General features: G+C 42.9%; 2 protein-coding genes across 4 annotated transcripts; one reads left to right on the plus strand and one right to left on the minus strand.

The window, feature by feature from the left end:
- Positions 1 to 958: 958 nt before the first annotated feature.
- PRKAR1A (protein kinase cAMP-dependent type I regulatory subunit alpha) lies at positions 959 to 19,515 on the plus strand. 2 transcript variants are annotated; one of them, XM_045569518.1, is made up of 11 exons: positions 959 to 1,136; positions 4,426 to 4,608; positions 9,446 to 9,616; positions 10,430 to 10,521; positions 10,726 to 10,787; positions 11,638 to 11,684; positions 12,608 to 12,766; positions 14,318 to 14,378; positions 15,359 to 15,480; positions 16,370 to 16,451; positions 17,053 to 19,515. In XM_045569518.1, the coding sequence occupies exons 2-11, from the start codon at positions 4,432 to 4,434 to the stop codon at positions 17,223 to 17,225; spliced, it is 1,146 nt and encodes a 381-aa protein (XP_045425474.1). In that variant the 5' UTR covers positions 959 to 1,136; positions 4,426 to 4,431; the 3' UTR covers positions 17,226 to 19,515. The 2 variants fall into 2 exon arrangements, with proteins under 2 accessions (XP_045425474.1, XP_045425473.1); XM_045569517.1 differs by lacking the exon at positions 959 to 1,136 and adding an exon at positions 1,383 to 1,544.
- A 3,786-nt stretch (positions 19,516 to 23,301) lies between these two features.
- Positions 23,302 to 76,937, minus strand: FAM20A (FAM20A golgi associated secretory pathway pseudokinase). Of its 2 annotated transcripts, XM_045569514.1 has the most exons (12): positions 76,214 to 76,652; positions 36,019 to 36,203; positions 35,243 to 35,293; positions 33,867 to 33,945; positions 29,187 to 29,279; positions 28,862 to 28,977; positions 28,134 to 28,314; positions 27,227 to 27,334; positions 27,022 to 27,131; positions 26,122 to 26,203; positions 25,573 to 25,632; positions 23,302 to 23,948 (listed from the first exon to the last, which is right to left on the minus strand). In XM_045569514.1, the coding sequence occupies exons 1-12, from the start codon at positions 76,621 to 76,623 to the stop codon at positions 23,684 to 23,686; spliced, it is 1,740 nt and encodes a 579-aa protein (XP_045425470.1). In that variant the 5' UTR covers positions 76,624 to 76,652; the 3' UTR covers positions 23,302 to 23,683. The 2 variants fall into 2 exon arrangements, with proteins under 2 accessions (XP_045425470.1, XP_045425471.1); XM_045569515.1 differs by lacking the exon at positions 27,227 to 27,334 and having other exon boundaries at positions 76,214 to 76,937.
- Positions 76,938 to 144,179: the final 67,242 nt, after the last annotated feature.

Below are 144,179 nucleotides of genomic sequence, written 5' to 3' on the forward strand. Positions count from 1 at the left end.
AGGGCAGTGCTATCCAAAAGAAATACAATGGGAGCCACATATGTCATTTAAAATTTTCCAATAGCTATGTTAGAAAAGTGAAAACAAAGGAGAAATTAATTTTAATATTTACCCTGATATATCCAAAATAGTATCACTTCAACCTAGAATCAATAAAAAATTATTGAGACACTTTACTTTTTTGTGTGTTAAGTGTTAAATCCATTACGTATTTTACACATACAGTCCTAGAACTATATATGGGGCAACCACAACGGCTCCCAGCCAGACACTTGGATATGTGTCCTCCAAGGGCCTTCTTTATTCATTTAGTGCCTTCATATGTCTAAAACTCTCCTCTGCTTCCCGTTTCTTCCTCCACCAGCGGATACTGTGGTCTACAAAAATGTCTGAAAGAGTAAAGAAGTCCTCTTTTCTCTGAATTTCCCCTGATTAGTGCAGCTTTTACAGACAGTTGAGATTCCTTGCGTGGTCACAGAACATTTGTGACAATCTGCGCGCTCTGTACTTCTCACCCTGTGTGGTCAGGCGTGATGATGGGGGCATTTCAGGTTCCAGAAGGACTTAAGGCTCTTCTTGGACCCTGACAAGGTCCTTTCCTGTGTCTTGTGGACACAGGGGACGGTGTGGCCTACACTGATGACAGCATCCCCGGAGGGGAGAGCAGCCAGATCGTCCAAGCACAGACTTGGCAGGGCTCAGATTTCCTGGACCGGATGGCAGGCCGGAGCCCAGAGCCCAGCGCGGCGCTGGCGGGGCACAGGATGCGCAGCCTGAAGTGGGCATCCCGGGCACCCGCCCGCGCTCGGCCCCGCGTCGCAGCTGCTGCAGATTCGCCAGGGCCGCCGCCTCCTCCGGGGTCTGGAAACGGCAGGAATCTCCCCGCCCCGGCCTGGAGTCCTCCTCCCTGCCGGGGCCGCGGGGCGGAGTCGCCCACCTGTCATGCGAGACGCCCCACGTGGGGCCGCGGGGCGAAGGAGGGTGAGGGGAGGAAGAAAAGGCGGAGGCCTCGAGGGAGGCAGGAGTGAGTGGGGTGGAGAGAGGAGCGGAGGAGAGGGAAGCTCGCGGGAGCCGCGCGGAGAGGGAGCGAAGAGCAGAAGACATAAAGGGGACCTGAGACACCCAGAGAGGGACAGGTAAGGAGGGGCAGGTGAACAGGTAGGAGGAAATAACCCGGCTGGAGAGAGTGGGCAAAGGAGGCGGCAGGAGTGAGGAAAGGGCTGCGGATAAGGGACAAGGTAAGATGAACGTAATGGCAGAAGGCAACCGTTGTACAGTGAAGAGGGGTGAAGGTCTTTCAGAGGGGGGCGGAGGAGGAACTAGGGCCGCTGCGCCTTTAAGGTTGCCAAGGCGACGGGTCTGGCCAGAGCGAGGCGCATTGACGTCAGCAGCCGAGCGCTGATTGGCTGCGGCCGGGTCGTTTCCGGTGGAGCCGTCGCCGAGCAGCTATCGCAGAGTGGAGCAGCGCTGGAAGCGAAGCGCTGAGGGAGCTCGGCACGACGCAGCCTCACCCCTCGCCCGTGGCCGCCGCCACCCGTCCCCAGGTGAGTGGGGTCGGCCGGAGGCTCCGGCGCCGTGAGCTTCGTCGCCTCGCCGCCTCGCCGCCCGTTTGGGGGCGCTGGACCTATCCAAGATGGCGTCACGGGGCGCGACCTGCAGGGGGACGGCCGCACCCCCTTCCCCTCCGGGCCCGGCGGACGCCTCCCCGCAGGCCTCACGCCCCGGGCCGCGCCCCCGACCTGGAGTCTGTACCCCTGAGGCCCTGGGGCCTTCGGGCGTCCGCTCCCGCACGGGGTTCTCGACCGCTTGGCTGTCCCCGCCCGCGCGCGCGCGCTCCCCCCGCCCCCCACTCCGCGGCGCTCGGGGCCCCGGCCCTCCGCGGCCAGCCCCGGCCGTCTTCGCCCCCGCACGCCGCGGCCTCCTCGCCCGCCCTCCCCTCCCCCATTTCCTGAAGGACAGCAGCTCGATTTTGCCAGAATCCGCCATCGCATCTCCTGCCGGTCTTTTTATCTCCATTCTGTCTTCTCTTTGTCATTACCAGCAGTCGTTTTCTCTCTTAAAGGAATAATTCCTTCCACCACCACCCCCCACGATGATCTTAATCTGTCTCCTAAATTTCCTTTTGTCCCTTTTCACCTCCTTCCCATTCCGGATTTTTTCTCCCTGAGGCCTCTTGTCACCGCCTTGGCCTTGCCTCTAGGGTAGGATGAGGGGTAGGCCTCCCTTCATTTTGTGGTGATGACCGTGGCCTACGTGAAGTGAAGGGCACTTTCCTGCCCTTCTTCTAGAAAATACGCGGTACTTATTAATCCTTCCAGCTCAATGCATGTATGGTGCCAGCCGACTTACTACTTGCGAGATTCCCGAGAGATCCGTCTTTTCAGCAGAGCAAGGAAAGCTAACACTTCCTTAAGGTGACCCCAAGGAAGTGTTACTTGGCAGGTCGAAGGGGGTGCGGTCTGAATCAGGAAGTTTCTGAAAGTGTTTTAAATATTCTCTAGAATGTAATCCGTTTGAAACAGAATTTTATCATAACTGAAATTCCAAAAGAAAGAATCTAAGTGTTTTCTTATGAGTAGAGACAATGCAGTGAAAGTTTTAAAGTAGTTAAATTTTTTTAGGGGGAGAAGGTAAATTGTTGGGCTCTTAAAAATAAATACAAATACAGAATTAGTCCAGGTGTATTTGATTAAAAATATTAAGACCATGAAATTTGGTTATTGAGGGTTTCACATAGTGACAGCATTAATCTTGGGGCATTTCTGTTTGTGTACTATCTTACTACCAGTGTCATCTTTTTGGTCTTTGTAATATATTACTTATTCCAAACAAACCAAAACCCAGTTTCACCCCTTAAGCCCAATTCTCTCATCTCTACGAGCCAAAGACCTAGTGTTAAAATGATTTCTCTGATCAGTTGAATACATGTGTGGACATTCCTGAAATGTGACTGAAAGTTTTGAAGCATAAAATGATCTGATTTAATCATTGTTCTTGGTAGCCTTCTGTATTATTTGACATGCGGAAAATTCTACTGAAGCAGATTTTCAGTTCATACGATTTGCCTGACTTGGAAAAGTGGCTGGTATAAATTTACCCTAAAGTAAATTAACTTTTTTCTTTTTAATGTTTACTTTTGAAGTAGCAGCTTGATTCTTTTTCCGTGGCTTCTAATTCATGTGCTTGTCATGGAGCCACAAACTTTCTCATGGTCTGTTAATTAGTCTACATGTTATTGACCTCTATTATGAAAGTTGTCAAAATGAATAACAGTGTAGCACTTCAGAATAGCTCTTTACTCTGGTATTTCTTTTACATTTACAGTTTCATCTCTGTGGTTTCAAGTGCATTATAATTGGAAAAGCCTGATTAGTGTTGAACTCAGTTGTTGAGTGTAGGGGACCACACTCTTATTTTCTAATCTTGCTTAGTAATTAGGAGTTGGAAGGAAAACAGTGTATGACCCTGTTGTTCAATTACCAAGCTTTTAAGTCCAGGATAAGGTTACCTGCTCATTCTATCTGTTTGCTTTATTTCACATCAAGGTACCATAGTTCGAACCCTCTAATATCCATTAAATGCGATTTATATACTGAATCTTCATGTAAATTAGAAACTTAAGTGTTTTAACGTTTTCCCATCCAGATGAAGGAAATTTTGACAATTTTCTGTCCATATCTTTTAGTTTACTTAGAAAGGAATTCTCCTTTCCTCCCTTCCAAGGATTTTCCCTCTTTTACTACTAAGTGTATTATCATCTAGGGCTGGCATCTGGTAAAAGAATCCAGAAAAAAAGATCGCTTTTAAAACTAATCTGAGGTTTCTTTTTTAAAAAGTTTTTTTCAAATTTTTAAAAAAATTTTGATTATACTAGTAGTTGGCTAATCAGATCCTTTCTCCATTGGTTTGTTGTGTGACGTTAGGACACTCCCATGGGTTAGAAGTTAGTATAGGGAACGTCACACATTCTTCTTCATTGTGCTTACTTGCTTTCACTTAGTGCTGACTTGTGTGCCCTTTTAATTCTCTGTCCTGTTTACCATTCACACACTTCCCACGTCATCATGATTTCTTTTGCAAGGGAGAACTGAATGGAATTCCCTTAAGGGCTTGACTTCTCAGCAGCCGGCCTCTGCAGGGGATAGTGGCTCATACTTCCTCTCAGGAGCTGAGGTTATTGACTTTCACTGGTGCTTACAGAGCCCAGATCTTGCAGCAGGAACTAAATGAAACATTTACTTAGAAGAATGCTAGTTCTGTACATACTTTATTCCCTACCCCCTACCTCCTCGTTTAAAAACCAGATCTACTTAGAAAAAAATCGCTATGAACCAGTTGCTTAATGAATTTAGTAAGTCAGAGGCCAAATTGGCGTTTGCGCTTTATAAATAGTTTACACGAGCATATGTGTGTTTTTTCTTGCAGAGAACCATGGCATCTGGCAGCGCTGCTGGCGGTGAGGAGGAGCGCAGCCTCCGGGAATGTGAGCTCTATGTCCAGAAGCACAACATTCAGGCACTGCTCAAGGATTCTATTGTGCAGTTGTGCACTGCCCGACCTGAGAGACCTATGGCATTCCTCAGGGAATACTTTGAGAGGTTGGAGAAGGTAAAAATAAATGTGGCGGGATGATGAGATGACCTTGACAATTGTTAAATTCAGTGCTGTAGAATGTTACTAATTTGTTTCTTTTGGAAGAAAAACAATTCTGACCAGATAAGAAGCCTAAAACAGAATTTCAAATAAGAAATGCAGTTAAGCAATTTTTAGTAATTTTAAAATTCTTAATTAGAATTTATCAGAAAATGAATCTATATATTAAGTTTATTTGGCTAACAAAAGAATTTTCAAACATACAGTTTCCAAACTTTTAATTAGTACATAAAACTGACTATAATAGATAAAACTGGTCAGAAGTAGTATAGCAGTTGGAAGAAATGAGACATTCTGCAGTACTTGAAAGCAGTTAATGCTTTTCTTTTACAAAGCAAGTAAGCTTAATAAACCTTATCCCATCTTTTAAAACTAGTATAATGAAACTTTTGAATCTATCTTGTGACCAGTATATCAGAAAATCTGAATTAGGGAAGTCTATTTTACTGTAGAGTATATATCAGATGAATTTAGCTGTAGAGTGGAGGAGATATCAAGATTAATGGTTGTCAAAATTTTCCTGTATACTTTTGGTCAGGACTTGTTTCCCCTTGAAAAAATGTAATCTGGGTTTTACTTTTTGTTGTTCATCCTACATATGTGGTATTGTGACCTACATATATGGTATATGCTTTTCTAAGAAAAATGACAATTTTGTATCAAGGACAATACTTAAATTCACTTTGCTCAAGAAAACAGTGAAAAAGTCTAGATCACCAAATGTTTTGAGTAGTTTGTGTGATTTGCTTCTGTAAATCAGTGGGATAAATTTATAGATTTTCTTGTGTACAGTGACTTTTTGAGGTGGCCCATAATGATTAGGAACCAATTGGACATTTCTTTGGCATATGATTATTAATTATTTAATTGTATAATAGAAATATTTGCATTTCTGATTTGCTTGGACAATTTCTTAATCAGCATAATTTATTAGTAAGAGAATCTATACACTAATTTTTAAAAATGTTTAGCTCAGGGATCAGGTATTTTCTACCGTTTTCTTGAAAAACTGTTAAAGTTGGTATTTAGTACCATGATTAGAATAATTAAAAAAATAAAAGTGACTAACTAGTCCCTATGAATGTAACTTTGCTGTCTTGGAATTATATTAGAAATTTTGGCTTTCTCTTTTTTAAGCAGTTTCTAGATAATGGTACTGTATAGACAGGCCGTGGGTATTCCTTGTTGTGAAATCAAGTGCGTTCCTGGAGATCTGGTTCTGAAATGGGTCACTGTAAGGTGATCCCTCATCTTTGGACATCAATAGAAACCATCAAATGAGGGGATTAAGTTGGTGAGACATTAAGTGTGTATCTTTTTATAGGGAGTATTGAATGTGTGGAGCTAGTTTCAAAGCGTCTACTTACCACACTACTGTTTAAGGACTAACCAGTGTGGAAAACAAGAAGTAATTATTAAAATACTTACTTTACAGATGTGATTTTTAGATTTAATGGGTGTTGGCTTCTTTACTTCTTAATAAAAGTCACAACTCAACACACTTTTTGTTATAATGCAGGGATCTTTGTTCATTTGCATATATTCCTTCAGCCAGGGTTGAATACAGATACCTGGACCTTCAGATAACTAGCTTTTCAACTTTTTAACAGGTCACTTTTGTGTATATTAAGTATTAATTTGTATGTTGAAAATACAGTCACATTTTTGTCACCTCTTTCCCCATGTTTCTGGGGTTATGTTCCTGGTACTTTCAACCAATCTGTAAGAAATGTACCAAACAGCTTTCACAGTTGATCTATTGAAAGCTTCTGCATTTTAATTTAGACAGTCATCTGGAATTCAAGTCCTTTTTTACTCACATATTTCTTAGAACCTCACCTGTCTGGTAGGTAAGAGGAATTATAACAGCAGTGACCTTTGAATTGTCTCTTATGTGCCAGGTACTGTCTGAAGCACTTTACATACATACATACTCATTATTTCAAATGCGTGAAGTAGGTGATTATCACCATTTTACAGAGGTAGCAGGTAAAACTAAGAAATTAAGTAACTTGGTCATACGGTGTAGTCTTCAGCTTGTGCTACTGCAATGTATAACCCCCAAATTTCAATAGCTTACTACAACAAACCATATTTCTCTGTCATGTGCAGCTCTTCTGAGCTTAGCTTGTCTTGCCTTCTTGACTCCACATGTCTTGTTCTGGGGCTGAATGGAAGGAGCAGCTACTATATAGGGCAGGCTGTTCTTACAGCAGAGAGAGGACAAGGTCAGGATAGGCAGAGCCAAACCACACATGCGGGCATGGTATGGCATGTCCACTTACATTCCATGGCCAAAGCAAGTCTATAGCCAAGCCTTAAGTCAGTGGGGTGGGAAGTACACTTCACCCACAGGGAAGAATGGCAAGGACAAGGAGGGAACAGATAATTGTGAAAACTTATTAAGTTGGGGGGACAGAATTTTAAGAGTCGAGAACATAATGCAGGATTTAATGCAGAATTTGAACCTGAGAGTGGAGAACATAATTAACCAGTGAATGGGAGTTTAATTTTTAAATTTTTGTTGATAATTGTACATTTTTATGGAGTACATGTGATAATTTGTTACACGCATAGAATCTGTAGTGATCAAGTCAGGGTATTTAGGGTATTCATTATTTCAGTTACAGAGCTGAAGAGGAAGGAGACTGACAGCAGGATGACAACAGCAAGAGAAAGGGTATCCACATGTATCGTAGTACATGTTAGAAATTGGAGATCTTAGTCATGGCTCTGAGTCGTCAGGATTAGGTTATATTCACATTGCTGTGTAAAAAGAGTTACTAGAATCCATGAGACAATGTTAAAATCAATGCTTTTGTTATTTCAAAATTATCCTAAAAATTCAGTGACGTACAGTCCCAAATGAGATATTATTTATAAAATTTCTAATGAAGTTTTTGTGAAATGCCAATCAATAACACATTTTGGGGGGAGAATTTGTGTTTTTATTTATACTTTTAAACTTTGAACTTAGGGGAGGCTTGAGTTTTATAGTTCTGTGTTAATATGAAAGGGGAAAACCTTACTGATTATTGGGACTACCAGAGTGAAAATGAAGTGAATTTTCTAAAGAATGTATTTTTTTAAAATAGGTTACATATTTCAAAATTCTGCAGGTACAAAGGTGTGTAACAATATGAGGTGTCCTTCCTACCCCATTGCCTTCCTTGAATGCTGCCAGTGTTCTGGAGATAATATGTGGGCACTTACAGACAAATTCTATATAAAAGAGCTTCCTGTTGTTTTTTTTCCCCCCAACACATGTGGCTTTCCATTGTGTGGATGTACTGTCACTTATTTAATCGTCCCTACTGGTGGCCATTTTGTTTGTTTTCAGTGTTTCATTCTTAAAAACAAGGTTACAATGAATAATTTTTAATACATGTCATTTCACACATATGCACATCTTAGAATAAATTCCTAGAAGTAAAATTATTGGATTACTGGGTCGAGTAAATAAATGTTTGTAATTAAATATATACAAAAATATTAAAGTTATTTTTGTTGTATTAATATGTTTTTCTCATTGTGTTTCTTCTTAATTGAAAATAAGAAAATGTAGAGAAATGAGAAAAATAAAGATAACTCCTCTCTCTAAAAAAGAAGAAAATAATAATCAGGCATGATCTTACTAGTAGAAATGAATACTATCAGCACCTTGATGGTGGTGGTTCTAGACTTTTCTTGCCATATATGTACACAGTTCTTAAATTTATCTTGATGCCAAAAGCAGGGCTGAGAACCATGCAGGAAAAAAAGTGGACATCTCTTTAATTTCTTTTTTCATCAGATTTTTTTCTAAAACAATCATTAAATGCTAAGTTCATTTAGAATTTGAGAGATGGTTCAGAAAAATAATGGAGAATGGGTCAAGTGAATAAGAAGGTAGAAAATAAGACACATTATTTTTTTTGCTTTTACTTTAGGCTTAATAACTCATTCTTTACTATGGGTCTAGAGGAATTTCTTTTTAAGGCTCCTGATTTGAAAAAATGTGTTTAATAGTTTATCTCAGGTTTTATATGAATTGGTTGAATAAGAAGTAGTTTTTAAAGCCAGGTAAATAAACTCTTTTTGTTCTAACTTCAATTATAAACCCTGATAATAAAGAATGCTTCTAGGTCTGCTGGGAGAAGTATTAGACCTGATTTTATTTAAATTTATGGTTACCATGATATTTCATTATTTGTATATATCTGGGATCCAGGCTAGAATGTGAATTCCACAGGCTCAGGACCCTCTCCTGTTTGTTTTTATAGTCTAATTGCCTAATGTAGGCCTTGGTATGGCAGGTCCAGAAAGTGCTTATTGAATTAATGAAATAACTCCGTAATCTAGACCTTCTTGAAGCACTTTGCTGTGCCTGAATTGTTATTCCTGGATAACATTCTTTTTGGGAGAAGGTCTCTTGCTATTTGCAGTAGCATAAAAAAAACCTGATTTCCGAGGTTTTGTCTTGTATTTGGGTGCATCACAAATCAGTGTTAATACATTATTGTAATGGATATTTAATTTTTTACTCACATGTTATGTGTCTTTATTATACTAATGGTTTTTTCATTAATAACGTGTAGTGTCTGTTACCATCTGAGAAACAGTCTTTTGAGAGAATTTCTTTTCAAACCTTACTCTCCATTGTTTTTCTGATTTGGAATTGGCCTTTTCCCCTTAACTTACATTGTAGTATAAGAAGAGAGTTGAAGTGACTGAGACAGACTATCATTGGATCTGAGAATACCAACTTTACATGCTGAAGGATCTCATTTTACAAACCTATGCTTTCTTTTAGGAGGAGGCAAAACAGATTCAAAATCTGCAGAAAGCAGGCACTCGTGCAGACTCAAGGGAGGATGAAATCTCTCCTCCTCCACCCAACCCAGTGGTTAAGGGTCGGAGGCGACGAGGCGCTATCAGCGCTGAAGTCTACACAGAGGAAGATGCCGCTTCATATGTTAGAAAGGTAGTTTTGATAACTAACATTGGGGAAATGTTTTTGGGTCCCACGTGGTAGTTATCTAGTTTCCTTTGGTGAGTGTATGCACTATTTTGAATATAAAATACCAAACAGGATAGAGCTTAATCTGTGCTGTACAGTTCTTGCGTACTGGAGAACAGGTTTGTATAATAGCATGCCATCAGAGGAAATAATTAATCCTGGTTATTAATGAGCAATTGCATTTTGGAGGTTTGTCATTTCCATGCTCTCTTGTTTTGCAGTAGAAGAAACAGGCAGTACTCCTTTTTCTCTTGAATCATGGTGTCAATTTTTTGATATCCTATAGTTGCGGCTTTTAACCTTTTATCTTACAAACTTCATTTGTCCTAATCTCTTCCTCAGAGCCAGCCCGACACATTGACTTACGTTATTAGCCTTTAAGGAGAAACAGAATTGTCCTGGCACTGGAGGCTTGTGAAACTAATAGTACATGATTACAGAGTAAAAAATGAGTAATTATTATAAAATACTTAGTTTTGCCTCAGAATAATGATCTTGGTCAAGGTGGTTTTGGTTTGTTTCTTTAGTAGGTAACTGGGAACCAAGTACCACGCTGTAAAACAGGCCTGCCTGTGACAAGGGGATTAATTAGTCAGCATTTGTTGAGTACTTTGTGGATCAAAGATAGTTACATGTGTGTTGTGGTGAAAGTATTTAACTCAAAACAGTCTTGTTTAAGTACCGTAATGTGGCTTGACATGTAACTGAAATGTGAGTTGCAAACATGAAGTGTTCTTGGCTTATGGAGTTGTCATTTGATCTTCAATTCTTTTCTAGGTCATACCAAAAGATTATAAGACAATGGCTGCTTTAGCCAAAGCTATTGAAAAGAATGTGCTGTTTTCACATCTTGATGATAATGAGAGAAGGTAGGTACAGGTTCTTTCTTACAATACTTTTCCAGGAAGGATGTGATCCCAAATGATTCTCGTCATTATTGCAAGTTTTAAGTCTCTTAATAATTGTTTACTGGATGACAAACTGGGCTGAAAATCTGGGAGCTTTAATTTTAAGGTTAATGTTTCAAATCCACAGAAGAGATGAGAAATACAACATGAGGCTTTCTCTTGCAGTGATATTTTTGATGCCATGTTTCCAGTTTCCTTCATTGCTGGAGAAACTGTTATTCAGCAAGGTAAGGGCCACTATTTCTGTGGTATGCAGTATTGTTATGGGAGAAGAGGTGAGACGAGGATTTTTTTTGTTTTCTTTCATTGAAGTTTGTTTTTATTTTGATCCATTTTTCTTCTGTTATACTATTGGATTTTCCTTTTTTTTTTTTTAATGAAAATTCTCTGAGCTAAAAAGAACACTTTCTCTGAGGGACTAACATTTTTGATACAATTTTGTTTATAATTACTGTTAAAATACTTACATTTTTATTTTGAATGTTGTATGCAGTTTCAGAACCGTATGTATCTCATATGTCCTTTTATATTGTTAACCACTTTACAAGTAAGAAATAAACCAAATGTCTACGTTCTTCATTACATAGCCTATCTATTTATAAGTTTCTATATCATCTATAGATTCTTACCGTTTTGCCTACATAGACAAACATGGATGTAATCTTTTGGATATCTTCCTCTTTTTTTTCCTTCTTATTTATTGACATTTTCATGGGTATTTATAAACTATATATTTTCCTATTTTGTGGCAACTGGATATTTTGCTATTAACTATTTGAGTTGTTTCTAATGTTGTTATAGATGCCATAATAATTAATAACTTGTACGCATATGTGGCTTTATTTAGTTAATTGTTTCAGAGGTATTCTTTACCATGAAATTACTAAAAAATTGATCAATTCTATGACTTTCAAAATAGATTGCTGGATTTTTTTCCCTGAAAGATTGTGTTAATTTATAACACTCTGCTCTCACAGTACCATTATAAAATGAGTTTATTATTTTATAGTAATTTGATAGTTTCTGTTTGTTTGTTTCATTTGGAATATGCTTCTAACTTTTTTACTTCTCTTTTAGGTGATGAAGGGGATAACTTCTATGTGATTGATCAAGGAGAGATGGATGTAAGATTTAATAATAGCAAAAATATGTTGATAAAAGTCAATGTAGTGATTTTTATTGCTTCTAAGCAACAAGAATAGTGTTTCTGAAGGGGTGTTGCAGCCCTTGTGTGTCAAATTGCACCATTATCTTTTGCCAAATATTTTTATGATGCAGAGAAACTTTTTAAAGGTAATTTGTGTGCTGTGAGCTAGGCTGACGCCACGGCACTCACTCTAGCCCAGGTAACACAGTGAGACTCTGTCTCAAAAAAAAAAAAAAAAAAAAAGAGGTGCATGCATGGGCCGGATGTGGTGGCTCATGCCTATAATCCTGGCACTCTGGGAGGCCAAGGCAGGAGGATCGTTCGAGGTCAGGAGTTCAAGACCAGCCTGAGCAAAAGCGAGACCCCGTCTCTACTAAAAACAGAAAGAAATTAGCTGGACAACTAAAAATATATAGAAAAAATTAGCTGGGCATGGTGGTGCATGCCTGTAGCCCCAGCTACTCGGGAGGTTGAGGCAGAAGGATTGCTTGAGCCCAGGAGTTTGATGTTGCTATGAGCTAGGCTGATGCCACTCTAGCCTGGGCAACAGAGCGAGACTCTCTCGAAACAAAAAAAGTGCATGCATGCTGTGTAAGGGAGAGTCTAGACCCAGCCATTTGCTATGATACTTAATACAGCTTTCTTAATTCTGTAAGTCTTGTTTCCAAATGCAGTGGGGATAAATAATAGCATATGATATTTTAGGATTATTAGAAAATTCAGTAACTCTGCACAGTATACTAAACGTATATGATAGGTATTAATGCTTCTATTTTATTCTATTCTATTTTTTAAAACAAAGCTCAGGATTCCGACCTTTTCAAAAGGTTTGAGGATTTTTAACACTTATGTGTGTGTAGATGTAGAAAAAACACTTATTTGATGTCATTTGTACTTTAGGTCTATGTCAACAATGAATGGGCGACCAGTGTTGGAGAAGGCGGGAGCTTTGGAGAACTTGCTTTGATTTATGGAACACCTAGAGCAGCTACTGTCAAAGCAAAGACAAATGTGAAATTGTGGGGTATTGACCGAGACAGCTATAGAAGAATCCTTATGGTAAGAGAACATGGTTTTTTTGGGGTGTGATTTAGAATTCCAATCTGTGTCACTAATGTTTGAATAACATCACAAAATTAAAATGAGAATATTCCTTACTTTTAATGATCGAATATTTTGCATTAAGCCCAATTTAGCATTATTCATTATACCGTTTGAGACAGTGATATTTTACAGCAAAAGTTTGTCCAGGAGTAACATGGGAAACAAAATGTGTGTAAGTAATGGTCAGCTCATGTTTGGAAATCTATCCATTTGCCAATAGGTACATCGTAACTTACCTAATTTCCCCATCACAGATAGCCTGATAGGTGCTGCTTTTAAGTGCATAAAGGTATTTGAAGTCATTCAAAAGTAATCAACTTCCCTAAACTGGAAGTGGGTTGTCAATAAAACAGATATCATGTCCCCTCTCGTTAAAGAAATAAAATAATGAAGTCATTGGAACATTCTGATGATACAGTCAGACTTTTTGAGAACTTTGTAACACGTTTATAGAGTGGATGTTTAATGGCATCAGTCATTTTGAAGGGTTTTCTTAGATTTGTGTAGTGTTCATGTGGCCGTTGAAAATATGCAGTGTGATGTACTTGGAAATTTTTCTGTATTTGGGATATGTATACACACAAACATGTATACAATCATGACCAATGTTTCAGGCAATGATGGACTTCATAAACAATGAGTGGTCCCATAAGATTATACTACGATATTTTTACTATACCTTTTCTGTTTCAGAGATGTTTAGATACACAGATACTTGCCTGCACTATTCCGTGTAGTACATGCTGTACACTTTTGTAGCCTAGGGGCAATAGGCTCTACCATATAGCATAGGTGTGTAGTGGGCCATACCATCTAGGTTTGTGTAAGTACACACTGTGATGTTCACACAATGATGAAATCACCTAAAGAAGTGTTTCTTAGGTTGAATCCCCATTTCTGTGCAGCACATGACTCTATACATATGAAGGTATATACATTTTTGGGGAGGGGGTGGCTAAGGCTATTTACAATGAAAGGAAGTTTTATTATAGAGGACTGGGTGTCTTCCCTCCCTCTTTGCCCCAGATGTATTTAACAAACTTTGCAGTATAAGGCAACTGGGGTTAAGTCTGGGCCTTTTTTTTGTAGGGTGAGAGGGGATGTCTGTAAGTGGCAGCAGTTTATTTCCTTACTTCTGTGGGGGATTGGCGTGGGGAAGGATCCTGGGCTGGGAATAAATAGTCAGCTATAGTCACATGTGACATGGTTGTTTTTAGAGAACTGATTATTTGCCTATTTGACGTTTCACTAGTTGGTGATGCTGTGACCTTGTTTGACCATATACCTGGTGTTTCTCTTAGGAGCAAGTTACTAAGAGCTTTTTTGTAGAACTGAACAGGGGCTCACTATCTTCAACATGAAGAAAAATGATCACAAATCAAGAAGCAGCAGCAGCAGGCTTTGACTTGTTTTTAAAATTCATTTGAAACGTAATATTTATTATTCCACAGCTGTGTGACAATTACAGATTTTGGGGATATAACTTTTGTTACTTTTAATTTATAGGGAAGCACATTGAGGAAGCGGAAAATGTATGAGGAGTTCCTTAGTAAAGTGTCTATTTTAGGTGAGTTTTAAATAAGTGTGTTGAATTTGCTGGTGTTTGACAAATCCATTAATTAGAAATGGCTGGACTTGGAAGAAGCTTTCCAAAAGTATGTGCTACTCATTCATTCCTCCTGAAGAGAGCATGGCTGAAAGTGTCCCCCTTTCTCCTGTGCACATTCACAGTTATTTCCTCTGTGACTTCTGTCTCTGTTGTTCCATCATTGAGTTTATTGGTTCAGGAAACTGAGTATTTCCAAGAATGCATTTCCTTTGTGAAAAGGTAAGTGTCATTTGCTGGCATCCTGTGAAAAAAATGCCAGAGTTTCTTGAAATTTAGAGTAAAGCAGGTTAATTGAAGATACTCCTGTACATTTTATTATGTGGACTTGGAGATATTGTTAGATCCTATTCTTCAGAACGGGTGAATGGTGATTTTTATAAGGTAACTATCTTCTGCCATTGTTTCGTTAACAGTGAATTGACTCCTGCCCCCATTATTTGTCCTTTCTTTGAAGTGATTACATTTGTTTTGTGTCTTGGATATTAGTTTGTCCTTTGGGAATACAAATTATTTCCTAGCTCCTCTTAGGTTCCTCAATAAATTCAACTGAGAATTTAAATAGATTACATTATTTCTATAAACCTTTGGAATAATATAGATAGTAAAACTATTACTTTTGGGTACTGTAAATTTTGATTGGGTTGATGGCAATCTTTAGGAATACTTAATAATTACATATTCTTATTCCATTGCCACTGGGTACAGTTGGTATAAATTAACCTGGCCACTAGGTTACTGCAGTAAGGATCTAAAGGTGTCTGCAGGTAATATGAGAATCCTGCTGAGACTAGTGGTAATTGAAGACAGGTACCATGTTTAATCTGAGACACTACTGGATTGTTGAATGTGCATGGCTATTTGGTTAAATCTCTTAATGCTTTGTTTTAAAATTTTTAATATCACCAAATAATGTAGAGAATTTTTTTTGATTCTTTCAGAATCTTTGGACAAGTGGGAACGTCTTACGGTAGCTGATGCATTGGAACCAGTCCAGTTTGAAGATGGGCAGAAGATTGTGGTGCAGGGAGAACCAGGGGATGAGTTCTTCATTATTTTAGAGGTAAAGAACTCAACATTTGATAATTTAAAAAGTTGTACACTGCTAAGAGGGAAAAAGTGGGCTTAACTATTATCTTTTACCTTGAAATGCTATTGTTTGGTTTTCTGCCAGGCCACTACATTTTAAATGAGTTTGAGTCAGAATTCTGGAAGGGTCCTAGGCATATGAATAGCCAAATCCTAAACAAAACTCAACCATTTAACATAACAAACTGTGAAGATTCTGTGCCATCCTTTTTAAAATGCAAATATTTGGGCTATTTGGCAAACAAAGATCAAGGGTAATTATTTAAATTCTAAAAGTTACTGTGCTTTATATTTTCACAATCTATGGAAATGTATAGCAGATACTCTTGCCTGCCAAGCATATCCAAATAGTAAATTTATGTGACTGTGGCTCCATAGATGCTAATTGGTTTTATTGAAACCAAGGGCCAGGTGGTAAATAAGTTAAGCTTTGTGGGCCATAGATTTCTGTTGCAAACACTCAACTCTGTTGTCATAGTGCAGAAGCAGTCATTGACAATACATAAATGAATGGGTGTGGTATTCCAAATAATATTTTCTTTATAGAGCAGGCAGCAAGCTTGGATTTGGCCCTGGGTCTATAGTTTGCTAACTCAAGTCTGCACTCTTTTAGTACCTTAGCTTGATAAGAAGAACCTTGCTAGCAGGAGATGCTAGTTAACCAGCCAGCTTATGTCGTGACTAACTTTTCAGTCATCTTTTGTCATATGAACACAGATGAGTTGAAATAACCACTGAATCTTACCCCTCCGCCTTTTTTTTTTTTTTTTTTGCAGAGTAGCTAAAATTGCATAGGGTATTTAATATGCCACGCTGGGTTTGAAATTATTTGTTTGTTTAGCTTTTTGGTGATTTTATTACAGGGGTCAGCTGCTGTACTACAACGTCGGTCAGAAAATGAAGAGTTTGTTGAAGTGGGAAGATTGGGGCCTTCTGATTATTTTGGTATGTGTGGATTCCGTCAGTAAATACAGAAAGTGAAATCCTTTCTTTAAGTCACCTCTCAGTGAGATATTAAGTCTTTCATAATTTTATCTTTTGTTCTCTTGAATTTATTTTTTAATTGCAGTCTTTTTTTGGCTTTCGGAGTAATAGTGTGAGATTTTGATCTTTACTCAGTTAATAATTTATTGTTTCATATCTATTAGTTGAGTTTTTCTTTTTAAGTGCTGACGTTGTTTGTCCTAGACTAAGTTATTAGAGAAATGAGTATCTGTTTTCTTTCTCAGAAGTGCACCTCTTTGAGGAAATGTTTTTCATAAAAGTTAGCCTGCTTTTCAGGAAAGCTTACCTCCTATATCATGACTATGCTCCTGCTCAATTCTGTTCATCAAACGAGGGGAATTTTGTGAAAGTTTCTAGGGGAAATCATTAGGCATACACCTTACAGTCCTGATTTGGCTCCTTCTGAAATCTAATTGTTTCCTAATCTTAACATATTTAAAGGACACCCATTTTTCTTCAGGTAGTTATATATTAATAAAAAAGATTGTATTGAAAGAAAAAAGTTAGCCTGCTTTTACCCTTCTCCTTTTCCCTTTCCTAGGTGAAATTGCGCTACTGATGAATCGTCCTCGAGCTGCCACGGTGGTTGCGCGTGGCCCCTTGAAGTGCGTTAAGCTGGACCGACCTAGATTTGAACGTGTTCTTGGCCCATGCTCAGACATCCTCAAACGAAACATCCAGCAGTACAACAGTTTCGTGTCACTGTCTGTCTGAAATCTGCCTCCTGTGCCTCCCTTTTCTCTCCCCAGTCCATGCTTCACTCATGCAGACTGCTTTATTTTCCCTGTTGCAACACCAAATGGCCACTGGCATCGCAGCTTCTTGTCTGTTTATATTAAAAGTTGCTTTTATTGCACCGTTTTTAATTTGGAGCATTAACCGAATGCTCGTACACAGTTAAATAAATAGAAAGAGTTCTATGGAGACTTTGCTGTTACTGCTTCTCTTTGTGCAGTGTTAGTGTTCCACCTGGGCAGTGAGTGCCATGCTTTTTAAGGTGAGGGCAGATCCCAGCGCCAAATAAATTACCATAGAGTAAAGATGTAACCATGCAAGATTTTTTTTTAAAGTGACATAATTTTCCAGTTACAAGCATATTTAGACTGTGGCCATATATGCTGTATTTCTTTATAGAATAAATGATTTCTCATGAAGCTCTAAGGATTAGGAAAAATGGATATAGAAAATCTTAGTACATTAGAAAGACATCTGCCTGTAATTAAACTAGTTTAAGGGTGGAAAAATGCCCACTTTTGCTAATTATAAGATGGATATGATTGGTTCAGTTTCTTTTTCCCTTTTAACCAGAATGTTTGTTTGCCAAGCTAATTTGCCTGGTTTTGTTTATATCTTATTATTAATGTTTCCTCTCCAATTCTGAAATATTTTTAGGTGTGGCTATCTATACCTACCTTTTGAGTTTGAAACCAAATCATAAACGGTAAATATTGGGTTATGATTTAACTACATCTGTCCCAGCTCACAAATTCTGATTAGACCTTTATCCAGCTAGTGCCAAATATCGATCATCAGATGCTGAAAGGAGAATAAGAATTTGAAGTCTACACTCTTGGTTGTTAATTTAGAGCTTTTGGTTAGTGTACAACCTTCAGTTGACACCGGTATAATCTCCTATGCTCATTAAACTCCAATTCCAGGAGATGAGATTTGCTGAGACTAGATATAAATGGGATAAATGTCATAACAGAGAAATGAAGGTGATTTTGCTAAAGGGAGAAATGTCAGGTAGACAAACTTCAGTGTGTGGAATTTTTCCCTACTAAATTCACTGGAATGTGAGATTTGGAAAGAAATTTTTTTACTTCGGTTTAGCCTTTTTTTCCTCCTTTTTATGTCAACTAGAATTTCTGGTGGGTTGGGGGTGGGGTAGGATGTATGTGTGTTGTTTCAAATTGGTCTAAAAGGCCATCCTGCTGGAAGTCCTGCTTTCCTATCTAGCGTTTATTTCTCTGGCAGACTTTTTTTAAAGTAAACTTGTGTTTTGAGTCTTAACTGTATTTCAGTATTTTCCAGCCTTATGTGTTACATTATTCCAATGATACCCAATGGTTTATTTTTCTTACTGTTATTTTTTTAAACAAAATTTCACAGTTCTGTAATGTAGGCACTTTTATTTTCATTGTGATTTATATATAACGTAGGGTTATATTGGGAGTGACCGCAAGCATTTTCCATCTGTGTGCAACTGGCTCTGATTATTGATCCCCTTTCTTACCCTTTCCCAGGTAATTTAAATCGGTCATGATAGATTTTTTTCCATAGATTTGAAAAGCTTTTAGGTTGTTACTAAGTTTAAAGCATAAATCTGGGAAAGAGGTTTTATTTACATTTTAGTATGGGGTAGAAAGCCACCTTGATACAAATTTCATTTCCAAAATAATCTACATTCAGTGAGGGTTTTCTGATCTGTACTTTGTGTTTAGCTACCGTTTTTATATTTAAAACATTAAAAATAATGTTCTGATAAGCTTAAGGCTTGATTTGATCTTTGTTTAAATGCCAAAAATGTACTTAAATAAATTACTTAGAATGCCATAAAATTGCACAGTTTCATATGTGTATATAATCATGTTCATGTATATTTAGATACATATAATGCTTTCTAAATGAGTTTTACTCAAATGATTTGGCTTGCTGTTTAACTCCCTTTTGTAGTTTTTAATCTAAGAAATTTTAAGATAAGTCTAAATTTAAAAATTACCACATTTAAAGCTTTATCTTTGTGCAATCTAAGTATATGTGAGAAATCACAATTGGCATAATTTGTCTTAGTTGATAGTCAGGGCTTTAGAAGTCATTATTTTTGGGCTTGGTAAGTGAATTCGAGATGTGCTCTAGAAAGTATAGATGGCCAAAGGACCATTTTGTACTGTTTCCAGGTTACCAGTCTGATTATACTGTGTGTGCTAATATACTCTATTCTTTTTGTTACAGATTGTCTTAATGGTAGGTCAAGTAATAAAAAGAGATGAAATAATTTAAATTCTTAAATGAATCAGTTTTTCTTTCCTTTCTCCTTTTCTTCTTTTCTCCCTTTATCCTTCCTCAAGTGTCTTACTCTGGTGGGTAAGAATGAAGAAAGTGAATTATAGGAGCCCTGTTTTGAAAGAGTAATATGTTAATTTTTAATGCTTTGCAGTTCATTTTGTCAAAGAATGGATCTCAAAACCTTGTTTAAAGGGTAATTGAGATGTAGTAGATTTATCTACCGAGACATGGGAGGAAAAGATTCAATCAAAAGTGAAATATTTCCTTTTTATTGAAGACAGATAGGCTCTGTGGCCTTGGGACTTTTCCAGACTTAATGGGAAACCTCATTTCTGGACTAGCATACTGTTTGTTTTAAATGTAATATGCATTCAACTACATAGGGATATTTTTCTATTTGTGCATATAAAGTCTTATTTCTGATGCTTTTCCTTAGGTTTCTGAGCAGTGAGATGATCAAGTTGTATTCATAGGATATATTGGTATTTCTTAACATCCACTGAAGTTGGAGATATGTCATGTGCTAGAAGAACATTCTTTAACATGTGCAACTTGTCCAGCTTCAGTAATCCCTTCCCCCAACCTGCTGGAGTTGATACCTTTAGAGTCACAACAGAATATAGCCAAAGAAAATTTTTGTGGGTTGACGGTCTTGGTTATAGTTTAATTCTTCCTCTAAATAGTAGCCCATATAGACTCATTTGTTCTTTTTTAATCACTTAAATGTTGACATTTAAAACCTGAAGTAGCATGCCAGTTTTCTTAGTACTTCTTTATCTCTAACACAAGGTAATAGCTGAACTCTTTTTATGCTTAAGTTAGGTCCTGGCAGTAAAATAAATATTTGTATAAAATACCTGTGTTTTTAGATGGCTTAAAACAGTATGGAGGAGAAATGCCTAGATTGTTCCATTTAATTTGTTCCCAAAGCTACCAATAAAAGCTGTAACTGTGTGAATTTAAAAGGGGGAACCTTAAATTTCTCCCTTCTTATGCTATGGGATTTTTACATAGAAACCAGCAATGTTGTGTACATACACAGTTAAAATTTATTTCTTGACATAAGTTCAGAGCTGTGACTTCATCTTGTCCCCACCTAAAATCAAAACTCCCTAGTATGGCCTTTTCATTTTGTGAAAGAAAGTTCTGCCAATTTTGCTTAGTAGCTGTGTGATTTTAAAGGCCGCCACTAGATGGAGAGCCTCTTTATCTTTGATAATCTCAAATGAGTGAACAGTTGATCCTCATTTATGGATTCTGTATTTGCAAATTTGCCTACTTACTAAAACTTATTTGTAGCCCCAAAATCAATAGTCGCAGCGCTTTTGCAGACATGAGCAGAGCAGGAAAAAATGTGAGCCTCACAACATGCATGTTTGCAAATGATGTTGAACAAGTGGACGCTTAGCCTTCCTGTTTCAGCTCTCATACTATGAATAAGTGTCCTTTTCTTGTCTTTTTAGTGCCACATTTTTTGCATTTTTGTTGGTGATTTTACACGTGTAGTGCTGAAGTGCTGACTAGTGTTCCTAAGTGTGAGAAGGCTGTGATACGCCTTATGTAGAAAATACATATATTAGGTAAGCTTCATTCAGGCATGGGTTACAATGCTGTTGGCCATGAGTGCAGTGTTAATGAATGAATATAAAATAAGGTGTCTTTAACACATAACACACAAAATAAGACTATATGTTGATCAGTTGATGAAAATGTGACCAGAGACTCCCAGGAACCTAAATCATACATTTCCCCTAGGAGCAGTGATTCAGTATTTGCCAGTTCAGTGCTCATGGTGACTAAAGAACATAAAACTACCACTGAAAAAAGAATTGACTATTTTTTGCAGTCTTCAAACTCAAGTTGTCCTGATTTTTAGGAAGGCTAAAACTAATTCCTCCAAAACCTTCTCTCCACCAATTTATATACTGTACGGTTCCCTTTCAGTTTTTAGTTTTCTGTCAGTAGTAGCAAAAGTTTTCACATAGAATCAGGACAATTTTTATTTCATGGGAAATTGAGCAATGGTTCAAAATGAATAAGTTGGAAGAATTTGATAGCTATGAGAATGGAATGTTTTGTTTTCTGATATTTTTGACAAATGAGAGTCTTAATTTTGTTATTAGGTAAAAATGAAATGTTAAAGATAAGTGAATAATAAGGTACATAGTCTACATACCATGGTCAAATTCAATTCTATTACTTTCAGTTTGTAAAGTACAGCAGATTTGTATATAGGCCATTTAAAAACCAGTCGGTCGTCATAGAGGTGGCTGGTTTGAGACGGAGCTGTAGCTTACCTCCCTGAGGCTCTGCTATTGAGAGTTCCAAACCATTATGTGCTATTCTTTGAACATCTTTGCCTGAATATTTTTCTCTCATTCCTGTGTGTGGGATTTCCTAGTCCCTCATGGGAGAAACAGTTGGTGAAGTGGGAAACCCTGTGCTGCAGTAGGGCCACTTCAGTTAAGCAAGCCTCTGGAAATAAGGTTCCTGTGTTAAACAGTTCTTCTTTTTTTTTTTTTTAAAGCAAACAAATAGAACTTCCTAAATTGGGTGAGATATTGTTGGGTTTTTGTATTACAGTGGAAAGAACACTTTGGAATATGTCTAAACCATTAAATTATGTGATTTTAGTTAATATCTCTCAGTTTATCTCTTAGTTTTCTTCTATGCACATTGGAGGGATCGGAGGGTGGAGTTATATCTGTGTTTGGTACCACTGGAAGCCGAGTGCTGATTCTGTGATGTGGGTGAAGCACCTCACACGTGTGAGAACTCTGAATGGTAGTGATGTTACCGTGGAGACGCAGATTCAGGGCAGGATGCCAGTAATGTGAGGGTACCGGGGGCATCAGAAGTGCCCGTTGTTACCCTGTTGGGGATATCTTTGGACACACTGGAGAAATCTTGGATGACATTTGTAATTCTTGACCTTGCACTTTGTTTAGTGACAACTCCTTTGTATTCCTCTGACACTTCTAGTATTTGAGTCTTAGGCTTTATCAGAAAAGTTGATCCGATGAAATCAGGCATTTTTACTTGTTAACTGACTAATCACTCCATAGAATGAGTACATTCCTGTCATTTGTATTTTCAGTTATTACGGAGTAAGAAACAAAGCCCATTAAAGGAGTTTCACGTGTCAATGAGTCAGTAGGGAGAAGGTGGAGGAGACACGGAATCCCTGCCAAAAAGGAAGGCTTGAATAAAAAACCTGATGTTGTCCTTTTTGAGCCAGCAGCCGTAGGGAGGGGCATCTGGAAGACCTTACCTCTCCAGGTAGCCCCTAGCTCGTCTTGGGGGCAGCTGGGGCACAACTCCTAGGATTCCAAGGGCTGTGATAGGCCCCAGCCCTTTTCCCGCCTTGCTCCAGGCTTGTGTACCTGCCAGGCCTGTCGTCGTGCTGTCCCGACCTTTGAGGCTTTCCCCTCTTTTCCTTTCATCGAAATGTCTTCTGTTGTTACTGGTGCTAAGTTTGACACACAGATGTTATTTCAGTTGATGCTTAATCTCTTCAAATTGAAACACCCTTTTTCTGATATTTTGAGCAAATCCCTATTTTATGTTTACCTATTGTAATAGTATTTCAAAGAAGTTACTCTAGGGCCGGGCAGTAGGGATTATTGTATTCAGATTGGGCCAGTGACTGGAATAGAAGTAGAAAGTGTGTAGTCTAATTTGAACCAGTTTGAGAGTTACCATTTGCAGATTTTTAGTCTGCTTATGATAGGCCAGATGTTTTATCCTTTACCTGTAGATGTAATAAGGATCTGGAGGACAGTTAGGTATCCACTAGATGTCCTTTTATTTGACTTGTTAAAGTTAATACTCTCTCCTGGGAACAAGGTTTCCAAACCTTCCAAGCCTGACCCATGTCCAGATTTCCCAGTGTGCTCAGGAGGTAGTCTGCGGCCTCGATGAAGCCAGTGCTCTCTGGGAAAACAGAGCCAAGACGATTCACCATCGAAGCAATGCACCGAGGAGTAAAGATCACGTTCAGTGGATCCCACTTGCTGTTTCAGAAATGCCCTTCCTTTTTCCTGAGCTCATCATGACTCGACCTCCAGCATTACTAGGTGGAAGTGAGGAAGCAGTGGTCTGCACTCTGGAGGCTACTGCCGCTGGCTCCAGGTGTATTTTCTGAAAATTGACTCTTCTAGCCCTTACTTTGTCAAGTTAGCCTGGCCGGAGTCAGCGGCAGATTGTTCTGCTGGGCCGATGGCTATGACACTCTGCTCTCCGTGGACTTCTATGCACCTCTCCACCGTCCTTAGGATGATTTGGAGTCTCCGATCCAGGGCAAGGAGGTGGGGTTCTGTGAGGACTGGGGTGAGCTGGTCTTCTAGCAGCGACTCCCGCATCACATCACTGAGTTTGTAGTCGGCTTGCGCCAGCAACTGTAGGTGCAAAAGTGTTTTCCTTTTTATCCTGAAAAGATAAAGTCATAGGAACCACATAAGGAGATGCAAAGAAAATGACTTGCCTGAACTTACTTCTTTCCCAAACAGCTATTGTAGCTGATATTCTTAGAGCATTCTCCCCCGGTGTCTTCTCAAGCACGTTTTAATGAAAACCGGGTAAAAAGGGAATGAATAAGAGGTGATATCCGGCACTTTGCAGTCGCTTGCCCTATTGCCTTTTGATCAAGAGCCTGTGTTGCCACTTGTACTCTAATAGTTGTAACGCCACACACGGCGCTGCTGGGCCATGTGCACTTGCTCTGACATTGCCAAGGGAATCAAAACCAAAGTGACGCTTAGGATTTTTCAAGGAGATTTACAGCTAATGGGAGAACTTTCTAGTAGGTGAAATGATGACGCTGTCAGCCATCTCAAAAGCCCTCAGTACTGCCAGCTTCCAAGTTGTTTCTGGCTAACTTTATAATGTTTCTCTGTGTCAGATCCTAAAATCAGAGGGATGAAAATGGGATGGGACCAATCTTGACTTTCGGATTTTGATTTCTTTTTATGCAGGAATCTGACGTGGACTCAGATGTGCAAGCAGCTTAGTTGTCTGACTTTTGCTTAACCTGTCCCGCTCAGGAGGCATGGGAGGGAGGCAAGACGGGAAGCATGTTTAAATTAACCTAAGAAGTTGAAGAATATTTTGCTCAGCTGTGAGTTTTCCAGCTGGAAACAAAGGAGATGGTTTTGCTAGGTGTGAATCACGTATTTATAATTAGCTCTGGATACTGCAGCTGAGCAGGTGGACAATTTTACAAGCCTGGCTAAAACACCGGAGAGGTGTAGAAGTAGGTTAGACGTTCTCTAGAGGAATGCTGGCCAGGCAGAGGCCTTAGTGCTTTCTTCCCATCTGGCACAGGCCTGTGGGACTTTAATGAGGATTTTGTGAAGATGGTGGTCACAGTAACATTTGTGAGTGCTGGGCAAAGCAGAAGTCTGATTAGTAATACCAAAGACCATCAGGCTCCTCAAAAGTAGGTGATTGCCTGAGTGGGTTAACAAAGTTGGCAATTGAAAGGTTTGAAAGATTGGATCCTAATTCATCATATGCTGAAGGATTAAAAAGACTGCAATGTTGTCGGGGAAAATTTGACAGTTGTAGTACGGTCATGTGTTGCTTAACATCGGGGCATGTTCAGGGAATGTGTCGTCAGGGGATTTTGTTGTCGTCTGAACATCACAGAGTGTACTTGCACAAGGCTGGCCTAGGTGGCATAGCCTACTCTGCACCCCGGCTACACGGTGTAGCCTGTTGCTCCTGGGCTAACCCCTTACGGCACGTGACTGCTGAACACTGTAGGCACCTGTGACACAGTGGTGAGCATTTGTGTACGTGAACATGGATAAACATAGGAAAGGTTCAGTAAAAAGATGGTACTGTAATCTTATGGGATCATTGTCGTTTACCCAGTCCGTGGACCAAACTGTCATTAGGCAGTGCACGACTGTTTGGAAATGAGGTAATTCATGTCCTTCTACGCACCCAAGTCCTAGACCTGTCAAAATCAAGACCTTCAGAACTTGGTTGCAAGCAGGATGAAGTGTCACAGCTGTTACTTGCCCTTGTCACCTGTTGCATGAAAACTTACATGCAGCACTGGGAGAGAGGCGAGAGGATGGAGATTTCGTCGTGGGAGTGTCGTCCGAACCTAGGAGAAGAGACAGGCTTTCATGGGTGGCAAGCAGCGTCTTTCTCATCCCCTCAATGCCTTCTCTCTTCTCCGCCTGGGCCTTTTGTGAGTCAGTGGTTGGGGTAAAATGCCAGGGATCATGGCAGCTGCCTCCCCAGCCCCTCTCAACCAGGTCTCAAAAGCCTCTGTCCAGAGATGGTAAAGCCAAGAATCCTTGACTCATTCATTCACCGCCACAGAGGGCCAGCCCCTGAGCATAAGTCTCATTCTCTGCCACCACGTCTGTACCATCTAGTAATGGAGTTGCAGAAAACCTGTTTCACTAGAGGGCACACGAGCGCTCTCAGGCTGGAGGAGAATCAAGCGGTACTTAGCAAAGATCCGGAGAAAGAAGGAAATGGAAAGTGTGGGGCAGGCAGAGGAAGGGCACGTGACAGTGGAGGCGGTTGTCCTCGAGCCCTCTGTTTCCCAGGAGAGGGGTGTTGGGGCACAGGCAGGAACACTCACCCTCTGGCGTTGTCAAGGTGAATAAGGAACCCATCGTCCCCAAACTTGGTGAACATCTCGTAATGGTGACGGTCCATGTTTCCTGTAGAGGAGGGAAGAAATCAGAGCCAGGGCCAGGGGACAGAGGCTCCTGACCTCTGAGTTCTCTCCAGGGAACAGGGGCCTGTGAGCCGTTCAGGGGCAGGAGTCTGAGCCTGGGCCACCAGCTGTCATTTCCCCAGGGGGCCGGAGAGGGAAGCTAAACAAGCAGAGCCTAAACGGACTGTCTTCAAATCCAAGGCTCTCACCGCTGGCCCTGCTCCCAGCCCCCGGCCAGGGGTTCTAATTGCACACATGCGCCTTTGCACGTCTTGTTCACACTGGTCTTGGCCTTCCTCAGCCCAGAGACCTCAGCTGAGGCCTGGTGTAGTGAACAGACACAGTAACTTCCTGAAGGGAATGGTGACGAGCCGCTGTCTGCTTTGCTTTGGATCCTGAGCACTGAGTGCAATGGCCCCTTCACGACCATCCACTCTGCTCCCAGCCTTTCCTGGTTCCAGTGGGCCTGGGGGGTGGGATGACCAGTCTCGTGGGCCTGTGGCCCTCCCTGCCACACCTTTATCCTGCACTTTCTTCCCTCCCTACCTGGTCTCGTGTCACTTGGTGAAAGGAACATGTGGCTTCCAATCTGACGCCCGCCCTGGCCTGTGGCAGGGTGTTATGCCTACCCCACGGGTGACGACCCCTTCCACTTCTCCCAGTTCTTTGAAGAGAGGGGGGCCTGTTAACTTCTGTCCTCTTGGACCTCTGCCCCTTCTATTCGTTCTCATGAGCCAGGCTGTAACTTTTTGCCCAAGGTCACGGGAATCCCAGCCACACGGCAGAGCCCACTTCTGCCAGAGGCCCTGAGCATGGACCCACCTATCAGGAAGTCGAAGATGGCCATGTCGATGACGTTGAGGAGCCGGTTGCTGCTGTTGTACGGGTAGATCTGTCTCACTGTGCCGCAGTACAGGGGATTGACCTCCCACCTGAGGGGGAGAAGAAGTCCTGGGGCTGGAAAAGCCAAGATGGCAAGGTGTTGGGGGCCCTCCCCACCCCCAGATCCCTGTGTCCCCAGTCTTGCCCTGGGCTGGTGGCAGCTTCTCTGCACTCAGGAGGACCCTGGGTAAGGACACATGAGGCTGAATAATCCATGTGGAGAGAAGGTTCTGGGCCTTTCACCCTGTTGGGTCTAAACAGATGCCGGAGGGGAGATGACGGGGCAGGCCGGGGAAAGGATGGTGCAGGGACCCTCACTGCTTCCGCCATAGCCCCTCTTGCTAAGCCTCTTGGACCCTGCCCCCCAGGGCTCCTGCACTCCTCATCGTCCCCCACAGGCTGTCCCCTGTCACTTCTCTCTCACGTGCCCCTCTGCCTACAATGCCCCGGTGCCCCTTTTCATCTCGTGGGCTCTTTCCAGCCTTCATGAAGTCCCTTAGCATCTCTTGTGTCCTCCAGAAATTCTTCCAGTTACTTCTCCTCCCACTACGATCGCAGTGGCTTGACTGATGGACTCAGTCAACTAATGTTGAATACCTGCCACGTGCGCGGGAGTGTGCTAGGTCCTGGGGACACAGCAATGAGGTCCTTGGACCCACAGGTCTTGCTCAGGGGACCCCGATGTCCCTCCCATGGGCTCCTGTGTGCTTCCCTTCTATAGCGAGTATTGCAGTGTGTGTTCATGGCCTGGCTACTCGTCTGTCCACCCCACCGGACCAAGGAGAGCCTGTGTCTTTTATTTCTGTGTCCCCTAGCACCTAGTGTTGGGTACATAGAAGGCTCTTTATAGCTGAAAAAATGAACTGAAGGAGAGAACAGACCCAGGCCTGCTGGCCCTAGGATCAATATGAAATGGGGCAAAGGAGGATTGAGGCAGCGTTTGGGTTTGAAAGGCAAGCTGGCTACAAGTCCCTGGGTCAGGGGCTGTGGCTACTCTCAAGGACCGGACTGCAGGACTGGGGCGTGGCGGCGTGGCCGGGGGGCCAACCCACTCCTCTTTTCCTGCCAGTGAGTAGGAGCGGATCCAGGGGTTGGGCACAGACAGCCTGGGGGCCAGGTTGAGCGACGGCAGGAAGGCGGAGAGGGAGCCCTCCAGCAGGTGCGGGTTGCCACAGACAGCATACTCGGTCTTGCACATGTACGGACACTTGGCGAAGAAGCACACGTTGCTGGCTGGAGGACGGGGGAGGAGAGAGGACAGGGCATAAGAGGAGGGCCCGGGAGGCATGCCATTTTCCTCCCCAGGACACCCACTAGGAGGGAAGGGAAACCCTGAACTCACAGCCCAGGAAAAGGCAGAAGGAGAAGGAAACTTTGCCTTCTCCAGAGGAGCAGGCTCACGAATGCTACTAAAGGGAGCATCCGGGGCACCTATTTGCAAATGTCTCAGAGCAGAGAAAGCGTGGGATCCAGCCTCCCTGCGTGCCATCCGCATGGTTAGAATCCTCTTTGCTACCCTGGATGGATAACACCTGGATCCAGGGAGGCTGGCATTGCAGGTTTGGCGCCACACAGACTGTTAACATCTACACCGCCTTTTCCTGGCCACTGTTCATCTTGTGTTACGCTCAAGCAGACCCGGGTGGGCGTGTCTGACGACGAGGAACGGCCGCCCCAGTGGCGGGTGGCGCTGGCGGCGGAGACCGCGGCTGAGCGTGACGGTGGGCGGCTGGCTTACCACCGCCTCAGACCCCGACCACGGCTCCGGCCAGCACGCTACCTGGAGAGACAAAGAAGACACTCTGCAGGATTTCATTCTTGGTGACCTCCAGGATTTCCTTGGTGACGTTCACTAGCCGCCCCACTGTCGGCGGCACCCGTCTGAAGTCCAGAATCCTGAAAGAGAGGGAGCTCCGTCCGGATCCGTGGGACTGTCGGGGAGTGGTCTCGTCCCCGGCCAGCGCACAGTGGACGTTGCTGGGGATCCAGGAGGGTGGCCGCTGAGGGGGTCTCTGCCAGGGAGACCCCACCCGAGGGTCTGCCCAGCGCCCCTCCCAGGGACTGGGCCCTGGAGCCGCGGCCGTCTCCTCGGGGCCAGGCTCTACCTGTCCAGGTGGAAAGCCGCGATCTCCGCGTTGTGCCTCTGGAAGTCGATGAAGTAGAAGAAGTCCTCGGGCGTCTCCTCATCTCGCTGCTGTCTGGAAGGAAGGAAGGAATCACGCCCTGGACTCAGACTTCCCCTGGGAGCCTGAGAGCGGAGAAGCACGGCCAGCGAGAAAGAAAAACACGCTTTTGTGCTTTTCGCGCTACACACGGGTGATGGAATGACAAATCGGGACTGGCCCGTGGCTCCCCTGGCTGCGAGAAGACATGCAACGTGGGAGCAGCAAGGCTTCTTGCAAGAAGCTGTCCTGTGGGCACTGCCAGGACCCACTTTCCTGCTTAAGATGCTTTGGTGACAGTGACTGATTCTTTTCAAAAGCCAGCAGTTGAAAGGTAAGACATACAGACATGCTTCTGCAGTTGTAAACAGCAGAGACGGGGAGGGCTGGCCAGCAGAAGGAGAGGCTGGGCAGACCCAGATGCCCAAGGATTAACAGAGGTCAGGTGTGAGCCAGGACTTGGTAATAGAAAAGTGCCCCAGAAATGCAGTTTCCTATGACGGGGGTCTGAAGAACAGGGAAGTCCTGAGTCTTAGGGTGATTTGAGAAGTACATGGGACCAGCCCCTCAGAGAAGCACATTTGGGTCAGCAGAGCGGGCCCAGCCACAGAGTTGAGAGAGGCTGGATAGAGGATATTGATTTATATACATTTAAAAAATCTCTAATGGATTCCTGAAAAGCGCCAGCCTGCCTGAGTGTGCCGGGTTCTGCAGGTGCCTGTGTTCGGGAAAGTGCCTCCTAATCACTAGGAGCACAGCAATGCGACTTCTGGCCTCTAGGCTGACTTTGCCTTGACACTAATAAACATGGAAGAATGATGACCTTTGATTGATGTTCTAATCTACTGTGGGGGGCTGTTCCGATGGCTGCAAAAACAATTTAAATGTAAATAAACATAATGTTGTGGAAAGCTGTAAATAAACAGCACTGGCAACTGAAACAGTGATGGTGTGCACTTTGCCAAAAAGCACAAGCAGGTCCTGGAAACCACAGGGAGGTGCTGCCAAGAGCAGAGAGGCTATTTTCAAAGGTGCAGCCACACCGGCAGCGCCGCCCTCCGTGCTCCGGCCGACCGACTTCCCTGCATCATCACCAAATGTCACGGCCAGCAGGGACGATCCATGTCCCCGATCTCCAGTGTTACCTTTCAGATTCCACCCAGAGGAATATATAATCTCTCAAACATCCTTTAGGATTTTCTAAAACACCATTTTTCCATTTCTATGTGACATATGATAGAAGTGACTTTAAATTTGAAAATAATTCTACTTTACATCATTTTTCTCATTGGACACTGCATATCGTGTATATTACATTTTAAAAATATAACCTGTATGTTCACAATGTATATTTTCCAAAGGTAATTTTCTACTTTTCTCTCTTTAATTAGGAAAAAATACTGTTTGCAAATTACTTGTTTAAAAAATATGATTTTTGAAGAACTATATTTTAAAATGATATGTCTGATTTTGGACTAAATTTTTTAAAAATGTAGATGAAACTTTGCATTGTGGCATAAAAATAGGTAAAATGGCTCTTCTCACTGAATGTTTGATGCTTTTGTGTTATATTTGAGGGAGAAAAGCTGTTTAGTTTGAACAATTTTTGGACAGGCATAACTTGGAGAGGTATTGTGGGTTTGGTTCCAGATCACTGCAATAAAGTGAGTCACGTAAATATTTTGGTTTCCCAGTACATATAAAAGTTATGCTTATACTATAAGCAGTCTATTAAGTGTGCAACAGCATTGTGTCTAAGCAATGTACATACTTTAATTAAAAAATACTTTATTGCTAAAGTTATAGTCTTCAGCAAGTCATAATCTTTTTGCTGGTGGAGGGTCCTGCCTCGATGTTGATGGTTGGCTGATCAGGGTGGTGGATGCTGAAGGTTGGGGTGGCTGTAGCAATTTCTTACTGTGACAACAATAAAATTTGCCACATCGATTGACTCTTCCTTTCATGAAAGATTTCTCTGTAGCATGCAATGCTGTTTGATAACATTTTACAAAGAGCAGAACTCCTTTCAAAATTGGAGTCACTCCTCTCAAATTCTGCTGCTGCCTTATCAACTAAGTTTATGTAATATTCTAAATCCTTTGTTGTCATGTCAACGGTGTTCACAGCATTTTCCCCAGGAGTAGATTCCATCTCAATAAACCACTTTCTCCATGAGCAACACCTCATCCATTCAAGTTTTATCATAAGATTGCAGCAATTCAGTCACATCTTCTGGCTCCATTTCTAGTTCTGTTCTCTTGCTATTTCTACCATATCTGGAGTTACTTCCTTCTCTGAAGTCTTGAATCCCTCAAAGTCATCTGTGAGGGTTGGATTCAACTTCTTTTAAACTACTGTTAATGTTGATATTTTGACCTCATCCCATGACCTTCAATTTGTGAAAAACACAGTATCTGCAAAGTGCAGTGAAATGAGATATATCTGTATTTGTTTCTAATCAGCCAGGTAGAGAAGAGGTTTTAGGCTGTGACTTATGACACTTTATTTTTCTGTAAAGGCAACACCGTAGGTTCTAGTAGTTTTTCCTCCCAGATATATGAAGAGGGTAAGTGGAACTCATCCACTCCACAGTAGCTTTCAGTTTTCTAAAATCAGAGACATTTGATTGTGCCACATAAGAATTTTGCTCAGAGAATACAATTTATGAATCTGTTGATTTGTGATGAATTCACAGATTTATCATTACTTTTATGTTTCTCATTAACATCTCACGTTTCTACATCAGTGTTCTTTCTGTTGCCTCTCTCTAACGAGTGCTCTCTTATGACTATACATTAAGCGTGCATGACTAGCTTGAACAGTAATTTAGAACTCTGTAATGGCTCTTGTGTTCAGCTGAGCATCACCCCAAAGAGTCACATGTCTACTCGTGGAACCTCCACTAATCGTTGCGTGTGTTCACTGCCATAACTCTTATTTAAGAGGAACACAATTTATTCATTTATTTATTTTAGTACTGTATATGCTTGAATATGAGGTCCCTCCCGAAATTGACCCTTGGAAAAGGAATCTCTCCATATTCAAGCCCTAGCATAGTTTCTCAAATGACAGGGCCCCCCCTCTCAGTTTATTTTCTTTGGAACAGGTTCATTAACCTGAAATGACTTCACTCTGTGCTGCTTTTATTGTTTGATGGAACTGGTTAAAACAGGTTGTTGTTGGTGGTAGGGGAGGGGAGTGGAGAAAGAACTTAATATTGATTTAATATTGACCCCAAACTTGACTATAGTGTTGATGATGACCAATGCCAAAATTTTTGACAAGTAAAATGTATGGGCGGGAGAAAGAAGTATTTCTAAATTTATATATTATTTTATATGATGGGATTTTTTAATCAATAAATTAGATATAAGCAGACATTCCATTGTTTCATGTACATTTCTGAAAAGTTTTATAGTTACATTGTTATAGTTAAACAACTAGGGTTTTGGATTTTCATGTAATGAAAAATGGGGAATTTCTTTACATAAAAGCAGTTCTCAAGGTTGCCTGGGCCTTGGGAAGGTGGGGGTGGGGGATAGATCCCACGGAGCAAGTCTACTGGACTCCCTGAGGGTGAGACTCAGTCATCAGGAGTTTTTAAGGCTCCCCAAGAGGATCCAACATGCAGCTGATCTACTCCAAACTCCTCTTTATGGGGGTGCTTTTGCCAAAGCAGTTCAGGGACTAAGACTATTCAGAACTCATTCCACGAGGCCCCACCACTAGAACCAGCTACTGGGCCTTCAATATGCCTCTCCTTGATTGGCTGAAGGTTTGGAATCTAAGTTGGTCTAATTGGATTCCACTGGTAGCAGACATGCTGGATGAAAGCATGACTTGGGTAACGGGAGCCCCTCTTGGGGCCATTTTCTCTTACATTCCACTGGGTGAAGGCATTGGGGCTCTACTTGAGGGGACCCTGACCTCTGGGCTGCAGACCCTTTGGGGGCCAGAAACCCAAGCACACACCAAGCTCTGGCTATAGACTAAACCCATATTATTTCACTCATATATATGCACTGCAAATTTTAAAGGCATGTCATTGCTGTTATGAATAAAATATAAATCAATGTAAACATCTAATTGACTTCATAATAGCCTTTCTTCATTGTCCAGTTTTGAATCAAAACAAGTATTGTCGTGTAGAGGTCTGTAAACTTTTTGATGTCAAAAAGAGGAGGGTGCTGGCCCTGGGAAAAAAGTGGGGATCGACTGCAGTGGTCGAGTGTGAACTTAGCAATCGGCTGCCTGGGTTTGAGGCCCGGGTCCACTGTTTGCAGCTGGGAGATGGGGCTGAGCTGGCCTCTGCAGCCTCAGTGTCTTCACCTGTACAGGGGCCATTATAACAGTGCCTGGCTGATTAGGTTGTCCGCGGTCCAAACGCACACTTCATGTAAAGTGCTTGGCATGCTTGCTAGCAAGGACCTGATAAAGATCTGCTCTTGCTATTTTAAATTATTATTATCATCATCAAAAACAGTTGTATGCTCGGGCAGATTGTCCAAAAGAGAGACTCCAAATGACTGGCGTAAAGATTTTATGTCACTTTTATTACTTTTTGGTCAGAATTCCCCGCGGCTGCCACACCCGGGCGTGGAGGCGAGGAAGGCGGTCACTTACCTCATGGGTTTGAACATGGCCTTCCCGAAATCCGAGAACCTCAGCACCAGCTTGAGGTGGACCCCGCTGGGCTTCACAACTGCGAAGGGGCAGAAGGTGAGTTAAGGATGCGTGTGGGCCCCAGCCCAGGTGCGTGACTGTGTTCTTTCAGCACACCCCGCCGATTTCTCCTCTTTTCTCTTATTGGATCAGACCCTAAAGACTAGCATTAGCTCTTCAAAGCCTGTAGGGTAAACTGCATGGCTTTAGGCCCTGGACCATGTGCCCAGGGGCAACTGGTGGGGGAAAAGGGCGAGCAGTACAGTTTTCCCCAGACAGACGCTTACTGAAAACCCCGCAGAATGTGTTCCGGAGAAGAATTAACCCCTTTCTGTGTTCAGCTGCACCCTTGTAGATTCCGGATTATGCCATCTATGATGTTGTGTTAGACTGGCTTGTTTACCTGCGTCTTATCTGTTAGAGGCTGCGCCCCTGGGCTGGGACGGGGGTTTGGCATCTGGGGGCCCCTGAGGTGCAGTGGGGGCACCTCCCGCGCCTCACCGTGTCCCCGCTCTGCTGTAAACCCCATGGGAGGACAACGTCCCTCTCACTTTGTGTTCTGTGACATGGCAAACGGCAGGTGTTTAAAGGGAAGACCCGGGTCTTATAAACTTGGTCTTTCAAAGGACACATAATGTCACGAGAAGTTTCTGACATGTGCTCAGGCCTGAGGCTCCTCGGGGCTGGTGGTGGGGTGGGGCTTCAGCGTCCAGGTGCCACCGCTAACCAGCTCCCAGCGCTCCCGGAGGGGCCCTCTGGGCCCTCACTCCCAGCTTGTTGACTCTATTAACCACCTACCCACCCCTGGGCGGGCCCCAGCCTTGGCCGCACTGGCATCGCCTGGAGCTGTTTAAAGGGCTGATGCCTGGGCCTCGCCCTCTGCGCGAGAAGCGAAACCCCCGGAGGCGGAGGCCAGGCAGTGGCGCTTTCTAAAGCTCCCCTGGCGATTCTGATAAGTGGGCAGCTTTGCGAACCATTGTCCTGGACAATCGCTTCTTAAATTTCAAAAACCGTCCTCCAATCACTTGAGGATTTTGTTACAATCCAGATTCTGATTCAGAAAAATCAGCATGGAGACTGCAGTGCTGCCTTTCTAACGGGCCCCCAGGGACGCTGATGCTGCTGCCCCAGGACCACGTGCGATCGGCGGGGTCCCGCACAAGGACTCTGAAATGCCTTTTCTTTCTGCGGGTGGCCCGGGAGAAGTGGCGAGTTCTCGGGGCTTAGGCAGAGGGAGAGCCACGCTCCTTCGACCCATGGCCAGGGTCCCCACTGGATGCTGGGTTCACCGCTGCGCTGGTGAGGGGGCTGGATGGAGGTGGGGCCGGGTCACTTACTCTGGGTGCAGTCACACGCCCCCAGCAAGGCTTTCTCGTCTTGGCTGTAATCTGCGAAGGAGGAGAAGGGCCGTGAGAACTTCCAGCCGCGTTCCTGGGAGAGCCCAGCCCAGGGGGGCCCTTGGCTCTGGCTCTGACCACCAGATGGGGCTCCGATGTAACCTGGGGCCCTTAACCACTCAGTAGGGGATCTGCTGGGGGGCCCCAGGGGGCTGCAGCCTCCCACCCTGCTCCATCCCAGCCCCCACACTCTCCAGCCCTTCAGTGGACACTCCAGCAACACCTGGCTGGGAGACTGAGTCTAGTTTTGTCTGTGCTAATAATTTGCTGTGTCACTTAGACTCGCAGTGCTTGAGAGCACAGACTTGGAGTCAGCAGGCCTGCACTTGGATCTCAGCTCCACCCCTGGGTCCTTGGCCAAGTTACATAACCTCTCCGAGTCTCAGTTTTCCCATCTGTAAAATGGCAATGAATGTCCATGCCATAAGGTCATTTGTATAAGACAGAAGGTATTGCCTGGTTCGAAAGAAATGGTGGCGATCACCTTTCTTTAAGTGTACAGAACACCTCCTTATGCCACTCTTACAGGGTCATGATGAGATTAAGGTCCTAAGCTCTTTTTCACAGGGAAAAAAATCAATGTCTATGTTCTTCTTCTGTCTCTCGGGTGTCAGTGTCAAGCCTTTAATGTTGCACCCTGGAGCCTGGCCTGAGATGGTCTACTCAGCCTCTCTGGGAGGAAGTCAGTTCATCCTGCCTGATCCCATGAACCTCACCAGCGCTGATGGTGGGAAAGCGCTTCATGTCGTGCAGGAGTTTGCTGACCACGGGACTGGACCGGGAGTAGAGCCCGTGGCGGTTGATCTCCAGGTGGAACTGGACCCAGCTGGCCTCGACACGGAGCTGTAGTGGGGGGTCCAGGGAGGTGAGGTTCATCTGCTCTTTGTACATCTTTTGTCGTCTGGAAGAGCCAGAAGAGTTGTTTTTGTTGTTGTTGTTTTTAATTATAGGAACAGAATGTAAAGACCTGCCCAAGTCCCTTGTCTGGACCCTCCATGCATTCGACATGTGTATTAAGCACCTAATAAGTGCTGGGCTTTATGATATGCTTAGGATACCACGGGGAGCAAACACAGCCATGGGGTGCTTCCTTGCCCTCAGAGAGTTTACAATCTAGTGAGCAAAACAGGCAGTCATATAATACCATACACAAATACTGAATTACAAACCATGACGAATCCTGTGAAGGAAAAAGGCACATTGCCAAAAGTTAAGGGAGAGACTTTTGGCCTCTGTGTACTTTCCCATTAAAAGTCTATATCTTACAATGTATCTCGCAGTATTTTATGTCCTAAGGAGTTGGGAGACAGGGGAGAGAAGGTCCCCTGTTGGGAATGAGAAGAGTGCAGGGTAAGGATCCTTCAGTGGGGCTGGAAGCTGAGTTAGATTAATCAATATGTCATAAAAGAAAAGAAGAATTAATGAGCCATTTACTGTTTATTCTTCTTGGCGGCCTTTTCTGCCAGGATAAAAAGAAAAAAAGTAAGAAACGATGGTGCTAACTAGCATTTAGAGGCTTAGAGTATAGTTTGGGAGACAAGTTGTATGTCTATGAAATAACCAGAATGAAATATAAGGCTGCTATACTTGAGGTTGGGACTGAAACACCATAACATTTTGAAGAAGGGAAAAGATGACTCTATGATGAAGTGGCCAGAGCATGACAGTGGGAGGTGGTGGACCTCAGCTGGATCCTGAAGAAGGGGCGGTGTTTGGATTGAAGAGATGGGGAACGAAGCAGGCACTATGACAGGCAGGCATATCTGGGGTTTAGAGAGGAAGGTTGAGTAAATGGATGGTTGAACAGAAAGATGGCGGCCTCCTGATTGGAAGGCAAGGCAAGTTAGTGTGATGTCATCCAGCCAGGTAAAGCTGATTGCGAGGGGAGGCGGGATGATGGGGGCAGGCTTTGGGTGTGCCTGAATGGCCCTATGTCTCACACTGTGACACTGTACCTCTGGGGTCTGGGGGGGGGTGAATAACACAAACATGGCTAATCTTGGAGTATCAAATTTTCTAATGGTAAAAGTTTTAAAAATTACTTTCCTATTAAAATAAATATAAAATATAATGGAGAAGAAAATGAAATACATCATCATTTTAAAGATAAAACCCTAGTTTTCAAAGAAAATTTCATTTGGGCGCCTTAGGCTATATTTCCAACTCAGGGATAGATGGCGGGATTTTTTTTTTTTTTTTTTTTTTTGGTGGTGTTGTTGTTCCCCCTGCACTGCCCCTAGTGGAGGAGTTTGGGAAGTGCTGGATACTGACTTGGCTCCTTGAGTTCTGGCCTCATGGAACCAAGCTGGCGTCTGCTGTCACTCTCCTCACCCCCTGTGAATATCGTAAAACAACACAGCTGTCCTGTCGCCTTGAGGAAGAGGCTCAGTTCATGAGCTGACGTGAAGGAATGGATGTCTGGGAGCTTCTGTTCCTGGTCTTCTCTGCCCCTGCTCCAGGGCCCTCGTAGCCTCTGGGCACTCTCACTTTTGGAGACCTTCAGCTCATATCACATCAAACGTATTAAAATTTGCCCCGCATTAAATGTTTTTGTTTTGTTATAATTTTTGAAAATGTTCTTTCATCGCTTTGACTCCTGTTAAGAACAAAGTATTTAGTAATATAACTATATGAGTTATCATTGACTCATTGTTTTGCAAACATTTAATTATATGTCAATTCCTTTTTATTTTGGAGTTTTCTTTCCATTTTTGAGCTAATACATTTTGTTGTTGTTGTTCAGGTCTTGGAATGTTTTAAAACTTTGGTATGTCTTAGGCACTGTGTCCAGGATGCTAACGGGTGAAGGACCCTGACCTGTTGTCTTAGTCCACTAGGGCTGCCATGCCAAAACACCACAGACTTGGGGGCTTGCACAACAGACATTTATTTCTCACAGTTCTGCAAACTAGAAGTCTGAGATCAAGGTGTTGGCAGGTTTGGTTTTTCCTGAGGCCTCTTTCCTTGGCTTGCAGGTGGCTGTCTTCTTGTTGTGTCCTCACATGGGTTATGAATTTGGGAGGGGCACAATTCAGTCCATCACACCTGTCACTCACAGCCTTTGCTTCTAAGCGCCAGCTAGGTCCACCCCAGAGGACATTCCTCTAGACAAGCAGGGGAGTTAGGAGAGGGAAGTGGAGGGATTGCAAGACAACTGTACACAGCTGGAACCTCCTCCCTGGGCACATCCCCACACACCTACAGAATTTAATTAGAGTCCTTGCTGCTTGGCAGGGCCTGCTTTCATTCTTTCTTTGATCAGCTTTTCTGGGGACTAAGATGAGTGTTTGCCAGCAGTATGTATATGCATGCATGTATATGTATTAGCTTGGGCTACTATAGCAAAATATCATAGACTGCGTGGCTTAAACAACAGATGTATAGTTCTCCTAGTTCTGGGGGCTGGAAGTCCAAGATCAAGGTGCTGGCATATCTGGCTCCTGGTGAGGGCTCTCTTCTTGGCTTTCAGATGGCCCCTTCCTTGCCTGGCAGAGAGAGAGAGAGAGAGAGAGAGAGAGAGAGAGAGAGAGTTCTGGTCTCTCTTCCTCTCCTTAGGACACAAATCCCCTCACAGCGGCCCCACCTTCATGACCTCATCTAAACCTAATCACCTCCCCAAGCCCCCATCTCCAAATATTGGAGTTAGGCCTTCAAAATACTAATTTTGGGGGCATGTGAACATGCAGTTCATACCAATATGCATTTTATTTCTCCACCCCTCACTCATCTGTAGGAACATTTACTTAACATGCAAAACATACTTTGAACAGCTACTGATTTTTGTTATTTCAGAAACAGATGAAGATATTTCTCCCTAAAAGGGAGAAATGGTTTGGTCCTTGGTTTTCAGACAGTGAGCTACTCTTGACCTGGTGAGAGTTTCCAGTCACTTTCTTGAACATCGTTCACAGTGCTCCATGAGCCAGACACAGAGAACTTTAGCCAAGGAGGGTAAAACAAGGCAGAGAGATGTGGGCAAAGAAGCCAAGAGTTGCGTGTGAGACATCTACCTATACTTTCCCCACCTGTACACATAACTCCCAAATTGGAAAGGAAAGGCATAGAAACAACGGAGTCTGTCACTATCTTTTATATTTATGACAGTAATTTCCCTAATTGTTTAAGAAGCTGTGAGGAGGCAGTGACAAATTCTGGCTCTATCAGGACTTTGAGCTGTTGGGGACAGTTGACCCCAACACTAACCTGGTTATCTGCTACCTCTTGCCTCAAGTCTTCGTGGCTGGTGTACCACACACCACTTTCTGGACCATACTAATTACACTTTCACTCTTGGAAACACTACTTGAAGGGATATAGTTTCAGCATCAAATCTAAGGCTTCTGATTGGGCATACTTGACCCATGAATCAGCCTTTCAGTAGCTTCGGGATCTTTGGGAGCCAGTGGTCAGTGGCTGGATTTCCAACTTGTTGATGTCTGATGCAGGTTTCCGGAGTCTTTGAGGGTCAGATTTTTGCACCTGGTGTTGATATTTACACTGCGGCCCTTCAGATCTCCACCACCACCTTCTTTCTTCATATTTGAACTCATTATCTATTTGGTCTTTCGCCAGTTGCCTTCCCACCCACGGCTCTGCCAGGCTACGTGCTTGGGTAGGTTTAGACACCTGAAGCTTTGCCATTTATCAGGACCAGGTCCTTCAGTTTCCGCTGCATTCCTGACCATGCATTTGTTTCATTAGTCTTATTCCTTGTGTTCTGTTTGCATTGGTATCTAAGACCCTGAGCTGTCCTTGGATCTAACTTGAGAGCACCTGTATCCTTCCTGTGCTTTCTTCCTCTGTTCATCCTTGGTCTTGGTTCTCCCTTGCATATCCCCTGTGATCATTCCTAGAGCAATAGCTCTGCTGGCGGTGGACCTGTGCATTTGCTTAATCTGCTGAGTCTTCCTGGACAACCACGTCTTCCTCTCTTTCATGTTCTCATTTCATTTCATATTTGCTGTTACTCAAGCCTTGATTCTAACAATAGCCAAGGAGAAAGAAAGACTTGGTGAAATGCAGTTCCAAATGTTGACACTTAACATTGTGGTTGAGAATAGAGACAACCACACTGGGTCAAGGAGATGCAAACAGAAGGTTTGGACAAAAAGAGCAATTATAAAGGAAGCCAAGCCTGTTGGGGTTGGAAGGAACTTGAAAGACCATCTAACCCAACTTCCCTCCTCCCTCATAACATTCGCACCAAGGAGTGGTCTATTTTTAACCAGCTCCAATGAAGGAGATGCACCAAATCCATAGTAGCTCAATTAATCTGTCTGACTCTATTAGAAAGCACTTTCCAATACCGAGCCAATATCTTTCTATAGCTTCCATCAATGAGTTGATTTTACCCCCTGGAGTCAGAGGGAACAAATTCCTCTCTTGCATTACAGCCTTTTAAATATTTGAAGATGGTTATCACGTGACCTTGGCATCCTCCCATCTCCAGGTTAAGTTTCTGCATTCCCTGTTCACCACCCTTCATAGGCCAGGGGTTTGGATCCATCTGTCATCTTAGTTATGGCAATGGACTGAATGTTTGTGTCCCCCTCAAATTCATATGTTGAAATTTTAACCCCCAAGGTGATAGTATTAAGAGGTGAGCCTTTGGGAGGTGATTAGGTCATGAGAGTGGAGCTCACAGAAATGGGATTAGTGCCCTTATAAAAGAGACCCCAGTGAGATCCCTTGTTCCTTCTGCCACTTGAGGTTATAGTGAGAAGACGGCATCTGTGAACCAGCAAGAGGGGCCTCACCAGATACAGAATACACGGGTACCCTGATCTGGGACTTCCCAGCCTCCAGAACTGTGAGTGATAAATTTCTGTTGTTTATAAGCCACCCAGTTTATAGTATTCTGTTCTGGCAGCCCAAACAGACTAAGACAGTTCTTCTTATCCATCTCTCTCCTATTCTGGACACCCAGAATGAAGTGTAACACCCCAGGAGTGACTTCCCAGTGCAAAGGAGACTAGGAAAATTACCACTTCCATTCTAGATATTTTCCTTCCACTGATGTAACCAAATACTGAAGAATTTTTGGGAAATCATATCATATATCTCTGAGAAAATATGGGAGATTTTATGGTAGGCAGAATTCTAAAATTGGCCTCCGAGATTCCATGCCCTCATCCCTGGAATCTATGAGCACGATGAGTTCTCAATCCTGTGGTTATGCCATGTTTCATGGCACAGCTGAACTCAGGGAGGTTATTCAGCTGGGTCTGACCTAATCACATATGGCCTTAAAAGCAGGGAGTTTTCTCTGGGTGGTAGAAGAAGTCAGAAACATCCAAAGCATCAGAAGGACTTGACACTCCGTTGTTGGCTTTGAAGATGGAGAGTGCCAAGTGCAAGGACCAGAGAGTTGCCTCAAGGAGCTGAGGATGCTTCCCTGCCAACAAGGAATTGGGGCATCGGCCCTACGACTGCGAGGAACTGAATTCTACCAACAACAAGAATGAGCTTCAAAGAGGATCTCCGAGCTCCAGCTGAGAATGTAGCCAACAAACACGTTGATTTCAGACTTTAGCAGAAAACGAGTCATGCCGTCCTGGACTTCTGACCTACGGAACAAACGGGGTGCTGCTCTAAGTCTCTACAATTGTGGTAATTTGTACACACTCGTAAAAACCGAATCCATATTTCCTTTAGAGAGAGCCTCAAAAGTCAGATGCTCTTATTTTAGGCATATGTTTTTATAAATTTTGAAGAATACACCCTAAGTAATGTTTTTTCTTAAATATAAAAACCTATTCACATAAGTTTTAGAGTTTTATTTTGTCATTAAAGTGGTTCATCAGCTTTCAGATGGAACTTATGCTTCTGAGTTCTCCAGGGTCACTTAAAAAGATATAAGCTGTGGAACTATCAGGGCAAGAGGGTCCATGGATTTAAGTACCTAAAGAAACCAAGCAGGTAGCATAAATGGTGAAGATTTCAGGCTGAAGGCAATAAAGAGGGGTGGGGAGTGTGTCAAATTAGGGAGCACATCCTGTCTAAAGGGGAACAGCTGCTACCAAGTTTCATCTGACAGTAGTTTTGTCGGGACATTGTTTATTCATTCATTCACTCATTCATTAAACATTTGTTGACTGCTAGATACTGACCTATATTTTGGAGCTAGGGCTGTGTACAAAACAGAAGAAAGTCTCAGTTCTCAGGAAACTTCTATTTGCCTGGAAAATTACTTATTCTGAGTTTTCAAGAGAAGCCAGAAATCCATATTTTGATCAGAATTTTAAGCCTCCTTTTAAAAAAAATGTGTTGACTCAAATTAAAAACTATCGCATGTGGGCCAAATAACATCAAGAACAATAGCAGAAATTTACCGCCAGTTTGTGTTCCCTGCCCTATGCCGTTAGGGGAAACGAGAGGTGGTCTGTGTCCATGTGAGGTAATATTAAGTCCCCCCCATGCAGATAACTCTAGGGGAAGTATATGAACAGAATAGGCAAGGCAAGCCAACGGAATACTCTATTATTTTAAGACTTTGGTCTCCAAGAGCAGTAGAAAGACGGCTGGGACTTCTCTCCCAGAGAGCAGGCTCCTGGCCAGCCTTCTGGCTTGGGCTGGGGGAAGGGGACCGGGGTTTACTCCTCCCCTAACGGTCAATGGCAGGTCCTGGAGTCCAGCAGCCCCTGTCCCCTGCCAGGTGAAGGAACAATTTGTACTCTTGGTATAATTGTTTAAAGTGACAAATGTTAACATTGCTTCAGACCTGGTGTTTTATGAAAATCATGGGAAAGGGCAAATTGTTGACCAGGTCTGTAGCTCTCCAGCCAGCTTTTCCTTACGTTATTAACATTTATTTTTATTTAAAAAAACCCAATAGTCTGGCCAGGCGATAGTTCCCAAGACTACTTGAAGCTAAAGCTATGTGACTGCTCAACTCTCTTGGGAGTCTGTTGGAAAGAGCAGAAAGTCCTCAGCTAAGTTATTCACCCGGAACTGGAGCAGCACAGAATACGAGTGAGGAGAGAGAAGTCATTACTCTGCCTGAGCTGGGTTTGGGAGAAGGCTGGGGAGGAGGTGGAGTTTCCTTAAGAGGAGCTGATAGCTAATGGATTCCAGCTAGGCAAGTCAGGAATCGGCATCCAAATAAAAAATCAAATGTGGCAAGTTGAGTGTCACTTCTGGACTGGGACAAATTGCTCCTTAAAATGTTCACGTTTACTGTCAGGCGGGGACACTGGGCTTTCTGGGTTGCTCTTCTGCCTTTGCTAGAGGTAGGGTCACAAGCCTCCCGGAATGAGGGTGTGGAGGGGGAAGAAAGGGTATTGCTGAGGCCTTCCCACGGTTTTTGTTTGTCTGTTGGTTTTCTTTTGTTTTGTTTTGTTATCATCTTTGAATACTATAAAAATCTCTATGCCCCAAAACTTGAAAATGTGGAGGAAATGGACAAATTCTTAGAAACACCCAACCTCCCTAGGCTCAATCAGGAAGAAATAGAATTCCTGAACAGACCAATATCAAGTACCAAAATTGAAGCAGCAAAAAAAAGATCTTCCAATAAAAAAAAGTCCCGGACCAGATGGGTTCACACCTGAATTTTTTTTTTAATGGTTAAGGTAGACCTGTCAAGAGTAATTTATTAATATTTCTTGTGAGAAACTTTGCTTGAATGCCCTTTGTTCCTGGGTGGGCAACCAGTTGGGGGTGCTGGAGCTGGCTGGGACAGGTAGCTTGAAATCAGCCATGGTGGGAATATTTACACCATGGACATTGGCAAATGTTACAAATCAGGGCCTTCTCTGCCCCTCAGAGGAGCTGGTTTTCTGGCAACCCAATGGCCTGTGATCTGATTATGGCAGCGTGCTTGAAGGTATGAAAGTGGTGAACAGAGAAAGGATTTATCTGCTTTTCCCCTCTGTTTGTTATGCTTAAGAAAACAAAAAGTAGAATTGTAAAACAGCAGCTCAGTGTGGTAACAGTAAATATCACCATGGATATATAAAAACTCATTTCTATAAAATACGTATCTATGCAGCCAGGTGCAATATCAACCAAGATAATCCTGGATTTTAAGTTATCTTTACTTTTAAAGAAAGAGAAAAAGTGTGTATCACAAAAATAAAGCACAAAATATTGATGGCTGTTGCTTATATCAATAAAAATAAAACCTTAGTTACAAATCATATGATCTTGAGGGGAAGAGAGAAAAATCACTTTGCTCCTTACCTTCTGCAATATTGGAGTTTCCCTTAAAAATAGTTTCCTAAAAGGAACAGTGCCTCTTTTAGAAAAAAGAGCATTTTAAAGTGTTTAATTATTTAATTATACTTATTTATTTTTGAATAGGAAATACATTTACAAGGCTCAAAATTTTAACTCTCAAAAATCTTCCTTCCCAGTTAACCCACTTCCCCTCTCCAGAAGAAACTGAAGTTGCCAGTTTTTTTCATTGTTTCCTTCCACTTTTATTTTTATAGGTATGATAATATAAAATTCACACTATCCTGATGTTTTTAAAATTCTCCCATCATAGGTGTTGGTGTTTCTCCAACTCAGTACACAGAACACTCCTTATTCTTTTGTAAGGTAGCATAGTATACCAGTGCATGGAAATCACATAATCTGCTATAATCTGAATGTTTGTCCCCCCCCCATTCATATGTTGAAACTTAAACCCTAATATGACAGTATCAGGAAGTGGGGTCTTTGGGAGGTGACTAGGTCTGAGGGCAGAGCCCTTGTGGATGGGATTAGTGCTCTTAGAGACTCCAGAGAGCTAGCTCAGCCCTTCCACCATGTGAGGACACAGCAAGAAGGCTCCATCTATGAGCTAGACAGCAGGCCCTTACTGGACACTGAATCTGCTGGTGCATTGATCTTGGACTTCCCACCCCCCAGGATGACAAGAAATAAATTTCTGTTGTTTATAAGCCACCCAGTTTATGGAATTTTGTTACAGCAGTCTGAATGGACTAAGACATAATCCAGCTCTCTATTAGTAAAATTCTAGGTTGTTTGTAATCTTTTGTTATAATAAGCAACATTGGGATACTTAACTGTACATATGATGTTTCCCATGGGTGAGAATATACTGTGTGATAAATTTCTGGGAGTATTATTGATGGGTCAAAGGGCAGGTACATTCATAATTGTTACAGATATTGCCAAACTGCCCTCTGCCAAGGCCAACCCCTACCTCCCAGGTATTGAATGAGACTATTTTCACAAAGCTTTGCCAACAGTGTTATTACACTTTTTGATCTTTGTCACTCTAATAGATGAAAAAAGGAACCTTGGTGTATTTTGAATTTGCATCTATCTTGTCATGAGAGAAGCAGAGTATCTTTTCATATGTTCAAGAGTCATTTGTATTTCTTTTGCCCATATTTGTAGTGGGTTGTTAGTCCTTTTCCTATTGATTTTATACATGTATTAAATTACTCTTTTTATCTGATAGGATTTGCAAATAATTTTTTTTCCTAGTTTGTTGTTAATCTTTTGACTTTACTTACTGTGATTTTTTTCATGCAATAATGCTGATTCTTATAAGGTTGAAATGACCCATCTTTTTATTCATAGTTCTGACTTCTATGCTATTCTTAGAAAGTCCAGTTTCACTTTGAAATTGCAAGAATACAAAACCAAACCAAACCATGTTTCCTCTAGTATTTTGTGGTTTCACTTTTCCCATTCAAATATCCGATAAGTCTAGAATTTATTTGGGTAAAAGACTCCTCTTCCCAGGTGGCTAGCCAGTTGTCTAAAATCATTTATTAAGCAAATTCATTTTTTAACCTCACTCATTTGAAATGTCATCTTTATCATACAGTGAATTTGCATTTGTATTTGGGCCTATTTCTGGAATCTCCATTCTGTTTCATGTTGTGTCTAGCCCTATTCTAGTGGGATACTGTTTGAACATTTTTAGCTTTAGTAACAGCTTTCACAGCTGGTAGGGCTCGGTCCCCTTTACTGCTCTTTTTTTTTTTTTTTTAAAGAGTTTTCCTATATAACTCAATGTGTATACTTTTCCACATGAATTTTATAGTTATAAAGACTCTTTTAAGATGGAAACCTTAAAAAATTTTAAACAGGCTGATCAAGTACCATTATTATAATGCTTTCTTGAATTATTGATGAGCGTGTAGCTGGCACATCTTTCTAGAGGATAATTTCCCAGTACATTTCAAAATGTGTAATGAGGTTGCCCTTTGACTTGGCAATTTCATTTCTGCAACTTATCCAGTGGAATTATTTGCACAACTGTGCAAGAAAATACGTTCAAAGATGTTGACTAAAGTGTTGTTAATAAGTAAAAAAAAAAATTGGAGAAAATATATCTAGGATGGGGTATTTAAGAGATGGCTCTTTATGTAGTGACATAGAAGGGTGTCTAAGTTCAGAACAGTTTGTAGAGTGGGTACCAATTTTTTGTTAAAAATATCACATACACATATTTACATAGACACAAACACACAAGCACCTGTATGTGGTGTGCATGAAAAGAACTCATACCAGACTCAATGATGTTTGGCCTTGGGGATGAGGACGAGTGGCTTTCCTTTTTCACTTTACATATTTCTGTCATTTCGCAATTAAGCAAATAACACTGAAACGTGCTTTTGCATCTTCCTCGCTCCTCCTTGTGTCTCTCCACCCAACATCCTTCTCCATCCCTTTTTTTCCAGCATCACATCTTCTCATTTGAGTTGTCCTTCCCCGACCATGTAAATCCTTGTACTTGGGTGGCCAGTGACCCACCATTTCTGACTTGAGACCCTCAATTTCAGATCTCAATGCCCCATCTCCTTGGCCCCGGTGGTCAAATCAGGCATGTGCAGTTGGCCCAAGCTGTGCCAATCTGAGGCTTCTTAAAGACTTCTTAGCAGCTGCCGGAGAAGAGCTGCTCTCTTTTTCTGGCATTCTCAGCTTTAAGGAGACTGTACATGAGTTGCTGCTGGTGGCCAAAAAGCCTGCCTGCTATTGCTGCCACCAAGGAAAATGGAAATGAAAGGTGAGCAACAGAGCAAGAGGTTGCCTAATGGCATTGTTTGAGCACCTGGATGTGGCCATGATGCTTGCCCTTCTCAGTTACCTGAATAGGACTAGTCCCCTTCCTCTAGCCAGCTAGGGTTAGGTTTCTGTCACTTGCCCTTTGAAAGATGTGAATCCGCCCCGATGTGTCACACACTTGCACTGGTTTGGGGAGGTAGTGTCAGGCCCCATTCTACACAGCCCACACCACGGACGGACGGACAGAGCCCGGCCATCTCATCTGCCCCATGGTGTCCAAGCAAGACTCTGAAATTTGTTCCTCATGTCCACAATTATTAGAGACTTTTTTTCTCTCAAACAAAACCACGGTCCTAAAATCATCTTATATGTGAGTCAACATGACAGACACCTTTCTCAACAATCTTCATTATCACTCAGTGCCCTTGTTTCATCTCCAGACTAAATTAGAATTACTGTTGCTTTTTTTCCTCTCTCTCTCTAAATCTCCCGAAATCTTTTTCTTGGAATGTTTCCAAGACTTTCATCCATTTCAATGTCAGTTTTCACTTACAAAACTCCTTCAAGGACTGTCTCAAATGCCCCCATCACTAGCATTAACCTTTCCTTAACTCTCTCAAATAAAGAATAAACAGCACAAAAGCCAAATACAATGCCTGCTTTTGGTGATAATGATGACAGTGACATAGTTTGACCCCTGCTGGAATGAGGTGAACGTGTTACAGAATGCACAGTGATTTGAACAAGAACTAATCAGGGTACAATAGCAGAGAAGGACACAGAGTTTATGACACAAAGACCTGGTTCTGCCTCTTACTAGAGGAGTGACTTTGAGGATTGGGCTAGTGCTGTTACTATAAACACAATATCTCATGTTGGTCCTATAGTCTCTCCACGAGACACATATTCTGATCCACAATTTGCAAGTGAGAAGACTGAAGACAAGGTTTGATCCCTCTGAGCCTCAGTTTTCCTGTTGTGGAAAATGGGAATATTGATGCCTACCTCACCGTAGACCATAAGAATTAAGTACAGTAACATCCAGCCACACAGTAGGCGTCCAAGAATGGCTGCTATTTTTATTTATTATTTTTGCCATTTATAAAGACTAGAGACAAGGTGAATGATGAATTTTCAAAAACAGTTCTACTAAGTAACTAGAAACAACCAGCTTTGCAAGCCACAGCAAAATCTCTTGGAACATCTCATAAGCAAGGGAATGACATCTATGTCATACGGTCGCATTAGACACCACCGTTTGCATGCCTTGGCATGTCTTTGAGGTTGCAGATCATGCAACGGACCTTGGAATCTTGCCGTAGCTTTTCTGTGGTCTCTCGGTGTGCAGACTGAGCAGTAGCCAAGTCATCAGGGCATTAGAGGGAAGCTAAGGCAGGCCTGGGCTTGGGCCATAGGTGGGGGCGTCTGTTGGTATGGAGAGGGGTGGGAGGCCGGGATATGGGGCTTAGGTGGCCTAAGTGGGAGCCTGGAGTCTCATTTGCTTTCTGGGATACACGGAACTGGGGGCACGTGAAGGGTGCTAACCAGTGCCTTATTTCCTTCTGGGATCCTGAGTCACTGGGGTGCTGTGTTAACGAGCCAGGTGCTGTGAGTGCTCCAGGCAGGAAGGGGAGACGGCATGACTCAGAGGGTTCAGGGAGGATTTGGAAGGTTCTTAGGGGATTGGGCGTGCTCCCCACATCCCTAGTCACTGACCATGTGGCTTCACGTCTGAAAATCCTCTTTAGTGCCTAAATTTCCTTGTCTTGAGGAAAATAGAAAAAAATAGGATTGGATCCTCACCTCCACCCCCACCTTGGTTTTAGGGCATAGATTTATGCCTATTGTATTTATGGGTTCTTTGTGGTCACAGTTGGGCTGTTTGGAATAATTTTAGTACCGGACCAGGCAAATACAGACACAATAGTCCTCTGATGGGTGTGACAGTGGAGAAGCTGGGACAGTGTCTAAAGGGGGAGTCGAGACCTCCATTTGTTCACCTCCGAAACTACAGAGCAAGCAGTTCATTCATCCCTAGCATCACCCAGCTACAAAGTGCAGACATCTTCGATTCCTTTTCCTTCCAAATCATTTCTCAATACTGGAGTTTCACCTCCACTACCTATTAAATCTTCCTTTTTCTTCCTGTTGCCTGTGCCTTAACTCAACCCTCTTACCTGAATATTAGAATAGCATCTTCACTAAAGTTCAAGACCTCAGTCTTTCTCCCTCTTCACTCCGGCTGCCACCACTGCCAAATTAACTGCCCTGAGTACAGCTCCAGGCATGTGTCTCCCTCCTGTGAAATCCTTCCACAGGTCCTTGTGGTCCGAGAACTCCAGTCTGAATTCCTTTCTCTAGCATTCCCCAGTGTCTTGAACTGCTTTCAATCTTCATCCCCCACCTCATTGCCCTCCCGCCTAGTCCTGTGTTTAGTGTTCCTACACTTTCCCCACTGCCTCATGCTGTTTGTTCCTTCGTCTTGGAATGCCTTCTTCCTCATTTTCATCTCTAGAAATCCCTCCCAGCCTTCGGGGCCAAACTCCCGTGGAACTTCCTCTTTGCTCCTTTTCCAATCTTACATCCAGATATGATCTTTCTCTCTCGCCCCCTCAAATTTTTATGCAACTCATATTTCTTCTTTTGCTCTTGCCATGTTCTGAGAAATAGAGAGTTAGGTGCGTTTCTCATTTCTTCTAACAGATGGTGGACACAGGCAATGTCTTGTTCATCTCTGCACCCCTTACAAGACTTAGCATAACGCCCTGCACACGGAAGGTACTCACATGTATTATGGAAATAAGTTGGAAGCTCTCAAAGAGTTCAGCCACTATGGCTTCAGGATTATTTTTGGTATTAGTGGGCTACAAAATAACTTCAGGGATTTGATGGCTAATAATTCAAGATGAATCTGGTCTTTCCCAGGTTATTTCACTCCACGTTGTCTACAATGAAAACTTTCTAAATAAGGAAACTTTATGGGAGTTGGGCAACGAACAGCAGGGTCAGAGAGCATCAACAGCAAAAGGGTTAGTGAGGACTAGACATCTCTTTATGAGTTTGAACATCACTGGATCATTCAGAACCAAGGCTTGGCACAGGTATAAATAAGGTACATCTTTCTCTATGCTTTAGTTGTGTTGGGACAAACTAACTTCCAAGTAATTTAATGCAAAATCATTTTGAATGCTGGAGAAAACACATTTCTTTTGATAAGTAGTTTTAAATGCTGACTCTCCAAAAGAAAATAAACACTTTCAATGTCTTCAGACGTGCAAATGAATGGGCAGCATGAAAGATGTTTTTCTGGTCTTTCAAATTTTAAGGAACGCTCTTGGTTTTACTCCTACATTTCTGGCCACTTAGTCTCTGTCTCCCTTTCAGCCTTGCTCAATCCACCATGAAATGCTAGAATTCCTAAAGGTTCTGTTCTGGTTCTCTCCCTTCCTCCCTCGAACCTTGCTTCTGACTTGATTGCATCCACACCCATAGCTTCCATGACCACTTGTGTGCAGAGCACTCACAGATGTATCCTTCCAGCCCTCGGAGCTGTACACTCATAAATCTAGGTGCTTATTTCTGTAAAGGACAAGGTAGCAAATATTTCAGCCTTTGCGGGCCATATGGTGTCCATCCCCACTGCTCAACTCTGCCACTGTAGCAGGAGAGGAGCCTTAGGCAATCTGTAAATGAGTGAACCAAGCTGTGTTGCAATGCAACATTCTTTACAAAACCCGGTGTTCAGGGGCCAGATTTGGTCTTCAGGCCATGATTTGCCAACCTCTGCTTTAACTACACCTACATGCAACATGTTTTAAACCAAACTCATGATCTTGCCTCCAAACCTGGGCTTCAGCTGTGGCTTCTGCCTAGTGAAGGCCACCTGTCTTAGGTCAGGTTCTCCCTAAGGCTGACCCTGGGCTTTGGGTTTAGGTGGTTTATGATGAGGGTGCTCCCTGGAGAAAGTGGTAAGAAAGTGGGGATGGGAGAGGAAGAAGCCAGACAAAGGTGTGATTTCACGTAAAGTCCTAGTCTCTGTGTGATCTTTTGGGCTGCTCTTGAGTTTATTATACCTAAAGGTTTGTCCTACATTGAAGCAAAGGAGCTGGGCTTTTGTACCCTAACTCTGGTTGGTCATTGGCTGCAATTGTTCCTGGGGAAAGAGATAGAGGGGAGTGTATTAGTTTCCCAGAGCAACCATAACAAATGACTGCAAACTTGGTGGTTTAGAACAACAGAAACTTATCATCTCGTACTTCTGGAGGCCAGACGTCCAAAATCAAGGCATTGTCAGGACTGTACACCCTCTGAAGAGTCCAGGGGAGAATGCATTCCTTGTTTCTTCCAGCTTGCAGTGGTTCCAGGCATTCCTTGGCTTGTGGCCACATCATGCTAACCTTTGCCTCTGTTGTGGTCACTTTGCTTCTTCCTCTTCTCTCTTAGTTCTCTCCTCTTTTATAATGAAACTTATGACAGCATTTAGGGCCTTCCCAGATAATCCAGGATTATATCTGCATCCCAAGATGCTTAACTTAATCACGCACGCAAAGACCCTTTTTCCTTATAAGGTAACATCCAAAGGTTCCAGAAATCTGACATGAGTATCTTTTGGGGGGCCATTTCTCTACCTAACACAAAGAGTAAAACTCTCGGGTACTTCTGGATCTCCTGTGTTGCAGTAAGGGTCTTAGTTATTAGCAGCAAAGCATATAGAAGCTGGACAGGAAGGGAACCAACATTTCCGCCATCTACCACTATCTGCCTGGTTGGGTGAACCAGAACCCCAGGAATTATCCTCGAAATTTCCCTCTCCCTCCCCACAATGTCCACCCCATCACCAAATCATCTAGTTGTTTCCTCCTTAATAGCTCTCGAATCTGTCCACCCTGTCGTCTCTAGCACCATCACCCTAGTCTAAGTCCCTTGGACTTTTCAACAGCCTCCTAACTGGATGCTTCCTTTCACACTCCCTTTGATCAGTTCTCCCAGCTGTAACCAGAATGACTGCTGCTCCAAAGTGCACATCCGATCCTGTCAGCCTCCTGCTCAGAAGCACTCAGTGTCTCTCTGTTGATGTTAAATAAAAACACACTTCCTTACAAGGCCTGGACTGGCCAATGTGCTAGCCACTAGCCACATGTGACTATTTAAATTTAAATGAATACAAATTAAATAAAAGCAAAACTTCAGTTCCTCAGCCACACCAGCCACATTTCCATTGCTTAGTAGCCAATGTGACAAGTGGCTACTTTCTGGACACCACAGGTTACAGAACATTTCCATAATTGTGGAAAGTTCTGTTGGATTCACTGGTCTAGATCCACGCTTCTCTACTCCAGCTACAAAGGCAACAAACCATACACCACAGGGGCTTGGGACATGCTATTTCTTCAGCCCGGGGCACTCTTTTTTCCCCTTTGCCTCCTTACATCCTTCTCATCTGTCTACCAGCTCCTGCCTCAGCTCCTTGGAAGTCTGCAAGGACAGGTCCCACGTCTCTGCTTCTGTGTTCCGTTGCACAATGTATTTCTCCTTCATACATGTTACACTTGCAATTTCACATTTGCTTGTGTTTATCTACCTCAGGCACTGCAAGGATAGAGTCTATTTTTGTTTTTGCTTAACTCTGGATTCTTGGCATTTGGCACATAGCAGATGCTCAATAAATATTTGTTGGCTAAATGAATGTGCTCCTTATCTCACGCATAGTGGATGCATAGCTTTGTGAGAACTACCCTCTGTATTTTTCTGGGCAGACAGCTAACGGGAATCACAGGCTTACTTGAGCCCAGTATCAGAGAAGTTGATTTGCATGCTTTTTGGATATGATATGTTTGTTATAATGTTAAAATGTCCAGAACTCCTACCTCCCATCCTCCCTTCTTTCCAACTGTGTTATCTCTTAAATGTCCTGGTTCTCCTGAGTCAGAATGGACTGAACTGATAATGGGAAATAACTTCTGTCTTTTCTGATGAAATAACTAGTCTCCCTTTGGCATCTGGCCACAAACTCTCCTCCAAAAGCAATGATGCCAAGTCTTCTGAAGCATAGCTATTTAAATTGCATGGCACGGAATTTATATTTTGCTAAAATTCACTGGTTACCAAGCTGTTATGAGAAATAACACTCTTCCTGCTTTGAGAGCTCACACTGAGGTCTCCTGGGGAGGAATTTGGTGATAATCCATTAATTATTTTCTAATTGCTTGGACCCCCTGCTCATTTCGTGGTGCTGTTCATTCCTGAGCAATTCTGGGAGGTGCCTTGTCAAGTGGAGAGGTAAGATGGCGTCCTCCCCAACCCTTGCTCTGCCACCGGGGCTGGGATGGATGACCTGCAGAGATTCATGGAGCCCTGGTCACTGGCACCTGGGATCCTGAACAGTGGGAATGGGGCTGTCGGGCTCTCAGGCAAAATCTCTTTATTGGAAACTCAATTTACTGGTAAATTGAGAAGAACAGCAGCCCACCAGTATCAAAACTTAGGTTTTCCTCTTGAACACAGGAATTGCACTAGAATTTTATATATGGAGTTCATAAGGTTGCTCTTACTCATTTTATGAATTTCCAAAAGCACTCTGCCATATAGAAAATTATAAAAGCATTATGGTGAACTTCTATGGCACTTGGCTTTCAAATTAAATCTCGCATCTGTTTGATCCATATGTCTGTTTTGATGTTCTTAATCCTTGACATTGGTCTTAGAAAAAACATTTTCTCAGCGTTGTTTTTTTTTCTTTTTCATGGCCATGATGAATTTGGAAAAATCCTTCTTCATGTTGTTTTATTTCTCCTGTGACCAAAAAAGATCAGGTTTGCAGGACCTGAAGCTAATAGGATTTGAAGGGGCCATCTTTAATAAAAAGAGTACAAAATTATAATACAAAACTGGGTATGAAAGTGATTATTTATTTAGAATGAGAAAAGAAATCAGCAAATCACTGGTGCCTTGAAGATTTAGGTCCCTTTTTTTCTGAGATCTCATACTTAAGTAGGAATATTTCTTGATAGCAACCTGGCTCTCGTCCCAACTCCACAGCTCTCAGCACCCGTGGGGACATCAGGGGCCCTGGGCTGAAGCTTTATCAGCTTCATGGTAAATCTGCCTCTGACAGGCAGTTGTGCAATTCCCAGTCCAGAAATATATACTGAGCACTTTCAGGCACATTATTTTGGGGAAGTCGGGGGCTTCATCTAACGGCCCTTCTTGGTTCTCCTAGCCAGTTTGTGAGCAAGAGAACATCAGAGCAGTAATACTAGAAGTGATTGGGCCAACAAGGGCATGGGCTTTTTGGAAATGACATTTCAGTGTTTACCATTTGAATGGACTTTATTTCTGAGACCCCAGCATTCCTGCTGGCTGCATGCGTTCACTACAGAATTATGTAGAATGACCAACTCTTCCCAAAATGCATCTTCAGCAGAACTAGTTGACTCACCATCAAAATCCTAAACGGGCTGAAGGATGTTGGCTGCATCTCCCCACTGCTCCATCCCATGGGCTCAAAGAACATATTTCCCATTTCTTCCCTTTCGGCTTATCTGCTTCCTCCCCCATTTATCTCTGTGCCCTTGAGGCCAAGGGAAGTCCGAACCAAAGCGCCGAGGCAGTATCAGTGAGCCAGACCCCAAAATGAGTTCCCAAGTGCTCCTCATGTGATTTCACTTCCCAAACGCAAGTGCATGCACCCATCAAAGTCTGTCCTTCAGCCCTGCAGGAGGATCTGCTTCAGCTAGCTCACAAATCAAAGCTTGATTTTAAGGGGCAGGTGAAAAGTGGCAAGGCTGCTGTATCTGTAACCGAGAGTCACTGTTGGTGATGAGTTTGCAAATCTGGGCGGGGGAGGGTGGGAGAGGCAGATCCCTCATCCTGAGTCCTGGCTCTGCCACTCACCGCTGTGTGATCCAGGGCAAGTGTTCTGACTTCTCTGTGCCACACCTCATCTGGAAGGTAGTGATAATAAACGTGCCTACTTTATGGGATTTTAGTGAGGATTAAATGAATTAATAGTTGTTTATGTGTCTTAGTCTCTTTTCTGTTGCTTATAACAGAATATCTGAAACTGTGTAGTTTACAAGAAATGAAATTTATTTCTTACATTTCTGGAGGCTGGGAAGTCCACGGTCAAGGGGGTGCATCTGGTGAGAGTCTTCTTGCTGGCGGGGACTCTGCAGAGTCCTGAGGCCGCACAGGCCATCATGTGGTAAGGGGGCCAAGCGTGCTAGCTCGGGTCTCTCTTCCTCTTCATGTAAAGCCACCAGTCCCACCCCCATGGTAACCCATTAAGCCATTAAGCCATTAAGCCATGAACGGATTAATCCATTCATGAGAGCAAAGCCCTCATGACCCAGTCACCCTTTAAAGGCCCCACTTCTCAATACTGCCACCCTGTGAATTAAGTTCCAACATGAGTTCTGGAGAGGACAAACATTCAAACCATAGCATTACGTGGATTATTATTACTAAGATTTCTAGGACTCCATTTGTATAGGTGCCTCTATGCTTCATGCAGGGAAGGAGGACTGTGAAGAATTATTTACAACTTCTGTGTAATTTCTCAGTCACCTGAGCTCTGCTTACCAGGGTGAGGGATGGCCCTTGGGGTAGGCTAAAGAATGGCTCCCAAAGATATCCATGTCCTAATTCCTGGGACCAAAGGGACTTGCAGATATGATTAGGGTAAGGATTATCTGAGTGGGCCCTAAATGTAATCCCAAGCACCCTTGTGGAATACACACACAGAGAAGAAGACAGAGAGAGGAGGATGAGGCCACGTGACCACAGAGGCAGAGACTGGCAGGAGTATCCACAAGTCAGTATGTACAATTATTATATATGAATTTATAAAAAAAAGAAACGACTGTAGTCACCAGACTCTGGAAGAGGCAAGAAATGGATTCTCCCTAGCACCTTGGGAGGGAACACAGCCTTGCACACACCTTGACTTTGGCCTCTCCCATGCCCTGGAGCTGTCTCTGAGGGAAGTGGATAGTGTCAGGCTGGAGAGAGGTCATTGTGTCTTCATCCCATCCCAAATTCTGAAAGTCAGCTGCATACTTAGCACTTTAAATGGATCTGGCCAGCCAATGAAACAAGCTCCCATAAGATCACGAAAGCCCAGTGACAGGCAGCGGCTAAGGGCTCAGCCAGCTCCAAATCCAGTGCTCTTTGATTCCCCCCGCCAGGTGCTCGCACGTATCAGTAGTGGTCAACATTTACGGAGCCGTCGCTCTGTGCTAGCACCTTTGGCAAAGCATCACATGCATTAGCTCACCACGCTTTACAACAATCCCATGAGACCTGTCTGTTGTTAGCCCATTTTACAGAGGAGGAAACTGACACAAGTTAGGAAACTAGCTCAAGGTTACCCGGCTGGTGACAGCCACAGAGCAGTGATTTGAACCTGGCCATCTGGCTTTCAAAGCCAAGTTTACCACCATCAAATCCACATGCTGATCACATCATGGTCCATTTGCTACCGTCTGGCTCACCCGAGGCTGTCCTGCTGACTGTCCCAGCCTCCTCCCAGGGAGAGGGATCTGTAGACCCATAAATGCCGAGAGGGGACTCAACCCAGTGGGGGAGATCCTCACTGTAGGTATCGTTCAGATACTTGGTGGAGGGTATCACAAAAAACGTTATGTGTAGTTGGGGACCTAGGGACACAGTGTCTTGCTTAACTGACACAGAAATCTGAGACAAAATTAGGAACCCAAATGTGATTTTTAAAAATGGTCTTATCAAAGTGTCTAGACTTGCCCATCTGCTCAGATCCTGTAGATTTTGGATAGTCTAAACAGATCCGAGTCTAAATGGCCCCAGCCTGAGCTAGGTGCCCTCGGCAAGCTGGGAGGGGCATTTCAGGAGCTGGGACTCTGACTTCAGTGAGAAACCTGCTTCTCTTCCTTCACAATGGCTCTCAGACTGATGGCCCCAGATGTGGGTAGATTAGACACCCTGGAGAAGAAGGAAAGAATGATCCTTCTTCTAAGGGGTCTCCAGAGGGAAGTCAGAGAACTAGCAGATGCCTTCCAGCCTAGCCAAGCTTCCCAGATTCTAGTCCTGGCTGTAGAGCTAAGAAATGGTTAGCAAACATCATCAGCTCCACACAAATACATTTGGAAAGAGCTGCAATCTGGAACTCCTCTGGGACAGTGACAGTGTACACAAAGATAGTCAAGGCTCAGAGAAGTCCTGCCATGGAGCCTCCTGTTCAGGGGGCATTTCTGGAACCCCTTCGTTACACAGCGCATGTCCATACCCCTCTATTCTGCGTGGCACACAGCACATGCTGGGAAACATGCAATAGTAACCCTGGACCCAGGAGCTCCTCACCCTAATTGTGGTGTGATGAATCATACTGCAGGGCCCTGTATCTGCACATTCTTTCTTCCTGCTGGACTGATGCCTCCCTGGTGTAGACCAGTGGTTCTCAAATAAGGGTGATTTCACCCCTTAGGGGACATCTGGCAATGTCTGGAGACATTTTTGGTTGTCATAGTTGGTGGGGGGTGTGATAGGGATGTTGTAAACATCCTATAAGGCAAAGCACAGCCCCACACAACAGAAAATTATCTGGCCCAAAATGTCAGTAATGCTGAGGTTAGAAACCCTGGGCTACAGCCATAGAATAATGAGCAAATAAAGCACTTAATCCTCTGATGATGACCTGAAAATTGCTATGATGGATTTTGGACTCTGTGCAATTTAATGTTTTCCAAAGACAGCATAAAAGCCTTCTTCAGGGGCTCCTCCACTCCTTGGATATCTTCTGCACAGCAAAAATGAAAAATGTTACTTAATTGTTTAAAAAAACAAATTTGAGTCAGCAGGCATTTAGTCATCAGACTTCTACCAAACTAACAAGCACATTGATAAACACTAACACACGTGTTGCTTGCAAAAGATGCAATATCGATCCATTTACATGTCATAATTTTGGTTCCTTTTGTCTTCTGTGTAATCCTAAAATAAATATATGTTTCACACACATACTGTAGACGCACACTACACACACACACAGACACACACAATTAGCAAATGGCATTGGATAGATATGTGTCCTCTCCTCTACTATTGTTTGAATGCAGAAAGCAGAGATGTGGTCTAAAGCCAGTACTCTGAGCAGACCACGAAAAAGCAGGAGCCTTAAAAATCCACACGCTTGGTCCTCTAATAATTCAAGGTTTACCGGATATATTTATTTTTAAGAGTGTTTGAACTCTGCCTCACCGGCTGTCGTATAGGTGTGGGCTTTGGAAGGAGAGAAGGATTTGAATGTAGGGGAATCTGAATGGAACGGGTTAGGCTGGGGGCACACACTTTCACGGTTCATAGGCAGATTTCCTCGTGGCTCACTCAGATTAAATTCTTTCAAGTCTCTGGCCCATGAGCTGGTGCTAATTTGCGTGGTTTTATTTTTCCACTTGATTTACAAACTGAGAGAATGACTGCAAATTTTGGCCTGTTTTCCTCCTCAGCCTGGGCAGTCACCCGTGTGGTAGGATAATTTATTGAGATGTTAATGTGGTTTTTGTTCTTCTGGAATTTAACGCACCCCTATTCTAAGAAGATAGCTGGGACTTTATGTTTCCATGTCTCAGGGGGCATTTCTGATCTGGGACAAACTAGGAGTTTAGACAGGTAGATGGGCTTTGTCTACTCCTTCCTGGGGTTTTTTTTTTTTTCTGAAAGTCTGCTCAGTGAAGGAATATGCCAGGCAGGGGTTTTGACAGAGAATAGGAAGTGCATAAAGAAGCACAAAATTTGGGGGAAGCATGAAGATTCTCCAAGATTAGGAAAGGGAAGTTGGCTGGGTGCTGTGTCTGCAGGGGACCCATGGTGGTGGGGAATGGCTGGGGGGTGTGTAGAGGAAGATTCATTTAAGGCACCAGACACCCAACCTCAGCAAATAAGCCTGTTCTCAAACCTGACACGGAAACAACAGTGTCACGCAATTGCATGAGACCAGGTGATGGAACATGGAACATGGGTCCCCCCCAACTGTTGCTCTACCTGAGACCCTAAGGACATTCACCCGGCACTAGAGGGTTTGGAGTAAAGAGCTTCAGTGATGACTGAGATTGAATTTCTAGCTAAATAAACAGAAAAGGGGGTTAAGAGTCCCATGGGATTTGACTTGAGAAAAATAAATCAATGTCTGAGTTTGTGGAGCAAAATCCATCTGTACTCATTTACCTGTTGTGCTAGAGTAGGCTACGTTCTGCTAGAGTCATACTTCAATCTTGAAATCCAAGTGGCTTAATACAACAAATGCGTATTTCCCACTCATGCTACTTGCCTAATGAAGGTCAGTGGGGTTTCTGCTCCACAGAATAAGTCAGGGACCCAGCTTGATGGACACACCAAGATCCCAACATGTGGCCTTCACAGTCATCAGGGCAAGAGAAGACAGGAAGTGGAGGATTAAGCACTGGCTCTTCACTGCTTTGGCAGGAAGTGATGTAGGTTCTTCAACTGGTATCCCATTGGCTATAGCCAGTCACATGGCCCCACCTAACTTGAAGGGGGGCTGGACACACAGGAGAACTTGTGGAATTTTGTGGGTTGTAAATGCCTCTGTCACAGTCTCTTGGTACTTATCAAACATAGGAAGTGTCTTTTTATTTAATACTATTAATAATTAACATTTGTGTAGAACTCATTACAAATGTATTTCTTTGGGTTCTTCCCATGCATTGTCTTATTCTAGTCCACTTAAGCCCCATGAGTAAAGTCAATTAAGGTCCACAAAGCAGAAGTAACAACATAGGAAGCAGAAAAGGAGGACCCCAAACCGAGTTTCCGACCTGAGCCTCTTCTGCTCTTCCACAGGGGCTGCAGAGAAAGTGACGCTTTGTCAAGGATTTCATTTGGGTTTCGATGGAGCCTCCTTAAAGACCACGGTGGTGGTGATGGAGGGGGGAGGAGACACCAAACCTGCTTATTTATCTGTTTGCTGTTCAGAAAGCAAAGACCGTACCAAGATTTTAGTGAGATTTTGCCAAATGAGCTGGTTTCCCAACACAAACTCACTCCCTTCTGGTTAAAATACAGTTGCTTCCTCTTCTCAGAGTGGATTTCATGCTGTGTTGCAATGGGCCACTTGTTTTAACCCTGGACCAACTGGGGCCTCAACCTATCCCTGACCTCACAGAACCACAGCCCTGGCTCAGCAGTTGAGCAAGACCTATTCTGAGAGTGACATGGGGCTTCTGAACTGGAGTGGACCTGAATGGGAGGGGACCTGACTGAGAAGTGGCAAATCATGGACCATCCCAGGGGTGAAAACCATGTGGACGCCTGTCCCGGGGAGCAAAAATCAGACTCAGGAGGAACAGTGACCCACAATGGGTCTATAGGTCTGAATAAGGAAAATAGCCAACTTCCCCTTACATAGCACTGGTTCCGTACCGGGCACTGTTGTAAGCACTTTGCAATTTTAATCCTCGCGGAAACTTTTTAAAGGTCACTACGATTATTATTTCCATTTTAAAGATAAGAGAACCAGATATAGGCAGTGCGCTGCGAATGACTTGTCCGAGGTGGCACTGCTAGCAAGTGGCACCTTTGCAATTAAACTCAAGTGAATTGTGCATGAAATGTCAATATGGGTGAGAGATTCTACCAACAATGATTTTTTTTCCCTGATGATAAAAGCCAAAAGTTTTTGGTATAAAAATAAAAAAAATATGACTATGGTGTATAAGGATGGATGAGTTGCACTATTTTTAAAGCGTTGGATGTCTATGGCCAACTTGCCCTCCAGAAAGGTCAAAGCAACCTACACTTCCATAACAGGGAGTTGGACGTAACTCTGCCTCGCTAGTCTCTGTACCTCAAGGGGAAGGGGTGGCACGCCGAGGGCACTGCCCACTCAGCCCTCTGAACACAAATCTCATCTCAGATCTGTCTCCAGGACTTAGTCTAAACCGTGAGATAAAGTTAAACTCAGTGCTGACTTTCTGATCTGAGGTGAAAAGACTTGTCTTTGAAATCCAGTTTCTTGTGTAGCTGAGCCACTTCCCTCCTCCGAAAATAAGGACGATAGCTGCGGGACTGTCGTGAGCATTCAGTGGGAGAGTGTATGAAGGGGGCAGCGCTGTGCTTAACACAAGTAAGTGCTGCACGAGTGTCAGCTGCCACCAACGTCACCGACTCACCAGAGACACAGTGTGAAGGGAAAGGGCTCTGTGGGCAGAGATCAGCCTGTCTAACTGGCTTAATAAACGCTTTGTTAAAAGAAAGAGCCGTTCCTAGAATCAGCAGGATTCCTGTCATTTCAAGTAAAGTTATTGAAGAACATTAGCTCAGCGGTTTGCACTCAGAAGAGGGGGTGTGTGTGCGTATGGGGAGCAGAGGGGCATAGTTCCTGAAACAGGTAGAATAATCGCATTGTGTGTTTTCCCCCCATTTGCAAACACTAGGTATTTGACGTCAAGGTGACAGAGGAGAGATCAATATGTGTATTTTCTCCCTCCGGAAAGCACTAGATATGGCTAAGTCAAGCGAGGGCAATGATTGGGCCAGAAGCACTGGGGCTTCTCCCTGGCAACGGAGACCACAAAAGCTGTTTCTTCGTCATCACCAACCCAAGCACAAAGCACAAATTGATAAGACTAGATATTGACAGGTATCAAATAACCTGCAGGGAACATTAACGATAACCACCCAGTAGTGGTCCTCCCCCCCTGGTGACTAGTGCCGTGAGAACCAGCTACGCTGCTCAATGCGTCATGTACATCATCTGATTCCATCCTCCCAGCCACCCCTTGAGGTAATTATTACATCCGATTTTACAGACCAGGAAACTGAGGCTCCAGGAAATGAGCCTTACGTGTTCTTATGCGGCAGAGCCAGGATTTAAACCCAGAGTTGCCTAACTACAAAACATCTTAGGTGCTGCTTTCTTTTATTCATTCATTTACTAACATTTATTGAGCACCTACTATGTACAAGCAGCATTTTAGATACGGGGATATAATGATGAAGATGTAAATAAGCCTTCATCCTTCTATCAGTTTCCTATGGTGGCCGTAACTAATGACCACGAACTTGGTGCTTAACATAACAGAAAACTCATTCTCTCACAGTTCTGGAGTCCAGGAGTTTGAAATCCGAGTGTCAGCAGGGCTGTGCTCCTTCTGGGGGCTAGAGGGGAATATCCCTTCTTTGCTTCTTCTGGCTCTGGTGGCTATCGGTGCTCCTTGGCTTGTGGCCACCTCACTCCCGTCCCTGCCTTTGTGGTCACATTGCCTCCTCCTCTTCTATCTGTGTCTAATCTTCCGCCTTTCTCTTACATGGACACTTGTCATAAGATTTAGGGTTTACTAGGTAATCCAGGATGATCTCCTCATCTCGAGATTCTTATTTTAATTATATCTGCAGAGACATTTTTTCCTACATAAGGTGATAGTCACAGGTGCCGGGCATTGGGACATGCACATCTTTTGGGGAGCCCTCATTCAGCCTACTCCAGGGGCCATCCTAGGGAATGCAAAATAGCACCACTATTCAACCCAGCACAACCCTTAAAGAGTCGACAACCTAATGAGGTTATACACTAAGAAAAGCAGTAAACAAGAAGTGCTTTTTAAGAGCCCTGTTGACAATAAAACAGGGCTTGGTGAAGGACAGTGTCTGGGACCCCTGTGGGTCAGTGGGACAGAAAAATTCTGAGTGGGCAGTTCTGAAAGGAGACCTGAAGGACAAGAAGCAGCCAGCTGATCATCTTAGTGGGGCCCAACCGTTCTAGCTCATCTGCTTGTTAATTTATACCTTCATGAGTAAATAATACTTCTGAATGAGTTGGGCATCACATCTCCCGCCAGGTTGAGGAAGCAGCATTTTCCTATATGCAGATAAAATGGCTTTAATATCACAAACTGCAGGTAGCCTTAACACACCACTGGCTCTGCAACTGCCGAAAGAACGGCTGCAGATCAATTGCTGTAAGTCCAAGCTCATGGCTTTTCGGCTGGCTTCCCCCACCTTTTAATAGGTTTACAGCTTATACCAGAACAGAACATTGCCTCGTTCAGTTCCTTGGGTGTACATTTTGCAACAAGTTTAACCCGGAGAGGCCACTGGCAAGTTATACTGGTCAACTTAGGCATTCAGTGGTTGCTTTATTGATGGCTCTTTAACACCTAAGGTGGGCATTCGGTTACAATCTATTTGAATATTTTTCCAGCCAAAAATTTTGCAGCCATATTCCATGGCATGTGGCTTTGAGGTATTGATTACCCATTGGCTCACCTGTGGCTCCAAAAGTATTGTGGGAGGAGAATCCCAACTAGCACTTGGAACTTTGGCTCCCCCTGGGCAGAGGTTGATGGCTTTGCCCAATTGACTCCATGACCTCATAAAGAGCCTTTCGTTCCTACCTCCAAGTTCAGCTCATTACCAAGTCTATTTCTCTGCCCTGAATGACAGCCCTGAAAAGCTGTACTTGAGGTACCTCTGGGAGTTTCATCCTCAATGCACTGCCACTCCATGCCGATCAGCAGCCCTGCTAAAAAAGCAAGGTTCGTGGAGCCCTGCCCAAAGGACGTGCCTCCTGCCCTTTCCTCTGGAACCTCGATGATTTAATTTCTCTCCTTAGATGAGACAAGCCAGCAGGCCTGATGACCACAACTGGGCAATGTGGGGCAGGATTCTGGACCTCCACAAAGCCATGTGCTTATGCTGAGGGATGCATCAAGAGCCATCGCTGGGTAACTCCCCTAAAGATGTGGTGGAAGATGCTAGTCCTGACACCATCCGGTGTCCTCTCTGGGGGGCATGAGGAAGACATTCTTCACTGAGTTACTGCCAGGGAATTACTGAGCTCTTCCTGGGCCACAGGCTGGTTTTTACCTTATAAATGTGGCTGGTGGTTTCCCCTCGCAGAGCTGGCTTTGTGGTGGGTAGGTTTTCATTTTGCAAGCATTCGGAGAAGTTTCTCACTCTTGTGTGTCCTTATTTTCCCCTCGGCCCACTTTTCTCAACTATTTTATATTTATTTTATATTGTGATATGTCATAATTGTTTTATGATATATCTAGAAGATTACCTGTTAGCTACAGATACACATATAGATTATGTAACAGATAATCTTTTATCTTTTGTATATCTTTTGCCTGAAAGATTAAAAAATATTTTTTTAAAACCTAAAAATAAAATGGTAACTTCATGGCCTTTGTCCTTGTCATGGAATATGACTGTAGTGGGTTGAATTGTCCCGCAAAAGATGTGGCTGGGACCTAATCCCTGGAACCTGTGAATTTGACCTTCTTTGGAAAAAGATCTGAGTTTAGGATCTTTAGATGACATTATCTTGGACTATTCAGGTGGGCCCTAAATCCAATGACAAGTGTCCCTTACAGGAGAAAGACACAGATAGAAGAGGAGAAGACAGACACACAGAGACAAAAGAGGAGGAGGTGACATGATCGTGGAGGCAGAGATCCAAGTGATGCGGCCACAAGTCAAGGAAGCCGGCAGCCCCCAGAAGTTGAAAGGTGCAAAGGCTAGAATATCTCCCAGAGCCTCCGGAGGGAGTGCTACCCTGCCAGCATCTTGATTTCAGGTTTTTAGTCTCCAGAACTGTGAAATAATAAATTTCTGTTGTTTCAAACCACCCACAGTGGCTTAAACAGGGGCAATTTGTCACAGCAGCCCTAGGAAACAAAGTGACTGAATTCCTTTTGCAGACCTTGCTCAGGAAATGCTAAGAGATCTGATGGCTTAAAGACTTCACTTCTAACTATCTAGGAGTGTGACGCCTCATTCTCCTAGAACCGTGGCTCTAGCTGTGGCTGTGCAGTTCATCAAGGGTTTTCTGCCAAGGGGTCCAGGCTAGGGAGGCAGAAAAGTAAGTATGTGGTAGAAAATCCATCCTTGATGATATATTTCATTCTCTGAGAGCAAATTAGACTAGATGACCCAGGCTCAGTTTCTCTCCATTACATTATAATGACATGATGACTATAATTATGATAAAAACGCAGCACCAATTTTTCCGTGTGTTGCTGTGATGCCAGCAAGTTGCACGGAGGGCGGTTTTACCCGTTTCAGCGGAGAGCTGAGAGGTTCGTCCTCAGGAAGGTCTTGGTGCAAGGGCAGCCCAGCGCCTGTGTTTCCTGCCCAGTGTTTTCACCAGGGGCCCTGCGTAGAGTCCACTGTGGACACCTGAAGCCCAGTCAGCCTGGGGCGATGGGAAAGCTGCTTTATAACAAAACACAGATTGGCTGGATGCTTTTCCATGGGGGGTTTCAGGTCAACCTCTTACTAATTGTACAGACCAATTTTTTTTGTTGTTGTTGCAGTGAACTAATTACAAACTATTTAAAAGAGCTTCAGGAAGCAGAGAGGACTCTATGTGTCCATGGTATTAATTCATGGTATTAATAATATTAACAATTATCATCACAAATGCCTTCTAGATAAATAGATAACAGTCTTTGGAAGTACATTTATAAAATATAGACTCTTAATACAACCGATAAAGAAAAACAAATCCCCATTATTATTTCTAAATGTTATATGAAGGGAAGAGTTTAAGAGTTTATAAAGCAAGCTTTAATAGCCTTCTGAGATGACGTCGTATCCTTGACCCATCCAACCACAACATCTGTAATCTGGGGGAGGATTAGAACTACTACGGGAGGAATGCTAAGAGAGACAAAGAGCCAATTTTCAGCTTTTGACCACCAAAAATGGGCTTCAGGGGAAGGGGAGCTTAAAGTCTCTATATAAACAAATATATTAAAAAGAGAATAAAGGAAACTCTAGACACTTTGCTCTAAGGAGGGAACTGAAGCTGTCTCATCTGTCTCATCCGGGAGGCAGGGAGGCTGAGGCTTCCTTAAGGAAGGGAAGGCCAAGGGGCCTCTTGCAGCTGCAAGAACCACATGGGAGAAGGGAGACGATGTCAGAGATGGCTTTGCCCTTGCCCTGGGGAGCTGAGGTAGAACCAGGCCTAAGCCAGAAAGTTGTCCATGGCCATTGCAGGTGAGTTAGCCTCTGTGCTAGTTTGCTAGGACTTCCATAACAAAATACCATAGACTGAGTGGCTTAAACAACAGAAATATATTTTACAACAGTTCTGGAAGCTGGAAGTCCAAGATCATGGTGTTAGCAGGGTCAGTTTCATTTGGAGGCCTCTCTTCTTGGCTTTCAGGTAGCTGCCTTCTCTCTGTGTCCTCACATGGTCCGTCCTCTGTGTTCATGCATTCTTGGTGTCTCTCTCTTCTTATAAGGACAGCAGTCATACTGGATTAAGGCCCACCAATAGAAACTCATTTAACCTTAACTACCTCTTAAAAGGCCCCACCTCCAAACACAGTCACATTCTGAGGAGTACTGGAATTTCGGATTTATGCATTTTGAGGGACATAATTCAGTCTATAACAGCCTCATGAGGTTTTTGAAGGGTTATATCATATTTCTTTCACGTTGACATATGGAAAGGGCTCTAAGTTGTGTAGAACTCCTTCTCTTCAATGGCCAGGATACCTGAATGTCCCTTGATGGCCTTTGATCTACTTTTGCCCACAGAATGTGGCAGAAGTGACATTTAGCAGTTTTTGGCCTGGACTTCAAGAGGTTGTGCAGGCTTTCACTCTCTTTTGGAACCCTGCTGTCACCTTGTGAACAAGGCTGGATTAGCCTACCAGGGAATGAGAAGCCATGTGGAGCCAAGTTCACCATTCCAGCCAAGGTCCCAGACATGGGAGGGGTACAGCCAACATCAGCAGGGCTGTTGCAGCAGCTGACCACAAATGCCTGAGCAAACCTAGCAGAGACCAGAAGAACCACTCAGCTGAACCCAGCCCAAACTGATGACCTGCAGTATCATGGTCAAATAAATGGTTCTTGTTTTAAGTTGCTAAGTTTTGGAATGTTTCATTATGCAGCAAAAGCTGACAGTACACAGAGCCTAAAAGATACTCTCTTATGGTCAAGTGGCCAGAAGCATTGGCAAAGCCATGGAAGAGGGTTATCAGAGGGCAAGTACCATGTTCTTATTAGTGATGATAGCTTGCAGTGGAGGCTAAGGAGAGCAGGAGGCTTGGGTTTTAGGCACATCAATTTTAGAGACAGGAAGAAAAGAAGTTTACTCTATTTTCAAATATTCCAAATCAGTGGTTTTAAAATTTTTTCTACACATGGAATCTTCTTGTTTTAAAAAAAACTTATACAAGTCCTCAATGTACAAAACAGATAACGTTTGTAATTTATTGCTTTATATCTAATTTATGTGGTTAAATATGTAAAATTATTTTAAAAAGTCAATGAGAACAAGAGGGATAATAGTATTATTATGCATTCAATATTGGGGGTAATGGAAGATAGGAATAGTCTAATTTAGCACCCTTACTTTCTATATATTATTTTGCTAGCAGGATATTGAAAATCCTGATAAACACATAAGAAGTTGTGATGCGAAATAGTTTTTAACAGCTCACCTTGCAATCTCTGGATACTTCTCAAATAAACTGTGGCAGGCTCGATGTTTTACATTGGTGTATAACACGACTGGGTGCAAGATTTCTTAAATTACATCAAAATTACCTTAAAGTATACTTTTTCCAAGTGAAAATTTAATCAATCATTTGTAGAACCTGTGATGCACCTCCCAGAGCCCTGGAAGTTCATGAAGCACACTTGGAAAATGAATCGTCCAATATTTCATTCCGACAAACTTTGAAGATGTGCAAATCTTGGCAAAGAGAGCTGCAAGGAGGCCCCAGGGCCACCGACTCTGCCCTCTTCATTTCCAAAGGAGGAACTCAGGTCTGAGGAAGAAAATATTTTTCTCAGGGTTTACAAACAGGTATCCTGGCTCCAAGCTGAGTTCTCTTTTTCAGGTGCAAGAGACATGAGCCATTGAATGAACTGGGTCCACGTGAATGAGCTGGGTTCACATCAATTTCTTTTTTATGCTCTGACAAAGCGAGTAAGGTTGATTTAAGAGAATGCGCAAGTAAATAATGATTCCTATTTCCCTGGGAGGACTTTAATGGTTGGTATACAAAGTCTGCACGTGTGAATTTATGATTGAATTTGCTTTTTAAAAAAGTCTTATTAAAACTCCAGGGCAGCAGCCTCAGGAGTCAGGCTCACTGAGCCAGACATAAGTTGAGAAACGTTCTGCCATCACTCTAGAAACTAGAGTTCTTCCACTGCCGTGGCAGGGTTGGGGGACCTGCTCCTCCCCACACCCAGAGCCACAGGGGCCAAATGGAGAGTTTCCAATGACTCCACCTCCCTGGCAACAGTGATTGGTTGAAGGGTGGGCATCTGCCTCAAGCTGGGCCAATCATAGCCTTCTGCAGCCTGGCTGCATTCCCAGACCTGGGCATTGAGCATCTTTGCCCAGGATCTTTCTTTTGGGAAATTGGAGAAGCCTTCTTCCCTCTCTGGTCCCAGGGCTGTGGGGACATGAGCCATAGAAATGCATGAAGACAAGCAGATGACCTTCACAAAGGGAGAGACGAGACACAGGCAGAGTGCAGAGGCTGTTTTTAGTTGTGAGAGGCCAGTTCCTCCTGCCCTTACTGAGGTTTGGTTACCTACGTCTCTACATTTCCTTTTCCTTCTTTAGTTAGTTTGAACTGGGTTTATGTCAAGTGAAACCAGAGAATCCTGATGAATAGAGGGCATACTTTGCAAATATAATAAACTATGTCCTAGGAAAATGAACTTATGCATAGAATGCGAATTTTGCATGAAACTTAAGGGAAATACGGCCCCCACTACTTGAACCTGGTGGCATCCAATGATCCCAGTTAAGAAAAAAAAAAAAAACCCTTCAAAGAGACTGTGGTTAATAAGGGGCTGGATTTGATTATGGAATGTAGTTGGTCAATCTGACTTTCTCCAGTATCTCTGAGTGCTCTGAGAGCATGGATTGCACAAATCAGCAGCTACTGGTTTTGCATAATCCTCAACTATGAATTCATTATGAACAGGGTAAAAAAAGCTCATGGGCCAGCTGTGAGGGCAGCTACGTTACACTTGCCCTGCAGGATTTGTGACTATTCAGCCACCAAAGAAAAGGAATTAGAAATATAAAAATTCCATTTCACTGGAGGAAACGGAGACTCTGTGGGACACTTGAACTGGCCAGGAGAGACAATCTGTCCCTGTAGATTCCATGTTGGTCAGCATCATCAAAAAATATTTACATATAACCTATTAACATTGACCCAGGTGTTGACAACTGAAGGTAAATTTGCTGAGAAATGCGCTTGACTTCCAAGGCTGAACAGCTCTGCTTTTCTTCATCAGACACCTTTTCTAGCCCATTAACCTCTCCCAAGTTTTTAAAAAATCCCATCTCTTCCCAAGCCACCTTGTGTTTTTTTTTGTTTGTTTTTGTTTTTTACGGTCCAGCTTCTCATTCCATGTGCCCCGGCGCCAACACTCCTTAAGTTTCTCTTTTACTCTCAGTATTTTGCTGAATTTTATTACAGGCTCTTGGCTGCTTAGGAACTGTAGTCCTCTACTGTGCTCTGTCCCCTGGGGCTTCCCGAATTTATTATCTGGTTTATTATTAGTGAGTCCAATAATCTAGGCCTTTTTCTGGGATTTTACTTTGCCTCTTGCTCAAGCCAAATTCTCCTGGCTGCCTGCAATGCTGAGCCTCCAAAACCAGGCTCTGGGGATCAAAATCCTGGATACTGGCATCTCCGGAGCACTCACACTCAGTTCTGTCCTGATTTCACATTGCAACCATAGGACATTCTGCCAAGTGACAGGGCACACAAAGAGCTAAGCCTTTTTTCCATACTGTGGTTTTCATTAGGCACATGTGTGTGTGTCTGCCTATAATAACAGGTAGGAACTTATGCCTAGTAACTTCTGCTCTGCTAAAGCCACAGCTGTTTAGAATGGTATCCCCACTCGGCATTTAGCCATATGCAAGCCTACTTCAGCAGAAACCGCGGCCTCTCATCAGCCTCCAGCTTAATGAATAATCACAAGAATTACAGGTCAGCACCTGCCAAGGGGCAGAGCAGGAGGGATTGCTTTGGCTAAGTCAAGGTCTCTGTGTTTCCCATTTTTCTTTAATGCAAGGCTTCTTGGCTATTTTTCCTCAGAAAGCACAGGAAGCTGAAGAAATTCCCTCTTCTTGGCAAATGACACTTTCTTAACTTTCCTTCATGGGTTTTCTTTTTTGAAATTGATTCATTTAGGCTACTGCAATAAGAATAGCACCCCACATCCAAATTTCAGAATGTCTCAGCAAGGTGGTTTTGTTATAGATTTCTATAGGGAGGAGTAGACAAGTTCTGGGGGGGGTGGTTTTACCATTGGGATTGTTTTTGTTCAAGGCTATTTTCAAAGGTGATAATATGCCATTAACTAACAGCCCCCAGATCCTGGTGTCGTCTGTTCCCGATTATTTGTTCCACATATATTTACTCTGGCTCTGAAATAGATGTACTCCTCTGGCTGTCAGTGGGGGGCTTTTCATGCCAACAGCAAGTGGCCATTAATTCTCATACGAAGCTCCAGACAGCTGCCATGAAGTTATAGCTGGACATAGTGGATAACCCTACAAAATAATATGGCATATACGGAGAGGGTGGGTATGGGTCAAGGAGGGACGAGAGTGGATGGGGGTAGTCAGAAAAGCCTTCCCAGAGGAGGAAAAGCCAGGGCCTGCAGGCATCAGAGGACACAGGGTGGTGGAACTGGTGGTTCAGAGTGCAGATTCTGGAGCCAGACCCTCTGGGTACAGAGCCTGCCTGTGGTTTGCGAGCTGCGTGACTTTGGGCAAGTGATACGACCTTCTCGTCCTGTTTCCTCTATAAAATGAAGCGAACAGTGGTACTGTGTTTGTTTTCTATTGCTGTGTAACAAATTGCCACAAACCTAGTAGCTTAAAACAACACTCATGTGTTAGCTCACAGCTCTATAGGTCAGAAGTCCAGCTTGCTACGGTTGCACTCTCTGCACAGGGTCTCAGAAAGCCGGAGTTAAGGTGTCTTGTCTGGGCTGAATTCTCACCTGGAGGCTCTGGAGTAAAAAATCTCCTTCCGAGCTTGTTCTTGTTGGCGGCAGAATTTATTTCCTTGTGACTGCAGGGCTGAGGTCCCTGTTTCCTTGCTGGCTGTCAGCTGGGACCAATCTTAGCTCCTCAAGCTTGGTCCTATCCCTTGCCACATGGCTGCTCCATCTCCAGGCAGCAGTGGCTCATCAAATCTTTATCCTACTTTGAGTCTCTGACTTCCCCTTCTTTGATCAGCCCAAGAAAACTCTCTGCTTTAAGGGGCTCATGTGATTAGGTCAGGCTTACCAGATAATCTCCCTTTCCCAAGGATAACTGATCTGGGTCTTTAAGTATGTCTATAAAATCCCTTTACGGTGGTACCCGTATTAGAAGTTGGTTGAATAACTAGGAGAGGTGTGTGTACACCAGGGCTGGAAATACTGGGAGGCCATTTGGAATTCTGCTTGCCATCTGCACCTACTTCTACAGAAGCTGTAAGGCCTAAATTAACAAGTGCATGTAAAGTGCCTGGCACATAACAAGCATGTTTCAGGCAGAAGAATTTGCATGCAAAAAATCAGCCATTTGGGTTCCCAGGATTGATAGGAACTTAGTTGGGGTGAAAGATCTGTTAGGGTTTGGGAACGATGAAACAGCCTTCAGTCCTTGGCCAGGGGGTTCATTTTGATCTATTTGGAAACAGGAAGTGCCTATCCTCCTTGGATGAACGGCACTGGTATTTCCCCTGATTTAGGTCTTTGCTGTGGCAATGGCAGCGAGGACCAGGCTTTGGAAGGAAGGAGAAGAAACCTGAACATGGCCTTCGGGATTAGCCCTTTCAGAAACTATCTGCTTGGAGCCTTTGATTCTGAAAAGAGTGGAGAGGTTTCCTCTAGCTGCAAGTTCAGGGATTCGGAAACCACTAAAATAATATCTTTTCCAAAACCAGTCAAGCCAGGCTCTAATTGGGAGAAGTGGGAAATGGAATTCGGGATCCCCACTCCCTCTGCTAACCGCACACAGGTCGTGGCTGAGGTCCATTAAATCGAAGGAGGCCAGTTCCTTTCTTAGCCTGGCATTGCTGGCGGAGAAACCAGACAAGCGGCCAAGGCCTCGTTGACTCTGGGAGAAGGGCAAATGGCCCCCATCCATGAGTAAGAACCTGACTTTTATCCACCCTGCGGGTTGAACTCCCCGCTCACAAGAAATCTCGGTTCCAAATGGTCTGGGGCAGGCACGCACCAAGCAGGAAAGAGATAAAAAGATGGGGGTGAGACTGTATTGTTCATTCCACAGATACCATGGGGGAAAGGAGCTTATTTTCCCAAAACTCCTAGACTAGATAATTCTTATTTCCAGCTGAATTCCTTCTCATCTCTCCTGGCTTCTTCTCCCTCTTCTCCTCTATCTGCCTCAGCTCCCGAATTTTCTCAAAGCTTCTCTGGGAGAAACTTCAGCCAATTTATTCCCCTTGACCAACTGTCATGTTTGAAAGTCTGCCCAGTCTCTTTGCTGTGATTTTCAAAGAGAGACTCGGGGCTAGGTTTTCCTCCAGTGACAGCAAGGAGGTACAGGAGAGGCGAAGACAGGAGCTTCCAAGGACGAGAAACACACACAGAGATACCATCACACACAAAAACTTACACACTTCTAAGAAATGCTGAATCTGTAACTGCGGGACAATATAACCTTCCTGATTTTATTGTCCTGTGGAGGATGTGAAGAAAGAAAGGCAGGGACTCATATTTGTGCTGTAGCTGTTGGAGTTTGTACACTAGGGAGGCACGACCCTGTTTGACCTTGCCTGTCAAGACCACAGGGTTACAGAGAAACCGACCAAAGATATGTGGGCAAAAGGCCAGGCCACACTAACCAGTTTTAACATGACACAGGGCAGACGTTGTCTGGCTTGGGCAGCTTGCGGGCCAGGGAAGAAATCCGAAGCTCCACATTTAAGAATGCAAGGACGGTAACAATGTGAATTGTCACCTGTGTTTCAGGTAAGCCTGCCCTAAGTCCTTATTAAAGAAAAGGCGTAAGAGCAACGCGACTCTGGCTTGTTGGTTTATGGCCTGAAGTAATGAAGACTCCATTCCCCCTGTTCCCTGTGCTTTTTCCTCTTCACTATTCAAGACAGGTGCCAAATGTGTCATCATGCCTGATGGAGCCTGGCGTTGTCTCGCTGGCTGTGATCAGCAGTCGACTACCTGACAGAAACACTCTCCCTGATTACATTTTTAACCTGGATTGTGCCACACTTACTTACATTTTGTGGGGAAAAGAGAGAAAGGGAGGGAAGAACAGCGGCCTATGGAGGTTTGCAGAAAACTTCAGGGTCAGATAGCACACGGACAGTCCACCCTACACACAAGGTGTCTTCCCATTTGTAACTTAACTAAATATTGACACCCAATGGACAAATATTGATTGAGAACCCAAAACATTCAAAGCACTGTACAAGCTCCCCTTTCTACTGGAAATCACAAAGGAATGTGAGGGGTGGGGTGGGCAGGAGATAAGCCCTCACCTACCTCTCACTGGTAATGAACTCAACATGCTTTCTGACTTCGTGCCATTCCTTATTAAGTATGGTGGTAAAAATTTTTTAAAAATCACTCAGACTAACAGTCTCTTCTGCGCAAGTGATGAAGAACGCTGAGTTGGCTTATTGTATTCCCCGCACCTCCACTGGTGTGGCAGACGGTTCGCTGACACAATTATTTTGGCTAGCGCTTGATATTAGTTATTGGCATGGTGGCATCCACATACGTTTCTCAATCACAAGATTTTGAATATTGGCACGGTTGTGGCTACAATTGTTTGTGCAAGAGAAAAACAATGACCAAGGTCATTCATTGTTACTCCCTTTGCTGTCCTTCTAATTACGAGTCTGCACTGGGATCTGGAGGCTTCCTTGGCCCCACACAGCAGCAAGCACTCGTGCTTCCTCAGCACTTCCATGACCTCATACTGGTCGGGCGCACTCTCACTTAAGGTAATGAGCCACTTCCTCTCACAACAGAACTCTGACCATGATTCCAATTCACACCGGCTAATGAGTCTTCTGTTTTCCATTTTTAAGCCTGATATAAGTAACAACACATCTGCTTATTAACATCACCATGTTGACGTTTACAATACAGTTTGGGTGGAGGGAGGGTGTTCTCTGCCTCTGAGGTCCGGTGTCAGCATTTGTAAGTGCAGCTGACCCTCTTGGGCCCACAAACCTTGCTTGGGAAACTGTCATATTCACCCAACCATACAGGACCACTCTGTGACCTCGGAATATAGCGAAGTCACCAGCCCCCATCAATCCTGTTAAATGACTAAGATCATTTCTGGTCAGTAAATGTGTGCATGTGTGTTTTGTTTTTGTTTTGACATATAAGGGTGTGGAAATCAAACTTAAAATTGCCTGTAAAACAGTTTGGTGAGAAAGAATCTAGTTTTTCTGCCAAAATATTTCCCCAGATGTTCCTTTAGGAACAAAGTAACACAGGAATGTTTAAGGCTACAGAAATGTGACTACACGAACATGATCACATTTACAAAAGCAAGTGACTTTGACCACAATCCCTTGCTCTCAGATCTGCAGTAGACATGTAGATAATTTTTCTAAGGACAAAATTTCCTAGTTCACTGATCCAGACGCCCATGTTATTGATGAAATAAAGGTAATATTGAAAATGACAGTGTCTGAGAAGCAATCTCAAATTGCCTTTTATTATTGCACACAATTAGCAATAGAATTGAGAACCACTTTCTTTCTAATATAAAAATCATCAGCCATAGAGTTGCAATTGAAATGCATCACGGTGATTCAGCCAATAACTCAACTTCTTCCTTTTTAAATTTTTTCTGAAGTTTTTTTTCCCCCCTGCCCCCAGTCTCAGCACTACAGAATGAATAACGAGCGGTTACATTGGGCTAGCTCTGAGTTTCAACAGAGATTTATGGTCTTCCCATCCTCCCGAGGGACTATGAAACCACAGATGACATCTCATTTTGAAATCTCTTGTATTAAAAAGAGATGGGTGTGGTGCAAAAGTGAACTCTGCATGCGAGTGATATTCAGACAAGTTCTGTACTTCAAAACAGAGTGCCTAACCCCCCTGAAGGCTTCCTGCCATTAGCTGGGGATCTCAACAATGACCATTCTGCCTCCCCCAACGTCCCCATTTTTTTAAAATATCCTTCTTAATTTTATCCTAAATAGGTTTGATATTTTTCCCCTCTACATTTTGCTTTGGGTTTTAAAAATTCCCAGGCAGATTTTTATCTCTTCTGCAGAAGCATCCAGCCTCATCCAAGTCAGTTCAAATCATCACGATAATACAAGATAATAAAACTGCCTTTAAGTTATAACACTCGCCGGAGAGGGACAAGGCATGATTTAAATAAGAACAATGGGGTGGCTGTGTCAGAGACCTGAGCGTGTATTTCCTGTCGCAGCTCACCCCTTGTGCTCTGACAGTGGGCAGAGGAGTAAGGGAAGGGGAAGAGCTGGGTTTGGGGGAGAGGCATGCTTTCTGGAAGGTGCTCCCTCAGGTCTGCCCCAAGAGCAGAAGTTAAGTGCTGAATTCGAACCAGCTGTGGAGTTGCTCTGTTTGGGGACAGAACCGGAGTCCAGCAGCGGCTTTCCACATCAGGACCAAGACAAAGCGGGTGGGAATGGCCCCTGGAACGGGAGTGGGGCTAAGTAACCAACACACGAGGAGTTCAAGGGGAGGGGCTCAGAGTTTCTTCTCTGCGCCGTAGCATAAAACTTTTTCTCGCACTGAGCTCTTACCGCAGGACTGAACTCGGAGGTCCCCCACAGCTGGTGGGGTCCGGGTGGGGAACACTCTAAGCCCAGCGCCAGGGGCAGCAGGGGAGACTAGACAGAGAGCCCGGGAGGGGGCGGGCCCGGGGAGGCCGGCGCAGGCGCGCGCGCTCTAGGGTCCCCGGGACGGGGTCCTCACCTGTTCCAGCGGGCCACCTTCCTCCGGTAATACCGCAGCGCCTCCTGGCTGGCCAGCAGCGAGTCTTCGGGTCCGAGGAGAGGCGGCTCCTCCGGGACGTTGTACAGCGGGTGGGCGAAGAGGGCCTGCAGCTTGGAGCCCGAGCCGCTGCGGCCGCCGCCGGCCGGCTCAGCCCGGGGCCCGGCTCGGGAAAAGTTGCGTGCGACCGTGCCGGGGGCCGAAGGGGCCGCGGCCGGGGCCGGGGCCGGGGCCGGGGAGGAGGCGCGGCCGGCGCACGGGCAGCCCTGCGGGCGCTCCCGGGGCCGCAGCTGGCGCTGCACTTGGGGCCAGAGGTGGAAGTAGAGGTCGGCGGAGAGCAGCGCGCCCAGCAGCAGCAGGGTCAGCAGGCGGTCCCGGCGCAGCCCGGGCATGGCCCAGCCGGGGCGCGGGCCGGAGGGGGCGCCGGCCGGTGGGGGCGCCGGGGGCGGGCGGGCCGTCTCCGGGGACCCGGGAGGGCGCCGGGGGCGCAGGCAGAAGAGGCTCCTGGAGTCCCCCCAGCTGGCCGGCCGGGCTCGGCGGGGCGGGAGTGCTCACCGCGCGGGCTGAAGCCCCTCTGAGGGGTGTCGTCCCTGAACTTGGGGACCAGGTGCACAGAGCGCCGGGGCTCGCGGTGCCAGCGGGCGTCGCTTCTCCGCGCCGGGTGGAGCCGAGGGGATGGTGGTCTCCCGCGTGTCCGCTTCTCTCGCCTTTTCTGCCCCGCGCCCGCCCGCCCAGGCGCCCGCGGCAGGTGACAGGCCCGGAGCGCGAGTGCCGGCCGCCACCGCGGGCGGACGGGCGGCGGGGCAGGGGACGCCCGCGAGGAGGAGAGTGGAGAGCGGGCGGAGGCGGGCGGCCGCGGAGCCCGGGGCGCCTCTCCCGAGGATGCTGTCGCTTGGCGGCGGCTGCGACTGCTCCCGCGGCTCCTTCTGCGGGCGGCGAGGACGCCAGTGCCCCCGGCTGGCACGGGCGGCGGGAGTGGGGAGTTGGCGAAGCAGGGGCGGCTCCGGGGAGCTTGTCTGCGCGCCCGGACTCCCGGAGGCAGAGGTAACGCGGACCTCCCCCCGCCTGGCCTGGCGCCCGCACCTCCGCCCACTCTCAGCTGGCACCTGCCTCTGGCGCAGCTCGACAGCCAACTCCGAGCCCTCTGCCGGCTCTGCGCGTCCACCTTGTCACCCGACCCGCTGCCTGCGCCTGCCCCCCCGCCCCCCAGGCGCTCCAGGCCTCCTCCTGTCCCTGCTCAGGTCTCAGTGCAGACACTTTGGGGGACTCAGGCGAGGGGGCTGAAGCTTTTATTTTCCATTTTTATTTTTAGAAAGAAGACACCACAGCCCCCTAAAAGCCTTCTTTTCTGTAAGCTCTGCCAGATGTGTGTGTGTTGGGGGGGTGGTATCTCTTCTCTCTTTGTATCCCCCCATCAAGAGCAGGGCGCATACTAGATTCATGACAACTACATGGCACGTGCCTGGCACGTAGTAGGTGCTCAGGAAACACCCACTTGGTGAATGGGTGATGAAGGATCTTGACCTTTAAAAGTAAGGCACCAGTTTTACCTAGAATCTTGGCGATTTCCTGTTTGGATGCAGTTTGATTCCTACTCTGCCTGTGCTTTAAGAAGAGGAAATGTTTCTTGCGCTGGAAGAGGGAGGGGCCCTGCTGACCCCACTCCGAACTTTGGAGTGTGAAAGTAGTCCACCCAAATGAATCACCAGGGAGCACGGTCAGGCTTTCTCCCGATATCCTGTGAGGTAATTAATTTGTACTCCCCCCACCCGGCTTCCCTTTCGAGGAAGAGGGAGGGAGGCCCGAACGCCTGGCTTCTCTATTAATGACCTGGGAGTATAGTACAGCACAAGTCCCCTTGGGGAGGCGGCCCCACCCTGCCGAATGTTCAGGAAAAGACGACTCCTGCCATGAGCTGCCCGCCAAGGCAGCAGAGCTTTCCATGTATGTTAATCCTACTCTTTAACCATGTTCCTTCCCTTGCTGGAGTCGAGAACCTTCAGGCATATTTTGGACTTGTGGGTTCAGACCAGAATTCTTTTCCCCGTGGTTCAGTGGAAGATTTCTTGCTGCCCTTGCCACCCCTACCTAGGAGATGTGATAGAACCGACCTCCTAGGGCTATTCTGAGGCTTCAATAAAGCACAGTTATGGGTCACATCTGAGAAATGCATCCTTAAGCAATATTGTCATTGTGTGAACATACAGAGTGTACTTACACAAGCCTAGATGGTAGAACCTACTACACAACTGGGCTATATGGTACAGCCTGTTGCTCCCAGGCCACAAACCTGTACAGCATGTTACTGTACTGAAAACTGTAGGCAATTGAAACACATTGGTAAGTATTTGTGTATGTAAACATATATAAACATAGGAAAGGTACAGTAAAAATAAGATCTTATAATCTTATGGGAGCACTGTTGTATTGACTGAAACATTGTTATGTGGCATATGACTTTATTTAAATTGCTTAGAATAGCCTCTAGCTCTGCAGTCCCCAAATCCTGGGCCATGCAATACCAGTCCCTGGCTTGTTAAGGACCAGGCCCAGCTGCAGAGCTACGCTGACCCTGCACCCCGCCCCACCATCTGTGGAAAAATTGTCCTCCATGTAACTTAGGAAGAGTGGGGCACACAGCAAAACCGCCTGAGCACTTCTCGCTGCCCCCCCCAAAATTGTCTTCCATGAAACCGGTCCCTAGTGCCAAAAAGGTTGGGGACTGCTGCTCTAGCTCATCTAAATAAGTGTGAAATATGTGTTTACTATAATTATGATTACTCTTGGTTGCTGTAGTACACTAGGTTAGGTGACACACTGTTCATGGGTAGGACAAAAATGGAAAAGGATGGAAAAGGCAGAGAGCAGAAAGGAACCCTGTTCGTGAGTGCAACACCGTGGTCTGAATGCCCACTCCAAGTGAAAAACCCCAAGATGATACTACTCTCGGCTCCCTCATTCACCAGGATATGGCGGTCATTTTGAGGGGTTCTTGAACCTTCTCCTTTTTAATCTAGAATTAAATTTTAACTGGTCTCCAATTTCTGAGACATTTGCAACTTCTGATGTGTCTAATTAGGCATCATGGCCAGTAGGTGAAGAAGTCAGGCATTGCACCATAGTGCTGTATCTGCAATAACTGTGTGGCAAACTGGTGTGCATTTTTCTGGACTGCCACGGGACATGGACATGAAGATGTCACATGTCTTATGACTTCAGTTCTCCCCAACCCATAAGGTCACACTCCCTTAGTAGACTCTTTTGTTTGGCCCCAGTTTAGGGAACAATATTTCCAACTTGTTTGGAAATTATCTTAACATATTTTTCTGCCCTTTAAAGGTCAAGGACAGAACTGCACATGGAAGTCAGATACTGGTGTGAATGAAGTTGGGGTGGGAGAGTGGAAATCCTACCAGCAGGATTGGCTGGTTAGATGCCCCTATCCTTAAGGTTTGTCTCAGATCTCTTCTTCCACAAATGAGCCTTCCCCTCCTTCTCCTGCTCTGATCCTTCATGTCTTAGCTCCTGTCTTCCTCTCCAGCCTCATCTACAACCTCTCCGTCCACACCGAAGTTACCCCACGCTGCTGTTTGCAGGGGCCCATCATTCTGTGTCAAGTTTCCCCTTGGAAGTCCATCCTCCTTTTTCCATTTCTACTGTTTTTTTTTTTTTTGTCTCCAGAGCCTTGTAATTTCCTCCTTAGACTTGCACATAGTCTCCTGACTGGTCTCTCTGCTTTCAATCTTGCTCCATTTCAGTGCTCACCCACACTCTCACCAGAGTGAGCTTTCCAGCAAGCAGATACAACCAGGATTATTTTCTTTCTGAAAACTCCCCACAGCCTCTCCTTGTCTCCTGGTTAGGTCACTTATTGTGACAGGGCTCTGCATGGTCTGATTACTAGCTCCTCTCTCCTTTGTAGGCCCTCCCCCCAATTCCCTCTTCCTCTGTCTCCACCGCATAATACTTTCTGCAATTCCCAAGTGCTTCAAGCTCCCACAGACATGCTTTTTCCTTTTCCTACCTGGAAAACACCCATTTTCCACCTAAGCTTTGTCCACTTGTTGAATTTTCTTTGATGTTTATCCTCATGCTCCCTAAACTCAGTGCCATGTGGTGTCATGGGCCGGCATAGCTCCTCAGATATGCCTCTATGATGGCATTGGCGTGTTGTGTTTAGTTGTTTGTATGTGTCATGGGTAGAATATGTCCTCCTCTCAAATTAATATGTTGAAATCTTAAATTAATATGTTGAAATACTAACCTCCAGTGCCTCAGAAGATAATGTTATTTGAAAATACAGCAATAGCAGCAATAATTAGTTAAGGTGAAGTCCTATCGGTGTAGAGCAGACCCTTAATCCAATATGACTGACGTCCTTATGAAAACTGGAACTTGGAACACAGAGACACTTACACGGGGAGAACACCATGTGAAGATGAAGGTAGACCTCGAGGTAATACGAGGCAAGGACTGCCACAGATTGCCAGCAAACACCAGAAGCTAGGAAAGAGGCATGGAACAGAGTTCTCCCTTATAGCCCTCACAAGAGACCAACTCTACTGACACCCTGACCTTGGATCTATAACCTCTAGAACTCTGAGACAATAGATTTCTGTTGTTTAAGCCACCTGGTTTGTGGTACTTTGTTACAGCAGCCCTTGTAAATTAACACCGTGCACACGTATCCTCCCCGCTGGAGCACCACCTCTTGAGTGTAGAGGGAGAATGTTACTCAGCTATGTACACAGAGCTCTAAGGAGGGGGCCTATCATTTGGGAAATGCTCAAGAAATGTTTGGGGATTGAAGGCAGGGGTGTTGGCCATCTCTGCAACTGTGGAATCTCATTCAGGGCCTAGTACAGGGCCTCGCAGAGCCTTAACTATTGGTTACCATAAAATGACATGGTTTTGGAGCCTGTAGGAGACATAAAGAAATACATGACACAGTTCCTTCTTGACTTCAGGAATCTTTTGTGATCATTAGAGAGACAAGATCTGTCTGTACCTGTGAGCCAATTAAGAAAAAGTGCAAGGCGGTACACTGAGCAGATTAGGAATCTGTGCTGATGCATGCATTAAGGGGAGCAAACGCAAAGGGCACTTGTGTTTCCTTTTAGTCTAGCTAAATATCAAGCTCTCCACTTCCAAGAGTTAAATCATGAAAACAACAGAGTCAACATTTAAACGCCACAGTTCCTCGATCTGTGAAGGTTATATTCTATTTTTATCTTGCACGTGATCCCATGTTGCCTAGAATATGACTAGTTGTTCCTCGTTTGGTTGATTCTCTACACTAGACTCTAACTCTGCGAGTTCAAGGCTACCAGGCTTTCTCTTTCCTTTTCCTCCGTTCACAGGATTTCACACACAGCAAGGCATGCAGATGAGAATTAATAAATAAATTCCTGTAGAATAAATGGTGTTTGTTGGTCCATGTGTACTCATGTGTGGAGGTGGGGAGTGGCTGGGAAAACAGTATTTAAGATAAAAACGTGAATTTATAAAATCTACCTCCAGATAGGTGTTAACTATTTTATTTAGTTAGAACATCTAATGGAATCTCAAGGGACCTTTTGAGAAAGCAGTAGGTAAGAGACATATAAAGAAATAACTGCACTAAACATAGATATCTGTGTCTGCCAGAGTTTTCATTACAGTGTAGACATGTGTGAGGGCAACGCTACACTTACCTGCTAGCAGTCAGCAAGAGAGAAGAGAGGAAATTAATGTTACTGTGAATAACAGATCCATAGTGGAATGAGGTTCAGAAACCTGAGGCTGAGTTGGTGTGGCACCCAACACCTTATTCTGAACTAGAAAGTCCAGAATTTTCTGTTCATGACCAAAACACAATGCCTCAATATAAGCCAGAGATTTCTCAAAGTGCAGACTGTGGATCAGAATTACCTGTTATGTTTATAAAAATGCAAATTTTAGGGCCACCTGGATCCAGTGAATCAGAAACTTTGGAAATGGGGCCAGGAATGTGCATGTTCAACAAGCTGATTCTTATTAGTTTATAAGATTCTGACATACCTGAAGTTTGGGAATCATGGACAGTGGACAGTGTTAATGAGGATAAAGATTTGATTGCAAATAGTACAGCTAGGATCCATTGTTTAGCACTGGCCATACAACTTGTGTCATGAGATCATAAGGGGGCCAAAAAGAGAGAGAGAGAGTATGTTTGGCACAGCACAATCCATCACTACTCCCGGGGAACAAAAACAAACAAACAAACAAACAAACAAAAAACTCAAGTGCCTGTTCTTTACAAATGATGAGTAAGTAGTGTGATCTTGCTGTAAAAAGTCATGGCTCTACTTATTAAGAAATTTCCCTTGGGAAACTGGATCACCTTTTCTGGGCTTCATTTGAAAATGAAACACCGAAGTGAATGATTTCTAAGGTCCTTTGCAATTCTAAAAATGATAATTTTACTTTGTTTTCCTACTAAGCACATAATAATCAAGCTCTTTTTGCATAGCTTTATTCCCAGGATAAACTGAATAATTGAGATAGCAAACCAGGGCACTGTGTAGGGAGAGTAAGAGCACTGGACTGGGAGTTAGAGAGCTTAGACTGTGGGCCTGGCTCAGTCATCAGCTAGCTTGGTGGCATGGGACAAATTATTTAATGTCTCTGGGCTTCATTTTCCTCACATGTAAATGAGTATTTTGAGTTAGACAATTTCAAAGTTCCTTACCAGCATTAATTTCCTTCAGGAATGAAGATGAAGTAAAGACATTCTTAGATGAAAGAAAACTTAAAGAAATCATCACCAGCAGACATGCTGTAAAAGAAATCCTAAAGGAAATTTTCCAGATGGAAGGCAAATGCTACCAGAGGGAAACCTGGAACATCAGGAATGAAGGAAGAGCAACAGAAACGGTAAATATCTGGGTAAATATAAATAATATTATTTCTTTCATCTTAAGTTTTAAAAAATACATATGATCATTGAAAAAAAATATAACATTATCTGTTGGAGTTTCAATATATGTAGACATAATGCATATGAGTACTACAACATGAAGGGAAGAAGGTTAAGGACCAAAATATTGGTAAGGATTCTGCATTCTACTTGAAGTGGTAAAATATTAATTCTAAATAGACTGAAGAACATTAAGTCTGGATATTATAATCCCTAGATTATAGTACTATACTTTGCTAAGAGATAGAAAGCTAAAAACCTATACTAAGAAATATAATAAAAATTTAATAAATATATTAAAATGGAACACAGAAAAGAAAGCAGAAAAGGGGAAAAAGGGGGAAGAGAAGCAAAAAATATAGGGAATAAACAGAAAACAAATTATAAAATGGTAGACCTAAATGCAAACATACGATAATTATATTTAATGTAAATGGTCTAAAGACACAAATTAAAAGATAGAGATTGTCAGAATGGATTAAGTTTTTTTAAAAAAGCCAATATTATGCTGCTTACAAGAAACCTGATGTGTGTATATATAACAATAGATAGGTTAAAAGTCAAAGGATAGAAAATGATATACCAGACAAACACTAATCAAAAGAAATCTGGAATGATTATATTAATATCAGACAAAGTAGACTTCAGAGCAAGAAAAATACCAGGGATAAAAAGGGACATTACATAATGATAAAAGGGACAATTCACCAAGAAGACATAGTAATCCTAAATGTGTTTATCTCTAACAGAACTTCAAAGTATATAAAGTAAAACTGAAAAGATAAATGGACAAATTCAATAATTATACCTAGAGACGTCAATGTTCCTTTCTTTTCCAATAATAGAGCAAATAGAAAATCATCAAGGATGTAGAAGTGAACAACACTATTGGCCAACTAGATCTAATTACAAGTATACATGACATTTACCAAGATAGACTATATCCTGGTTATAAAACAAGCATTAAAAAATTTAAAAGAATCAAAATCACACAAATTATTCTCTTTTGTTCATAATAGAATTAGACTAGAAATGAATGATAGAAAGATAACTGGTAAATTTTCAAACATTTGGAAAGATAAACATATACTTACCATATGACCCAGTAATCCACTGTTAGGTATTTACCCAAATGAATTGAAAATTTATGTGTACTCAAAAACCTGTCTATGAAAGTTTTATAGCAGATTTATTAATAATTGTCAAAATTAAATATGCAGATGGCCTTCAATGGGCAAATAGATAAACTGTTGTATGTCATACAATGGAATATTATCATACGTATTAATAACAGGAACAAACAATTGATATGTACAACAGCATGATGTATCTCAAAGGCATTATGCTGAGTGATAGAATCCAATTTCAAAAGGTTTCATATTGTATGATTACATTTATGTGGTAGCCTAGAAATGGAAAAACTGTGGTGACAGGGAATAGATCATTGGTTGCCAGGCATTAGGAGCAGTAACCAAGGTGTGGTTACAAAGGAACATCATTAGGGAGTTGTTTTGGGTGATGGAATTATTCTATATTCTTATTGTGATGGTGGTCATATGAATTTGTACATGCGTTAAAACCAACAGAACTACTATGTTAAAAAAAAAGGTCAACTGTATTGATCATATTATTCAATTAACTCCATGTTAAAAACAAAATAAAACAAAAAACAAATAATGCATACTTCCATCCAAAAGGATTTTTCCTGCAGTATGTCTTATTAATACCAAAGAATGGCCAAAAGAGTAAACGTCCATCCATAGGAGGACAAATTATTAAATTGTAGCATGATCATACAATGGGAAATAGCAGTTAAAATGAAGGAAATACAACTGTATTTTCTCAGTATAGATACATCTTCAAGTTGTAAAAGAATAGGAATACTTATACATGGTGTGTGTGTATGTGTGTGTGTGTGTGTGTGTGTGTAGCAGTACAATACTGTTTAGGTAAGCTTCAAAACTGGCAAAATAATTTTTGATATTTATGAATAAATATATGTATAGCACAATTATAAAAATATGCATGAAAATAATGAACACTGTCTTACTTTGGGCTGCTATAACAAATATACCATAAACCGGAGGTTTCAATAAAAGAAATTTACTTCTTACAGTTTTGGAAGCTAGAGAGCCACCAGATCCAGCGTCTGATGGGGACACTCTTTTTGGTTTGCACATAGCCATAGCCATGTTCTTGTATGCTCACGTGGAGAGAGAGCACTCTGGTCTTTTCATCCTCTAATAAGGGCACTAACCCCATTCATGAGGGCTCCACCCTCATGCCCTAATTACCCCCCAAAGGCCCCACCTCTGAATGTTATTACATTGGGGATTTAGGCTTTGACATATGAATTTGGGGGGAAGTGAATATTCAATCCTTAGGGAACACCAAATTCAGCATAGTGGTTACGTATAAGATTGAAGTGAGAGAAAAGGGATTGTTGAAGATAATATATGGGACTTCACTAGTATGTGAAGTGATTTATTTCTTAGAAAAAATCTGAAGGATCTATTAAAAAATGTTAAAATTTGACAGAGTTGGGTGGTGATATGTGTATGTTGGCCATATTTTTCTCTATACTTTTATGTATACTTAAAGTATGTCATTAAAAACTCGATTTATCTTGTGGCCTCATATCCTGGGCAATTCTAGTTTTTCAAAGAGACGGTTGAGATAAAGTGTTGGGCTTTGATGTCAAGGTGAAGCAAGTTAATTAAAGTCAGCAGTCAATAAGCTTGTCTTATTTTTTTTTTAAAGGAGATACATCATAGAGGGTAAAGAATATGTGTAAGAACAATTTTGACTTAAATTAACTGAATTTATATTTTAGAATGGGAAGACATCCATGAGCTTTATGTGTAGCTGCTTTCAGACCATGTAATTCTTCTGAGCAGCATCCTTGCATACATTATGTGAGCTTTAGATGCCAGACTGATCAACAACAGATGTGTTTTCCCTGTTTCAGTTTTTACTACCTTGACAGCATAGCTATTCTCAGAAGGTGGGAAGTTGGGACTTTTCGGGTCTTTAGAAAGTCATGTCTTAAAGCATTTTAACTATTGTCTAGCAACTCCTAGTCCATTATGTGAATTCACAGCTAGTGGGTGAGACAAACATTAAACAAATGGAATACAAATAAATATCTTGTTCTGGCTCAAAGTTCAGTCTCAGAACATCAATACAACTAAAATAAATAGAAATGACTCTAAAAAGCTTTGAAAATTAACATAGGTCTTCATTCAGTAACTTTTGAGGGGGTGGAGAAGTGAGAATGACATTATGGAGGTACACAATGCTTAGTATTCTTTTCTAAACATCCTTAATTCATATTGTTCATATTGTCCATGCTTTGTGGGTCTCCCTTTCACCCTCTCACCCTGCTCCCACAAATCCTCCCCACCATGAGAGTTCTCTTCTCTTTATTTCTGCGATCCCCAAGCCCCAGGCTGTGGACCGGTACTGGACTGTGTTAGGGACCGGGCTGCAGAGCTCCACCATGCCCTCCCTCTGCCCCCTCTTTCCCTCAACCTCTGGTCTTTCATGAAACCAGTCTCTGGTGCCAAAAAGGTTGGGGACCGCTGCTTTATTTCATCATCCCCCAATATTTAGGGCAACTTGCCCTGCTCGCAGTGGCTGCCATTTCCCTATCCATTCCCTATGCAGTTCAGCCTGACAGAGGCCTATTAACTGCCTGGATAATTATTAATAAAGGACCCTTCCTTCCTGGAAGAATTTCAATTAATTATAATATATTAGTTATAATAATATTTTAGCTCTGTCAAATAAAGAATCATAAAATTACCAATTATAGTTGGGACAAGTACAATGACATCATCTTAACCCTCTTCATGCTGGTTTATTTATTTATTTTTTTTAGTTTGGAAGCAAGGATGAAAGGTGTAAAAGATGATTAATCATTTTAGAAACAGAGAGATGACTGTGGCCTAAGCCTGTGCTTAACTAGTCATGCCCTCTTCCTCTTTCTGGGATAGACCAAGTCCCACATTTCACAAACTTCGACTCGTATGAACTTGTGTGTGAACAGTTGGTAACTTGGAAAAGGCATATGGACCCTGCAGGCACTACATTCTCCCTCTGTTCTTCTCTAGAGTTATGATGATCATATTTTATGAGCTAAAAATCTGGATTTAGGGTACAACTTGTGGTTTTACACATGCTTTTACAATGAAACAGTGCATTAAAAGTAATGAGTCTCCTAGCCCAGGAAATATAGGAACTACAGCTGCTGTAACCAGGCATTATGTGGAGTCCTTACTTCCCTTTGGTGTCCCAGATGCAGCCTTAGAAGGACAAGTCTGTGGTCATGTCTGGAGCCCGTGGTATCAGGTATGGATAAACCATTATCAAAGCTGATTGCTGAGCTCTGCTGAGGAGGCAACAACTCTATCAGCAGTAATGTGCAGTCAGAGACACGGCTCGGCAGACCCTTATTTTCATGATGCATTGACTTTGAACTATACAAATAACACATGAATATTTTCTTTTTGTAAAATATTTGCACAATGTACAAAGTTTTAGAGCAATAAGCGAAAGTCTTCCTTCCTTCTCCTTCTTCCCTATCCTATTTTATTTTCCAGAGGTAACCACTGTTGGTTTGAAATGACGCCTGCCAGTGCGATGTATTCTCAGATAGTCTTGCCTCCACCTTACTAGTAATCAGAGAAATGCAAATTAAAACAATTGACAAGGGATCATTTCTTTTTTTTATCATATTTTTATTGCAGAGAATGAATAAAATATTCAGAATTGGTTAGGGCTTAGGGAAGGAATTGTAAATTGAAGCAACTGTTCAGGAAGTTAATTTAGTAATGTAAATGCAGATAGACTTTGTATCAGGGTCCAGTTAGGAGATGAAAAGCATACCAATTATTTGAAAAGGAAAAATTTAATAAAAGGAATTGTTAACTAGCAAAAGTGATAAGACATCTCTACAGAGATCTGAAAGTAGCAGCTGCAAAAAAGAAGCTACCACATCAAAGCTGAATAAAAGTGGACAATGGGGAAACTAAGATCTAGGAGGGTTCCCTTGCCCTCAACCCAAGGCTGAAATTTAGACCTCTTTGTAGAGGGCGTGTCTACCACTAGAAAACCCAGCCATTGGTGGCAAAGAAACCTTCCAGATATCAGGCCATGTTGATGTGTAGAAATGTCCGTGGGAGGGGGAGACAGATCCCTGAGGCCGTGGCCAGAGCTACCCTAGGGAAACAGCCACAGGGTGGTGGTGGGGGGGTGGAGGAAGTTTGACCTGTTAGTGTGGTTGGAGCGAGTTTGTGAGGGCTGCAAGGGTCCCATGCTGAAATAAAATGAAGGAGTGGGACCTAGAAGGGAAGCATCTTCCTGCCACTACTGCCTTGCAGTGTTCCTCCAGCACCCTCTGTTAACAAAGCCTGTCATTATGCTAACCGGTAAAGGAGCAATGTCTACAGGGTCCAGTTCCAGTTTCACGAAGCAGGAGAGAAAGAAAGGTAGATTTGGAACTGAGAGACAATAAACTGATAACTGGCACATACCTTGACTTCTGAATTCCATTTCTAAAAATTTGTAGAAATTATTAAAGGTGTACATAAATATTTAGGTAAAGAATGGTTATTGCTGTATAACAAACAATTGAAATAAACTCAATGTTCAAAAATGGAGAACTCCTTGAGCAAAATAGTGGTTCATCTATAAGATGAAGCCATATTACTTACTATCATGAAAAACATTTATATAATTAGATGGAAAAGGTGTGTTAACAATTATTATAGAATGACCCATTAAAAACATGTTTATACATGTGTTTCTACGTATGCATAGAAAAAACTTCGAAACGTTTGGTGTCTTATCACCAGTTTCTTGATGTAATATGTGGCTCACAGTTGTTCAAAAATATTTATTGAACAAATGTATTGTATTAGCTTCTTAGGGCTACTGTAACGAATTGCTGCAAACTTGCCACAGACAACAGAAATTTGTTCTTTCACAATTTTGGATACCAGTGGTGAGAAATCAAGGGCCATTTTTCCTCTGAAGGCTCCAGAGAAAAATATATCTTTGCCTCTTAAAGCTTCTGGAGGCTCCAGATATTCCTTGGCCTGTGGCAGCATCACTCCAATCTTTGCTTCCATCTTAACATGTCTGTGGATTTTCCTTTTCTTATGAGAACACTTGTAATTGGATGTAGGGCCTGCCAGATAATGTAGGATTCTCATTTTCAGAAACTTAACATAATTACATTTGTCTTTGTAAAGACCCTTTTTCCAAATAAGATTACATTTATAGGTTCTGGGTAGACATATCTTTTGGGGGGTGGGGTGAGAGGTGAGCACCATTCAACCATGCAACACACTATGTGTCTAAATAAATATATAATGATATTTTACAATGGTTTCTTTGAGTGGTAGAATTTATAAATAACCTGAATTTTATTTTTCATGGTTGTTTTTTTTTTTTTTTTGCTTACCAGTATTTTTATGACTTCTCTACAAATATCTTTATATTACTTTTGAAATGAAAGTAAAATGCATTTGGCTGTGACAATTAAGAGATTACATTGAGAAATGCTGATTTCATCTTGAAGATATGGTTGAACCCATGGTTCACAAAACCCCAAGTAATTGTATGCCCTTAGAGGAGGAAACAATAGAAGAAAACAAAGTAGGAGGAGGAGCAAAAGCACCACACAGAGACCTAAGTTCATTTATGCTGTGTGGCAAAACTAGAGAGCTCCCAGCTGAAAGCTGACACAGGGAAGCTGGTAACCAGAAATTCATGCTTAGTCTTTAGGACATCTTTGAATTCAGCAAACTTGTGGTCTGCCATCAAGGGCAGAAGATCAAGTTTGGAATCTTCCTGCATTGCAGACCTCCTCTCTCCCCTCCTCCTCATGCTGTGATTCATTGATGAATTCTTAGAAGATGTTGCTCCATTAAAATAGGAAGGTCTTTGACGTCAAAAGATCTGAGGATGAAAGGCATTTTATAAGGCTGTCATCTTCTTTCTTTTATTTGAGAGGCAGTCTTTTCAAAAGGAAAGAAAGGAAAACATGGGAATTAGGGCATACTTTTTTTTATATCTCTTAAAGCTGTAGATATTTTATTTCCAGTCTCTTTTGGGGACTGATCTTTTTTTGTTCTAAAGCTTGAAGTTTAAATCTCTATCTTAAAACATGGCTGAATATATCAAGTGTTGGATTCAAGATTCTAATGTCATCTGGAAAAAAATAAATGTCATCTGGGTAGAAGATAATTTTTTAAAAATTAGATTAATTAAAAAATAATAACCACCTCTTAATAAAAGAAAAAGGAGAGCTGCATTACGACCTTTAAAAAGCATTGTCTGATTTCAGATTGACACTTATTAACAGTGATGTTAACATGTTAAAATGTCAGTGAAATGAATGAATAAATACCTGAAATCTGAGAGCATAGGATGCTTTTTAAACTAGAACAGGGGTTGGCAAATCTTTTCTGTTAAGGGCCAGGATAATAAATATTTTAGGCTTTGTAGGACACACGGTTTCTGCTGCAATGACTCAACTCTGTCATTGTGGTACAAAAGCAGCCATAGACAGTATGTAAACTAATGGACATGAATGTGTTCCAATAAAACTTTATTTACAAAAATAGGTGGAAGGCCAGATTTAGTCCATGGGTGGTAGTTCGATGACCTATGAAAGTGAACATCAGAGAGTTGCAACAGTTCCCTAAATCTGACATTGGGGAAAAGAGATTTTTATTTGATCAGTTGTTTTTCTTGTAAGGAGGAAATGCCAACGTATTTTCAGGTATCTGTGCTTTTGTTGGGAGATCAGTTTACAACAAATGATTGACATAAAAGGAAGAAAGAGAAAATGAATCTCTGTCTTTGAGAAATAAATGGTTGGATTCTTAGGAACAAGAATCTTTTCAACGAATTCTATTGACAATACTGTGGGCATTATGTTCTGGGACTATGTTTAATATCTGCCTTATAAGTTCATTTTATTATATGGAGCTTTTACCAAGTGGCGTCATGTGTTGAATGATTGTGGTTTATACCATAATATAGTTGAATCTGGAGAGTAGTTAGTAATGATACACACAAAGGGGCTTGAATGGATTCCTTTACTTGTGATATTAATAATTTATCCTTATTCATCATAATATTTGATTGCAAGGTAAAAATTAGGAAAGTAAGACAATGGAAATGGATGTTTTGGAGAGACTGTTAATGGAATATGTTTTTATTCTGGGTTAACAAAGATTAAAAAAAAAAAAAACCTAGAGAGGACTGAGCACGTTAATTGGAAAGTGAACTGCTTTGGGTTAGAATGCCTGTATTTGGTAGTTTTGGTTAGTTGAGGAAATAACTAACTTCCTACCTCTTCACTTTGAAATTAAATGATTTAATACTTATTTAATCAAATCAATTAATACATGTTAACTTGTGTAGCCTCTTAATACCCTCTGGGTAAGCTGCGTTATCGGGCAAGCAGATGCTGAAACAGAGTTAGATGTGCAAAAGATTAATTGGGCAGAGGGAGCTATGCAACTGTGATACAGATCTGATGGTCTCTGTTAGCCTAATGGGGAGCTCTGGAGCAAAGAGTGCCTGTTAGTGGAGTCCTGTGTTGGGTGGAAATTTTGTACCATGCCTTGCTTAATCGTTGGCAAGGCTGCCCTGAGAATAAGTAATCTTGGCTATCACTGTGTTTACTCAGTTGTGGGCCAGGGGCTAGCTCAAGAAGGGTATGACCTTAAAAGCTGAAGTTGACCATGGTGGAGCTAACAGCTGGAGGCTGTCAACCAATTACACTCCTTGCAGCCAGGGAGTGTGTCCTTTCTTGAATCACATTCCTTGCAGCTAGGAATCTCAGTGGCACATTTCCGGGTTTGACACATCCTTTTAACCTTCTATCTCTTCCTTCCAAATCTCATTGGCTGACTTGTCTTCTGCTGCCCTTTGCATTGAGATTTTTATTGAGATATCTGTGTTTATTTCTCTCTCCTCATTCTACAGACTCGTTCTGGAAGATCTCTTCCACTTCCATAGCTCTAATGCCAATGGATTACCCATACATTGATAATGATTTGATGTATTAGTTGGAATTATATTTTTGAGACATAAAACATAAAACCTAAGCAGTGGTTTAAATGTAAAACAAATCCGGAGGTGCTCAGTCCAGGGCTGATATGGGGGCTCCATAGTATTATAATTCGGAACCCAGCATCCAGCATCCAGGTCTTTCTGCTCTTCCATTCTACCGCATGGCTTTCATCTTCAAGGTCACGTCACGGCCAAATGGCTGTTGGATTTCTGGCTATCATATCTTTGACCTTAGTAGAAGAAAAGTGGAAAGGGTGGAAGACCAAACAGATCTACCTCCCATTTTAGTCATACAAGTTTACATAGTCTTCCTAGAAGTCCCACACATCATTCCTACTCACATCATTGTCCAGAACATAGTCACATGGCCACGCCTAGTTACTAGGGAAGCTAGTAGATTTTTTTTCTTTTTTAACATCCTAGCTTCTGCAGGAGAGGAAAGCATGCAAGAAGAGGATGTGAATGAGCATGGAGCATGTACATCCTCTGTGCTTTTCACACTCCCAAACCTGTTTCCAGATCTTTCTTCTGAGTTTTTGAAACACGTATTCCCCTGACTACTAGACATTTCCACCTAGATGTCTCATAAGCAACTCAATTTGAACATGTGCTCACCTGAACTCCATTATATTGACCCACAATAATTATAATCTTTCCTCTTATACAATGATGACATTAACTGCTTGGTCAACCCAAACTCTTGTTTTATACTCTTCTCTTTCCCTCGATTTCCACATACAATCTGTCTCATAGTCTTGTAAACTATCTCCTAATTATTTTTCAAATATGTCCCTCCCCCCATTACCACTTCCAGAGTCCTTGTTCAGGACTTCATTATTTTCTCATTAGAGGATTTTTACTTTGCTTTACTGTTCTCAGTCTTGTACCTTCAGATCCAGATCTATCCTTCATACTGTTCCTGAAGCTATTTTGGCAAAATGTAAATCTAATCATGTTGTTCCACAGCTGAGAACCTTAGACTATCTACACTAAAAAGGCCAAACTCTTTAGGAAGGCATCTTTCATGTTCTGATGTCTGCTCTCACTTTGGCTTTTTCTTTGGCTGTGTCTTTCTGTGCACCCTGTGTCTCATCCATGTTGTTTAATGTCTATATGCCATTGTGAAATGATAGCACACCCAGGCACCACTAAGCCACATTAAGACATAAATCTTAAATACTGTCTTACCTGTCTGCACTATGTTCCTGTTGGAGCTCTTGGAACTCACATTCTTCTAACAAAGCTGAAAGAGATTCTTCATCTTTACGAAAATGACAAAAGGCTTGTTGATGTAGGGGAAAACTGATGAGTTTAAATTTGAACATGTTGCATTAAGCTGATGCTATGAAATTCAGGTGGAAATTCTACTTGCTTGGAGAGTCTAGAGGTGGGGAAATTTGGAAATAAGAATTTTGATGAGGTCACCATAGACATCACAATATATTCTGTGAAAATAGATGAGGTGGATAGTTTTAGAAGAATGCTTCAATGTATTTGGCTGCAAGTAATAGAAACATTGCCAATAGTTGCTTACTTACATTTATACCTATTGTCATTCAAGCATGTGTGCAGGTGCAACATTGGCTTGGCAGTTCCCCGATATCAGAACACTGTATTGGCTTCTATGCTTCTCTTGACCTTCTCGTGGTGGCAGGATGACACAGCTCAATGCTTCATGCTCTTATGTGACAATATCCTAGAAAGGATGGGAGGGGCAGGAAGAAATATTTTTCTCATTATGTGCCTCTTTTATAGGGAGTAAAATATTTCCCGAACCCCCCTGGGGGTCTTTCCCTTACCATTGATCAGAGCATGCACATCCACAGTATTTTGCACACTTACACCAATCACTGTTAAAGGGGAAGAGTTTGCCATGACTGGGGCTGAGTCCTTGTTCTGTTAGTAGGGTAGAAGGTGAGAATGGCAAACCTAAGTGCCTGCCACAGACTTCCTCAAGATCTGAACTGAACCACAGTTTTGAGAGGAAGGAGAACATAAAGCTAAGATCAGAAAGTGATCAGTGTTTAGTGAAGCAAAGAAGTCAAGAAGAATGAGGACTGAATAAAGACTGAAGAGTGTGACAATGAAGAAATTATCAGTGAACTCTCAGAGAAGTTCTTTCAGTTGAGTGGTTGGGTTGAAAGCAGAAGGCCATGGAGCTATGGAGAATCCAGTGATGTGGAAATACAGGTGGGGCATGTGGAGTGATGTTTGAAGATCTTTGTTAGTGAAGAGAAGGTGGGTGAAAGGGGAAGATGGTGAGAGGTGGGCCACAGATGAAGTAAGGAGTGAGAGGTTTTTCAAAGCAGGGAGACCTGGCTATGTTTAAAGGTAGGTGGGAACGAGTCAGGAGACAAAAATAGACAGACAGTATATAGGAAGAATGGAGACAAGTGGGTCTCCTGGGTGCTGTGGAGGATAGAAGGGAAAGGTTCACTTTTCACAGTTTTTAGTGAAAGAGAAGCATATAAACTAAACCATGGCTGGAGGGAAGGATTAAAAGGAAGGTGGCAGATGTTTTGAAATGATAACAACATAAATACAAATGCCTGAAATGGCTCTTAGAGAAGCAAGAGGTCTAGTCATCTATGGAATTTAGTGAGAAATAAAACTGTCAAGTAGAGAGAGGTAGAGGGAAGGAATAGGTTGGAAGTCACGGATTAAGGTGAGAGGAGAAAATCTGGAACATCAAGAATAGGGAAAATTTTACAAGTTTAGAGTAGAAACCAAAAAAATACCACCACCCCCCCCAAAAAAAACTCAACCTCCAAACAAAAACACAACTCCTGGGAAATTAAATTTAATGACCAAAAAGAAAGGAAGCCAGAAACCTATAAATTTCCTCGAGAGGGGAAGGGTTTACAGATGAAGAGAAATTTGACATGGAAAATCCATTTTTGGCTTTTCCCAGCCTCCTGCTGTTTGTGAAATAAATGATGTTTCTCAGACCTCAAATGTTTCAATTTCCTGAGTTGAAAGATGCCACGTTACTGTTATACTATTTGTAAAGTAAGGCTTTTTTTTTTTTTTCCTCAATCTTACCAGGCTGAACAAATGGAAAATAAGTCTCTGGTATGGAATTCAAGTGAGTTAAGACACATATAGAGTACATGTAATATATATGAGATGTTAGATTTTGAGATGATCTAAGAAAACAATATCCCCCTAACCTGGAAAGAGTTGAAAAACAGACATGAGAATCAAACAGATGGTGAACATTTCACCTTTATTATTCGTCAAGCTCTTTATAGGGCGTGGCTGACTTAGAGCTGGCAAATAGACTTGTTAACACTCTTGATGGTCAAACTTATATCCCTTCCCCAAACTGGAGGCCTCTCTTGCAAGAACAATCCTGTCCCAATAAGTTTTTCTGATGGCCAAGAACAAATGAGAACACACTGAGAATATAGGCTTCCTATAGGTGGTTGTTTCTTCAAAGAGAGAATGGCGGGTGCTGAGTTGAGCAGACTCAGATCCTTCTGCCAAACTCATGAATCAGACGGATCACCTCCTGCTCCCCTGGGGTGGAGTCACTGAGGAAGGCAGAAAGGGTCCTGCAGTAGAACTCTGATGTCCTTCCCAGGGAGTGCAGATTAAGCCTCCCTCCCACAATAAGGCACTGTATTAGGCACAGGGGCATAATGAGATATAGAGATAAAGGACATGCCCGAGAATCCAAGGAACTTATAAGCTAGCATGGGAGAGAAGAAATGGCTTGACACATGAATAGGATTACAGAGATGCAAAAATCCAGGCAAGTAGTATTCAGTATAGAGTGAGGAAAATGGAAGAATTGAAGTTGTAAGGGACCAGAAGGTAGAAGCCTTCGTGAGCTTTACAAAGGAATTTTGTCCTTTCTTAGACAGGCATTAGGAAGCTATGAAAAAGTTTCTGAGCAGTGGAGCTGTTCTTGCTGAACAACTGAGTTTCAGCAAGTAGTACATAGAATGGGTTAGAATGGAGGAGAAGCTCAAGGTAAGAGGACACGAAGACCTGAATAAGGCAATATTCAAGAGAAATGGTGGAGACAGAAGTCATGGAGCATTGAACGTGGGGTAGCAAAGGACATGGGGGTGTTAAGGGACATTCCAAGATAAAGGAGAAGTCAATGGGTTTGTTTTTGGGTATGTGGAGTTTGGTAGGTTGGAAGTATCTGTGCTTTTTCAGCAGAGAGTTAGAAATAAACAAAGAAACCAACATAGACAAAAACAAACAAACGAGCATTCACTATGTGGTGAGCCTTGTCCCAGGGACTGGAGACAGCGGTAAAGATGTCTAACCTGGTCCTTGTCCTTGTACGGCTTACGGATGATCCAGACTGTTACCATCTCTGTGTGGCAGGGCTTCAACCGTCATCCAAACTATCTCCCAGATATTTAGGGGAATCTCTAAGCTAATGGGCCCCCAAACCAGTCTATCCCCTGCAGTCACCACGTTGCATCTGTCCTGCTCAGGCTCTCTGGCTCCAGCTCCCCCTGGTCTGTTCTGTTCCTATTGCCGGAAAAACCTGTGCTTGTGACACCACCAATGTCACGTGCAAGGGTGAGGCTCTGAATGGGGCTTTGTCTGTATTTTGTGCTACACCTTCGCTCCTGCACTTGTGATGTTTCCCTTCTTGTGTCCAGAGCTTTGTAGCAGCTCTTATGGTTTTTGTCCCTACTGTCTTCACTCCATGTGGAGCTCCAAGGGGCCTGATGGGCTGGGTGGTGCATGGACATTGTTTCATTTCCCTTTGTGCAGCCTTTGCCACTTCTTTTGGTCCATTTCCTAAATTTCCTCTTTCAAAGACCAGGTTTAAATGGAGGAAGCTCGCATGCATATGGAGGGGTATGTGAGTGTGTGTGTGTGTGTGTGTGTCTGTGTGTGTGTGTTGTCTATCCTAGCAGCAGGCAGCTCCAAATGCTTTATTACTTAAGTCATTGCAACAAAGTACAATGATTGCTATGTGAGGAAAGCTAAAGAACAGGACAAGGGCAGATCATACTGGAGATACGAGTGCAGGGCAGAGATTCCCAAATGTTCTGGGTTCACAGAGGCCTTAGTGTCTTAGTAATTCTTTCACAGCATAAAGCCAAAGAAGTACCTAAGAGTTCTGTTTATTAGTTAGGTCCAAAAAACTTAGTAAGTATTCATGTCCTAACAACTTAGTAGCTGTTTAAAAAAAAATACACATATGGTGTTGTATTTCTTATGTACACATAAAAATATGTAAACATACTTTTATTTTATTCTTAAAAACCACGGTTACTTGCTAATATGTGTGAGCTGTTGGCTACTGCGCAGCTTCTTGAACTTGGAATCAGAATGGACGCTGTCGCCTCATTTTCTTTTCCATGTTGATTTGCGTGTAGTACTTGCTATTTTTTAAATCACATCAACCACCGCAAACCCAATGTTGCCAAAATATAGCATCATCAAAAGGAATATAGTGACCTCATGTTGAAACTGTAAAATACTTCCGACTAGGAATTCTCACAGTGTCCAACGGATGTCAACTATCATTGAGTTTCCCTTGATATTTTAAAATATCCCAGAGTGTATGATTCACAACATTGCCTGGGTCACCTCAATACATTGGGGTTGGGGGGTTAGGGGGTCAAGGAAGGCCTCTGGGATGGAAGGATGTTTAAACTGAGACACTAACACTAAGAACGAATAGTTCAGGCAAAAAGCTGCCTGTATGAACATTTCAAACGGCATTTGAGAGGAGGTCCTGCTCAAGAAGGGGTGTGGTGAGCTTGAGCAGTGAATGTATTGCATGTCTAGAGCTCTTATCACCATCTGATTTTACGAGATCTGCCGGAAAGTATGCAGCCATCGTTAACGTAAGAACAGTTTGTTCAACATCCATGTAACCTGGCAGCCAAGGAGAGTGGACTGGAATGCGCGTGCGTGAACAGTGATGACCTCACTGTACTAGTCAGTGGGGCGCTAGACACTGTTGGGTGAGCGTGTGCACGGTGTGGCCGTCACACTCAAAATGGGCAAGTAAAGCAACGAATCTGCATCAGATTTTGCGTTAAGCTTGAACATTCTTCCGCAGAAGCTCTTTGCACAATTTAGAAGGCTTTCGGGGACAATGCAATGAGTGCGGTGCAAATAAAAGTGTGGCACAGACGCTTCAAAGATGGTTGAGCATCTTTTGAAAAGGACCCATGTTCTGGAAGGCCTGCACCAAGCAGAACACCTGAGAATGTTGAACGTGTACGGGTTAGGTTAAGAGAGGCCGGGAGAACTGTGTGAGGTCTCAAGAGCCTACTTTGAAGGGGACTGAGGAGTCATCGTCCATTTTACAATGTTTCTTGTATCTTCTTCAATAAGTGTCTCTATTTTTCATATTACATGGCTGGATACTTTCCAGACAGACCTTGTATATCGCTATGTATCTATATCATATGTACTATATATATATACCCCAATGTATATTATAAACAATATATACTATGTATTCTATTTATATTACAAAAATCTATCGATTTTTCTGTCTATGAACACACACACGTGCGCACACACACACACACGCATGCAATTGTTTTCTCACTGCTGCAGGGGAATGAGAAAGGGGGTTCATTGGGCCTGAGTCATGGGGAGTGCCCAGCTCAGGCTGTGAAGCCTGGATTTGTCGCAGAACCCACTGGCATGGCTTCAGAAGCTCCTCCAGCAATGTTTGGCTGCCTGGGAGCAGGAACAGAAAAAAATGGATGGTTGGCTTTATTCAGGGTCAGGAATTGTCAAAATAGATATGGCAGGGAATTAAGGGATCGGAAGGCGTGGAGGTTTTGGACGTTGAGTGTCTTCACATCAAAGCGTGTGGTACACAGTGGCTCGGGGGAGGCTGTTCTTGGCAGGGGGGCGTTTGCGGCTCCAACTACGATGCTTCGCAGGCTGTTGCCTGTTCTCCCCCTGACTGCCCAAGGTCACGCATAGACCTGGGGACGCAACTGCTCATTCTGGCCTTAAATCAGTGTGGGCAGTGTGACTCAGCTCTGGGAAGAGACTTCCAGGTGCCTGGGATTTATCTCACTCCCCCAAGGGATCATGTGGTAGATTTGCCTGAAAGCAACAAAGATGAACAAGAGGACTTTTTTTTTCCTCACCAGTTTTGGTTTAAAGCACCAACAACATGACAAGGCTGACTTTCAAATGCTTTCTTGACTTCTCTTTGTCCGTATGCATACATTTTTACATAGCATATTATGGTAGGTGGCTTCTAAAAGGGCTTCCAGTGACCTCTGCCTCCTATGTAATAAAGTGTGACCTGAACCTAGTGCCTTATGTCAAATGAATAGAAAAATGGCAAAAGTGATGGGGTGTCATTCTGGAGATTAGGTTATAAAAAATCATGACTTCTGTCTTATTTGCCCTCTTCTCACTGTCTCGCTTTCTCACTTTGGTAAAGCCAGCTGCCATGCTGTCAGCTGCCCTGTGCCAGAGGCCCATGTGGTAAAGAAATGAAGGTCACTTCTGGCCAGTGGCCAAGGAGGAGCTGAGGCTGTCAGCCCAACAAACCGCGAAAAACTGAGTCCTGCCAGCAACCAGTGAGCTTGGAAATGGATCTTTCCCTAACTAAGGATTAAGATGATACTGCAGTGTGTGGGTGACTCCGAGGCAGAGTCTAAGCTGTGCCTGGATTCCTGTGAAATAATTAATGGTGTTTCATGCCATTCAGTTGTGGGATAATTTGTTACACAGCAATAAATAACAGAGACACAAATGTCATAAACTTTAAAATGCCATTAATTGCAAGATACCCCAATATTTTGTGCACCCTAAGTAAGAAACACCCCTGCCAATGTGATCTATCGTAAGATGGACAACACACTGTTGACTGTAGGACATAGCCTAATTTCAGAGATGCTAATGTGTGGAAAAAAAATGTGTATCTTAGAATCAATTGCACGATGGTAGTTGTAATCATTATATTCATAAATTTTGTATACCTTTTTTCCTTAATGTTTCATTATGGACATAGTCCAAGGCTGTATGTGATCTTTCCCCCTCCATTTTATTTGCGCAGACAATCCAAACACATGATAAAAAAATTTCAAATAGTACGTGTACACGTGATATTGTCACCAGTTTCTGTATCCTGCCAGGGGTGGTCTGTGCATACTCAAGCATTCTCTTCTCCTTTTTTCTCTTCTCTTTCCTTTGTCTTTTTTCTTTTCACGTAGTTTGTAGCACCCTATGTACCTTGTTCTGCACCTTGTTCTTTCCACTCAGCAGTGGATCTTGGGAATAGTTCCATAGCACTGCATAAAGACCCTCTGCGACCTCTGCAATGGCTGCATGAGGACGGTGAAAGCTTTGCTCCACTATTGCCTAGCACCGAGTGCTGAGGCTGAGAAGTCTGAAATCAGCATGATTTACCTTGCCATTTTTCCCCTCTAAAATCTTTCTAGGATCTTCTCTTTATTCATGATTTGTAAAATTCTGTGATGATGTGCCTTGATGTAGCTCTATTTTTGTTTCTGACGTTGCTTCTTAGCCTAGTCTTTCAATCTACAGGCCCCCACCTCTCTCTCTCTCTGTATATATAAATATGTCTATGTATAGTGTGTGTGTGTATTTTTCTCTACCTATTGTTTTCCGTTTGTCTGGGACTGGAACTCCTGTTCCTATTATGCAGCAGACTTCCTGGTTTGGTCTGTCCTCTCACGCCTCCCTTCACTGCCAACATATTTTATTTCCTTACCTCTTTTTGTTTTCTTTCTGGGAAGGAAACTGGAATGAAATTTATCTTCAAGTTAATCCATAGAAGTTTTTACTTTGGGTGCTCTATCTTTACTTTTTAAAAAGAACTCTTCTTTGCCTACTAGTTAATAAATTCTTGTTTTATGGATACATTATCTTCTTATATCTCTCAAGGGTGTTATTTGACATTTTAAAAAATCTTACATTCCCTGTTTTCCTTTCTTTCTCTTTCTTTTCTTCTCTCTCTCTCTCCCCCCCACCCTTCCTCCTTCTCTCTTTCCTTTTTCTCTTTTTTAAATTAACCCAAACTCCGGGCATGTTAACAAATACGGCAGGAAAAATAAAAAAGTAAGGCAGATGAGAGCTCAAAATACCACTTTTATTAAACCACTGAAGGCTCAGGTAGAGTCTGTGGCTTGGCGTAAGAGGCAAGTGGGCCAGCACACTGAACTCCAGTGCTGGTGGACTTAAACAGCCAACCGTGGGCAACGCTGGCCTGGTACAGGCCTCCTCACGTGGTCAGACGTATCTCATGGAGGGGCAGAAGAAAACAGGCTCTCTTGGACAGACTTGCTCTCAAGATGAAGGGTGGAGCTGAAGTAAGTCTGACCAGTTCTTTCTCCCAGACGTCCATGCTTATATTGTGGGAGGAGCAAGGGAGAGGACAAGGGTATGTCCTGCCTCCATCTGGAAGGAGACACCAGAAGCTGGTAAGTTGCTCTGCTGACATCTCCTTGCGATGGAGGGTTGGTGTCTGGCTTCTGGCACCCGTGCGTAGGAGCAGGTGATGGTGGTGACCATTATAGAGATGGATTTCCCTCTTATCCTCCAGAGTTGTTCCTTATGTCCCCCCTAACTCTGTGATAACAGGTGTCCCCAGTTTATGAGTCTCTCTGATGTCCTGTGGGGGTGCCACGCAGGTCTCTTCCCCACCCTCTGCTTTTATTCCTGCTCTCTCTGCCCTGCTAAACAAATTACTTCTGCCCTGCTTTTCATTCTTCAAAGCCTTATTGACCTCTCTCATTCAGGGTGTCCCTTCTCCTAATGTCTCTGTCCTTGAGGATTCGTATTCGTATTCCTTTACTGTGGGAAGAGGTGCATAAAAACACCAGCTGGATTCTGACACTTGCTTTGCCACAAACCAACTGTCTGACTTTGGACAAATTACCTAACCTCGCTCTGCCTTGGATGCTTCACCTGTGAAGTGGGTTGTCATAAGCTTAAATGTCACAACACATGTCAAATGCTCAGATCAATGTCTGGCTCACAGAGTGCATTCAATAATTATTAGTTATCATCATTACCATCTCATTAACTCGTGGTGGAGTTTTGGGAAGGGTAGGATGTAAATACACTCATTCTATCGCCATCCTTCTGTGTGGTCTTCATAGCTCTCGTTTTTATTGATGCTTTCTGTAGATTGTATACCCAGGAAGGCAGGGTCCATCTTTCTCTTATTCTTTATTGTATGCATAGCACTTGGCGTAATACATAGTGTATGTATTCAGGAAATATTTGTGGGGTGAATCAATGAAAACAAATATATTGACTCATAATACTCTTTGTAGGGGACGATATCTTGTAATAATTGAAAACATGGGCTTTTGAATCATATTGTTTGGGCTTGACCTATTGCTAGGTCATGAATTGGTAGTATAACCTTGGACACTTTCTTAGTTTCTCTACTTTTCAGTTTCCTCACTTGTAAGATGAGGATAAAAGTAGTGCCTACCTCATAGAGCTAATATGAGAACTAATAGAAAGAAACCGTACAAAGCATTTAGCATAATGCCTGACACATAGTAATTGCTCAATGACTATTAGCTTTGATTACTGTTGTTATGGTAATTGTTTATTGCCTGTATGTCCGTCACTGGGATAGACACAAGTATAGGCATCACTTACTGAGCCCCTACTGTACTGTACTTAGTACTGCAGTAGTTTCTATAGTCAGGTACCGTGTGGTTTCTGTAGTCAAGTGGCCTGGATTCGAATTCAACCCTGTTATTCAGGCCTCAGCTGAATAACTTAGAACAAGTTAGCTAATCTTATTGAGCCTCATTATCAACATTTGCAGAATAGGTAATAATAAAGCCTGTCTATTTGGTAGCTATGAGGCCAACCATATAAATCCCTTCATACAGAGCTTAGCCCATAGTACATGCTCAGTAAATATTATTAGCAATGATGCTGTTGATGATAATTCTGGTGACAATGACAATGATAAAGATTACCTTGATAATTATGATGATGACAGGAATAAGAGTGGTGACAATAGTGATGATTATGGCAATGACAATGTTGATAATGATGTTGACAATAACTATGTTCTGGTTATAGAGTCAGAGGAGCCTGGAGTTGAATATCTGTTGTGTCTTACTGATTGTGTGACCTTAGGAAAGTGATTTTATCTAATTAAACTTCAGCATCCTCTTCTGTAAAAACAATAAGTGTTTCACAGGGCTGTTGGGAAGTTTAAATAGGAGACTATATATCATTTATTATAAGATGCATATTTTTCATATTTTAACATCTCTGAAATTAGGGATGTTTCTTGCAGTTACTGTCAGCCAGGTAGAACATACATTTGGTATTTTTGAAGCTTGTATTCAGCTTGGAGAAGTGCCTAAAGTTTCATGTTTAAATTTTTTTATTGGTACCTAATATTTTACATATTTATGGGGTACACGTGATATTTTGTTACATGCATGGAATGTGTGATGATCAAGTCAGGGTATTTGAAGTATCCATCACCTCATAAAAATTTTTTTTGAAAAATAATGACTGTTACTTGGGGCGTTAGAAAGATATTCATGAGTAGATGAAGCTGTGTTGTTTATTTTTTTTTCCTGAGATACAGCCAAGCAATGCAGAAGTCAGGAGAAATTGTGAAATTCCACAGGACAGATGAAAGGAATTTCAAAGCAGTGAGAGGCCATTGTGCTTGACTGTGGTAAGATCAAGAGAGCACCAAGTCAAAATCTGCAGAACGGGTGTCAGTGTGTTCAAAGAAAATCTAGTAGGAGGATCCCTGATAGGATGCAGGATGATTTTGTGTGGAAAAAGGTGGACTTTGACAACTCCGATTAGAAAAGTGATTTAGAGCATTCAGACTCTGAATATTTTATTTCTCTTATATTTTCTTTCTCATCAAGACACACAGGAGTGATATATTACAATCACTAAATATAAGTTTATCAGTAGAAAATAAAAACTCAAAGTGATAAAAAATCATGTCATAATTTAATTGGTCGTGTTTTATTTACTTTGTAGAGGTACAGAAAATAATGGTGTGACCTTCAGATGATAGATTTTTAGATTCTATGAAAAACAATAATATACTTAGAACACTTTGCACAGTGCCACAGTTACCTTCTTCATCTGTTTTTGTCCCATTTTGCAACAAACTAAGAAAAATATGTATCTGCGGTAGCCAGACGTCAGAGGGTCCCCATGATCTCTGCCTCCTGGTTTTCGTGCCCTTGTGCTATGATGTCCCTGTGCTCTGCATGGGGATGACCTGCATAGCCGATGGCGTAGAGCAGACAGCAGAGCACGACTTCTGAGGTAGTGGTTGGTCATCAGAGCCTTGCTGCACCCGCCTTACCGCCTAGATCACTCACTCCGGGGAAAACCAGCCACTGTGTCATGAGGACACTTAAGCAATTCTAAACAGAAGGTACACATGGTGAGGAACTGAGCCCATCTGCCAACAGACAATGAGGACCGGAGGCCCCTGCCCACAGCCATGGGACTGAGCTGTCTTAGGAGCAGACATTCCAGCCCGGGTCAGATAGCGGCCTCCCACCGACATCTTGGCTGCAACTTTATGGGAGTCTGAGTCACTCAGCTGACTCACTCCTGAGTTTCTGACCTGCAGGAACTGTGAGGTAACGAATGCTTATTGTCTGAAGCTGCTAAATTTTGGAATATGCAGTTTAATAACATAACATATATGATACCATACAACAAGACTTTTTTTTTTTTTTTTTTAAAAAGTGAAGTGATTTAGTCAAAAGCAAAAAAAGGTTAAGAAAAATTAGATAAAGGCAGGGGTTTGGTAAATACCCAAAGTCATGCTGTGAGGTCCATATGCATAAATAAGGGTTGGCCCCCAATGGTTCTGTTCTATTGCTTTATTTGCAACCTTGGCAATTACTGAGTGTTTCCACAGGTGCAAACTCACAAATCACCATCTCTTGGTAATATAAACTTGATCTGGAGTTAACGGTCACGTTAACCATGTATATCACATTAAAATCTCATGGAAATGAACACAGAAATTCTAAAAAAACAACGCATGATAGAAAATTTGGCTGAAGATATTATATGTGATGTGGAAAAGGAGAAAGAGAATTGCCAATATTCAAGAAATACTGGGATACAAATGTTTAAAATTATTAGTATCTGGAAGAAATAAATTATAACTTTTTTTACTTCCCCACATTAGCTAAAATGAGAAAGAAACTTGATATGTCCTATGTCGGTCAGTGTGAGGAGAGAGAGTGTGGATGGGAATATAAATAAATGGTTCAATTTTTCTTTTATAAAGGATTTTTAATTAAAATTATACATGCATGTAGATTTTAAAAAGTCCAATAGTACCACGAGGAATTATATGAAAGATAGTAATCCCCTGCTCCACCCCTTCTCGCACTATATCCTGTTCTCCAGAGTCAACTGTTGTCAACTCTCATGGTGATTTCTTTTGCTATGTGCTTCCATATCTTAAAATAATATGCTTACGAAGCTCTTTCTTAGTTTTTTGTTTTGTATATTATCTACTGACTTCTTACTACAAAAGAAGAGGCTCTACCTCTGTCTTGGGTTTTGTTCCCCCCAAAGGTAGTGTTGCCAGATAAAATATAGGATGCTCAGTTAAATTTGAATTTCAGTTAAATGACCCCAAATCATTTTTTAATAAAAGTATGTGCCAAATATTGCACGGGACGTGCTTATACTAAAAACTCATTTGTTGATTATCAAAAATTCAAATGTATCTGGGTGTTTTTTATTGCAATTTGCTAAATCTGGCAACCTTACCCAAAGCAGACATTGAGATGGGGATCGTTTGCAGTTTTATCAAGAGGTCCTCCCAGGAAGTGTAAGTGACAGACAAGGGAGAACAAGAGGATGGAGAGAGAACCACCAGCAAAGGATGCATTTACCGAGTGGATTGTCACCATGGATGATTTGAGCTCCGTTTTGCTGGGAGCCCTTTTGTGGAACAAACCTCAGAATAGCCCCTGTAGGGGGAGGGGGGATATTGACCCATTGGTTCCAGTTCCCCATTGACTGAGGGTTGCCCTGGGGGCTTTAGTGCCCTCTCTGGCTGGGTTGCACCTTGGGCCGTATGCACACACTTTCACTTTTCCCATCTCCTGTTGGTGGTTAATACAATTAATACAATTAACCAACATAACCATAATACTGTTTATATACAATTAACATTATGCAATGATATTAACATTAACGATATGCAATTAACACTGTATTGACAGTATTATGATTATGTAAGTGTGATTAACCACTGAGATGCGATTGCATTTCTCACATAACTTTTTGTATTCTTGGGATTGATTATTAATTGCTTCCTCCATTATTTGCTTAGGTTTCCGTTGCACCAATTACTAATTCATCCTCAGTTTCCCAAGTGAATTGATCATCTCCCGGTTCAGTTATCCCCTGAGTTTCATCATCTTTTCTTGGTGCCATCGCTCTTTGAGCCCTTGTGCTCTGGTTCTGAACTGGACGGGTTGCCTTCCAGGCCTGCGTGTTTTAAGATGTCTCTTTACCACCATTCCTGAAAAATCCCATAATGCCTCTTTGGGCGGGTTTCCCTGTTTCTCCAATCACAAGCCTTCTCTTTCCTGGTGTACACATTCTCTGGGAACTTCCCAAGAAAGAGATCCTGAGAAGTGAATTTTTGTGTCTTTGCATGTCTGAGAATGAATGTTTTTATTAAAGGATATTTTGGCTAAATATCAAATTTTACTTCAGGCACTATTTTCCCCAGAATTTTGTAGGTTCTGCTCATTGTTCAATTCCAATACGATTCTGAAGCCTTTTTTCATCCGATTTGATGTGTTCTTTTCTCTTTATTCTAAAGTTTTAAAAAAATTTCATAGTTATATACCTTGTGGGTGTTTTTTTTCCTTTCCTTTTCTATTAATATTTATTATGCTGGACACTTAGTGAATACTGTCAGTCTGAAAAAATCATAGCTTTCACTCCTTATATTATTTCTTTGCTAATTTCTTCCCGTCTTTCCATGATGCATCTTTTTTTTCCCAATTGTTTTCCTTTTTTTTTTTTGATATAGGATTTCTTGGATTGATCCCCTAGTTTTCCTATCTTTTTTCTTCTATTTTCCATATTTTATCTTCGGATTTTACTTTTTGGAGAATTTTTTAACTCTATCTCCTTTCACACATTCTGTCAAATTTAAAATTTCTTCTAGTATATTTTTAAGTTTCAAGAGCTCTTTCTTATTCTGATATTATTCCATTTTATAGGCCATCATTCTATAACAATATAACTATTTCTCCAAGGATATTTATTATAGTTTTTTTTAAATTCTGCCTTCTGCATTGTTGTTTTTCCATGGAATTTTTTTCCCTCTTGGTTTGTTGTGTTTTCTTTCTCTCCCTCTTTTAACATTAAAAGCTTAAAAGAGGGCTGGGACCTAACTATGTGGCATACCAATGCAAAACAGTGTAAAAGCAAATGCCAAATGTCTAGATATTCTTGGCTGTCCATTTGTACTCACTAGTGAAGCACTAAAATGCAAACTCTATTCTGGTGGGCAAGGGGGGGTCTTGTCAATTTGAGACTTCACTGTAGAGTGATCAGGTAGAGACCTGGCATCTCACTAGCAGACTTTCAAATATCAATGTCTGTAGGATTTTTCTCTTAGGCCAATCAGTGTGGCTAGAGAGGAATCTTCCACTATCCCGCCACTGGGGACAGGTGGTGGGCTAAGTCTGGCTGCTAGTGTTCTTGAAGCCAAGTGGATGTAGAACCAGAACTACCAAGAACGGGTTTAGGCTTTGAGTACAAATATTTTTTTGCCTCCTCTTGCCCCCAGCAAAAGCAGATGTGCCAGAAATCTTTACATGGCTTTGCACTGATAGACAACACAGCTGGACCCAGACCTCAGCCAGACTGTGGCTCTGGTGATGCAAATGGGCTTTCAGTCTCCTAAAAAGGTGGATGGATATTCAGCTTTTGTGTCTAGGCTTCCAGTTAATCCCTCTATTTCCAGTACAGGCTTCCGTCTGGCCTCAGCTGGGCCTTGTAGCCTTAATCACACACAGCTTGTCTGCTGCAGCCTCTTCAGGGAGAAAGGTTCCAGGTCTCGGTAGGTGATGTGAGGGGGTGGAGAGGGACGTGAGGGTCTAATTACTTCATATAAGCCTTTCTACTCCTCCTTCCACCCTCTGCACCACCTTTAGAAGCACCAGTTGCTACAATCTCTAAGTCTTTCTAGGATTCTGGGGCCAAACCCAGCTTGCTTCTTGCTGAATCTTCTGTGGGCTTTGGTTTCAGTATCTTCCTGCCTGCTAGGTTAACTGCCTTACTAACCCACTGTCCAGCTCCCGAATACTGTTGGCGTTGTTTGTTTACTGCTGTCTCCCCTCCTTCTCTGTTTAAACTTGCGTGTGTCTTCTTTTTCATTCCTCTGCTGTCAGTTGAGTGTGGTTTTAGGGGAGAATGGAGATAAATTCATGTTCAATCTGCTTTGTTTAACCTGAAGGTTTAATAATTACTGTTGTTACTATAGTTATCTCAGCTAATCCTTACAAAAAGCCTTTGGGATTATTATCACCATTTTACAGATTAGAAAAGAGAGGCCTGGGGAAGGTAAAATCACATAGCCCAGTAGTGGTAGAGACAGAATTAGTGCTGTGAGTCAAACAAAATATTGTGTTGGATGCAAATATTATCCCCCTTCTCTCACTTTGCCTCCTATATCTGTTATGCCTCAGCATACTTACATTTTATTCTTTGTTATTTTTACTTAAAATGCCATTTTTTTCCTTTGTAAAAATCACATAGGCTCATCTAAATTCAAGCCATACAGAACAGTGTGAAGGAGGAAAGTAAACATGCCCCGAGGGCCCACCTGCCCGTGATAACTTCTATTAATATCTTGGTGCACGCCTTTCTAGAAACCTCTCCATGCACACACACACACACAGACTCATTCAAGTTTATGTAGATAAGGTCATTCTCTATGTGCTCTCTTCTTTTTTGAGAAAAAAATCCCTCACTTTTTAGACAATAACATCTTGTGGATCTCTTCATTCCAATAAATGTAGATCATAACTGGGAATGAATGCAGAGTGTTCCTTTGTATATCTGTGCCATATTTTGCTTAACCAATCCTCTATGAATGGACATGTAAGTGCTTCCTAATTTTTCTCTATTGTAAGGAATAAACATCCTTACATAATGTAGGAATAAACATCCTTACATAATTCCTGGAACTGTGGTTGCTTGTTGGAAGGTATACTCCTTTACATTCTGATACAAGTTGCCAACCATCCTCTACAAGTGTCTCCTGCCAGTGCTTCATTTTTACAGTAAAATCAATGTCTCTTTACTTTTTGATTTCTTCAATTACTTCAAACGTTAGGAAATTATTTTTTTTCAAAGACCTGGCATACCTTTATATCATTTTTCTGTGATTTGATTAAAAAGATAAAACTTTAATCCAACTGGGGTCACATCATTCCTCATCTTAGGTGGATGAGGTAGGGCTAATTTTCATAAATATTTGTTTATTTATATGAGTTATTCACAACTTATTCCTGTACAAAATGCAAATCAAAGCGCATGTAAAGAGGTAAAATAAAAAAGCTCATCTGCCTCTTTAACCGTTTCTCTACCGTCACATTTGTTCTCATCCCCAAGGGTAACCTGAGTTCGTCACTTTCCACTGATTTTCCTTTGCATTTACATATATAACATGTACATATAGAAACACATAGATCTGTCGTGTGTTTGTTTCAATATAAAGGTGATCATGCATATATATTCTGCAGATTGCATTTTCCCAGCTCATAATATGGACTTGGAGACCTCTCATTCCATGTTCATTTCTCTCCCCACTTACCTCATTCCTTGTAACCAATGTATAGCATTTCATAGTACAGATGCAGCATAGTTTATTGAACTATCTCCAGTTGATGAACATTTAGTTTGTTTCACTATTAAAAATGATGATGCCATCAGTGATTTTGTTGCTCTTTTGCTGCTTTTAGGGACTCTTTGTCCAGGACAGGTAACAGAAATAGAATTGCTTAGTCAAAAGAGAAGCACATTTGAATTATAGCTTCATTTGGATTGGTGTTTCTCAAGCTTTTTTTCTGTTATCATCCTCTCCACAAGAAAAAAAAATTAAACTTAAATTATTAAATTAAATTAATTAGTCAAATTAATTTAAATTTAAATTAAATTAAGTTTCTCTCTGATGTAAGAAATTAAATGCTAAGGAATAAGGTTTTGGCCGGGCACCATGGCTCATGCCTGTCATCCCAACACTTTGGGAAGCTGTGGCGGGAGGATCGCTTGAGGCCAGGAGTTCAAGACCAGCCTGGGCAACATAGCAAAACTCCGCCTCTACAAAAAATATTTAAAAAACAATTAGCTGAGCATGGTGGTGAGCACTTGTAGTCCGAGCTACTCAGAAGGATGAGGCAGGAGGCTCGCTTGAGCCTGGGAGGTTGAGGTTGCAGTCAGCTGTGATCCTGCCACTGCACTCCAGCCTGGGTAAAAAAGTGAGACACTATCTCAAAAAAAAAAAAAAAAAAGAAGAAGAAAAGAAGTAAGAATTTGTTGGGTAAGGCTGTAATATTTTAGATACTCCAAGGACCAATATTCCCCCCATTGAGAATGCATAATTTAGATAAACTCAATTGAAAACTTGTTCATTGACTAAGTCCGTGGACGGAATAGAGATAGCCTCATACTTTGTGAGGGCTCTGAGATGCCACATCTAACTCTTGTAACCTGTGCAGCATCTAGCATTTGTGGCTTGTGTGGAGTCCTCAAAAAATATTTACTAAATGGAACTGAATGTGGATAATGCAGCATCCTAGAACATTATCATTCCTGCCACAACGCGGACCAGATAGACAGTGTTAATTTGTTCTGCTTCCTTATACATTAATTAACATTGTCAAGAATCGCTGGAATATCACTAGATCATTCACAGAGAAGAGAATATGGAAACTAAATCACTGGGCTGGAGGCTGTCACTCATGGGAGCCAGCTTCCTTTTATAGCAGCTTCGCATGTATAAGGAGTGCGGGACCTAGACCATGAAGCCCATCCTTTGAAATATGCTTTGTGACAAGTAGGATGGCAGGAAAACCAAGCTGTTGCATTCGTTATGTGAGAAAATGCTTGATGACATGGAAAGAAAGTGGGCCCCCCTGATGTGGAAAAACTGCAAAATGAAAGCCGTGACATTTAGAAATTACTTCTAGCTCTGTCGTATGAATCCAGTAATCACATTAGATGGGAAAGGAAAAAGACTGTAAACAACCACAGGATCAAGACGAAAGTGGCCAAGCAGGAAGGGTAGGGAGAGGGACACAGGCGTTGTCTCTGCAGCTGGGAGAAGAAGGATGCTTACACTATGTTACGGGAAAGCCGTGGTCTAATCTTTCTTCCCAGCCCTGGCTGTGTTATCTTGGGCAAGTTGCTTGGGGGCTCTGGTCCTCAGCTGAGCAGGATGTGCCGGAAGCAAAAGGTTTTGCTTAAATCATTTGAGTGGAGAGATTTGATGTCAAAACATTTGGAACTGCAGCTGAGAGCTAATAACATGCTAACATAGGAAAGAAGAGACTTCCTGGAGTTCTAAGTAACAGTTTTATGTCCGTGAACATTTTTATTCTCATAGTTATGGTTTCACTTTAATGTGGACTAGAAACAACTAGCTCTTTAAACTACTGATTTTCTATATATTATTTATTGCTTAGGATGCAGCTTTTAAAAAAGCAAATTCATTGTAAGTTGGTTTAAATAAAAATAATACATAAGGGTTGTATATGGACCTGGTTTAAAAAAAGAAAGAATGAAGGGGTTTTGGAATGAATAAGGTTTGGGAAACCGTGACTGATGCCATTCCTTCCTAGAATCGGCTCCATGGCCCACCACTAGCATAGACTGGGCAGAAGCAGTTAAAATCATTAATTGTGTCTTCTGTATCTGAAAAGGAAGAAAATGGAAGGAATCCCCAAGATGGTTTTAGCACCTTTGTTAGGAATTCAAAACATAAAACATTTCTTCTTAAGAATACTAGTAGCTAATATTTGTTGAATGCTCATTGTGCCAGGAACTATTCTAAGTATTTTACATATTTTGTTTCATCTAATCTTCACAACAACCCTGGAAACTAAATTCCATTATTATCATTATTGTCCCCATTTTAGAGATTTAGAAATTGAGGCCCAGAGAGCACGTCGCTTAAGGCTCCAGAGCTGAAATGCAAAGAAGCCAGGATTTGAACTCCAGGGCCTGTATTCTTCTCCATGTCAGTCTCATGATTGCAAGGGCTCCCAGCATGAGAAATCCTTCCTGCTGGAGCAGTTGGGGGGGCGTCTCACTTTTTCCAGAAGCTTGAGTCTGGCTCCCAAGACCAGGGCTTCTCACACTTTAGTGAACTTTCTGAATAACCTGGTGATCTGGGTTGGGGCCGAGATCCAGCATTAAACAATCTCCCAGGCAATGCTGTTCCTGCTGATCCTTGGACCGTGCTCTGAATAGAAAGGTCAAGAACTTATTATTATTGCAGGATGCACCTCTCTTGCCCTTTCTTCCCCTGCCCTGTCTCCAAGGCATGAGCTGAGTTCAGGGTCTGCATGAAGTTGGATACAGACTCAAGTCAATGAAACAAGACATCTGGCAATCGGATCCGGCACAGACGCAGCCATGAATTTCTCCCCTTCTTAGTTCATTGGCTAAAACTAGCTCCTCTCAAAGAGAAAAGCTAACAATAGCATCAAGTCCGCGGGGCATGCAGGCGTAGCTTTCCCTTTTCAGGGAAACAAGATTCCTAATACGTTTGGGGAGGGTTCAGTATTAGTCTTGGGCCCTTGGGCTGCAAACCTGTTTTTAACTTTATGTAACATCTTGGCCCTTTTTCCAAGAAGAAGTGTTTCAAAATTGTTAAATGTCCCTTCTCTGGGATGTCTATAAAGAGACAAATTGTCCTTTCATATGAGCTGACTTGGCAGTGAAGCATGGCCTGTCCCTTTTGCTGTCCAGAAATCTCCCAAACTTGTGGTCTGTAACCTCTTCCTTTCCGAAGATTCCCTTTGGAGACACGTTTACCATGAATGTTCTCCTGATTTGCATTCAATTGCATAAATTGTCATAGGTGTGAATCTTTGCTCAATATTTGAGTGTACAAGAAAAACAATTTATAATGTATTTTTGAAATTCAGTCTACTTTATATTTCAAGCCTCTATTTCACCGTGGTGGAAAAATTTAATCTCAGTTAATTTGAAGTTTCTTCTTGCCTTAGGATTGTATTTAAATTCTGGGGAACTAGATGTGTCATGGGTTTGTATACTCTTTAATATGATCTGGTTTTATGGACATGGGATAAGACAGCTGGCACCCAATTTGTTCCTTCCTCATTGGCCCAAGCATGTCGCCACAGAGATGTCCTTGTTCTTATTCGTATGGTTCCTACATGGTCTTCCTCTTATTCAACGTGTTTTCCAAGAAATATTTTGTCTAAAGTGAGAGTTCTTTTCAGGCCCTTAACATTTGTAGGCTGTAAAGCACTGGAGCCAGGAAAAATATTATTTTTTTCTCTGCGTCCTTCTTTATGCACACCCCTCACCCTACGCCTGAACCAAAAAGCATAAAATAACTTTACCATTAAAAATGGAAGCAGGGCCAAAAAGAGATAACATAGGTAAGTGTTTGAAATACATCACCTTGCAACAGAATTTCATGCTCCAGATAAATTGCCATGTAATTTGTATAGATCTCCATAGGAGCTTCCACTGTTTTTCCACTCTGCACACGTTTTAGTGATACTGTCACTCTCCTAAATGCTGTTCCTCTTATTTGTCCTTCTTTTTTCAGGTTCATCCAGCCTCTGGCAAAGAAGTGTGGAGTTGAGAGAGGTGGGGGGTCCACAGCTGGAGAAGAAGTTAGGAGATTAACGGAGCACACCTGGGAACTTTGCTGGACCATGGTTTGGAACATGTGGCTTCTACTGATTGCACACCACATGTGGGTTTGTAGTGAGATGAGATAAACTACTGGTAGTTATTTCAATTGTTGAGATAGTACTGGTGGTAGGATCATTTCAGTGTGGAGTTTAGGGTAATAGTGAAGGACATCAGCTTCAGAGTGAGAAAGCCACATTTGATTCCTGGCTCTGGCGCTTCCTATGTAGTTGACTTGGGCAAGATACTAAACCTGGCCAATCTTTCAAATGGGGGTAACAGTAGCATCTATGTGGTAGGACTGCTGTAATGTTTGAATGAGATAATATATTGCAGACTAAGAGCTTAGTATAACGAATGCCTGGCCCTTGGCGAGCACAGAATGAATGTTGCTTTATGATAATAATCATACAAATAGGGTTGATTTTCTGATAATTTCCATATTTTAATTATCTTAAAGGAGGTCCTTTGTTTGGTTTTTGTTTATGAAAATGGAAAAAACACAAGAGAGGCAAAGACCTTTATTTAACTTATCTTAAGAATAAGCAGAAAAAACCTCAGGTGTAAATTTGTCATTGTTCTCTTCACCATGGAAATTATGGTCCTAAGATACCTTATTTGGGGCATTTATTTTATTTTATTTATTTATTTATTTTTGAGACAGAGTCTCACTCTGTTGCCTGGGCTAGAGTGCCGTGGCATCAGCCTAGCTCACAGCAACCTCAAACTCCCGGGCTCAAGTGATCCTTCTGCCTCAGCCTCCCGAGTAGCTGGGACTATAGGCATGTGCCACCATGGCTGGCTAATTTTTTCTATATATGTTTTTAGTTGTCAAGCTAATTTCTTTCTATTTTTAGTAGAGATGGGGTCTCGCTCTTGCTCAGGCTGGTCTCGAACTCCTGACCTTGAATGATCCTCCCACCTTGGCCTCCCAGAGTGCTAGGATTACAGGCGTGAGCCACCGCACCCGGCCTGGGCATGTTGATTTAGCAAAACTGAGACTCTGGTTTTAATGTATAAGACTTGAAGCATGGCCATTTATAAAATGTTCCCAGATATTTGTTGTGGGAAGTCTAGTTAGGCTGCTCCTGTCAACGTCACAACTTGAATCATCCCCCAAAGTAAGACACGGGATGCAGAGTTGGCAAAGGAAAGGATATTTTCATCCTGAGCACGCAGCTCATTTACATTAATTGAGTCTGAATATTCACAAGTCGCATAGCTCCAGACAGGTTTTCATGAGCCCATGGCAGGGACTGACAATATTTACAGTGCTCTGAGCTGAATCTCACCGCTGGGGAGTTCATAAATATGGAGGACACTCGCTCTGCTGTCACTAGTCAAATATTGTTCATTCTAACTATCTAGCTATATTTTTGTAACCATTAACCATCCTCACTTTATCCTCTCCTCCCCACTACTCTTCCCTGTCTCCTGTAACCATCATTCTACTCTCTGTCTCCATGAGATCAATTGTTTTTAATATTTAGCTCCCACATATGAATGAGAACATGTAAGATTTGTCTTTCTGTGCTGGGCTGATTTCACTTAACATAATGTTCTCCAGTTCTGTTCATGTTGTTGCAAATGGCAGGATTTCATTCTTTTTTGTGGCTATATAATATTTCATTGTGTATATGTACTACAATTTCTTTATCTAGTTATCCATTGATGAACAATTAGGTTGATTCCATAGCTTGGCTATTGTGAATAGTGCTGTGATAAACATGGGAGTACAGGTATCTTTTCGATATACTGAATTCCCATCCTTTTTGTGTGGGTGTGTGTGAGTGTGTGTTGGTGTTTCTGGGTGTCTTTGAGTGTGTGTGCATGTGTGTGTGTAGGTGTGTTTCAGTGTGTGTTGATGTGTGTAGGTTTGAGTGTGTGTGGGTGTGTGAGTATGTGCAGGTGTGTTTGAGTGTGTGTGGGTGTGTTTGAGTGTGTGGGTGTGTGAGTGTGTGGGTCTGTGAGTGTGTGGGTGTGTGTGGGCATGTGTGTGAGTGTGTGGGTGTGTGAGTGTGTAGGTGTGTATGGGTGTGTGTAGGTGTGTTTGAGTGTGTGTAGGTGTGTGTGAGTGTGTATGGGTGTGTTTGAGTGTGTGTGGTTGTGAGTATGTCTGGCTGTGTGTGTGTGTGTGGGGTGTGTAGGTGTGTGTGTGTGTATGGGTGTGTTTGAGTGTGTGTGGTTGTGTGTATGTCTGGATGTGTGAGAGTGTGTGTGTGGGGTGTGTGTGTGTAGGTGTGGGTGTGTGTGGGTGTGTTTGTGTGTGAGTGTGTCTGGGTGTGTGTGGGTGTGAGTGTGTGTGGGTATGTGTGGGTGTGTTTCAGCGCGTGTGGATGTGTGTGTGTGTTTTTTTTCCACTGAAGCTTCATTCATAATAGCCCCAAACTAGAAACAATTCAAGCATCCATCCACAGTAGAATGCATAAATAATTGCAGTATACTTATATAATGGAATATTAACAATAAAAAAGAATGAGGTATTGATATATACAACAACATGAATGAATCTCAAAAGCTTTATGTTGTATGAAAGAAGCCAGACACAGGATACATAATAAATGATTCCATTTATATAAAGTTCAAGAATAGGCAAATCTAAACTATAGTAATGATCAAGTGGGGCATACTGGGTTTTATACAGAGCTCTGAGCTAGCCAATTTCAACAGACTTTGCCTTCGGATTCTTTGGATTAGTCTTTATGCCTTGCTCATGTTTGCTGCCAGGGGAAATCCTAATCTCATAGACTCTTAGGAGTGACAGGGAGACATAGCTTATTAGATCATATACAGGTTCCTAAGTCCCACTGCTAAAGTTTCTGATTTATTGATGTGAGATTTAGCCCTAGAATTTGCACTTTTTAAAAACTAGGCCTTTGCTCTTCCTGCAGGCTAGTTTCTTATTTGTATAGAAGATGACAATTGGGCAACCAGAGTTGTGAGGATAAAACATCTGGTGTAGCAAATGTTTCTAGTTTCATAACAAGGGATGCTACAAATAAACTCCCAAATCCTATCTTTCCCAAAGCCACTTTGATATTTACTTCAGTGAAACAAGCTGGGGGTATCCTCCTAACTAAACTAATCAGCAAAGCCAAAAATGGAAAGAAAGAAAAACCCAAAAGCACCAGATAGGAAACATCACTGTTGAGTGTCTTGTACCCTTTCAGAATGAATGGGGATTACGCCATCACACCCACATGCTTCTCTCTCTTTTCTAAAGACATATCAGTGGAAAGATTCTGATGCTAACATCAATCAGTGGCTGTGGCAGCTGACCCAGAACGAACCATTGCTGCTTTTTCCATCATCTTTTCTGGAAATTATTAAGACAGAGATGCCAGAGCCAAAATTTGAGAAAATGCCAGGAGTTTGTTTATTCTGATCTGGCTCCTTAGAGAAGCGAATGCACGAAAGGAATTCTGACCAGGATGAATGGAATCATCATATTTTAACCTGTCATTTCTACGTCAAGGCCTTATTGCACCTTGCTGAACAAAGGTAAATGAGTGCTCTGCTTGTCAAGAGAAGAGGAGAAGGACTTCTAGAAATTTTATTCCTGATAACTCAAGATCCAGCAAATTAGTTCATTTGTAAAGGATTCCATTTCTCAGTGCCAAGGTATATGCATATAAGCACCCTCATCTCCGTACAAATGTACAGACAAATGCATGCACATGAGTTAGGTGGCTTTTGTCTTCATGTTTGCTAGATGGCTGCTATACCTAAAATTGCATTCCTATTTTAGGCAGCAAGAAAGTAGAAGGCCAAAAGGGTAAAAAGTCAAGCCAGTTGAGTCTGTCCTTAAAAAGAGATCTTCTGAAAGCCTGTCTAGCGACTTCCCTTTACATCTCTGCAGTTGCTGCCAGCAACGAGGATAACTGGGGATAAGGAGTGTTGCAAGAGGGAGTATTCTACCTCAAACAAAACCTGGATGCCACCGGTTCACAGTATTGTTAACTCTAGTCATCTTACTATGCAATAGACCACCAGAACTTATTCCTTCTAATTGTAGCTTTGTACCCATTGACTAATCTCTCACCATCTCCTCTCCTCTCTCCCTTCCCCACTCTCTGGTAACCAATATTCTACTTCTATGAGAACAACTTTTTAGACTCCACATATGAGTGAGATTAGGCAGTATTTGTCTTTCTGTGCCTAGTTTATTTTAGTTAACATAATGTCCTCCGGGTTCATATATGTTGCTGCAAATGACAGGACTTCATTCTTTTTTATGGCTGAATATAGTATTCCATTGTGTATATATATACTCCATTTCTTTATCCATTCATCTGTTGATGGAAATTTAAGTTGATTCCAGATCTTGGCTACCGTGAACAGTGCTGCAGTAAATATGGGGTGCAGATATCTCTTTGACATACTGATTTCATTTCCTTTGTATTTTTTGGGTAAAACTCAAAGCTCGGGCAACAAAAGCAAATATAGACAAATGGGATTACATCAAACTAGAAAAGCTTCTGCACAGCAAAGAAAGCAATCAACAGAGCAAAAAGACAATCTACAGAACGGGAGAATGTATTTGCAAACTATACATCTGATAAAGGGTTAATATCCAAAATATATACGAAACTCAAACAACTCAATAACAAAAAACAAATAACCTGATTAAAAATGGGCAAAAGATCTGAATAAACATTTCTCAAAAGAAGATACACAAATGGCCAATAGATATATGAAAAAATTATCAGCATGACTAATTATCAGGGATATGCAAATCAAAACTATAATGAGGTATCACCTCATTCCAATCAGAATGGCTGCTATTGAAAAAAACAAAAGATAAGTGTTGGCAAGGCTGTGGAGAAAAAAGAACTTTTACACACTGTTGATAAGAATGTAAATTAGTGCAGCCATTATGGAAAACAGTACGGTGGTTCCTCAAAAAAATTAAAACCAGAATTACCTTGTGATCAAGCAATCCCATCACTGGGTATATATCTATGAATAAAAACAAACTTACTCAACACCTCCTTTGTCAAGTACGCGATAATGGTAAGACACAGCCCCTGTCTGTAAGGAACATTTAGTCTAAGGAGGAATAGTAAAAGATAACAAAAGCAGACACATCCACATAAAATTATACTGTAATGTAAGTCCAAATGTTACTGGATTTAAGCCACAAGCAAATTGAATTATGTTGGGAAGATGAGGAATTTTTTTTTTTTTAAGAAGAAGTAGTATTTGATCTAGGCTTTAAAGATTGGTAATATTCTGACAGGTTGAAATTGTTGGGAGAAGGAGGGAGGAAATTAGTAGAAGAAAATTTCAAAGTTGTTTCATTTTGTGTGAACCTGAATTATAGAAATTTGGAAATATGATGTGTAGAAATATTAATGAAGTCTCATTTACTGCACAAAATTTGGAGTTATTCTTTAGGGGAAAATTGGAACCACAATTCATTGTATAATTTCTAAGCTGAAGGCTGAGTAGATAATGAACTGTGCTCAAATTATTGCTAAATGTTGATGCCTCTTTTTCTGGTAAAGCAAAATACTCATTATTCCATGTTGTTATTATTTAGTCCAAAAATCAATCAATTGTTTATGGGTATTGGAAATTCTATGGTTGTGGCAATTATTAATATTATGGTAACATTTTCACACAATTACTGTAATTTAAAATCCTTTATATGTTTTGTAGTAATATTATCTAAACTTTTATTATGTGCCAGTGCTAAGCCTGATACAAAAAGATGTGCCTAAAAAAATCAATAACTTTGGAATGAAGTTAGATGTGGTAAAACACTGTGAAGGAGACCAAGCAGTGGTTATGATACACAGTAATGGTAATTTAGAAGAACATATTCTGCAAGACCTTGGAGCCAGTGTTGAGAAAAAAATAAAACAGAGAGCAGCAGGTACACCTTAGGTTCACAAAAATTCTGTAATTGGACAAAGTAATAGTGAAAATGGGGAGACTGATGGCTGCAGATCTGTAAGAACAATTTTGCTTGTAGCTTTATGAGTTCTGCGAACATATACTCTGAACATTATACATGTTCCTGCAGGATAATTGGCCCTAAGACATGTGAATTGAAGAAACAAATTCCTGGCATAAAATGTGATCATCTCTACCTGGGAAGTCGACCTAAAGTGGGAAGGAGCAGAGGTGGAAAGGACACAGAGGAAGGGAAGCAAAGAATAAAAAAGGATGCCAGGAGCACTCATGGAGCGCCTCTAATTCCCAGGCAAGGCACCGACACTTAGCTTGGTTTAGCAGGCAATGGGGGAAGTCCTGAAAGCTCTTGAGCAGGCCGGTGATATTAATAGAAGCTCAACAAAGTTGAATATTAAATGAATGACTGATCAGAACCACCCTGCAGAAAGTCGTCAGGGCAGATAACATGTGAGATGTACCTAGGTCCTGAGATCCAATAGAGGTGTGCTTGCGAAATTCCTCTTCTGCCAAAACAAAGTGTCCCCCCAGGCCTCCGCTGCTTCCAGAGAACCAGCAGTGACTGGCACTTGTTCTGGATGCGCAGAGTCTCAGAATTCTGGGAAATCAGGAAAAGCTGCTCTAAAAAAAAATTGATCCATAAAAATAACAACTCTTTTTTCCCCTAATAAGGGTTTGTTGCTGGCAGAATCACACAGCTGTTTCCTAAATCAAAGATCAATTTGTTAGATTATTTTTGCTAGTGGAACAGGGGTAATTGTTTCTGGAAAACATCTGTTCTATAATTAGAAAACAAAGATTTCTTTGCCCCAACTGAATGTAATTACTTTTGAGTACCAGAGGGAACGTTTTAGGATCATCATCAAAATTCAATGAGGATTGTTTGTAACAAAATCTTTCTTTTTTTTTTTTTTTTTGAATTTGTCTTTTGTAAAATTTCTTCTAAAGTAGCTTGGAGACTATAAGAAAATTTGTGTTTATTAGCATGGTATAGGCTGTGACGGAATAAAGCAAAACTCCCAAATCTGTATAGCATTGTTAGCACAGATAACTCCAGGGAATTCAATTCCATCAACTCACAGGAATTCCATTTTGAAAAGAAGTGAGTGGATGTCAGAGTGTTGGAGGCCTCTCCTGGCAAGTCCATAAACAGGTGTAGTTCTAGGGGACTGCTTGGCCTTCGCTGGCAGTGACATTACGGATGCCACGGGCTTGCTCTGGTTGGCTCTGCACGATGGCCTACTGCAACATGAGCTTGCTGTGATGCCCCACATCCTACGAGAGTGCTGCCGTGAGGTTTGGTTGTCAGCCCTGTCTCTGGCTTCCCACCCCCACACTGCCACCCTTCGCCACTGTACCCCGGACTGCAGCCTGTCTCTGCTGTTCTCCTACAGCACATCTGGGCCCTGATCGTGCTCTGCTTATTCAGTCTCTCGAGCACCCCAGTCTCATCCCCACCCTGACTTCACTGCTTTCCTATAGACAAGAGAGATGACTCTCAAAATAATTATGTTGAGTGAAAGAAGCAAGATGAATATGAGTAGATACCATTTGATTGCATTGATACAAAACTCTAGAAAATGCAGACTAATCTATAATGACAGATCAGTGGTTGCTTGCAGATGGGGGGTGGGGGAGGCCAAAAGGGAGGAATTAAAAAAGGGCATGGGGGAAACTTTCGAGGGTGATGGATGGGTTCCCTATCTGCATTGTGGTGATGGTTTCATGGGTGTTTCAGTATGTCGAAGCTTATCAAATTATACACTTAAAGTCTGTCTTTTCTGCCACTAGCCTGCCATGTCAGCCCTCTTATGGTGGAAACTGTATACTTTAAATATGTTCAATTGATCGTATGGTGATTATGCCTCAGTAAAGCTATTTTTGCTTTTTTTTCTTTTAAAATAATCTGCTGAAATTCTCACACACAGTAAGTGGCAGAACCATAGCCCAGGACTATCTGATTCTAAAACCTATGCTGTTGACCACTGCGTAATTACTGCTTCCTCTGTAATGCAAATAGCCAGTCTTAATTGTAGGGTTGATATGGTTGGACTTCCCAATACTGGATGATTTTGGAACAGGGAATGGCATTCTCTCATGTACTTCTGATGGGAGGGAAAAATAATGCAAAGTTTCTGCACGGCGATTTGGCAATGTCTTGAAAGCTGTATTATATGTATTATATATGTGCAAAACATTTGCACATATGCTTTGGTTTATCAATTCCATATCTAGGAATCCATCTTAGGGAAGTAATAATAGATTTTTGCAGAGACTTATTTATAGGCATAATAAATACAATGTTTTTGTAAAAATGATAAATTGGAAAATTAATCTGTGCCATGCAGCCATTTACACTATTTTATTAGATGGTGTTTCCTGACATGGAAAAACATTCAGGGTATATTATTATGTGACTAGAGCCACTTTAATAAAATATGTCATCTGTGTGAACAGAAAAGTCTGGAAGTAGGTTTTTTTGAGACAGAGTCTTGCTCTGTTGCCTGGGCTAGATCACAGCTCACTACAACCTCAAACTCCTGGGCTAAAGCAATTCTCCTACCTCAGCCTTCCAAGTCGCTGGGACTACAGATGCGCACCACCACACCCAGCTAATTGTTAAAATTTTTTGTAGAGACTGGAGTCTCCCTATTGCCTAGGCTGGTCTCAAATTCCTGGCTTCAAGCAATCCTCCAGCCTCAGCCTCCCAAAGTGCTGAGATTATAGGCATGAGCCACTGCACCTGGCCTGGAAGCAGATTTTAAAATACTAATGTGATGTTTACTTCTGGTAGAGAAGAACAGATGTTTTAATTCTATTCTTTGTGCTTTTATTTGTCTTTTCCAAAATTTTCACAAATGACTATGCAGTAATTTTGTATTAGATAAAGCAGTAATAGGTGACATTAAAAAAGAAGATACACCTATGTGTAAGTTTGCTTTTGCAGGTGCTCTTAAACTTCTGGACTTTTTTCTTGGATGTAGTCATCCACTGGGACAGATGGGGTAACATCCCAGGTGTGGGTGCACATTTACGGTGACACTGAGTGTGCAGGTATAGTTTAGGATTAGAAAACCTAATTGTTCAAGGAAGCAGTGTTCCTCGTTGGGGCAGGTGGGAACATGTGCTGCAGTGAGGAGCAGCAGAGGCCAGCAAGGTCATTGTGGCAGAGAGCTCGTTAGGTTAGGACAGGGAAGAGCACATTGAATCCTGACGGGGCTCCTGTGTCCAGATTAAGGACAGGGCCTGTGTATATAGGACTTTGGGATGAACTGTGCACCTATAGGCTAGACTACCACTGAGTGCCCAGCCTCACCTTCAGTAGCATGAAGTTGCCTACTTCCTCACTCTGTTTGAGACCTTAAGACCAGGTAATCACACTGCGCCTCATTTTACTATCAGCCTAAGTCTCTGCCCTGTGGCTGCAGATGCTCTGCTGTTCCTTCCTCCTCATGCTGTTTTGTGTTTCCTCTCACTTGGCACATTCTCTCTTTCTGTCCCAACCTTACCCTGTGTCCTCTGGAATCTCCATGCAGGACCCCCAAGTTCCCCTGCATCCTCAATCTCTTTCCAGAATGCTTCTCTTTGGCATTTAAGCATATATGCTTACCCAATCATAAACGATTTCTCCCTCCATATAGCCAACTATCCACTGGACCCTAACCGTTTCTATATTCCACAGGGAACTTCAACACAACACATATAAAACAAAACTCTTCATCTTTCCTCTCAAATATGTCCTTTCCCCTATATTATTTTACTTTTTTTGACATATGAAGTATAATTTACATACATATTTTTTATCCAGCTTGTTAATACATTAACCTAACCAGTCCCCATATCTCAGCATAACACTCTAGTATCAAGGACATCACTTGGGTATGATGAAAAGAGTGTGCAGAGTATGATACCAATGTTTCAACTTGAAATCTTGAGACTAGCTGCTTTTTCAATCCTCCATGTGTTCTTCTTCCTCAAATACTGTGTTCACCTGCCTTTGCCTCGACAACCTTACAAACTCATCGTGTATTTTCTTCATTCATCCTTACACACTCAGGGTAGGAAACATCTGGCATTGCCCATGAGATAAGTAAACCAGAATACTCAGGGAGTTAAGGTTGACTTGATTAGGGTTGTGACTTAGAAGCTGAGTCATAACAAGTTGTTACAATGTTTCCCTTTTAAATTATGCTTTAATTTTAGACTCACTCGGTCACCCCAAATGAGAATTCACACTGTCAGAGTTGCAGGTGGGGGGAGGAGGTATGGATATCTATTAATAGTAGCTGTATTGGAGGTGCCACACTAATGCCACCACTACTACCAGTGTTTCTGTTATCCAGATTTTGATCAACATCTGAGGCTTTGCTAAATAACACAGTGATATTAAAAACTACTTTTATTGGTGAAAATAACAGCCTGTTATTTAGCATGATGATTATTAGAAATCAGCTTTCATTGGAGAAATGATAGTATTCAGGTTTTGTGTGTTGGCTAAAATATTTTAGAGATACCCATTATCTTCCATGAGCAGGGTATGAAAACCTTACAAGATTGTCGTATGGACCCTTAGAATGAGCATCTGAGGTTGGTCACCACATGGCCTTGGGTCCAGCCTCTGACTGTGGAGCGTCTCTGACTGCTGAGGCTAACTGAAAGTTGCTGAATCCTACTTCGGGAATCTTGCTGTGTGCCTTGACTGAACCTTTACTGTAAATGTGATGTTCATAGCTCCCAAAAGACAGAGAGCTGGGACATTGTTTGAGTCTCCAGAAATGATCTCATGAACTATTTTGTGCCTGCTTGCCAATTATTTTTTGTTGAATAAATGTCCATGTGACAGGACAAATTGGGTCTGAGACCTGGTTTTCTTAGAGCCTGGAAGGAAGAGTGTGAGACAACAGATAAATTCTTCAGCAGCTACCGTTACCTACAAATAGAGTGTATGAGTTATGCATAACCCTTAGGCCAGTTTACAATGTAAGTGTGTATGAAAATAATAGACCACTTTATTCGTCAATGTATGAATTTAAAAATTAGACTTCAAATGGGCAAGTACAAAGCCCTTTATCTGGACAATTTAGAGTTGTTGCTCCAAAACAAAACTTCTTCTAAGCCCCAGGCACTATCTAGTGGAATGTGGAAGAAGAGGATTTCAAAGATTAGCCAATGGCCACATTAAAGGCCAAGAGGGCAGGGCCTGGACACCACTCTGGGAAGATAACCATGGCAGAGAATGTCGAGATGGAGTCCTCTTGAATCCAGCGGCAATGAACAAAAGACTTTGGCTAGGAAAACCACGTCCCATTGCAATTATCTTTGCCCATAAGGATTTGTGCCTTATTTCCTTCTCTTAAATCAATACCAGACCAGACCTAAATGCCAACAAGCACATAACAGCAGTGACCTACTGAGCGGTAGGACAGTGCAATTAAGAACAGACCCATCCAGCCTGAAGAAACAGTTAAGGTTCAGGTCCTGTCTTGTCATTGTCTTCCCATTTGGCATTTCCTTTGGTTTGAGACTCGAGGTCAGTATCTAGGGGACCAAAAGGCGAGTGGCAAACAACACACAAGAGGATATTTTATTCTTGGGTGAACATCTTCCTGACAAACCAAATATTTAACTGTATGTTTTAATTTCCAAACAGGATAGTGGTAAGAATGGGAGGTGGTTAAATAAAAGAAGGATCTGTCCTCTGCTCATTCTCCCCCACTTTCAATTTTAAATGTTTGTTACTAAAATTGTTACTAAAATGTTAAAAATGTTACTAATCCTACACGGACTTCCCTTCATTCCAAGCCAAACTGCTTTATTTCTTATCTAGTCATCATAACATACTGGTTGTTTTAGATCACTCAGGGTACTATCACAAAGTGCCATGGACTGGACAGCTTGTGAACAACAGAAATTTATATCTCACGGTTCTGGAGGCTGGAAGTTCGAGATCAGGGTGCAGGCGTGGATGGGTTCTAGTGAGGGCTCCCCTCCTGCTTACAGACTGCCAACTGCTCATTGTATCTTCACATGGTGGCAAAAGGGTTAGGAAACTCTCTAGGGGTCCTTTTTATAAGGGTACTAATCCCCTCCATGAAGGCTCCACTCCCATGACCAAATTACTTCCCAAGAGTCTCACCTCCCAATATCATTACATTGGGATTGGGGTTTCAACATAAGAACTTAGGGCACGAATATGTAGTTCATTGCATCATTCTGTGCCTTCCAGAGCCCACAGTTGCAGGCTCGTCATGCCATGTGTAAAGACGTTAACCTGCGGCAGAAGCTGCAGGCATAAATCCATGAGGATTTCAGACCCCCATGCTATGCCAAAAATTGCCTTTTATTTCCCAGTGATGGAGTCCTTTTTAGTTGATCAATCTTATGTGCCCAACTGGCCTCTAGTGACACCTGCATATATCTGACTTCTCAGGGAAGTGCAGCTCAAGTTCAAGTCAAGATCCCTGCTACATTGAGAACAATGACAGCTTGCTTTTCTGAAACTTCTAGAAGAATTTTCAGGCTCTTTTGTGTGTGGGAAAAGGCCAGAATGAAGATCTAGAATCTTCAACATGTGTAAAAACTTAGGGCAACTACATTCCGAAGCAACTTTAACCTCAACCGGATGACTTTACAATGATTTTTTTTTTTTTTTGCCCATGTGATATGAGTATGGATATTTCTCCAATCTTCCCGGCAGTGTTCGACTATGATGCTGTCGTTATACAAAGAACAGGCAGGTGGCCCCGAGCAGGAAGACACAGTCAGGTGCCTACGCCACGAGAAAAGGGACAAGACCCCAGAATAGAGCACCCTAAGGGCGCAAGGGAAGTTCGGGGCAAGTGGGGACAAAGCCCAGCTGAGCTGGTGAACACTTCACGGCAGACTGGTCAAATTATAGCTCTTGGAGTAAGACTTTCATTAAAGGCCCGCACCTCAGAGACATTTGAGCCTACCAAGGTGCATCATTATGGAAGACTGGGCATGATAATAGTAATTTAAATGAAGTTAGAAGAGCGGTCTCAATTAGGATAGGTATTCATGTTTCAACTTCTCTCAAGAAGAGCCTCTGTGGGATACAGAAAACTCACTGAGCAAAATAAGTGTTTGAAGGTAAACTTTGCCAGCCCTGGTGTGCAAGATTTGGAAACATGCAGCACCTCCCAGGGTTATGGGGGTCCTATTGTTTTCTTCCACATCATTTCATTACGTAACAGTTTTCGGCAGCAACTTGGTCTACCTTGTGACTCAGTAATGCTACGTCAGGACTTTTCATCAAATAGTTACCTTCTTCACACTAGCCTCGCCATTGCTATACAGTCACATGTTTCCCTGTTAGAGAGAGTCTCAAAATGACTCTCTTGAGTAATCCCGGATGGAAAATGGAGCATCGTTTCTGTCTCGAGTTGTGGTGCACAGCAGTCTTCACTCACACTGTTGCCAGCAGGGGACTGGGAGAGAGGGAGGGGGAAGGAACACTTCTTGCTGTACTTTATAATCCCCAACGGAGGAAATGCACAGCATAGGTGTGGGAGTTTGGCTGACTTACGGTAAAAAATAAACATGGTTTCCTGTTTGTCTCTTATTTCCCTTCCTTTCTTCATTCATTTCATTCAAGTGGTGAGAAGTGGCTGGTACTTCCTGCCAGGACTAACACTTTATGCAGGCAAAGGTGGTATTATTTTGGGACCAAAAAATAGCAGTACCTGCAACCTTCCAAAAATTCTCACCTCTCACTCATCAGTATCATTCCTTAAAATAATATTGAGTATTTTAATTTAGGCTGAGTCATCAAGTTACTTGGAGTGTTGAAAGATTGGTACCTTGAAGCATTATAAATTTCTCCTGTATCTGATTAACTTGAAGCAATTCCAAGTCCAAAGAAAGTTCTCTTGCCCATCCATCTTTTGACCTATCCATCCATCCATCCATCTATATTCATCCATCCATTCAAAGGAGGAGGTGAGTGTTCTGTGTTGAGGGGACAGAAGGTGCAGAGGCACTAACTAAGGAATGACGAGCTTGGTGTTTCTAAGGAAGAACAGGTAGATCACTGAGCTGAAGCACAGTGGGGAGTAGGGAGAGGGGACAGAGAGAAAGAGAGAGGGGAATGTGGGGACCAGGTCATAGAAAGCCCTGCAGACCACTGGTGAAGACTTCTGATGACTGTATTCTCAGTCCAAGGAGAACTCATTAAGGGGCTTTAACTGAAGGGGAGACATGATGTGATGTACGTTGCAGAAGCATCACTCTGGCTGCTGTGTGGAGAATGCACTTGAGGACAGCAAGAATAGAAGCTAGAAGTCTGAGAGAGGTGGCAGTGCTGATGGAGAGAAAGGGGCAGATTTAGGATATGGGGCTGATAGGATTTGCTGGTGGACAGGACATAGCATGAGAAGGATACTGAGTGACCAAGAATGGCTTCTAAGTGTGGGGCTTGAGCAACTGGTGGGACATTAACATTGCCAGTGGGGCAGCAAACACTGAGGGGTGGTCAGGTTTGGTTAAGTAGGGGACAGTGCTGTCTTACATACCTAAGTTTGTAGTGCCTGTGAATCCTCTGAGAGTAGGTGTCCAGGAGGCAGGAGGATATGTGAGACTGGAGCTCAACAGAGGCCAGGCAGGAGATAGACACTTGAAAGTCATCAGCACGTAGACGGTATTTAATGCTGTGTGACTAGAAGACATCATCTAGAAGAGAGTGTTAGAGGAGAGGGGACAATGGAGCTCTCCAGCATTTGGAGATTGGTAAGAAGAGGAGGAGCCAGCAAAGCAGAGGTCACCATCGGCTCGGTTTGGGGCTCACGTGCATGCAGGATGGGAGATCACCATTTGTTCAATAGAGAGTTTTTCCTGACACTTGCAAAAGTCTGATTTTTCATACCAGGAATCAACATTTTGCATGTATGTTTGCTGCCTAGGCTGTTCAGCTGGGTGACTTACCCTGCCTAATACACATATTGCATGGAGTAACTTAAAAGTTTTGGGAAGTAGGAAAGGGATGAGATTTCTATGGTTCTCAGAAATGTTGCTTAGTGACCCAGGATCCTGGGAACATTCCATATGATTGAAGTCAAGATGCTCTGTGTCTACCTGCAGTTTATCAAGTTAGGCCAGCGCAGTGGTAAGAACATGTTGGGAGCCTGAGTTCCTGTTTTATCCTCATCATCTACTAGCTGGGTGACTTCAGGTTTAGGGCTCTGTAAATTGTTATTCTTAGGGTGATGCCCAACACCTTCTTCTCTCCAAACTCTGCTCTCTGCTCCACACCGTGCTCATTTTTACTGTTCTCAAGGTTTCCCTCCAACTCACAAGGTCTCTTCTCCTACTTTCTGCCTTTACACTTCCTACCTGTCTCCCGTTCTATGTCTTTTATTCAACATGTAACAAGCATTTTTAAGCTTGGCCTGTGTGTTGGGCTCTGTGCCAGGCACTGGACACCATGAACTCTTCCTTAACTAATTCGCCTCACCATTCCTTTTCCATCCATCCATCCATCCATCCATCTGTCCATCCATCCTCCATCTGTCCATCCATCTGTCCATCCATCCATCCATCCATCTGTCCATCCATCCGTCCTCTAGGGGTCTCTTTACTCCCAACTGAGTTTATACAATCTAACATTGATCATATATGGTCTTGTAATTTCTAATAATTCCAGGTGTATACATTAGCTTTCCCAGCGAGACTGTAAGTTCCTGCGTGGAAGGAAAACATCTATCACTTAAAAACAAAATTAACCAGAACGTAGAGCAAAAGTCCAGATACCTAACAGGCATGTTAAAATAAAACAAGACCTGGGCAATGATTTGCCCAGCCTGGCTGGGAAGGTCCTCCAAACATAGCTGTCCTCTGGTTTCCCTGCCAGACTGCTGCAATGTGGCCCTTTCCAGACTGTGATTTACACGATGGGCAGAACGGCCTCAATTACACAAATCACACAGTGCTGCCTAAGGAATATGCCTACCCATTGCAGAAAGTCTGCCGATGTTCAATTCTGCTTACTGGAGTTTTCAAACATCCCTTTGCCCTCCGTCATAGGCACGTTCACCTCCCAATCACCTTGCGCTCTCTCCCGTGTCTTCTCTGATCCCCGGTAACAGTTGCATCAGTGCAACACTGCACCCAATTTTCCAAAGCCTGGGTGCCATTTTTTTTTTTTTTTCATTTATCCACTTCTTTGCCAGACACTTAGTGAGTAGCCATCAAGTACCAGGCTTTGGACTGGGCGTGGGGGAATCCAGTGGTGAGTAACACATAATCACCACTCTTTAGGAAATCAGAGCCCTCAAGGCAGACAACAGACAGCCACACTCATTGTGATAAACATTATAAAAGTGATGCAAAACAGAGAGACACTAATTCTGCCTGTGAGTTGGAAGGAAGCTTCACAGAGGAGGTGAAGGATAGATAAGGAGATGTCCCCTGGGAGATAAGAGAAGGAAGGACAGCTGAGGCAGGGGAAACACTGTGTGCAAAGGCACAAGGGTGTTCCATGGGACGGAGGGGCGTGGATGTGAGGGGTGGGATTCCAAGGAGGGGGCTGGGAGGGAGCAGGAGATGAGGCTGGAACAGCTGAAGAAGGGCCCCATGACACATGCTCAGGACTTTGGCTCTCACTTTATACAGGCAACAGGGGAGCTGTTTAAAGAGTGGGGAGACATAAACCCACTTGAGTTTCAGAAACATCTCTCTGACAGGGAGAATGGTGACCAGGGCTATTGTAAATGCGGGGAGAAGAGATGATGAGAATTTAAAACTAAGATAGTGGAAGGAAGATGAAGATGGGGAACCTAATTAATTAATCTAATTAATTTGAAAGATGCTTAGAAGGTGGAGACACAGTGAGAGACATTAACGTCGACTCTGAGATTTCCAGTTCCAACAGCTTGGCAGGTGGTGGCAGCTTTATTAAATGAGATGGGGAAGATGGGAGGACAACAAAGGCTTTGGAGGAAATGTGATGCTTTGTGTTTGGGACATGTTGAACCTAGAGACACCCAGGCAAATCCAGAACTCCAGGGGAAAGGGATGAAGCTACAAATAATGTCGTTTCAGGGCTTTGATGTCTCTGTCCTTTACTTTGCTCACAGATCAAGAAGTTTGGGGTAAAAATCAGAATGTTTATCTTCTTGAGTTTCAGCATTAAGACAGGTTTAGGTTCAAGTTTTGTCACTCTAGTTTACTAGTAGCCTGACCTTATACAGATTAACCCACAGTTACCAGCTGGCTTTCACAACTGAAATCCAACGTATCAATCTATAAGGTTCTTGGCACAGTTCGAAGAGACACGGGAGACACTGTAAACAGCAATCAACACAGTGAAAAGTTCTAGAAAGACCATTCTAAGCACTCAAGGAGGCTCTGTGCAAATTTAGCTATTCCCAAGTTTCTCTTTACAAAAAAAAACAACAAAAGATTATTTTGAGAAATGCATCCAGACCTGGAAATGCACTTTGCTTACCACGGCCCTGTTTCCTCACCTTAATTATTCCTGGAGAAGGCTGCAGATTCCGAAGGACAGTGGGCCTGAAGACTCAACTCACATGTTCCTTTTCCTGGCATTCCAGAAAAAAATTTTGAATAAAACCCAAAAACCTACTGTCCACACAGCAGCCCTCAGCGATTACTGCAATTGCTCAATTACATGGTTATTCACGAAGTGCAGATTACAGGGTTACTTAGCTGGAAGCTCTATGACTCGACCAGATAAAACTAAATTAAAAAAAAAAAAACCCCAAACATGCAAACGCTGGACATTTTCTGAGCATATGGCAGCACTTAGTTCTAGTCAGCAAGAAACAGGCACAAAACAAAACAAAGAAAAGCTGTGAGCAAGACTTTTTTGTTTCTTTTTTTCTGTTTTGTTTTGCTTCTTAAGGATGTAGGTATCTGAGATGCAGTCTTGGTTATACAGAACAAGTCTTGTTTGAAAATACCCGATACTAATAAAATGATGAATGTATAGGCTATTTGCAATTTTTATATGGGCCTTATTTCAAAAATTTATTGCTATATCTGTGTTTTGAAACTTGGAATTCAGTTTTGTTTCAAGACAGTGGATGAAGATGTCCAGGTCACCTCCGGCAAATAATCCTGTCTCAGCCAACACCGCCACCTGCCACCGTGCTGCTCAAGCTAGAAACCTAGAAGGTATTTTGAAACCCTCTGCTCCCACCTGTGCCATCCACTCAAACATCAAGTTTGACCATTCTAGCCCCAAACTGTGTCTCTGGCCTATCGCCTTCTCTCTGTCCCTTCTGCCTCACCCTGCTTCAAGCCATCAGTCGTATCTCCTGCCTGGACCGTGGTCAGTGTCCTAACTGGATCTGTCTTTCTGATGCCCTGGCACTCTCTGCATGGTGGGTAGGATCATCTTTTTAATAGGCTTGTCCAGGCTTGAAACCCAGCGAGCCTATTGCAGGTCAGAGTGCAAAGCAGCCGGGGAAGCTTTAACATACAGTAAGAAGGTTACAATTTCTAGCATCTCAAGTGAAAGGCACCCCGGAAACTCCATACAACTGGAGCTGACTCCATTTCTTTGGGCTTCCTCTTTGCAAACAGTAAACTACAGGGCTTTCCTCCACCCTTGCAGGGGCCCCTGCCTAGAGACAGCGGGTCTCTGTCCATCCCCAGTGACCTGGGAAAGAGCCAGGCTTCCCTGGCCTGGGCTGCGGAGAAGGGGGAGGAGAGCAAAGCATCAGAGAGAAGGGCGGGCGGAGTTCCCAGGCTGGTGTGGGGAGTGGTCCCAGAATGAGGGGCTGCTGTGTTGGAGTCACAGTCTCAGTCACGTGTCCCACCTCTCTTCCTGAATTCATCACACACCTACACATACACACTCATGTGCATGCACATACATGCACACACACGTGCATAGAAGTCTGGATTTGACACTCAGAATCAAGCCTTGGATAAAGGTGAGGAAGAAAACAATGACTGCTCACATCAGGGACTTGCTAGGTGCCAGACCCTCTCTAGGCCTAGCCTTGGTGTGAGAGAGGTTTGCCACGATCTCCACTTTTCACACAGCAAACGCTGAAGGTTCCAGGTGTCAGGAGTTCGGCCGGGCTGGGTAGAGAGCTGGCAGTCAGGTGTTGGAGTAGCCGATTAAAGCAACAAGCCAAAGGTGAAATCCTTAAGCCTTTAATCACCTACTGCCACGGATGGCATAAGCAGAGGAAGTGCCGGCTCCTCCGTTCCATTTTCCCCCATGGAACATCCAGGAGCAGGGGGCTCAGCACGGATGTGGGGTCGTCTCACTGTGGATGGAACCTGGAACAAAAGACTCCAGCAGTTTTATGGACCCTAAGGTAAGAGGGAGGGCAGGGGGCAAAGGTTAGGAGTGGAAAAGGACTGGGTGCTGAGTCACAGCGGGGGAATGTGCCTTCAAGGTTTCCCTCCCTTTCCCGTTGCATAAGGAGGCCTCGGCAGAGGCTCCTGAGAGATCTAGGAATGAAGGCGCCTGGGCTAGGAAGGTGAGTGTAGTGTTAATATGAAGCGGGTGACCAGGCAGAGGGGCCTGAGTCCTGGACCGCAGCTCTACCAGGAGACTGCAAAGCACCAGTGTGCGCCGAGTCTGGGGTGGGGAGGGCAGCTTTCCCCTGTAATTGCCTATGGTCAGGTCTGAAATATCACACGTAGGTTTTTAACCAGGAGCCAGACTTCTCAACCTCACCTAGGAGTCTTGCCCAAGGTCCCAGGGTTATAAGTGGCAGAGCTTCAGCTTGAACCCACATTCCAGTTTCTGACTGTTCCAGGCAAACTTCAACTTGTCCCCCTCCTTCCCTTCTAATCTCTCCCCCTTTTGGAGCTTGCACAGCTTCCAAAGTTCTAGGTCTTTCTTGCAGGGTTCTTACCATGGAACCTGCCTGCCTCATTCAGCTGCTGGGAGGTTAATGTTCTCACTCTCACCACTTAGCTTTGGAAGGCAACCGTCAAAATTGGAAGAAAAAAGAAATAGGGAAAAAAATGAGTTTTTGTACACATATCAGCTTGTATTAACTATTCAATAAATGCATAGAATTTGATTATTAAGAAAAGAAGGAACAGCGGCAGATGAATCATTAGCATTTGTTGTATATGCATGGGCTGGTTTATCAAGACAGCTGAGGAAAGAGCATAGATCAAACAAACCGCGGGGCAGGCTGGAGTGGGAATGTGTGCGGTGATGTGCACAGGTGTGCAAGATAAATTCCTGCTCACTGGGCGAAGGGCGGGAAGCAGGTGTGTGGTGGTGCTATTAACATCTCTTGAAACTTCAGTTTTCTCGTCCTTAATAATAATGGATCGTTATAGTGGAACAATAGTGTGGATTAAAAGACGTGAATCCCCAAAAGCTTTTAACACAGTGCTTGGAACAAGGTAATTACCCAGGATGTGTTGGCTGATGCAACTGTTATTACTTCTCACTGAGTTTTGCCTTACCCAAGTCCTATGAATAGAAGATAAGCTTTTCTTTCTTTTTTTTTTTTTTAAATTTAGATCTTGCTTTGTGTAATTAATGGGTTTCTGTGAAACTGTATGTAACTCAGAGTTATTGTTAATTGTGAACTTAATTGACATTTCTTCTTTTTAACGCTGGGGCATGTGATCTAAGTGTTGGAAATCTCTGTGGATTTCAAGTTCTTGCTGTTTTCCATTGTATTTGCCCAGACCTTTAGCTCTGCTTGGGTTCTCCGTGGAAGGCCACGCCTCGTTTCAAAGAAAGCACACAGGTTGGGGAACACTGGTGTTAAGCCCTCACTGGAACCTGTATGGAGTTTGCCCACCTGTGTGGAACCTCCCAAACCCGTGGAAGCAGAAGGGAGGGAGTGAATCATGGCTAGACTAATAGGAGAGACGAAAGCTTATACACAGACGGCCAGGTCATGCACAAGATACGCGGGATGGTTTCTTAATACAGATGGCAAATTAGCCTGCGGGCAGGTAGAGTGGTGGTGGGAACAGCACTAGGCAGATGTGTACTGTAGGTCGTTCTAGGAAGGTGTCTTAGTCCATTTCTGTTGTTTATGCCTGAAACTGGGTAATTTACAAAGAAAAATTTATTTTTGGCAGTTATGGAGGCTGAGAAGTTCAAGGTTAGGGGGCCACACCTAGTGAGGGCCTTCATGCTGGTGGGGACTCTGAAGAGTCCTTGTGTGGCTCAGGGCACCACATGGCCAGGGGGCCGAGACTGCTAGCTGTTCATCTTTTCTATAAAGTCACCAATCCTACTCCCATGATAACCCATTAACACATTAATTCATTAATTTATGAATGGATTAATCCATTCATGAGAGGAGAGGCCTCATGACCCAGTCACCTTTTAAAGGCCCCACCTCTCAATACTGCCTCCTTGGGGATTAAGTTTCAACATGAGTTTGCAAAGAACAAATAAACCATAGTAAAAGAGAATTGGATTAGTTCTTGACTTCCTTTGCCGGCAATTTAATCTCCAAGAATGTAGAGGAAACCACACAGAGGCCTTCTATTTGGGCCTTATACCAGTAAGGAAGAACTGGTTGGGAACACAGAGGAGAGGGATGTTTGGGGGAGGACAACTCTGCTGGCCAGGTAGGGTAGTGCCGTGGTAAGGGCATAGGTGCTGAGATCATATCCCTTGGGTCCAAATCCTGGTTCTGCTACTTTTTAGCTATGTTCTTTACCTTGCTGTGCCTCTGTTTCCTGCTCTATACAATGGGAATCATGGTATTACCTACTTCATAGCATGGTTGCAAAAACTAAATGAATCAATACATTTAGTATGCAGTAGATATTCAATAAATACTAGCTGTTAGTATTATAGTTACTTGAATGCATATCTGTGTTGGAAAGTTTACATGGACATAGTCATGGACCCTAGACTTTAGGGAAATTAAAAAATAATTTTAAAATTAATTTCAATTAATTTTTTAATTAAAAAATTCAAAGACAAGTGAAGTAGACATTGCAGATGGGAATCTGGCTTATGACAGTTCAGCAAGCTTTTTCTGTAAAGAGCCAGACAGTAAATATTTTCAGCCCTGTGGGCCAGAGTCTCTGTAGCAACAAGCCAACTTTGCCATTGTAGCATGAAAGCAGCCAGTACAATGTGTAAACAAATGGGCGTGTCTGTGTTCCAATAAAACTTTATTTGCAAAGACAGATTTGTATAGTTTGCAGACCCCTGGCTTAAGAAGAATGGGAAACAATACAATATAAAATTCTGCCTGTGTAATTGTAAATGATGTCAGTAAATTGAAAAGCAAGAAGACAATTACATGAAGCGACAGAGCTGCAAAGGAAGGGGTTTAATTCAGAATGAAAGAGGACATGTGCCAAAATGGAGGGGAACAGTGGCGTCTTCTGCATCATGTAGTTCAGAAATAACCATTACACTATTAAAAAGAAAAGATTACACCCTCTATGGATCTTTGAAAAAGGTTAAGTGTATGTACCCACCTGGGTACAGTGTTGTAATACAAACGATGCCGTGGCCTCTGTAACCATAGCCACACGGGAGGGGGCCTAGAAGTGGACCAGGTGACCGTTTGAGAGATGTTGGGCAATGGTGCCAAGACACTGCCCAGTGAAAACCATGGAACAGAGATCTCAGCCCAAAGACAATCTCAGCACTTCGATAAGGGCAAGAGATTGAAAAGTGATCTAAAAATTTCCAGATACAAACACAAGTTATACTTAAATGGTGAGATTTTAGATAATTATTTTCTTGTTTATGTCTTTGAGTAATTTTTATTATAAGTGTAGGTTACTTTGAAATGTCAAAGGAAAATGAAATCTATTTAGGGTGGAGCCATCTTCTTAGAGGAACAGCCTTAGGATTGATGCTTAGAAATTATAAGGCGGCAGATTTTCACTCAGCATAAATAAAAATGTATCACTATAATCATCTGACCTGAAAATTACTGAGCATCCCCCTGTGGCAGACATTAACTGCTTCCCCATTTTTCTACTTTCTTTTCCTGATGGTATAACTTGTCTTCTAATATATGCCCAATACTTGCTTTCTCAGCTTCCTTCGTAGTTAGGACATAGGTAAGATACCTCATCCTGGCTAAGGAGAATTGATAAAAAATCTGCTGAGTGGCTCCTGGGAGAGGTTCTCCTTCTGTGTGTGTGTGTGTGTGTGTGTGTGTGTAACATGACACCCTTCTAGGGTTTGATGTACTCTGAGAAGATGTGATGTTTGGTGCAGTGGTAGCCATCTGGTGATCATGAGGCACTAAACCAAAGGTTACCATCCAGCACTCTGGAGATGGTAGCACAGAAAGATGGAAAGAGTGGGGTCCTCCATTCACTGAACTGTAACCATCTCCTCACCCCATCTTCAGAATTCTGAGAAAAATGTTCTTCTGGAGGATTCAGTTCTGGTTGCATATTGAAGTTTCTAATTGATTCACTCTTTCCAAAATGCTCACACAGAGACATGATGTTGCTGTTCCTCAAGTTATCTAAACATTGTCAGGAATGAAAATATCTCAGCATTCTTGGGTCCCTAATTGTTCTTAACACAAAACCTTGCAGCAAGGGGTCAGAATGCAGTTTTGCAATTTTTATTTCATGTCGTTAGATTTTGTTGCTTTAACTATTGGGGGGAATAAAGGTGTTTTCATGTGGCTTGCTGGTTCCCCTTTCTCATGGTTGTCTACATCCTTTCCCAAGCCCAGCTCTGTGGAAGACAGCGGTAAATCCTGGAGGTTTACATCAGTGGAGCACGAAGCACCCATTCTCTGCACGTGGGGACTCATGGGCAGGTCTCGGGGAAACACTAGTCTTTGCATCTCCTAGGAGGCAGAGAATAATGTCAATGAAATAGTGTGGGGACCTGCTCCAGAGCACCAGGTTCAAATCCTGGTCCTGGGCAAGTCACTTACAATGTCTCCAATATTGTTTCCTCGTGTGTAAAATGAGTACGATGTTAGCTTGGTGGAGGGCTTGAGGATTAAGTATTTGTAAAGTCTTTGGCCGTATACCTGGCATACAGAAAAAGCTCAATACAGGGTTGCTATTGCTCCCAATACGTGGGAAATCTGCTCTTCCCCAGTGTCATGGTGAGTGGAGAAGGTATCTTTGTCTATCTGGAGACTTTGTTCTTCAGCAAGCATTTGGGGGTTGGATTTAGCAGATAGCAGCTCAAATCTGGAAAACCCTCATCTTCTCGGTCTGTCTACTCATGGAGCTGTCTTTCTCATTAACGTTTCATCATAGTTGTGTTTGTAGCATGATTTTGGCATGTGGCTCAGCTTCCCTAGCAGATTAGAAGCTCTTTGAGAATAGATTTGGGATTTCCATTCTTGGCTTCTCCAGAGAGCTTAGCTCTGGGCTGTGTACATGCACGTGCTTAAGGAACATTGACCGGTGAATGGATAGATGGGCAGCAACTACCTGTGATATGCAGAATTGAGGCTAGTTTCTAGAAAGTTCAAGAAGCAGTAGTTCTCAAACTTGGCTACACATTGGAATCACCTGTGGATTGGGTGACCCACAATCTGGTTTGCCTAGTTTCTAAGGACATGGGACTTCTAATTTTAAAACCAGGACCAACGGGTTTCCTGGGATTCAGGAATTTTAGTGCTAAAAGTTGAAAAGTCCCAGGAAAAGGGTAAAAGTAAATCCTGGGAAACCAGGATGAGTTAGTCACCCTATCAGCTGAGCTTTGAAACATGCCACTGTGATGTCTGGGACCCAGCTCCAGATTTAAGCTGGGGTCTGGGTTGAGGCCGGGACATTAGCATGGCTAATTACCAGGTGATCCTCATGTTAGGGAAAGACAGGAAGTACTGATGAGCTACAGCTCCCGACTGGGTTCCAGCGCACACTGTTGAGCTGTGAATGGGTTACAGGGGACCTGACATACTAGTCCCCTTCAGACTGGGGGTGCTGTTTGTCTAGCCCCATTAGCAACCACCTAAGTTCATTCCAGTGTGCTTTCCCGAGTTTACTGCTCTCTGTGTGGGCCACGGCATGAACAAGGTTAGGACGCACTGACTGAGTAATAAAGCATAAAAGGGGTGAGCAGAGAGTTGTTAATAAAAGGAAATTCCAAGGCTCCACCCAAGACCATCCAAATTGGAATCACTACAAGCCTGGAAACCCACATTTGAATCAGCCTTCCCAAGTGATTCACGTGTACGCTCAAATTTTAGAACCACCAGAAGGATATCTTGAAAGTATTACAGAAACATAACAGTAATAGTTTCAAAGAAATGAACTTTGGTATAGCCCCACCTGCATTACCCTGGGTCCAGAAAGTAGCAGGTGAATTAGAGAAACGGGAACCAGAACGGTCTTCCTTTATTTCTCAAAAACCTCTCTCTGCTCCAGACCTCTTCCTTCTTTGAAACGACCTTGTCTCTGAACACCACAGCTGCAACCATCTACCCTCAGATCTTCCCCTAACTCTTGGGTCACTGACCTTTAGGTAGGCTAGACTTAATCTCTTGTGGCAGATTATTGTTCTTGAGCCTTGACTCCCTCTTGCCCTGGGAGCTTGCAGTGAACAAAAGGGGAAAGAGTATCTTTCTGTGCAGACTACGAGTGAGAAGCATAGATGCTTGTGACCGTAAGCCACTAAGGTTCAGGGTCGTTTGTTACTCAGCATTATTGTGGCCAGAACTGACTAATACACTCCTCAAAGGGAGCAAGACTTAGGGTTTGCCACTGGTCCCACCAAAAGGCTTTCAAATCTATTACAAAAAGAAGAGCTCACCATAGTGGCGAGGGCTTGGAAAGGGGAGAAGACCTGCCCAAACTGGTAGCACTTGTGCACACTGACGTTTCCAAAGCGACTGCGGCGCTGCTTCTGGCCAGCCAGTCTCTTCGCCGCCCTCATGTCCACGAAGTGCTGGAAAGAGCCCTGCTGGGGCAGACGGGCTCCATGTGCCTGGGGAGGAGCCAGAAAGCAGGTGGTTACCAAGTGTCACGGGCTCCCTCCGAGGGAGGTGTACTTTCCGAAGCACGCAGCTCTCGTTCATGCTGCTGGTTTATTAGCTGCGCTTCTGTTTACCTTTCTTAATTTTCTGTAGCCTTGGGAGGCGGACCCAAGGCCTGTCCCCTCCGTGTGCTGCTGGGGGTCTGTCACAGTGGATTGAGACTCCGGGCACTGAGGTCTAGTTGGGACTGTGCTGCTAACTATGGGACCTGGATCCGTCTCCCACCTCCATAGCGGGATATTGATTAAGGTCTTTTTATAGCCTTGTGATGGCGTGATTTATATAAAAATGGCATATCAAGAAGGCCATGGGTCGAGAGCCATCCTTCCCAAAGGCAGGAGGCAGGAGGGACCTACCTGGCGATTTTCATCTTGTCTCTATTTGAAACTGAGGAGCAAAGGAGCCTCATTTGCATTCCACAAGGAGAGACACGCACATGGGGGGCCCGGTGGAGTCCCCAAAGCAGGGCGTTCCCCGCTCCGCACAGGCACAGGTCTATGAGTTATTTATTGTCCGCAGCTCAGGCAGCACCAGGTCCGGCCTTTCAACTGCTTTGACCCCAGGTCTCCACCAGTTTTCTCAGTTTCTGACCGCCTCACCCTCCCAGGCGTGCTGGGCCCCGCCTCGTGTGCGGAGGAGGCTCAGCGATCGCTCTGCCTGTCTGTGCTCCACGGCGGCAGGGCATGGCTGGCCACTGCTGGCGGTGGATGGGCTCCAGCTGCTGGTGGCCGCGACACCTGGGAGGGTGGGGTGTGCTGAGGAGTGGGCAGCTGGACACACCGCAGGAGCCTCATCACAATTAGGGAGTTAGGCCGTTTCCTGCCTCCCACACGGCAGGAAGCAAAGATGTGTGTTGTTTTATTTCTTCCAGCATTAACTAGAAAGATGCCAGATGGGCACTGAGACAGCGGCTCTGGAGGCAGGCAGGGGACAGGGAACTGACAAAAATCAGAGGTTTTTAGGGATTGGTCATCCGCCTTCCGAGACAGGGAACCGAGACCCAGGAAGGTGAAAGCAAGCACTTTCCCAAGGGCTCTTTGTCACCTTCTCTTGAATCAGGTGTAAATTCACATATGTAGCTTCAGGGCGGCTCTGTTCCCAGGAAGGCAGTTTCCAGAGTCCACCTGGAAGAGCAGCACTGTGACACCAAGAACCTCAGAGGGGCCCGCCTACCCGGTCACTCTGGATTGGGCCAGAGCTGACCCAGCGCAGAGCCGCGTCTGCAGTGAAAAATGAGAGCCTGCATCCCTGGCCTCCTCGGGCTCTGCTCTGTCTCTTGAAATTGTCATGTTGCCTTTCTGCAGGAGAGTCGCCATCATCACCATCATTACATTTTTACTACAGGAGCCCAAGTCTGCAGGCATCTCTCTTTCTCCCTGGATCACAGCCTCTCTGCCATTGCTCCCCTGCCTTCTCCGGCCTCACTCCTATTCCTCTTTCAGGGCCCTGACTGTGGCTTGCAGTGCAGTGTCACCTCCACTGGAGGCCTTTCTGGCCCCTAATCAGAATAAGCTCCTCCTCCTCTGGGCTTCTACACCCTTGACCCCAGGTCTGTGTCCTCTACTTATTTTACTGCTGGTGTCCCTCCACCTGTTAGTGTCCCATCAGACCCTAGGTCCCTGAGAACAGTGCCTACATTTCATCCACCTACGTGAATTGCACGGTGTGTATTAGTAGTAACTGCCCAACAGAAGTCAGTCACAAGACCAAGCAATTAAGTTTTGAAGGAGGACATTTCTGGATTTTAAGACAGTAAGGAGAAAGAGATTAACCCCAAACTGTCCAAAAACATCTTTCACTCAAAGCAAAATGAACCCAGTAACGACACAGTGGGAGATCAGGGGATAAGGTGTGTGACATCTCACATAGTGGACGCACAGCAGAGATTCAGGACCTGGAGGAGGAACAGGGGTGCCCCAGGGTGGAAAAGACCACTAGGAACATCAGAAAACTGTCAGATTTTGAGGATTTCTTCGTTTTTCTTTTTGAAGACCCTTGGTGAGGTTTGCTATGCATTACGTATGACTGACTCTGAGGGTTTTAATCCTCTCCCTGCACTGATCTTGTCTGGCGGCAGGGAGGTAACGGGGTGGGAGTGGGGATGGTGGTGAAGGGGAGCCACTTACTCCTGCTTTTTTGGGCGTCATTGGCCACAGCGCAAGTTTGCTCAGCTCTCCCCTGGGCAAGGCACATTTCTCAGTCTGCAAAGGATAAGGGGAAAAAGGGATCCTTGAAAGACTTACGTCATGTACACGGAAGCTCTCTGCTATTGGAGGAGACAGTTCCCAGCTTTGTCCCACAGCTTTGGTGGCGCTCAGACTCGAGAGTAATGGTGGGTAAACAGGTCCCAGAGGGATCGGCAGCTTCCAGTCTGTTCCAAGGAAGCAGAGAGAGAAACACTACACTGTAGGATCCCACGGACCGCGCTTGCCTCCTCCCCAGCTAGACCAGGGTTGACTTCTTGGCGTCTGACATTGCAACATAGCGAGGAACAGGCTCGTGCAACTGAGAAGGAAGCAGACCCTCAACTCAGAGCCAAGAATGAAAGCTCTGGCCAGGAGATAAACCGAATCTATGTGATATTCTGACAGGCTTTTGTAGAAGCTCTGAGAATGTTATATGCATAATGTGCAATTCTCTTTGCCAATTGCATTATTGGTAAGTTGTTCTGCTGATGCAACATGTATGTTTAATTAGGTTAATTACAGAATAAGTTACGTGACCCTTTTATTTTTCCGCATGCATACAGTATTATTCTTTTACCTTTGTGCAGAAGTCAACAAACTTTATCTTAAAGGGCCAGATAGCAAATATTTCAGGCTTTGTGGGCTATGCCATCTTTTTTGCAACCCTACAACACAGCTGCTGCAGCACAAAAGTTGCCACAGACAACATGTAAATGAGTAAGCATGGCTGTTTCAATAAAACTTTATTTACGAACAACAAAATTAGACTTACATATAATTTTCATGTGTCACAAAATATTCATTTGATGTGCTGGAATGGAAAACCATTCTTCATTCATAAGCCATATAAAAACAAGTGGCAGGGGCTGGGTGCGGTGGCTTACGCCTGTCATCCTAGCACTTTGGGAGGCTGAGATGGGAGGATTGCTTGGGTCCAGGAGTTCGAGACCAGCCTGGGCAACAGAGCAGGACCCCATCCCTTTAAAAAAAAAAAAAAATCAGTCGGGCATGGTGGTGCATGCCTGTAGTCCCAGCTACGTAGGAGGCTGAGGTTGGAGGATCGCTTGAGCCCAAGAGTTTGAGGTTGCAGTGAGCTATGATTGCACCACTGCACTGCAGCCTGGGTGACAGAGTAAGACTCTGTCTCTAAAAAAAACAAAACCAAAACCAAAACAAACAAACCAAAAAAAAAAAAAACCAACAACAACAAATGGCAGGACAAATTTAGCGCTTGGGCCATAGTTTGTTGACCCCTGCCTTGGTGGGTGCCTCAATACATACACCCCCTTGTTGCAAGGAGAAAAGGGCTAGTTTCTAAAATAGAAATGAGCATTCTGAAGTTTTCTCAGCAATTTCCAAATCCATGTTCAGGCTGGATACCTGGCCCACGACAAGTCTGAAAAGAACCAAGCCCAGGCTTGCCTGCCTAACTCAATTACAAAATCCAGGGCTCCGAGGGACCTTGAAGTTTTCCAATTCATATTCTAGACTTTATGCGTGACCACATCTAAACCGGCTGAGGGATACAAGCCTCCCTTCTATTAAGAAAAAAAAAAAGATCCTAACTCATAGAGCAAACAATTTCATCATCGAATCATGCTGGCCAACTTTCAGGCGTGAGATGCAATTCTCCTCAGTGTAATCTAACTGCCTCGTGTTGTCGGAGAGAGTTGTTTATTCTCCCACACGTACGCACCAAAGGGGTCAATCATGGCAAGTCTCCGTCTCTAGGTTTTCTTTGACCTTTTTCTCCGCGGGGCCAGCCATGACCTTGGGTGCGGCTCACTTCCTCTTCCCTAGATGGAGGCGCTGGTGTCATGGGGAGCCCAGGGTGGTGTTTGCAGAGGTGGTTCCTGAATGCCTCCAGCAGCCTGGGGTGGAGCATGGCTCTTCTAACAGTATTTAAAAATAGAGAATGAAGTAAGCTTCACAGAGCCTTTTCCCCGGGGTACCAGAGTAGGCATTAGAAACATAACTCAGAAGTACTCTTTCTGGATTCTGCCAAAGCACTTAATTTTTAGGCC

Source organism: Lemur catta, chromosome 15, assembly GCF_020740605.2.
Source record: "Lemur catta isolate mLemCat1 chromosome 15, mLemCat1.pri, whole genome shotgun sequence".
NCBI lineage: Eukaryota > Metazoa > Chordata > Mammalia > Primates > Lemuridae > Lemur > Lemur catta.

Excerpts from the sequence above, each read along its gene's own strand:
- PRKAR1A (XM_045569518.1), top strand. The coding sequence starts at position 4,432 with ATGGCATCTGGCAGCGCTGCTGGCGGTGAGGAGGAGCGCAGCCTCCGG. Across the intron at positions 10,522-10,725 it reads CTTGATGATAATGAGAGAAG|TGATATTTTTGATGCCATGT; the intron begins GTAGGTACAGGT and ends TTTCTCTTGCAG. Across the intron at positions 16,452-17,052 it reads GGGGCCTTCTGATTATTTTG|GTGAAATTGCGCTACTGATG; the intron begins GTATGTGTGGAT and ends TCCCTTTCCTAG.
- FAM20A (XM_045569514.1), bottom strand. The coding sequence starts at position 76,623 with ATGCCCGGGCTGCGCCGGGACCGCCTGCTGACCCTGCTGCTGCTGGGC. Across the intron at positions 29,280-33,866 it reads GCCATGTTCAAACCCATGAG|ACAGCAGCGAGATGAGGAGA; the intron begins GTAAGTGACCGC and ends CCTTCCTTCCAG. Across the intron at positions 28,978-29,186 it reads GCGGCTTTCCACCTGGACAG|GATTCTGGACTTCAGACGGG; the intron begins GTAGAGCCTGGC and ends CCTCTCTTTCAG.